Source organism: Leuciscus leuciscus, assembly GCF_965113295.1.
Source record: "Leuciscus leuciscus genome assembly, chromosome: 17".
Taxonomy (NCBI): Eukaryota; Metazoa; Chordata; class Actinopteri; order Cypriniformes; family Leuciscidae; genus Leuciscus; species Leuciscus leuciscus.
This window is the reverse complement of record NC_138741.1, coordinates 20,752,716-20,859,643: the sequence shown is the minus strand read 5'-3', so window position 1 is coordinate 20,859,643 and position 106,928 is coordinate 20,752,716. Positions and strand designations below refer to the sequence as shown.

General features: G+C 37.7%; 9 protein-coding genes, 1 long non-coding RNA gene and 1 pseudogene across 18 annotated transcripts; 4 read left to right on the top strand and 7 right to left on the bottom strand.

Annotated features, from left to right (window-relative positions):
* Positions 1–3,210: 3,210 nt before the first annotated feature.
* On the bottom strand, positions 3,211–17,281 carry p4ha1b (prolyl 4-hydroxylase, alpha polypeptide I b). 4 transcript variants are annotated; one of them, XM_082144123.1, is made up of 15 exons: positions 17,100–17,281; positions 15,038–15,114; positions 14,564–14,660; positions 13,961–14,112; positions 12,859–12,993; positions 12,146–12,400; positions 10,729–10,943; positions 10,462–10,638; positions 7,284–7,354; positions 5,803–5,902; positions 5,618–5,671; positions 4,975–5,040; positions 4,186–4,254; positions 4,005–4,101; positions 3,211–3,885 (listed from the first exon to the last, which is right to left on the bottom strand). In XM_082144123.1, the coding sequence occupies exons 2-15, from the start codon at positions 15,111–15,113 to the stop codon at positions 3,815–3,817; spliced, it is 1,635 nt and encodes a 544-aa protein (XP_082000249.1). In that variant the 5' UTR covers position 15,114; positions 17,100–17,281; the 3' UTR covers positions 3,211–3,814. The 4 variants fall into 4 exon arrangements, with proteins under 4 accessions (XP_082000249.1, XP_082000251.1, XP_082000248.1 ...); XM_082144125.1 differs by having other exon boundaries at positions 12,146–12,385; positions 12,856–12,993; positions 17,100–17,278; XM_082144122.1 differs by lacking the exon at positions 7,284–7,354 and adding an exon at positions 9,878–9,948 and having other exon boundaries at positions 17,100–17,278.
* A 3,282-nt stretch (positions 17,282–20,563) lies between these two features.
* Positions 20,564–23,739, bottom strand: LOC309478973 (annotated as a pseudogene). Its single transcript has 2 exons — positions 23,736–23,739; positions 20,564–23,277 (listed from the first exon to the last, which is right to left on the bottom strand). The product of its transcript is annotated as an uncharacterized misc_RNA (transcript).
* A 12,697-nt stretch (positions 23,740–36,436) lies between these two features.
* Positions 36,437–43,996, top strand: LOC309478925 (uncharacterized protein). Its single transcript, XM_082142735.1, has 5 exons — positions 36,437–36,642; positions 37,251–37,378; positions 37,564–37,771; positions 40,081–40,378; positions 41,837–43,996. Exons 2-5 carry the CDS (start codon positions 37,347–37,349, stop codon positions 42,232–42,234), a joined length of 936 nt encoding a protein of 311 aa, XP_081998861.1. The 5' UTR covers positions 36,437–36,642; positions 37,251–37,346; the 3' UTR covers positions 42,235–43,996.
* Positions 43,997–44,655: 659 nt separating this feature from the next.
* Positions 44,656–52,384, bottom strand: ecd (ecdysoneless homolog). 2 transcript variants are annotated; one of them, XM_082142733.1, is made up of 13 exons: positions 52,217–52,384; positions 51,858–52,088; positions 51,449–51,654; positions 50,625–50,803; positions 49,744–49,936; positions 48,893–49,021; positions 48,566–48,691; positions 48,348–48,433; positions 47,424–47,530; positions 47,045–47,255; positions 46,884–46,951; positions 45,263–45,477; positions 44,656–45,179 (listed from the first exon to the last, which is right to left on the bottom strand). In XM_082142733.1, exons 2-13 carry the CDS (start codon positions 52,066–52,068, stop codon positions 44,973–44,975), a joined length of 1,938 nt encoding a protein of 645 aa, XP_081998859.1. In that variant the 5' UTR covers positions 52,069–52,088; positions 52,217–52,384; the 3' UTR covers positions 44,656–44,972. The 2 variants fall into 2 exon arrangements, with proteins under 2 accessions (XP_081998859.1, XP_081998860.1); XM_082142734.1 differs by having other exon boundaries at positions 51,858–52,384.
* A 2,058-nt stretch (positions 52,385–54,442) lies between these two features.
* Positions 54,443–55,127, top strand: gnrh3 (gonadotropin-releasing hormone 3). The gene is made up of 3 exons (XM_082143976.1): positions 54,443–54,584; positions 54,747–54,821; positions 54,927–55,127. Exons 1-3 carry the CDS (start codon positions 54,447–54,449, stop codon positions 54,996–54,998), a joined length of 285 nt encoding a protein of 94 aa, XP_082000102.1. The 5' UTR covers positions 54,443–54,446; the 3' UTR covers positions 54,999–55,127.
* A 3,425-nt stretch (positions 55,128–58,552) lies between these two features.
* LOC309479888 (methylated-DNA--protein-cysteine methyltransferase-like) lies at positions 58,553–62,089 on the bottom strand. The gene is made up of 5 exons (XM_082144175.1): positions 62,002–62,089; positions 61,605–61,759; positions 60,702–60,838; positions 59,100–59,239; positions 58,553–59,024 (listed from the first exon to the last, which is right to left on the bottom strand). Exons 2-5 carry the CDS (start codon positions 61,733–61,735, stop codon positions 58,878–58,880), a joined length of 555 nt encoding a protein of 184 aa, XP_082000301.1. The 5' UTR covers positions 61,736–61,759; positions 62,002–62,089; the 3' UTR covers positions 58,553–58,877.
* Positions 62,090–62,600: 511 nt separating this feature from the next.
* On the bottom strand, positions 62,601–71,141 carry LOC309479868 (transcription factor COE1-like). Its single transcript, XM_082144133.1, has 16 exons — positions 71,020–71,141; positions 70,105–70,261; positions 69,422–69,485; positions 69,248–69,303; positions 68,952–69,025; positions 68,691–68,759; positions 68,312–68,393; positions 67,632–67,743; positions 66,687–66,820; positions 66,301–66,427; positions 66,005–66,093; positions 65,000–65,065; positions 64,497–64,650; positions 64,151–64,420; positions 63,798–63,874; positions 62,601–63,556 (listed from the first exon to the last, which is right to left on the bottom strand). The coding sequence occupies exons 1-16, from the start codon at positions 71,091–71,093 to the stop codon at positions 63,542–63,544; spliced, it is 1,620 nt and encodes a 539-aa protein (XP_082000259.1). The 5' UTR covers positions 71,094–71,141; the 3' UTR covers positions 62,601–63,541.
* Positions 71,142–72,187: 1,046 nt separating this feature from the next.
* bnip4 (BCL2 interacting protein 4) lies at positions 72,188–74,589 on the bottom strand. 2 transcript variants are annotated; one of them, XM_082142577.1, is made up of 5 exons: positions 74,391–74,589; positions 73,654–73,801; positions 73,475–73,580; positions 72,837–73,066; positions 72,188–72,749 (listed from the first exon to the last, which is right to left on the bottom strand). In XM_082142577.1, exons 1-5 carry the CDS (start codon positions 74,431–74,433, stop codon positions 72,704–72,706), a joined length of 573 nt encoding a protein of 190 aa, XP_081998703.1. In that variant the 5' UTR covers positions 74,434–74,589; the 3' UTR covers positions 72,188–72,703. The 2 variants fall into 2 exon arrangements, with proteins under 2 accessions (XP_081998703.1, XP_081998704.1); XM_082142578.1 differs by having other exon boundaries at positions 73,475–73,556; positions 74,391–74,586.
* A 457-nt stretch (positions 74,590–75,046) lies between these two features.
* Positions 75,047–79,737, top strand: LOC309478730. 2 transcript variants are annotated; one of them, XR_014199079.1, is made up of 11 exons: positions 75,047–75,931; positions 76,668–76,865; positions 77,015–77,064; positions 77,504–77,552; positions 77,657–77,728; positions 77,830–77,911; positions 78,001–78,034; positions 78,118–78,204; positions 78,347–78,502; positions 78,664–78,922; positions 79,015–79,737. It is a non-coding gene; the product is annotated as an uncharacterized lncRNA (long non-coding RNA). The 2 variants fall into 2 exon arrangements; XR_014199080.1 differs by lacking the exon at positions 78,664–78,922 and having other exon boundaries at positions 75,051–75,931.
* Positions 79,738–81,115: 1,378 nt separating this feature from the next.
* smndc1 (survival motor neuron domain containing 1) lies at positions 81,116–84,570 on the top strand. The gene is made up of 6 exons (XM_082144171.1): positions 81,116–81,268; positions 81,638–81,757; positions 81,956–82,098; positions 82,220–82,378; positions 83,327–83,480; positions 83,918–84,570. Exons 2-6 carry the CDS (start codon positions 81,638–81,640, stop codon positions 84,053–84,055), a joined length of 714 nt encoding a protein of 237 aa, XP_082000297.1. The 5' UTR covers positions 81,116–81,268; the 3' UTR covers positions 84,056–84,570.
* A 99-nt stretch (positions 84,571–84,669) lies between these two features.
* On the bottom strand, positions 84,670–98,411 carry add3b (adducin 3 (gamma) b). Of its 2 annotated transcripts, none has more exons than XM_082144101.1 (15): positions 98,093–98,411; positions 96,938–97,185; positions 94,700–94,835; positions 94,390–94,541; positions 92,245–92,325; positions 91,932–92,081; positions 91,005–91,148; positions 90,620–90,718; positions 89,704–89,874; positions 89,298–89,558; positions 88,469–88,585; positions 88,291–88,380; positions 86,984–87,101; positions 85,976–86,083; positions 84,670–85,813 (listed from the first exon to the last, which is right to left on the bottom strand). In XM_082144101.1, exons 2-15 carry the CDS (start codon positions 97,157–97,159, stop codon positions 85,482–85,484), a joined length of 2,181 nt encoding a protein of 726 aa, XP_082000227.1. In that variant the 5' UTR covers positions 97,160–97,185; positions 98,093–98,411; the 3' UTR covers positions 84,670–85,481. The 2 variants fall into 2 exon arrangements, with proteins under 2 accessions (XP_082000227.1, XP_082000226.1); XM_082144100.1 differs by having other exon boundaries at positions 96,938–97,182.
* Positions 98,412–106,928: the final 8,517 nt, after the last annotated feature.

Sequence of the window (106,928 nt, the reverse complement as noted above, 5' to 3'; positions counted from 1 at the left end):
TGACAGGGTTTCCTAGTTTACAGCATAAGTTGAGAGAGTTTTTTTTTTTTTTTTATCCAAATGAATCGATATGGAATCTATTTGAATCGAGATCGGAATCGAACTGTGAAATGTGTCAATATCCAGCCCTAAAAAATACAAAGTGTGTCTGAGCCCCGGACATTATCAGGAAAGCTATTCCAGAGTTTAGGAGTAAAATGTGAAAAATATATCCTCGGTATTATCAATAGTCCAGTTTTGTGAGCTTATTGGGGCCCTATTTTTGCTTATTTTGCTATTTTGGTTGAATCATTTTTTGTAGACCCCTTAGTATACTTATTAGTTGTCCTCATTATTTAGACAACAGACACAGTTTATATGGAAAGGATATGCCATGGTATAACTTAAGAGGGAGGAACATAGGCCATCATAACTGTAATTTACAGTACCGTTCTGAAGTTTGGGGTCGACAAGATTTTTTTGTCTTTGAAAGAAGTGTCTAATGCTCACCAAGACTTAATTTTGTTTGACCAAAAATACAGTAAAACAGTTAAGAATATTACAATTTCAAATCACTGTTTTCCATGTGAATATTTTGCAAAATGTAATTTATTCCTGTGATTAAAGCTGAATTTTCAGCATCATTATTCCAGTCTTCAGTGTCACATGATCCTTCAGAATTCACTATATGCTGATTTAATGCTCAAGAAACTTATTTCAAACAATATTTTTGTGTAAACCATTTGAACAGTGTAAACCATTTTATGAGGATTCATTGTTAAATAGACCCCAAACCTTTGAACGGTATGGTGTTGTAACGGCACTGGCAGGAATGAAGCGGAGAGTGAATCCAATTGCGAGCACTTTAATAAACAAACAGGTAATCCAGGGTACACAACAGAACACTCAGAACAGGAATCGGGAACTCAGGACGGGAACAAAGAGACAACAGCAACCATTACAACATGAAGAACTCACAAGGACTGAACTAAAACACAGGGCTTAAATACAAGGGAACACAAGCTAACAAGATAACAAGGGGGCGTGGTTAAACTGAAACACCTGGGAAGACTAATCAACATAATGGGGAACAGCTGAACATGGGACAAAACACATGGTAGGATCACATGACAAGCAGGGAATTACATGACAGACAAGAACAAGGAACCAGACACAAACCCATACCGTGACATTACCCCCTCCCTACGGAGCGGCTACCAGACGCTCCATAAGACCAGGGCGGGACAAGGGGAACGGACAGTTCAGAAGGCCAGGGAACTGGCGCCACCGACTCAGGCACTGGAACTGGCGCCACCGACTCAGGCACTGGAACTGGCGCCACCGGCTCAGGCTCAGGAACAGACGCCACCGGCTCAGGCTCAGGAACAGACGCCACCGGCTCAGGCTCAGGCACAGACGCCACCGGCTCAGGCTCAGGAACAGACACAGGCACGGCGGCGGCCATCTTGTCCAAAGACACAGGCTCGGCAGACGTGACGTGAACAGGCTCTGCGTCGGCCATCTTGTCTGAAGACACAGACTCGGCAGACGTGACGTGAACAGTCTCTGTGGCGGTCATCTTGTCCGAAGACACAGGCCTGGCAGACGTGACGGATTGCTGGGGTGGTGCAGGCAGTACGAACAGCTCGGGCGGGGCCAGTAGAGCATGACACCTGGGCGGCGCGGGCAGAGCAAGACGCCTGGGCGGTGCGGGCAGAGCAAGACGCCTGGGCGGCGTGGGCAGAGCAAGACGCCTGGGCGGTGCGTCAGGAACGGCAGTCTCCGTGTTAGGAGCCACCGGACTTGGGACCACCGGAACAGTTACGGAGGGAGCCTTTCTCCTCCTCCTGTGTTTCGGGACCACCGGAACTGGGACCACCGGAACTGGGACCACCGGACTCGGGACCACCGGAACTGGGACCACCGGACTCGGGACCACCGGACTCGGGACCACCGGAACAGGAACCACCGGAACTGGCATGGAGGAAGTCTTCCTTCTCCTCCGTTTCGGGGCCACCGGAACTGGGACCACCGGACTCGGGACCACCTGAACAGGCTCTGTGCTGGATGGAACCCGTGGCGAATGGGGCGCTGGGCTGGACATCACCAACCCAGGGTCAAAGAGGGGCCAGAGTGGAGAGTGGTGTCGGGACTCCTCTCGACCACCTCCTCTACTGCGACCTCCACGGGTCCCGCGAAATATGACCAACCGGGTCCCCTCAAAAGATTGTCCTCTCTCCCGCTCGGTGGCTGGGGAAGAGACACTGGTGAACATGCTGCTGGATTCAGTGATGGTGAGTTCTTCTGTAACGGCACTGGCAGGAATGAAGCGGAGAGTGAATCCAATTGCGAGCACTTTAATAAACAAACAAACAGGTAATCCAGGGTACACAACAGAACACTCAGAACAGGAATCGGGAACTCAGGACGGGAACAAAGAGACAACAGCCACCATTACAACATGAAGAACTCACAAGGACTGAACTAAAACACAGGGCTTAAATACAAGGGAACACAAGCTTACAAGTGTACGTATACGGTGATATACCTTACAAATGCTAAGATATTCTGTACACCAATTCATGTTAATTTTTTTTATCCAACTTTTCACTCAAATTGTTATACTGATAATATAAACAACAGAGGATGAATTGTTAAATTAGACATTTTTGGTATGCTTCTCAAAGGGTTAGTTCACCCAAAAATGAATATTCTGTAATTAATTACTCACACTCATGCATGTTGTTCTAAACCCGTAAGACCTTCGTTCATCTTCGGAACATAATTGAAGATTTTTTTGATGAAATCTGAGAGTAGATAGACAGCTACGCAACTGAAACTTTGACGTTTCAAAAAGTTCATAAAGAGATCTTAAAACTAATCCATATGAATTGCGCTTTAGAAGATTAACAGATTAAATTTAGGCTTTTATTCGTACATATAAACATTGATCAGAGAATATAAACAGAAGCTCAACATAACCTATTTGAACCTCATTGGTTCTCGCACGTCAAGTGAACATGTTTGAGCTTCCATTTACCACAACTGATGTTTTATCAATTTTTCAATCAACATCTGAATGACCTCAAAAGTAACCAGCCAATATAATTTTTAATTATCCATACGTATGCAAGAGTGTAAGAGTTGTGGCACTCATACATTTCTAACACATCTCACAATTTTATAAAATGAGGCAAAAAAAAAAAAGAAAAAAAAAAAGACAACTGAAAATGATGTCATAGATTTTATTTCTGTAAAAAACTATCACACTTAAAAATATTTCCATACGCACATAAAAAACAATACAAAACAAAGACAAACATTTTTTGCATTGGCCCCAGGAATAAAAAAAAATACTCTTTGGTACTTTAAATGTTTCAGGGGTTTATAAAAACAAATTTGTAACAGATTATTTTCCTTTTCCTTTTTTTTTTTTTGTCTAAAAAGTTGGTCTTGCACTGTGCCGTGTTTTCTTTAACAATTATATTAAGGTTTATGGAGTGTTCAGTGGTTTAAATGAAAGACATAAAAAAAAAAATAGAGGTCTGTTGGAGTTTTAGACATGACAGGAAGAGCAAAAGAAACAGAGTTCAAATTCAACCCTAAATAAATAACTAAAATAAAATATTTGATTGGATCTATGCATATTCATAGTTTCTACAGTCAGGGAATATCTTGCCCAGAAACCTCACAGCATTTATGGGTCTATTATTTTAGTAAAAGGGAACAATAGAAGAAATGCATAGATTGATGCAGTCATTTACTCCTTGTACAAACACACATCATATTGACTAAAACTGACACTGAACAGGAAAAAAGAAAAGAAAAGAAGTGATCATTCCATCTCGGACACTGCACAGGGTCTTCTGAATTCTTGACCTCGTTCATGTATCCATTTGTTTGATACTGGAGGAAAAGAGAGTAGAAAAAAATAAAACAAGTGAGAATACACACACACATACATATTATATATATATATATATATATATATATATATACACACACACACACACACACACACTCACCCCATTTGTTTCCCACTAATACTGGACAGGCAGCATGTCTTGTGCTGTAATCTCCTTCTCCACTGGCAAAAAGGTTATACCAGAATACTGCAGTACCCTGAAAGGTAAGAGAGAGTGAATATTAAAATGAATGAACTAGTTTGCACATGAAGAAAATTATTTATTTTTAGTGGCGTTTCACCTTTTTAGGCCACACTGCTGCGCCTACATCAGGGAAGACTGTAGCGCCCCCTGCTGACACGTCACTCATCTGCAACAGGTAATATCATGTCATGATAATACAACATATCTATAATGCAGGGGCGGAGCTACGGGTGGGCCTGGACCAGATTGACAGCTTGGCCACCCTGTCAGATCAATTGAACTATATCCTAAAATTATACAAGGCTGCCAAGCATTCAGCGCCACTCGCACAACTGACACTGTTGGTTGTTGATACAGATATTGCGATTTCTCTCAGTGATACAGTGGTTTTGATTTGATCTTTTGTCATGTGATCGCACTCCGCAATCAGAGCGGTCACTCTTCTTCATCTATCAATAGGTTTCACTCTTTGTCACCTGGACACCCCTTTAGGCTCAGCCCTGTTGGTGGATCTGGACTTGGTGATTGGTTTTCAATAAAGCATTGTTGATTTGAATTAGCTTTTAGGTCTTTTGTTGCGAAACCTGACAGTGCTAAAGTCATGGGAGATTACAGTGCGTATTGCCCGTCAATTTTTTCTCCCAAGTTGATAAACAAGGAGTGAATTATTCCAGCCCACCCACACTTTTAGAGTGTGACTTTTTGCATCCGCCACTGCTATAATGTTATATTGCTTTACATTTTATTGCAAGCATTTTAACAAGCATATTTACAAGCAAACAAGCAAATCAGATATGTGATAAATCATGTCAAATATCATAAAATGTTGATAGTTATGATTGACATTGATAGATGTGTGTCTGCACGTCAAAGTCAATTTACTCACATAAAAGAGCCAAGTTGCAATTCTGTTTCCTGTTCCCAGTTCTTTAAAGGCATCTGGTTCATCTTTCTGTTTATAAGAACACAGTGTAAAAAAAAATAAAAAATAACTCAAGACACAAGCTTACCCCACTGTTTAAAAGTCTGTGGTCTGTACGATTTGTTTAATGTTTTGAAAAAATATGCTCACCAAGGCTGCATTTATTTTTATCGAAAATACAGTAAAAACAGTAATATTGTGAATATAATTGCATTCTTCAGTGTCACATGATCCTTCAGAAATCAGTCTTATATGCTGATTTGGAGCTCAAGAAACATTTCTTATTATTATCAATGTTGAAAACAGTTGTGCTCCTTAATATTTTTGTAGAAACTGTGATACATGTTTTTTCAGGGTTCTTTGATGAATAGAAAGTTCAAAAGAACAGCATTTATTTGAAAAAACTTTTGTAACATTATAATGTCTTTAATGTCACTATTGATCAATTTAATGAAAACATGCTGAAAAAGACATGCATTCTCTTTTTTTAAATCTTACGCCAAACTTTTGAATGGTACTGTATCTAAACTATTTAATAATCCTACGTTGATTTATAGTGCTGATATGTGTGTCTTTTTATCTGTGAAAGAAAGACACAGGAACTCACCCTTCCAAAGTCAAAATGAGGTTCGTACTGACCACCAACTCCATAATTTGCTACCTGAGATGAAAAACATTGCTTATGACAACCTTTTTAACAGAGCAATATTACAACAGCTGGATTCTTGTTACACGAATGAGTCGTCTGACTAAAAGCATCTGATTGGCTGGTTGTGTAAAAGTTCCTCTTACCTGCAGCTCTTCTGCTGTGTCCATTTCCAGGCCTGTTACATCCTCGATACGCTGGTTAATCCTTTCAATTGTAGAATGCTCATATCCAGACAGCCAAGCACTACAATGAGGGGAGAAAAAGACTAGAAATTGAAGAAACGTGAAACAACTATATACAAAAGCAATTCATATTCCATTATACATGATAAACCAATCTCATGCCACACCATGCACATGAATGATTTTCAGACTTTTTCACATCCTGTTTTCAGTGAAAAGATTTCTAAAGTTGGATTTATAAATGTGAAAAAGTCTGATTGCGATAAAGACAAACCGGTAGGTGAAGCGATGAATGGTGGAAAGAGAAATTAAAAAGAAAGAGGGGACAGAAATCAGCAAAATGAGTTCACATTCCTCACAGAGAATATCAGAGTAAAGGAATTCAGCAAACACTGATCTCATTCAGGATTATGAGTGAGTGAGTGAGTGTGTGTGAGAGAGAGAGAGAGAGAGAGAGAGAGAGAGAGAGAGAGAGAGAGAGAGAGAGAGAGAGGCCCCTCAGTTACTGCAAAGCAACATTAAACATTCATCTTAACCATGATTTCTAACATGATAGTTATTTTCCATTTCAAATCATTGCCAATTGACACCTACATTGTTGATTTAAAAATATATATGTATACAGCACTGTTCAAAAGTTTGGGTGCTCAATGCCTATTTATAAAGTCTCATGCTCATTTATTTTTTTTATCAAAAAATACAGTAAAAAACAATACTATTGTGAAATGAATATCACAGATGAATGAATGTTCAAAAGAACCGCATTTGAAATAGAAATCATTTGTAATATTATAAATGTCTTTACTGTCACTTTTGATCAATTTAATGTTTCTGCAGAATAGAAGTATAAAAATTTTTTTAAACGTTACTGACCCAAACTTTTGAATGGTAGTGTAAATATATTTATCTTCTCAACATAATTTTTGAAGTCTTAAACTCACAAACTGACACATTCCTAGCTTTTGGTGTGAAAGGAGCCCTCAAGTGTTCCAGCAACTCCACCCAGTCTGCCTGTGCTGGGACGTGCGTTCTCAAACATACACACTCATAATCACTAGGATAAGTTAAACCACTCTGGCGTGGGAGGAAAAATGAGGGAGACGATAGAACTATGTATAGCCTATTAAAAAAAATATTTTAGTTCACAGACTCAAACGGCTGCTCAAGCAGAGACTGAGACTAAGGCGCAATTCTCTATGTGTGCACAATTGTTCATTTATCGATTCTCAAACATTTCAGATAGTCTTAATATTAAGAGGACTGTAGTAGAAGAAAGACTAACATTTGCTGCCTGTGAAAGTGAGTCACCAAAATTTCTATGGCCAAGTGAATATTGGATTTTTGAATTTTGCCACACATTATGAATCTCCATTTCACGGGGGGCTCTCTAGAGATGATGGTTTTGGATAGGATGTTTTGACCTTTGACTTTTGATCCCTTACCTCTTGGAGACTCTGTACAGGGCAGTGGTGAGTTTTCCCGTAATGGGATCGTGCACAGTGGCTCGCTTTAGCTATTCACCATTACACAAAGCAAAGAGGAGAAAGAAAGAGGAAAAGTTGAAAGAGGAGCAAGAACACACAAAAGCACAAGGACATGGACAGAATAAGTGCAGATAAAAGAGAGAGAAAAAAGGGGAGAGAGAGAAAGAGAAGTCACTTTAGTGTCATTTTCTGAACTGAAGCCATGTAAAGAACAGGGACAGAACTGTACACCAGCAGTGATGCAAAATTTTAAATAATTTAAAGTACATTTTTAGTACATAAATCCTTGAATTACAAAATCCCAAAGTTTCAAATTATAATTTTGAATCACTCTGTCCCTCTTCAAGCCCTCCACACAGAGCACATGACAACTACAGAAAGAAAAAGTAACAAAGTAAAGCATTGCTTACTCTGTCTTTTTACCTTTTTATCCATCACAATGAAAAAAGACGGCAAGGCGGAAAACTCCTCAGCATGAATGCAATGTCTATTTTGCGTTTACAAAGTTACAAGTCACAGCTAGTGCCTGTGAACATGCAATGAAATATTTTAAATTCTAGATTTCAGTATGCTCTAAAATAATGTTTAAAAAAATAAAAAACATATATACACTCACCAGCCACTTTATTAGGTTCAACTCGCAAGTACAGAGTAGGATCCCCTTTTGCCTTCAGAACTGCCTTAATTATTTGTGGCATAGATTCAACAAAGTGCTGAAAAAATTCCACAGATATTTTGGTCCATATTGACATGATAGCATCAAGCAGTCCCAAAGGTGTTCTATTGGATTGAGATCTTGTGACTGTGGAAGCCATTTGAGTATAGTGAACACATTGTCATGTTCAAGAAACCAGTTGAACTGTGACATCGCACGTTATCCCGCTGGAAGTAGCCATCAGAAGATGGGTTCACTGTGGTCATAAAGCGATGGACATGGTCAGCAACAATACCGGCGTGGCATTTAAACAATCCTCAATTAGTACTAAGGGGCGCAAAGTGTGCCGAGAAAATACAAGATGATACCGATGATACAAGGCAGGATGGATCCATCCTTTCATGTTGTTTATGGCAAATTCTGACCCTATCATCTGGATGAAGCAACAGAAATCGAGACTCATCAGACCAGGCCATGTCTTTCCAATCTTCTATTGTTCAATTTTGGTGAGCCCATGTGAATTGTGGCCTAAGTTTCCTGTTCTTAGCTGACAAGACTGGCACCCAGTGTGTTCTTCTGCTATAGCCCGTCTGCTTCAAGGTTCGACATGTTGTTTATTCAGAGATGCTCTTCTTCAAACCTCAGTTGTAACGAGAGGTTATTTGAGTTACTGTTGCCTTTTTCTATCAGCTCGAACCAGTCTGGCCATTTTCATCTGACCTCTGGCATTAACAAGGCATTTTCGCCCTCAGAACTGACGCTCACTGGATATTTCCTCTTTTTTCAGACCATTCTATGTAAACCCTAGAGATGGTTGTGCGTGAAAATAACAGCAGATTCTGAAATACTCAGACCAGCCTGTCTGGCACCTTTCTTTCCCACTCTTGGCGCTTTTCCACTGCATGGTACGGTACGGCTCGGTTCAGTACGGCTCACTTATGACGCATTTCAACTGCATGGTACGGTACAGTACGGCTCGCTTCGGCTCGCTTTAAATGGTACCACCTCTGTTGAGGTTCCAAGCGTACCGTACCGATACTAAAATGTGACGTGAAAACACTGCAGATCACTGATTGGTCAGACAGAATCATCACTACCAGCGTCATTGTATTTACAACATGAGACACTAAACCCGCTAGATTTAAATAGCCAGTAGACAACAGCCAACGCTGTAGCGCCTGTTTTAAAAGTATTTGCTTAAAAAAAAAAGAGTATAAACTTAAAAAAAGAAATGGCTGAATCGTGGTCAGTGGACGAGGTGCAGACGTTCCTCTTGTTGGTTGCCGAGGAGCGGATGGGGAAACCCGGAATGAAAAATTCGCATTTAATATGATGATGTCATGGCAGTAGAGACGGCAACTATAACGATCAGTCACACCCACTTTGAAGCGGTACTAACTGCAGTGGAAAAGCAACCGAGCTAAAGCGAACCAAACCGTGCCGTACCGAGCCGAGTCGTACCACGCAGTGGAAAAGCGAAGCGAGCCGAACCGTTCCGTGCCGAGTCGAACCGTACCGAGCCGAACCGAGCCGTACCATGCAGTGGAAAAGCGCCATCTGATGCTCAGTTTGAACTTCAGCTATTGTCTTTACTATGTCTACATGCCTAAATGCATTGAGTTGCTGCCATGTGATTGGCTAATTATATATTTGCGTTAGCAAGCAGTTGAACAGGTGTACCTAATTAAGGTTCTGGTGAGTTTTTATTCTCTGTTTTAGTTATTTAAAAAAAGATTTTTTTTTTTTTATAGCAATTAATTTAACAATTGTGATTTATGATTTGCAGTGTTTTGCATTGTTTCTGCTAAGGAGTTCTCAAATTCTAGGGATCGGTTAAGGCATGACGGTTCATCTTTTTGGCGGTGTTCTATCTAGACTCCCACACTTATGGCCTTACCTCTTACTGATCCTGTAGGGGGCGGTCTCGAGCACGCCCGTGATGGGATTGGATATAGTAGCCCTACGGAGCTGAGGAGCCACATATGGATTACACACAGGCTCCTGTAAAGCACTTTCAACCCCTCACTCATAAATACTACATTTATATATAAGTTACTAAGTTAATAAAGTTACTCAAACTCAAAAACTTATACAATTAATAGACTACTTCTACATTCTTGATTTCTGTTAGCATTTAAAAACTATTCATATCATTATTTCATGCTTCTAAACTTGGCTTTTGAGCTTCAAAAAGTATTTTTTATGATTCAACAGTCACATAAGCTATCTCCAAAAATTGTAATGACAGCTAATATTAGCAAAAAACTATAAAGGTGTTTTCCGCGGTTAAGGTCCACATAAACAAGTCACTGTCTGGAAGATTTATACTAAAACAAATTAAAAAAATTAAAATGTATACATTATCTTTTAAAATGTGTAATAATTTGTTTTAAATAAATACATAAAAAAAACATTAAATGAATAACCAAATCACAAGTTCAAACTGCAAAACACAGCATAACTTCAGTAAGTCCAACTCACTCTAGGTTTTGCCATCTCCTTCACTGTCTCGATCTCACTGTCAGAGATGATGTCATGGTAACGGACAATACGTGGGCGGTCCCACTCATCTTCCTGCTTCACTGGAGCCAAAAGCAACAGTGGATTATGGTTGTTATCATAGTAACGGCAAAACAGGCGGCTTTGTCTGCGTGGGGTCTATAAAGTATAAGCAAAAGAAAGAATATGAGAGAAAATTTAAAACATGTAAAAAGTAAACATGTTTCCAGAAGCAAACTTTCTGCTCACCAGTTTTATTCCCTCTCCTCTGCACAGCATTTCATATTTCTGTCTCTCTGGCAGAGGGTCTTTGGACCGTTTCCTCTCAGTGTCACGTTTGTCCAGCACTTTCTTCTCTCTTTTTTTATCTTCGACTTCCTTCTTCTCAGCCTCTGCCGTGCTCTGCTTCTCCAGCTGGAACTCAAAGTACTTTAGGTTCCCATTGGCCCTGTGGTGATCTGGGTCTGAGATTCACACAAAGGCAATTTTAAGTTTGGAGAAATATCATTATCATAGTGTCATCAGTCATAATTTCTTGTAAGTTAATTGTCTCCACCATTGTCCTTCCTTACAAAGCCATACAAGTTGTTACATTCATTCATTCATTCATTCATTCACTTTAGAGAATGGGAGGCTATTTTCTATGTAGGCTACTCAAAATAAACTAAAAAACATATATATACGTACTGAAATTCTGGCTGTTCCCAATAAGCCAATAATAATTTCATACTAAATAAATCAAAAATAAACATTAAAAAATAAAACTCAATTATTTTAAATGCTACAGTGAGTTTGTGAAAAATTTATATTAATTTTAAGATTTAATGATTACATTTAACCAGTGTTGTTATTGTTAACTATAACTAAAACAATTACAAATCATTTTCATTAAATTAAATAAATATTAAATAAAACATAAATATTAAATTCAAAAAAACTTAATCTTAAAAAACTAAAATTGCTAAACGAAAACTGAAATAAAAATTAATTAAAGCTAAACAGAAATATTAAAAAACTAATAAAATGCACATAACATAATTACTAAAACTTAAAGGGTTGGTTCACCCTAAAATTAAAAATAAGTCATTATTTACTCACTCTGGTGTTGTTCTAATGCCGTATGCAAAATTATCACAGAATGATCTCATGTGATGTGCCGTATATTACAAGTGTACTGTGGGTATACGACAGGGTTTGGAGAAAAAACAAACCGAAATTTAATGTATTATTTAATTCTTGACCTTGGCTGTTGGTCTTCTCTGCACGGCTGCATGAAGTGTGCATTCATGAGACTCTATAAGCGCCACAGTTCACTCTTTCTCACCCAGAAAAAGCACACAAGTTGTAAGAAATCAAGAAAGAAATCCAGATGATTTCATCAAACCTTATCGTATACCCACAGAACACTTGGGATATACGGCACGGGTCGGATGAGATCATTCTGTGATACTTGTGCATACGGCAATTAAGGGCATTCGGCAATAGAACAACACCAGGGTGAGTAAATTATTACTTAATTTTCATTTTAGGGTGAACTATCCCTTTAAAAATATAAAAATAAAAGCTAATTCAAAATCGTAATAAATACTATATAATATATAAACAACACTAAAATAGCACTGCATTTAACCATGTTATTAAATGATTAGTTTGAGATTTATTTTACCCAGCTTCAGCATCCTCTTGGTGAGCTCGAGGGCTCGCTCTAGTTGACCCTGCTTGTAGATGGCATAACTGAGGTAGTCCAAAACTGTGATCTTGTCTATGGTGGATTCCTCGCCTTCTTCCAGCTGTGTGAGGGCCTGAGCCATCCAGAGCTCTGTGTGATAGTAGTCTGCCTCAGAGTATGCAATCTTCCCCAGCTCATAGCAGTCTGCCACCGTCATCCGGCTCTTGTGCACAACACCTGAGGTCACACCAGTAAAGGGACGCACAAAAACAAATGGTCTCTTAATTGGATGTCATATATTCGGTAGCGTTGTTCTAACTATCATGATACTAATATGATTTCAATGTTGTTTTTTTAAGATATTTATTTTGTTGCTGTTCCAAAGGACAGCCTTGGAACAGCCTGTCAATCAACCATTCGACTACAACAAGGGTTAACTTTCTAAATTACCATCTGCGGTTAAGTAGTCACAGGAGACATTTGAAACACACATCACCTCCAGCTGTAAACAACCAGGCACAGACATTATCACTCTATCCCATGGGAACATTTGAAAGTATTTCCAAAGAAATATAAAAACAACTTATCACAGACACAGCATGATGCTTTTCAAAGAGTTCACGCAGTCCGTGGAAATGCAATGTGCTTGATAAATATTTTCAAAGGGTCTGGAATGCATAAACACATAGACATGCACAGTCGCTCACCAGGCAGGTCTCCATTAGAGATGGTGTTGGCAGACAGCCGGTATGTGTCCTGTAATCTAAGCAAAGCTTTGGCTGCTCCTGTCTGGTCCTCGTCTGTTGGGAAAAACTGTCTCTGGACAGTCAGATTAGAGATAAACCCTACAAAAGAGAACAGAGAGGAGAGGCTTGATCTTGAGGACTACAACAGCTTAAGAAGTTTATAACACATATAGAGACATTTATGCAAATAATGCTATTACTACTGTATGACAAAAATCATACATAACAGTAACAGTACAGTACTGTTCTAAAGTTTGGGGTCAGTACACTGTTTTACAGTAATTCATATTTTAATTCAGCAAGGATGCAATAAATTGAGCAAAAGTGACAGTAAAGACATTTGATGTTATAAAAGATTTCTATTTTAAATAAATGCTGCTCTTTTGAACTTTCTATTTCTATTTAAGTATACAGACAAAAAATGATCACGGTTACTACAAAAACATGAAGCAGCACAACTGTTTTCAACACTGATGTTAATGAGAAATGTTTCTTTAGCACCAAATCAGAAATTATCATTATCAGTAGGATTTCTGAAGGATCATGTGACACTGAAGACTGGAGTAACGATGCTGAAAATTCAGCTTTGCCATCACAGGAATAAATAATTTTTTAAAGCATATTAAAATAGAAAACCATTATTTTAAATTGTTATATTTACCGTTATTTTAAATAAATTTTTTATTTCACAATATACTTTTTTTTTTTTACTGTATTTTTGATCAAATAAATGCAGCCCCGGTGAACGTAAGACTTGTTTCAAAAACATTCCAAAAAAATCATACCAACCCCAAACTTTTGAATGGTAGTGTACGTCATATAATACTGTTATTTATGCAAAAAATTCAACCTGAAAATGTTTTATTTGTTTCCGAACCATGTAGAAAGAATGACTTGATTGGTAAATACAAATCAGTCATTCTTAGCAAATGAATAATAAGTCAGATATCAGTTCAAAAACAGCTTCACGTTACGCAACACTTGAGATAGTAAAATACAGTAACTATATAAATATATCTTTTGTATAGATAAATAATTACTATGTCAGACTTTGACTGTCACTAACCATTGGTGGTGTCTTTCAGCACCAGGCTCTCCAGGTCGGCCCACTCACTGTTGAGTCTTTTCATCAGTTTGAATGCATTGACCGGGTGCCCCAGGAATCCCTCTGGGTCCTCCGTGGCTGTGTTCGTCAGTGAGTCCAGTTTGTCTGCCCACCTGATGCAGGTAAAGAAACAAAATATTCACCAACTATCAATGAGCTGTCAAATGACTACCAAAAAGAAACACATTTTTATGAAATGATCTGTGAAGTAAAGGACAATCACATCTACCCATGCAGACGTGTGTGTGTGTGTGTGTGTGTGTGTGTGTGTCCAGGTAAACCCCACATTATGGGGACAAAATATCCTCACAAAGATGGCAATATCCAAAATCTTTGTCATTGAAGGGACATTTTTTGGTTCTGCATGAGGAAAACAGCTTATAAATCATACTAAGTGATGTTTTTTGAAAATGTAAAAATGCAGAAAGGTTTAGGGGTAGGGTTAGTCTAAGGTGATAGAATATACAGTTTGTACAGTGTAAAAATCATTATGTCTCAGATCGTCCCCATATAACACAACGTGTGTGTGTCTGTGTGTCTGTGTGTGTGTGTGTGTTTACTCACTCTTTGACCTGCTCTAGTCTGTTCTCCTCTTGTCTAATGTATTCTTTTAGTGATTTTACCAGGTCTTTCTCTGTGTACAGTAGGTCTGTCATCTGGCCTACAAATTAAAAAGTCAAATGTCAAATCTGAAACAGAAGACTAAATATTACACAAAGCTTCAATGACAATTTTGTTAAACATTGTCACATTGTTTACTGAAATTGCCATGTATGGATAACAGCACCAAACTAAAATGTAAATGGGTTAGAATTGCTTGGGTGTGTCAAAAGCGATTTTTGAAATGGTTTCTCCCAAAGGCCACTATGCATTAAGGGAGTCCAGCTCAGTTGTGTAAGAGTACTTTTTTTTTGTTTTTTTTTGTTTTTTTCTATGGGAGTATATCCATTTTGTTCATTGATTGGCATAAAAATTATTCTTATGAAATCCCCTCAGATTCAAATGACACTTAGATAGATAGATAGATCTTCATCTTACCTATAGAAGTGAAGAAATCATTGTGGGCGTACAGGGAACGGAAGAGGAAACTCAACAGGAACCAAGACAATGCCATCCTGAGAGAAACAGACAGTGTCAATGTGATACATCTAACAATGCATTGCACATCATCCTGACAATATCGGAAGAATTTATTATTTCTATCTTTTGAGGTGTTCACACAAACAGATAAAATGCTTAAAATGCAAACAAATACATTGGAAAACTGGGTTTTGGTTGCCATAACCCCCAGTGCACTCCCATTTGGATTCATGGAATACAGATGGCTGCATTTGGTCACTGCTGGGCTGGCTCAGAATTTTGGCACAAATGTGGCATCCAGAGAGCAAACAAAGAGCATTCCGCTGGGCCTATGGGAAGATCCCTTTTATGTGTTTAAGCCAGTGTCAGCGTGTATAAACAAGAAGTCACGTTTGTTTGTTGAAAAGAACAAATACGGCAACCAGGGTTAAGCCTTAGAGCAAAGAGAACGCCTCATTGGACAAATGCCCTGACAAACTCCACACAATGAGATCCACACAAGCGTAACACATTATCACAAGCACTATTTGCTTTATTAGTAAAAACTATTGCATCATAGCCTGTTACCTATAAGGGACACTTGGTGCACTTTTTTAATGCCTTTTCCCCTATCACATATTTTAATAATAATCATAAATAAAAACAAAGTATCATTCTAAAGCTTAAACACTAACCCCCTAAGGGGGGTTATAACTTCTAACAGTTAGAAGGTTAAATGTAAATCTGAGTTTAATATGCTGCAAATGTGTCATGGTATGCAAAAGGAATCTGACACATGAGATATGCAAAAAAAAAAAAAAAAAAAGGCCCTCAAGGCACCAAACTAACGGGACCTGGTCCACTGTGTTTGCTCATGTGCTCTGCAGGAACTTCTAAACCACCATGTGAACAACAGAAGGCTTCTTGGCTAATGTTAATCACACATCATGTATAACAGAATAAGTATTAGCATTTAATTGGAGTAATTGTCATAATCATAATCAGTTATAATAATTTCAAAATGAGTAGAAACTCTCATTTAATGTAAATATTAAGTCCTTACATTAGCAATGACTAGCTTTAGGTACCATCCTTTTTTAGACACCCTGTCATTGTTATTTTTTATATATATATTTGTCTTGTATATGCGAAAAGAAATGATTACTTAGAGTACATTACTTAGATTGTCAAAAGTTCAAAAGGTCTTGCATAATTACAGGAAAGACCATATAGTGGTGTTCGTGAGCTCGTGAGGGTCCGGCATGGAAGCCAAACGCAGTTCATTCGGTGCACACTGCACTGCCACGTCTTCGCCCCGCCCCCTCGACAGCAAGAGAAGCGACTGCAAACTCTTCAAAAGGTTCACAGATGACAGATGCCAAATAAAACGTTTTTTAAAATCTGCGCAATAGGGCGGGTGGGACTTAAAAAAAAACAAACAAAAAAACACGGAATACTCACTGCAGCAGTGTTCCAGTCAACGAGACGCACGCTGCGACGTTACGCGTGCTTGACGCAGATAAACACTGTAACAACAACGTTATTACATTATTGCAAAATATGTAACGTGCTTTTGACTTGTCCACATTGATATCCGCTTCAGAACAAAAAACATATTCGTCGTAATAGCGAAAATAAAAATGTAAATCTACGGAGACTTTGTCATATCTCAAATTAGATCCGAAGACTGACTTTAAGTCGTGCTTAATGAGCTTGAAACTTATTTCTCCTAAGTATACAATCAATGCACATTTAGATAATTTATTATTGTGACTATATTATTGCGTACATTGAAGATTGAGTGCAAGATAACCTCGTGCACGTCCGGTCGGCACTTTTTCTCAGCCAGAAGAAATTCCTGCCCGATACTTTTTTTTACGCATCAGGAGTTTTTAATATCAAAACGTTTTCCATGTAGTTAGCCCATAATGCATCATATTACATTTGCTCTGTCGATTTAAAAAGTCATTGCAACAACAAATAATTAGATTAAAAAAACGAAATAAAACAAATAAAACTTAGAAAGCAAATAACCTCGTACCTTTCAGGCTGTCACACGCGCAGAGAAACAGTGAATCGATCCAGATGTTGCTCTAGTGGTGCTGATGAGGAGCTCAGAGTGGATGGAGGACTCTTCTGTGTTTACGATGCTTCTGGTGTGCAGCTGGGCTTTATCTGAGAGGCTACACCGCTCTCCTCCTCGACATCTGGCGGAGGGGATTCCGCTGAGCTACGTGCAGAGTCTCACACACTCTCCCAAACTCATGGAACCAGGTGGAATTTCGAACCGCGCATGCGCACAATGCAATTCCTATATCTCGAGTTACTTTCTTCTTCATTGGAATGTTGGCGTATTTTACATGTTACTAGATACTGATACATATTATACAGTTTATACTGACACTAATGACAGCAAATTGTATCCATAATATAGATTTTGTTTCTTTAAATTTTTGTTGAACCCACGAGCACGGGTAATAAACTTGTGATTATTATTTCAATGCCATTACGAGTCAGTCAAGGCACACTTAAAGTATGGATTACTTTTTATAGGCTATTACCCTTTTTATTTTATGGCTGTGGTCCTTAATGAATATGCACTGAATTTATTTTTTCTGTGCAAAAAGAAGTGGAAGTTTCTATCTCCTCCCTCTCTCCCTCTTCTTGTCTTTCTCTGTTGCGTCCTCTCTTTTTGATTTATAATAACCTTATGAGACATTCTGGGTTAAGACTTTGCTTTCCAAATTAACACTTGGCTATAAACGAGGCGACAGTTTTTCACATAGTCTGATTGTTTCTGTTTGTTTGTGAAACTGTAACACAGTAGACACAACAGCAGGCATTTGTTATAAATACAGTTTATTGCACTCTGTGTATAGCTGATGTATATATTGAGCATTTCAAAGTTTTAATTAACATTTTCTGTATGATTTGAAATGCTCAATTACAAAAAAAAGTTTTATAATTTGTTTTGCTTTAGCACAATCTTTTGAGAGTTGCCTTGGTATTTCTTTTCTATTACTGTTGTTTTTAATACATTATTTGTAATGCTTTCGTGTAAAACTGATGCTTCTCAACACAAGCCAAACATAACTTGACTCATACTAAAAATTATTATGGAGTGCTCCTGCGAGACTAATTCCAAACTTATTTCTTTATCCCAGCCCTCAGTGTAAATCATTAAGGGACTGCACAACACTACAGTCTGCCGCTGTGAATGTTTTCTTTACAGTTATTATTTATTCCACTGATTTTAAGTTGACTCTATTGCCTTTTTTGGTTATACTAGATCTCTCAAGAAGCTGAAAAACAAAACATTTACAAACAAGACAGTCTTTTCTTACAAACAAAACCTAGACACAAATACATTTTGTCACCTTTAGCCACCACGTCCTAAAAGAAAAAATTGAAATCAAAGATAAAAAAAAAGTAATAAAAAATGTTGGAATTAGCATTTAGGCATATCGCTTTGTTCCTGTTTAAAGATTAAAATCACATTAAAAAAAAATCCTTTACAGTTTTTTGTTTTTTTTCTCATCTGGATGTCTATCTTGCTAAAAAATTGCATTTGGATGATGACATTTTCGTGTTTCTTTGGCATATGATATAACCTCTATACTAATATTCCCTACTACATTCTCGGGATGAATATAGGCTAGTAACACGTGCAAGCTCTATAATCCATGAACTTGATCAAGGTTGCAGATATGTTTTACTACAACCAAATACCTTTCAACTTGCGTGTGCAAAATTCAAAATTGAATGAATGTGTAGCAATTTGTACAAATAGAGACATTTTTGTGAATACAAATGTTTTATTTTGTATAACGCGCATGCAACAAAGAAGATGTGAATGTGTGGATCAGGTGACACGCATGCATTCATTGAGGTCTTTTCTGAGTCAATCTCATTTGATTAATTTGGATTTTGAGACTTTCCTTGGTTTTTAAGCATTTCACAACCCACACACAAACAGCTACAAATGAATAGGCCTGGTGCTAATTATTAATGTGTGCACAACTACCCATTTATTTGACAAAGTCACTACATTTAAACTAATACAACTTCCAAAATCCAGAAATGCATGAATGTGCAGCATTTTGTAAAAAAAAGAGACAGTTGTTGATGCAAAACCTCGATTTTGTATTAATGTAAGTCAGAATATGTACATGCAACAAGTAAGATGTGCATTGTGGATCAGGTGACACGCGTGCATTCATGACTCTTTCTGAGTCAATCTTATTTGATTAATCTGGATTTTGAGACTTTCATTTCGTCGGTTTAGCCTTGCATGATCCACACACAGCTGTCTGAGTAAAACCTGCTACCACTAGATGGCAGTAGTCTGCTAGCTAAAACAGACAACAGCACCGTAATCAAGCGTTCTTTTCTCATATATAATACGCTTAAAGCCATGCTTAAAGCAGCACCTCTGGCAGCACTCAGTAGCTTCGGGACTTCTTCGCTGTATTCTCGCTTTTTGCTCGCAGGTTTCTCTCTAGAGCTCCCCCCACAGCTTCGGAATAGATATTTGACAACACTGTCGTAAAAACTCGTTGGTGATTCTCAGACACCAGAGGCTATAGATCAACGACATCAAAGCAGATGGGACGTTCTTTAAAACGTCTTCTTCATTCGGGTTCGGACAGCGTGAGGGAGCGCAATAATGACAGCATTTTAGCAGATTTCTTTTGGCCGTAAAGCAATTGTTTACATCGCGAGACCTGATATCACGCGAGACTTCCTGACGCAGCGGCCGGCGGCCCGCCGACTCAAAGTTGCAAGTGCGTATTTTCCGCTCACGGGCACCAGGGGGGTGCGAAACGACCACCATTCAACCCGAAATAAGTCATAACCATTCCAATGACTCCGAAGCTGTTCAGTTAAGGTAAAAAAAGTTACTTATGGTGCGTTCAAGTCCTCCTGGGAATTTCGTACGTACGAGGTGGGAAGTCGTGTTGACGACGTGAGGTGCGTTCAAGTCAGTTTCGTCGGAGCAAGATGGTGGTGTACCTTCTTTTAATGAATAACACGAAAATATAGCAAGTTTTGTTAACTCTGCTTATAGAAAATGAAGAACAAAGAATGCGCATCGGGTGTGTTTTTCTTTTTATGTTTTTAATTAACTTATGAGGCCAATGTAAATTAACTGTATCATTATATAATTAGTTAATTGTTATATTACAAGTAGGCTATATCATATTTTGTGCAGAGAGCTTACTTTGTTATAAATGAAAAAGCCTTACAATGTCACTGCTAAACCTGTAAGTGATAGGCTATATTTTACTATCACTTTGCTCAACTACAGACGTTGCATTCATTGATTCCGCCATGCTTCTCACTGACACGCCCCCAACTCGTACAGATCGGGGCTTAAAGAAAATCCCGAGCTCCCCACTGGTATTTACGACATTGTGGTGGCGTTCATGTGCATTCAACTCGTAAATACGATCTATACGAGATGACTTGAACGCACCATTAGTTCACCTTTAATGTGGCTTAAGAAAGTGATATTTATAAATAAGCACTAAATTTAGTACACAATATAGGCCTATTTTACAGATTGTTTGGGTCGATTTCCATCCTTTGCAATCAATATTTAAACGATTATAAACTGTAGGGTATACAAATATTCTGAGAATAGGATTAGGTTCACAGCACCAGAGAGTAGGCCTAATCTTGACGGCACTCGCAAGAAAGTAGGCTACATAATCAAATTTGGATCAAATTCGAATCGTCGCGTGTCACCGTCGCAGCTGGTTATGACAAAAACTCTGATTAACATGGAAAAGATACCTTTTATCGCGTGTCGCGGCATCGCATGTAGTTAGGACAAGATGTAATATGACTCGGGGCTACCGAGTTGTCTCAGAAAGTGATTTGTTCATTTTGTGTTGACCGCGCATGCGCAACATCCAATAAGTTCTGTATCATCCAATAAGTTTATCTCGGTTGTTTAGTTTTCTTAACTTTATATGCTGCAGTAGGCTACTAGTGTTTCCCTCAATACGTCATTCTCCAGGATTCCCCTGCGGTCAGGACAATCAACACTTAATGGACTAGCTATCCAATTTTCATAGACAGGCTCTTTTATGTTGGCTTCTTATATACAACACAAACATAACTTTTCCCCCCACAAACAGGTAATTTGGAATAATAAAATGGTTAAAAATAAGAATAAATCAATCTTCTACGACAATTGGGTTAAAATGATTTTCTGTATCACAACTGATAAATAACGAGGATTACTTATTTACATATAGGCCTACTGAATTTTTAAAGACATTTGGGATTCCAATATCTCCACGAGAATATAGCATTGTTTTTGATGCAATACCAGTAGGATTATTGAGACTTTTGGGAGGCAGTATTATAATGAACCTCATAAGCAAACACTGTTTAAAAAACAGATATTGTTAAATGGTATTGATATTAAAGACAGTAAATGTAATAATACATTTTTCAGATGCCTGATTCATTGCCCTGCAACACCTTGAAATAAATACTTTTGGAGTGAACATTTTGAAAATTTGAATTGGAGATTGATTTGGACTTATAATAACAAATATTGTATCAATAATAACGTTTATGAAATATACTTTAAAATTATACATAACATTTATCCAACAAACCAGTTCCTAAAAAGGTATAAGAATGACCTTTCTGAATTTTGTGTATTTTGTAAAAAGGATACTGAAACTATTTTGCATCTTTTCTTTGAATGTATGTATATTCATTTTTTTGGGATTGATGTGGAATATTTATTTAATCTGTTAAGTGGAATCAAAATTCACATAGAGAAAAGGGATGTTTTTTTTTTATTATGACAAAAAAGATATAGACAAGAATCACGTTTTTATGTTAAATCTTATTATATTACTTGGTGAGTTTTATATACACAAATGTAAATGGTCTGAAAGGATTCCTAACATTTACCATTTTAAGGCTGATATGAAGATTTACTTTGAAACACTGCAAGGACTCTCAAACCGCAAAGCAACCAGAACTACGGTCATCTTTAAAAAATTAAATTCCTCTTCTTTATTTTAATTATACATATACCTCCTCTCCGATATGTCTTATTTTTTTCCTTTCTTATTTTCCTTAATGTGTGAATTGATATAAATGCATCTTTGATATAAATGTTACCTGTAATGTTCCTCATATCTTATGATGCTCTGTCTGGATTCATTTTGAACCTTATGTGAAATATGTGTAGGCTATACTGTATTATACAATGTATAATTCTGGAAATAATATAAATAAATAAAAAAGATTAAAAAAAGATTAGTAGGCTATTACATGAGATTTTACGGACCTTTTTACTGAAGGTAAAAGTCGCCGTAATCTTTATGACATTGCCCATAATGATTACTGAGATTGCACATTCGGACGGGACTAAAAGAGAAGCTCTGGTTTTATTATTACTTTATCCCACCTCTCCATGTTAAACTAGTCCCGTCCGAATAGGGCTTAGGAGTCTGCAATAAGGCCATATTTACAGAATTCCATTTGTGTTAGATTAGAGGTTTGTGTTTGATTCGTCATATAAAGCTTGAGTTTGTGATATTCTTGTTAATCAAGATCATTAACACAAAAAGTCTGTGAAAAGGATTCCTTCTTCCTGTGTAACTATATTACCCTAAGTATCTCTCAGAGACGGATGTCATCCAGTGAGGTGAGCCGTTGGCCAAACAGCAGTTCCTCATGGTCAGAGAGTTGCCGAAGAAAGCCAGCGTTTGGGGCAGCGCATGCTCGCCTTTCCTTCAGCCAACGAAAAGCATGTAGCAGAGACCAACGGCGACGTGGTCAGAGCACCGTGCTATGACTCCGACCGAGGCTGCAGCTAGTGCACCAACACCCGGCCGCCTGCCCTGGTGCCCCCCGCAAAGCCTCAGCGATGAACCGAGAAGCTTCGGGAAGGGTCTGCCGAAGATCCTGCTGCGTGCCATCACTGAGCCGTAGCAGAAGAAGATAACGTAAAAACACTCGAGAAGGCATCAGAGATTTCGGCTGTGGCATTGAGCATATGTGTGATGTGGAGGTTTTTGATGATATGGTAGTCATGTGCCTGTGAGGCAGAACCCTGGTACAGCGCCACCTCCAGGATTTCAGAAGGATAGATGGTGAGGGAGCGACGCTCTGACTCCAGTAGGACCATGCATGATGCAAGAAGGGGTAGAGAGAGTGAAAAGCAGAATAGCCACAGTATACACACGCTATTACCAACACTTATCTTGACCTCAGACAGCAGCACTCACAGTTCTTTCCCTGAATGTAATGCTAGTGTGTGTAGGCTATCTGTTACCTCTCTGCAGAGCACCAGTCCAGTATCTATAAGCATAATAAGGATCATGCAGTGAAGATAGGCCCGCTTCTGCATTCAGGAGGTTAGATGCCTGCTGTGGGGTCACATAACCTCTTTCTAAATTTGGCTTTTCTGGAAGTGCAGGAATCAGGGGAGAATTCTTGCAAGCAAGCGATGAGTAGCCTAGTATAATATTCCAGCTAATGCAATCAGCAGTTCCACACAGATTCATGAATCACCAGAAGACAAGTGATGCAGTTTACAGCCACATAATGTGAAGTTTGCATTTATTTTGAGATATTTTTCACAATTCTTTATCATTGTCTGTTGACATTTTGTTAACAAATATTAATATCAAAATTATAATACCCATGGTTTTGGATGGGAGTCATTCGGAACCGAAGCGCTCTCTCTCTCTCTCTCTCTCTCTCTCTCTCTCTCTCTCTCTCTCTCTCTCTCTCTCTCTCTCTCTCTCTCTTCTATGGGCCAAAAGGTAAGAGAGAGAATACAACCATCCTGATACACACACTCAAACCAACAGCAGGCAAAACACACACTCACTCCCTACAGCATTTCATTACAATTATGTGGTTGTTAAATCGTTCTCTGCATGTCACTGTAAAAAAAAAAGAAAAAAACTTTTTTTGTTGTTTTTCTTTCCATTCTACTCTCTCTCTCTCTATATTCTATATATTTTAATTCAGCAGCCCTTAGTCTTCAGTGCCACTTGATCTTTCAGAAATAATTCTAAAATGCTGATTTGGTGCTCAAGAAACATTATTATCAATGTTGAAAACAGTTTTTGTTGCTTAATATTTTAGTTGAAACCATCCGATACACTCCCGTTTAAAGGTCTGGGATAAGTAAGATAAAATTTTTAAAAATGCTGTTCTTCTATATGAATAAATTCTATATAAATCAAAGAATGCATCACTGGTTCCACAAAAATATTAAGCAGCGGAGATGTTGATGAAGATGGTGATGTTGTTGTAAAACCTTTATTTTAAAAGTTAAATGTTTATATAAAAATTACAACTAATAAAAACTAACAAAGAGCAAGAAATTGTTAAATAATAAAAAATAAAGTAAAAAAAATAAAAAGCAAAATAATAGTTTTTTCCCCCCATCAGTCTGTTATAATCCCCAAATCAAAAAGTAAACATTTAGAAATTGACAAGAATGCAGTCAAATTTTTTAAATAAAATAATTTATTGTCTTTTTTAAATTTTTATAAAGATAACATGGAACTGGTAATATTATTAAATAATGCTAATAAATGTATTCATCCAAGTGCAGTGTGATGTATTCGTGTTTTCTTATTCCCATCGAAATAACAATAGGCTACAACCTGTCTTTAAGAATGTCTTGATCGACTGGTATACAACAACTCTCCTGGCCTTCCTCTCCTTCTTTTCATGGCGTTTCTGGAACCCTGATTTATGTTATTTATTTTCCCCCGACATTTTTCAGTCAGTCAGTCAGTCAGTGCATGTCCTTCTGCTCTTCTACCAAAGCAAAGAGTATAGAAGCCCAAGAGGCGAAACTCAATAGAACGCTCCATAGCAACAGTTGCCCCCATGACGTGACGGCGCGGCCGCCATTATGGACTGAAAACTGAAGGAAAACGCCGAAAAATAATGGGAGTCAATGGCACTGAACCAACTTAACATAACAAAAATTTAACATAACTTAATTTTTTCTGGCCGTCATATCTAAATATGAAAACAATTTAAAATACATTAATGAGGATGACCGACGTTAAATCGTACTTTAACTGTAATATGCAATTACTTTCCACTGCACTTTACTCGGATAGCTTCTGTCCAAACTTTATTTGCACTACTTTAATTCCATTGTTATACTGCTCATCTTAAACTAACTTATTACATATATCTATCTGTAAAACTCTGTTTATAGTAATAGCCATCTATATATTATGCTCACATTCTGTTTATAGTAACAGCCATCTGTATATATATTCATAGTAGCCTAGGGGCGTAGCAGCCTTTATAAAAGTGGGGGGGACAGAAGCTGTATGGTGATGATACCCCCTATGTTGGGTGGACCTCTGTCCTTCTAGGGGGGTTCGGGGGCATGCTCCCCCGGAAGATTTTTTTTTTTTGCATTTTAAGGTTAAATGCATCAATCTGCTGCACTTTGAGAGCTCAAAATTAAGAGCTTTAACCGGATTCAACCCATGAACTATGCACATTGAACAAAGAAAAAGCATTGACTTGTACCTAAAGAGGGCTCAAATATCTTTTTAGTTATGATAGCCTATAGACTATCAGTCTACATTACATTATCACTGGTGTTTTAGAATGCCAAACAGTTATTAGGAATAATTATACAAATCATTATTATATTATTATATGACGTAAAATCATAGCCTATAAATGTCTATACTTTATAAATGAAAATGAATATTTCAAAAGTATATTTTATATTACACTATAGTATAGGGAAATTACAATACTTTTGTCCTAATTTCTTCACTTGCAAGAAATAAACCCTTGAGTGGTTTTTAACGCCAGATCACCAGCTGATCGGTGAGCAAAGTGCGCACTTTTCTTTATATCACGCAGCACAAACAGACTGGCTAATTAGTTAAAGTCTTGTTCTGTTTTAGAAAGGAACAAACAACAAAGCCATATCACGGTTTCAATTTTAGTTTGTTGGCAAAATATAACGCTAGAGACCTTTATGTTATTGTTAGGCTATATATTTGACATCTCATATGTGTTGGGAAAATGGAGAAGAGCGAGTTCGGCAAAAGGCGGATTCGAACTCGAGTCGAACGCGTCAAAAGCTGCTTTCAAGCACCTCACGATCTCATTGTCATCATCAGACAAGCCAAAAAACTGATCATGATGCTTTTTTTGTGTGCAAATAAATTATTGTTAACATAATGTGTTTGTGTGTTTGCAAAAAGGATGTAATCGTCCTCTGCTTTTTTTCTGGGGTGCATTTTACTCCAGACGGCCAAACAGCAAAGGGACTAAACGAACGAAAATTCGCAAGAGCAACAAGAGATTTGAAGCTCATGCAGACACACCCAAGAGATGATTCGCGCTGTGATTGGCTGAATGTTAGTTCACTCAAGTCTAAGTAACAAATCAGAGAACACGGGCGGAAATATTGACGCTGGGTCAAAATAAATGCGGGGGACAGAATCCCGTGTTTCTAAAAGTGCGGGGGACGTGTCCCCCCCGTCCCCCCCGGTTGCTACATATTCACCTGTATACTCTGTTTATAGTAATTGTCTGAAAGCCTATTTGTTCAGCGCTGAAGTTTCCTATGTGCATTTGAACGCTCCATCACGTGAACTGCGCCTGGACAGGAAATGCAGTGCGCTGCTCAGTTGTTCGTGCTCAGGGATGATGAGAGAAGACTCGGAGACCCTTTTCTTTACTTTCGTGTGCGTTTTATGAAAAGCAAGTAAGTTTTTACTACTGTGGCATGTTTGTACTGCGTTGTGATGAATGTTTTGAAATTTATGTATGTTCACGCGAACTAGTTTTATTTGTTGAACTGCGTGACTAATTAGTGTAGTCATGATGCCAGATCGTGCTGTAATATGCAACATGTTTCCTGTATGCAATAATTAGCCCTTTATATGTCGATTTAGACCTTATTTGTGTTAGTTATTTAGAGATATGCTTTTGTGTTCGAGTGCAGTGCATTTACTGTTTATTTGGTACTACCTGCATCGAGTGTTATAGTGATACAGTGTCATTCTGCATAGCCACTTAAAGGTGCAGCAGTACAGATATTAAAGGGCATATAGTGACATATTTTGTTGCACTGTATTAACGTAAATTATTATTTTCTGTACTGTACTGTTGTTAATGATGACAATGAGCATTGTTTAGTATTCCTTTATTTGTTTATTAATCAGTTATTATTACCATTGCATTATTTCTTTTTCTTTCTCTCTGTTTAGACCACACATACATTTGAACTTGTATATTGGCATCCTGATCTTGGAAATAAAGCTGATAAAGGATTCTCTGGCCGGAATCTTTCTGTAGTGCTCCCATCCTAAACGAACCACTAGTCCATACTTTACATTGGTCCTTCGAGCCGGATTAGGGTTACACCGACACTATGGAGTCAGCAACTGATGATCAGCAACAGGAGTCATCGGACCGACCCAAGAGAGACCCTCGTCCACCTGCACATTTGGCCCAGTACGAAGTCACTTTTCTGCCCTATCAACAGCCTGTGGTCCAAGCCTCCTCTACCCCTGTAGGACAACCAGACCAGGCTCAGTCAACCAGAGCTAGGAGTTTGACAAGTTACCGGTCAGCTGCACATTCCCGACGGTCCTCTCAGTTATCTTACGGACTCCATCTATTTCGAAGTACGTCTGATATACAAGAAGCTGCTTTAGAGGAGGAGATCAAAGGATTGGAGCTAGCTGACCTACAACAGGAAATAGAAGAAGAAAGGAAAGCTGACTTAGAAGCTGCAGCATTGGATGCACAAGCCAGAGAAGGACAGCGGCTACAAGAGGAAGCACATCTGGCTAAAGAGAGAATAGCTAGAGAGATGGGAAGACGCAGGCGCTTGAAGAAACTCGAGAAGGAGGTACACATTGCCAGTCTTGTAAAGACCTACCTGACAGGGACAAACGATGATTCCTTGTCTACGTCGTCAGCTCCTGCTACATTCTCCAATCTACCTCTGCCATCACAATTGGCTCAACAGCCACCTCTGGTGCCATTGGTCCCCATGCAGCATCCACCTGTGCAACAGCCAAATCCAGCGCCAGTTCAGGTAGCACCTCTCTCCACTGTTCCTACTCAGATATTAGCACCACCTGCTAATCCCGTCACGAGTGCCCAGATCAGTGTTCCTGTCAGCGCAGCACCGATTGCTGCATCAGTCTCTATAGTTCCATCTGCACCTGTCTCATTCGTTCCCGTCCTCTCCACGGTAACTACCCAGGCAGGTGGAGCAGCAAGGTTTTCTGTCACAACGAGTCTCCCGTCTCATTACCTAGGGGCTTCAGCTACTAGTACAAGCTTCACAATGCCACCACGAGCAGTTACAGTAGCACCGCCACCTCCCGCAGTGCAGTATGCTCACCACAGTATACCAACTGTAACACCAGTTCAGACGGCACCACCCTGGACCTACCCGGGTATGGAGACCCTGATTGCTACATCTTACGGCATTCCTAAACCGACACTTCCCTTCTTCGAGAGCGGCAAAGAAAGTGATTTCGCACTTTTGAAGATGGCGTTCGACAACTTGATGAATAGTCACCCTCATCTCAGCGAGCACTATAAATATCAAGTTCTCCTGAGTCAGCTCAAGCTTCAGAGTGCTCTGCAGCTGGCCAAATCATATATGTATGACCCCGCACCGTATACAGCTGCATTGGGAGCTCTGCAAGACAAATATGGCCAGCCAAGACAACTGGTTCAAAGTGAACTAGCGGCAATACTCAACTCCCCAGCCATTAAGTCAGGAGACGCAGAGGCATTTGACTCCTTCGCTCTCTCAGTCCAGTCGCTTGTCGGTATGCTACGCACTTTAGAGGGACCTGTTGGATACGAGCTCAGGTGTGGTTCCCATGTTGATTGTCTCTTAAGCAAAATGTCTCCTTCCCACAGAGATGGATTTGTGGAATATTGTCTCGTTCGCGGCATCCTGCAGCCAGGTTCAGAGCTCACCTACTCCTTGCCCGACCTCGCTGCGTGGCTACAGATGAAGGCTCAAGCCAAGCGTCTCGCCAGTCGAGCTACTCTTCTCTACAACTCTACAGGGCCTACCCTTCCAAAGAGAGATCAACGTAGTTCAAAGCCCAAAGATAAAACAGCGTCAGTCTTCCTCTGCTCTGGGGAGACAGCTGACAAGGAGACCTTTCAGTCGAAGTCCCAAGCTTTCAAACTCAGTCCTTATTGTCCGTTCTGCAACAATAAGGAGCACTACCTTAACTCATGCTCCGACTTCAAGAAACTGTCTAGTGCTGAGATTAAGAAGTGGATCCAGGAAGGCGACAGATGTTGGAAATGCGGCCGCGGCCACAAATCTACAGCTTGTACGCTTAAACGCCCATGTAAGATTTGCAAAGAGAAACACCTTACAGTCCTGCATGACGCTATCCAAGAGTCATCCCAGAAAGTGCTGATGGTCACTAATCCGAAGCCCATTGTCTACATTGAGCAGCCCAGAAGCCCTCAGAGAGTGTTGCTGAAGGTTGTCAAAGTGCTTCTGCATCATGGAGATCGCACTCTTGAGACATTTGCAGTGCTCGATGATGGTTCGGAGAGAACGATTATCCTCCCACAAGCTGTAGAGCAACTACAACTCTCTCAGCATCCAGAGACGCTTCATCTGAGGACAGTCCAGCAAGAGGTGAAGGAACTGAAAGGTTCCTCAGTTAGCTTTCATGTATCCCCCATCTTCACGCCAAACAAAAAGTTTTGGATTCAACATGCGTTCACTGCAAGCAGTCTGAGTTTATCTGAACACACATACCCAGTAGCAGCTCTCCAGAAGCGCTATGAGCATCTCAAAGGACTTCCTTTGACGTCTATCCATAGAGCCCAACCTCTGCTCCTCATCGGCTCTGATATGCCTCAGCTTCTCACTCCTACACAGCCAGTCAGAGCAGGCCCATCTGGCGGTCCTATAGCCATCTGCACAAGGCTAGGCTGGTCCTTGCAAGGTCCTTCTGACATTATGCCAGTCTCTTCTCACCAGTCTTCCTGTCTGCACATCGCCACCGAGTCTTCATATACTGAACTCCTCAGGAATGTGGAACGCCTTTGGCACATTGACACAGTTCCCTATGTCAGTGAGAAGACTGCAACGCGTTCCAAGCAAGATCAGCAGGCACTCATCCTCTTACAGACAGCCTCCGAACGTGTATCTGTCGACGGTACCCAGCGCTACGCTACTCCACTGTTGCGTCGTCAGCCAGTCATCCAACTCTGTGCTCAGCAAGATGCCGTGATGCCTAACCTACGCAGCACTGAGCGCCGGTTGGCCAAGGACACCGTTCGAGCAGCCTCATATTGCAAGGAGATGGATAAACTTGTTCAGTCTGGTTATGTCGCGGAAATCTTTACAGAAGAGGCAGCAAAGTTCACAGAGTCGTGGTATGTACCTCATCATATGGTGCACCACAATGGAAAGGATAGAGTAGTCTTTAACTGTTCCTTCTCCTTTAACGGCCTGTCCCTGAATGACCAACTCCTGCCGGGACCAACGCTCGGTCCGACCATGATTGGAGTCCTGATGCGGTTTCGATGTCATGCTGTGGCCATCAGCGGAGATATTAAATCAATGTTCCACCAGATCCGCTTGTTGCCCAGTGATAAACCACTCCTACGATTCCTGTGGCGTGACATGCAGAGGACATCTGAACCACGCATATTCCAATGGGAGGTGTTACCATTCGGAACAACGTGCAGCCCCTGTTGTGCGGTCTTTGCCCTGCAGCAGCACGTCAGAGACCATGAACCACCAGACTCTCCTCTCATGCACGTGATCGAGCACTCGTTCTATGTCGACAATTGCCTCCACAGTGTGAGTAAAGCTGAGTATGCCAAGGGTCTAGTCGATGACCTGCGAGCACTTCTGAACAAGGGAGGTTTCGAGATCCGGCAATGGGCTAGTAACATGCCTGAAGTTGTAGCACATCTACCTCCTGAAGCGCAGTCGGCTAGTAGTGAGCTATGGCTATCCAAGGCCAGTGACAACCTCCAAGAGCCCACGCTTGGACTCTGCTGGGACTGTTTGAACGACACCCTGAGTTACAAACATCGCCATACTGAATCTTCAGATGCTACTCTTCGTAACGTCTACAGTGTCCTTGCCAAGCTTTACGACCCATTGGGCTACATAGTGCCATTCACAACAAGATGTAAAGTGCTTGTTCAGGACATGTGGAAGGCCAACATTGGCTGGGACGACAAGATCCAACCTGCTGACCTTCTGGAGAAATGGTTGAGTTGGGTGAAGGAAATTCCCACTTTGCAACATCTCAAGCTGCCTCGTCCCTATGCACCAGCCACCGCCGATACTGCTAACGCGACCCGTCACATCCACATTTTCTGTGATGCCTCGGAGCGCGCCTACGGATCAGTAGCCTACATGCAGACGACAGACGACAGTCAACAAGTCTATGTCTCCTTCGTGTTTGCCAGATCGAGAGTCGCGCCCCGTAAGCAGCTGTCTATTCCGCGTCTCGAGCTCAGTGCCGCGCTTACAGGTGCACAGCTGGCTAGAGTGATCGAGACAGAGCTTGCAGTACCACCTGAGCACATCACTCTTTGGTCAGACTCCACCACTGTGCTGCACTGGATCAAATCAGAATCATGCCGTTATAAAGTGTTCGTTGGAACACGCGTTGCAGAAATCCAGAACCTGACCAACCCTGTTCAATGGCGGTATGTTGATTCTCTAAGCAATCCAGCTGATGATATAACCCGCGGACTCACTCTGCAAGAGATGGTACAGGATCATCGCTGGAACAAAGGTCCACATTTCCTCCATTTGTCTGAGAGGGAGTGGCCCAACATGCCTTCATCTGAGGTAGAACCAGACACCACAGAGTTAAGGAAGTCTGCCTTTGTGGGAACTGTGTCCAGCATCTTGCCAACTCAACTTCCGGACCCCAGTAAGTTCTCCAACTGGAAAGAGCTTCTGAAGGAAACTGCTAGTTCCCTTCACGGGGCGGCTGATGCTAATACTACAGTACACTTTCCCGCTGCCGATTTTCTGCAAGCAGAGAAGCTGATGTTACAAAAGGCTCAAGACGACTGCTTTGCTGAAGAATTGAGAGCTCTCAAAGCTGGACGTACTCTTCCTTCAGACAGTCGTCTCGCATCTCTGTCACCAGAATATGAAGGAGCCACGGAGCTACTCAGAGTCGGTGGCAGGTTAAGGCATGCTGAAGGACTAGACCTGGATACTATCCACCCAGTTATCCTGGACCCAAGCCATCCCGTGACGAAGCTTATCATCAAGGATTTTGATGAGTCACTACTGCACCCTGGGCCAGAACGAGTTCTTGCCGAGATCAGACGCAGGTTTTGGATCATTCGTGGTAGAGAGGCCATTCGAAAGCATCAGCATTTATGTCTGGAGTGCCGACGATGGAGAGCAAAACCTGACGTACCGAAGATGGCAGATTACCCACCAGCTCGACTACGACTCCATAAGCCACCGTTCTATTCAACCGGAGTTGATTGCTTTGGACCTTTCCAAGTGAGGATCGGTCGTCGCACTGAAAAAAGGTGGGGCATTGTCTACAAATGCATGACAACTCGCTCGGTGCATCTGGATTTATTAGAAAGCCTTGATACAGATGCTTTCCTGCTGTCACTGAGAAGATTCATCTCTCGACGTGGCAGACCGTTCGAACTCCTCATGGACAATGGTACCAACTTTGTTGGTGGAGAGAGAGAGTTGCGTGAAGCCGTTGCTGCCATGGCACCTCAGTGGAGAGAGCAACTCGCTGAACAGCAGATATCCTTCCAATTCAATCCTCCAAGTGCGCCGCACTTTGGTGGCACATGGGAGAGGGAAGTGAAATCTATCAAGACTGCACTTCGCGTTGTCCTTAAAGATCAGACTGTTCCTGAACCTGTCCTGATGACAATCCTAGTGGAGGTCGAGGGCATAATGAATGCGAAACCCTTAGGCTACTTGTCATCAGATGCCTCTGATCCAGACCCGGTCACGCCTAACCTCCTCCTCATGGGCCGTCACGACTCGTCGCTGCCCCAAGCAGTTTACGACCCCAGTGACCTCGGGAGAAGACGTTGGAGGCACAGCCAAGCTATCGCAGATCGTTTCTGGTCATCCTTCATCAGTCACTACTTACCAGGGCTACAAGAGCGCAGTAAGTGGAGGAAAGACGGTAAGGCACTCTCCATAGGCGACGTTGTTTTAATCATGGATCCCCAACTTCCCAGAGCGTCATGGCCCGTAGGACGGATTACCCAGACTCATCCAGGAGCAGATGGACGCGTACGGACTATCAGTGTTCAAGTGAAGGACCGCACCTACATTCGTCCAGTCGCCCGGCTCATCCTGCTCCCAGCTCTGGAGGACAAGGACGAAGAAGAGACCACCAAATAGACTTTCTCCTACTCTTTCAACTGCCATGCGGACAGTTGGGGCGGCCTTGTCTGAAAGCCTATTTGTTCAGCGCTGAAGTTTCCTATGTGCATTTGAACGCTCCATCACGTGAACTGCGCCTGGACAGGAAATGCAGTGCGCTGCTCAGTTGTTCGTGCTCAGGGATGATGAGAGAAGACTCGGAGACCCTTTTCTTTACTTTCGTGTGCGTTTTATGAAAAGCAAGTAAGTTTTTACTACTGTGGCATGTTTGTACTGCGTTGTGATGAATGTTTTGAAATTTATGTATGTTCACGCGAACTAGTTTTATTTGTTGAACTGCGTGACTAATTAGTGTAGTCATGATGCCAGATCGTGCTGTAATATGCAACATGTTTCCTGTATGCAATAATTAGCCCTTTATATGTCGATTTAGACCTTATTTGTGTTAGTTATTTAGAGATATGCTTTTGTGTTCGAGTGCAGTGCATTTACTGTTTATTTGGTACTACCTGCATCGAGTGTTATAGTGATACAGTGTCATTCTGCATAGCCACTTAAAGGTGCAGCAGTACAGATATTAAAGGGCATATAGTGACATATTTTGTTGCACTGTATTAACGTAAATTATTATTTTCTGTACTGTACTGTTGTTAATGATGACAATGAGCATTGTTTAGTATTCCTTTATTTGTTTATTAATCAGTTATTATTACCATTGCATTATTTCTTTTTCTTTCTCTCTGTTTAGACCACACATACATTTGAACTTGTATATTGGCATCCTGATCTTGGAAATAAAGCTGATAAAGGATTCTCTGGCCGGAATCTTTCTGTAGTGCTCCCATCCTAAACGAACCACTAGTCCATACTTTACAGTAATAATCATCTGTATATTATGTTCACTGTACAGATCTATCTGTAAAAATTCTGTTTATAGTAATAGCCATCTGTATATTATATTCAGTTCATATCTAGCTGTAAATTCTGTTCACAGTAATAGTTATCTGTATATTATATTATCTGTATATTATATTCATAGGACAAATCTATCTGTAAAATTCAGTTTATAGTATTTAACTCTATATTTATTCAGTACATGTCCTGCACTATGGAACCACTGTATATCCTGCACTTGCTGCTATTGCACTTCTGGTTAGACCTAAACTGCATTTCGTTGCCTTGTACCTGTACTTGTGTAATGACAATAAATTGGAAACTAATCTAATCTAATCTATTACAGGCGGAAAGGTAGGCTACAAAAAAATGTGCAATCTAGCAAGTGCACACATGAACTATAAACAGTACTAAAATGGAAGTGGTGCCATAAGATCTCAGTAATTAATCAGACACCACCATCTATTGTGTGTGCATTTGTGTATGAGACGTTTTTTTGTATTTTTTTCTTTTTGTGAGAGAAGAGGCATTGATTTTGCCATTGACTGGCGCTAACGATTTCAGCAGCTTTCAGTCCATAATGGCGGACGCGCCTCCGCAGCGCCATCTACAGACTGTTACCCATAACACAACAGAGTTTCGCCTCTTGGGCTTCTCTTTGACCAAAGTTCGTTGTTAACTTCAGGCACTGCCGCCTCAACTCTGATTGGTTCTGTTCACGAGCTGGGGTGGGACTTACCATTTTATTGGTCCATCTGATGTAAATATAGATCGGACTAACCGAATTGCATGTTTTTGTGGTTTTCATTTAAATCTCAGGTATACAACTAATATAAATATTATAATTATTCATACAACATGGGCCTATATAGTAAAACTGCTGGATCTATAATTGTCACCACATTTCACCTGACCTAGCGACGGCCCTGCTTAAGCGAATGTCCTTTTGTTCATTGACCCATCAGTGATCACTGGCATTCATCAGTACTATGATCTCACCATATTGGTGTTCTTACTGATATTTGACCTGATTAATAAGTACTGGGTTGTCATGGTGATATTGCATTGACTCTCTGTTCTCACCCACCTATCATGGATATAATGTGCTTGTTTACCCTCAGTACATTTCTCCTTTTATTCTGTGGATCCAGCTGCTAGCCACAGAAAATACCTGATTGTGAGCACACATATTCAGAAATGTTTGTTTTGTTATTAGTGATTTATCATGGACTTAATGGATGTTTTGTTTACTCTGTCCGTGTTATATGTCTACATTTTATTGTAGGAAGCCATATTAACTCTCAAGCATAACATGAAATGATCTGTACTTTTTATTCCCATAGACTGTGGTGAGTCACTCATGTTCAGTCACTCTTAGCCTTGCTCAAATATAAAGATAGGAAGGCATATTCAAATATCAGGTCCTGTCTGCTGAGATCCCTTTTTCGACCTTTATGAAATCAGAAAACATCCTTAGGAAGGGCCTTCGTATGCAAACGCTGTTTGTGAAGTCATGTCTTTGAAACTGTCAGTGTGCTCAGTTACTTTACCTACTACCTTTACCTTTTCCTAATTTCTTGACTATTTGGCTACATTAATATTATTAACTAGTTACTTTCATGGCTAATATTCAAAATTACATATTTTGTACATTATGCAACTATGCTTTTACATTGTTTGCAGCCAGTAGCTAAAGTTTATGTTGGGGGAAGGGTTGTCAATGCATTCGATAGAAAAGTTTGGCAAACAAATGTTCCCTTATTCTGTCTTGTATAACCATACGTTATCTGTCCAATAAAGAGAGGCAATCGTCTTAAGTACATAGCAGCATGATCAAACTATGAGGTTCCAGAGAATTTCATATTTATATTCTCACTGCACAATGTATTTGACAAAGCAATAATGCATAACGCGTCTAAATTGTTAGTCACCTGCTTGATTAATTATTTGTGCAAAGTATAGTAGCCTACACAACAACAACACTGCGTCGGAGTCAGGATACCAGTGTTTACCGAGTTTACCGATGCGAGGTGACGTTTCAATCATTAACACCGCCTGTCCTCTGGTTTGAGCCTATCGCAGGCTCGCATAGAGTCAGTTTATGTTCTCAATGCACTCAAACGAGAGGGGGCCAATCAAAGGGAAAAAAACCAGGATAAAACACTGATCTTAACGGCGGAAAGACAATCTATCATCGAGTGAAGTTAGTTAAACTTATTTGTATTTTTAACTCTCAGAGTGACAACAGCTCATACGTGATGGAAATATGTAATGGATTGACAAGGTCTCCTGAAGCAATGTGAGTTGGTCTATCTTAACGTCAGTAATCTTTTCTGTATAATATATTTTATAATATATTTTATTTATTCATTTTAAAATATATATTTAATTTACTTAGATAATTTATTTTCATTATATTTGATATTTTAATTCTATTTGATTTGACTTTACATTTTCATTTTATTTTGATTAATTTGAATTAAAGGGCTTTCATTTTAAATTAATTTGAATAAAAAAATTAAGCGTTTTAAAAATGACATATTTACTGGACAAATCATGACTTATGGTTATGTTTTTTGTTTAAATTGCTTAAATGATTATTGGCTAAAATAATGGTCTGTGTCTTTATTATTTTTACCTTTATTTATTTATTTGTTCACTGTAAAAAAAAATTACATCCCCAAGTCAAAAATTTCTAGTGACTGGTCACATCTTAATTTTTCAATTAGTCTGACGTATTATTTCTCATTGAGCCAATGTTAACAGACTATTCCAACAAGAATTACACTTGGGCCAATGTAAAAATTTAGATGTGACCAGTCACTAGAAAATTTTGACTTGGAGAGGTTAGAATTTTTTTTACAGTGTTTTATTCATTATTTTTGATTACTTGTCTTTTGTGTACAGGTAGTTTTACGTCCATCCTCCAACCCCTGATGCTTTAAAGGGGTCAAACTCTAAACCCGTATTCCACTCCACTGGTCCCGGGGTGGGTGGACCACTATGGACCCATGGCAAAATCTGTTGTCCAGATGGTGAGATCAAATTTTTTATTGTGAATACTTGCTTGCAAATAATGGCCATCAAATCATCTTTATCATCAGTGCTTGTGAAGTTATGCTATTACTTAATCAGTATCTCGAATGTGATATTCTTAGGTGCAAAAATGACAATAACATTAAGCCATATTTATTTTACTGTCTGTCCATTTGTGTTTTAGTTCGGCATGGTGGCAGATGCATACGCCGCATGCTCTCAGAGCTTGTGTGTATGAAGTGTGTAAACCCCTGGTGCCACTCCTGCTGTGCATCGCGGCCCTGGTGGCTGTGATTGTGTACGCTCTGGCGGATAATCTACACAGTTTTGTAAGCAGGATCTTCATTCCCCAGTATCACTATCCTTATGCGGTGCCACTTGCATTCATACAGGTATTGTGCTCACACAACTACATCTTTATCAGTTCTACATCTGTTTTATGATCTGCATGCATATTTTAAAGTTGCCTTATGTAAGTAATGATCAGATGATTTTGCAGGCTTTCTAGTCATGCATTTGGGGTCAGTGCAGAAAGTTCTGGCCAGTTTTGAAGAACCTGAGTGAATAGAATGGAGTAAATTTTAAAGCTTAAAAGGAGACCAAAAAAAAAGTATTTACTTACAAAGGTATTTTGCAGTATATGTCTAAGCTGCTGTTTTTTACACAATTAATATTAACGGGGACAAGGATTAAACAAGGATTATGTTAAATGGACCATCACTATTTAAAGTCATGAGAAATGGGTATATATACTGTATCATCAATGTTAGGAATATATCTGAATTAGATTAGATTAGATTAGATTCAACTTTATTGTCATTACACAAGTAGGTACAAGGCAACGAAATGCAGTTTAGGTCTAACCAGAAGTGCAATAGCAGCAAGTGCAGGATATACAGTGGTTCCATAAGTGCAGATCATGGATATGTACTGAATAAATATAGAGTTGAATACTATTATAAACAAAAATTTACAGATAGATTTGTCCTATGAATATAATATACAGATACTGTGAACAGAATTTACAGCTAGATATGTACTGAATATAATATACAGATGGCTATTACTATAAACAGAATTTTTACAGATAGATATGTACTGAATATAATATACAGATGGCTGTTACTATAAACAGATTTTTACAGATAGATATGTACTATGAATATATATACAGATGGCTGTTACTATAAACAGAATGTGAGCATAATATACAGATGGCTATTACTATAAACAGAATTTTACAAATAGATATATGTATAAGTTAGGCTAAAATGAGCAGTATAACAATGGATTTAAAGTAGTGCAAGTAAAGTTTGGACAGAAGCTATCCGAGTGAAAGTGCAGTGGAAAGTAATTGCATATTACAGTTAAAGTACGGTATTGCAAATGTGTATGTAAACAGTCGGTACTGTAAATAAACAGTCGGCAGTGCAAATTGAGCATATTCCAGTCAAGGTAGTAGTGCAAGATGCATATGTAAACAGTTGTTACTATAATAACAGTCAGCAGTGCAAATGAACATTATAGTATTGCAAATAACAAATGTGCGTATTGATCATCTGTAGGGTGTAAAGCACAAGACTGGGCAGCTCTCGGATGAATCATTAGAGCCCCTTTCACACAGCGCTTTGAACCCGGCAAATTGCCGGCAAATTGCCAGAGCGCCTTCTGTGTGAACGCAAACTCGACCCGGGATTTAAGCCGGGATCGATGCCGGGTCGGGACCTAGTAACATTGCCGTGTTCAGTCCCGGAACGCGCGCTGTGTGAACAAAAGCCGTAACAATGCCGTGTCGTAGTGATGACGCTGAAGCCGGGCTCGTTCTCCAGCTGTGAAACGGTACGTAATGCGCAAGTTTATGATCGAATCAGAGAAACAAATGCACAGGCGTGGTTTCTCGAGAGAGAGATCGCAGCTCATAAGCAAACTTAAGACGCTGCTGAGATTACAAGTCACATCGATGTCACGTGTCTTTACGGCATTTTTACGGGTTGTGTGTGAACGCACTCTCTGATTCCGGAAAATCACTGGCAGTGTGAATGACCAAAATCAAACGAACCCGGGTCAAATCCCGGGTCACTTTATCCGTGTATTTTCCGGAATCTCTGTGTGAAAGGGGCTTAGGTGTGCTACATGTGATCACTGGACTCATGCTATAAACTCTTTTAGACATGCTTTAGTCCTTTTAAAGTTTGTGTATTTGCATTTATTGCATTTGCATTCTAAATAGTTTGTATTAAATTCACGTTTCTTTGTTTCATGGTTTTTTTTAAACCTTGTTTATTTCTGGGATTTGCTATGTAATCTCTGACTTTTGGACCCCACTGTACGGTAGGAAAGTGTAGATTTGTGTGCTGTGGCTGGTTAAAGTTTTTCTGGAAGTTTTCACCAAAGTGTAGACTTGTGGTGTAAAATGACCTAAAGATTTTTAAACTAAACCAATACAATATTCAGTGTATTAAATGTGACCATAAAACGGCATGTATAATGATTTATAAAATGTTCTTTGAAATAGTTTGAAACAGCAGCTGTTACTGCTTTTCATGTAACATTATCATCCGTTATGTTTATCATTTCCTCTAAAATTGGCTTTAGTGTTTTTAGGTACATAATGAAAAGTTTGCAGTATGACTCTCCTGGCATTTATGTGTCGTTTTTAGGTGCATTGAACTTCCTCTTTCTCCTGCTTTGTTCCCTCCAGGTACTTCTGAATCTCATGGCACTGCTAGCTTTGCATGGTGTGGGTCTGATCCACTTGAAACCTTTTTCACTGAGGCTAGCCGAGCGTTTGTTTGTGCCGGCAGTTTGCGGGAGCGTCCAGTGTGTTCTGGCCGTATGGGCTGAAGGCTGTTCCCACTCTGGCCTGTACCCTTTAATCGCTCGCTTCCTCCCAATGGTCAGTGTGAGCTTGGGTCACCTGTTTGCACTGAATATGCCAGGCTCCATCCATGTCTTCTGCTTTCTGACAGTTCTCACCTTCGCCTCCGTCAGCGTGACAGGTATGATGGCTTCAATTATGGGACGTTTCAATGGGACACATTTCTCAATACATTTTTTTCCCCAAAACTCACAGCTCTCCTAACCAACTTTCAGCTTGGCACCGCAAATGAATTTCACGTCCAAAATGCAATATATGTTACATGGTCCATGTTTACATTACAGTAAAAAATTACTCCTAAGTTGTCTTTTACAGTATATAATGGAAAGACTAAAGACTCGTTCAGCACAAGAATGATAACTATAAAGATACTGTAACTTATGGAAACTATATTAGCATCCACACCAACGCAACATAACATTCTGTTTATTATAAGCACGTGCTGCAAATATGTCATCTCTGCCGCTTTAAATGCTCGAGCTTTAAAAGTCTGTTGGATTCTGATTGGCTGTCAATGTTTTTTTCATTCATCAGAAAAAAAAATTGTTGTGACAGTGATTCCAACAATATCATTCCTCTGTGCCGTTATCGTTATAGTTATGGTGTGGACTCTGCTATTCTTTTACATTTGAAACGATTTTTAAAACAATATCTTTATCGTTATAGCTATCGTCGTTGGTGTGAACGGGCCTTATCTTAACATCAAATTGTTTTGATGGTTTCATTTTTTTAGATTTGAAAAATATTTGAATATGGTGTTACTGCAGAAATGTCAAAATTTGATATCTTATTCAGTTTTGCAAATTGTTCTGTAGGTACATAGAGAAAATAATTAATTCATGTCATTTGAAAGATGTAGTCATTGAATATATTTTGTGTCAAATCATGATACAGTCATGGCCAAAACTTTTGGCAGTGACATAAATTTTGTGTTTTGCAAAGTTTGCTGCTTTAGTTGTTGTGGTGCGGATTCACATAGTTCCTAGATTATTGTGCAGAGTGATCAGATGCATGCAAGAGTGATAATGAAGTGGCATGGAGATCATTACATTGAAATTTTGGATTTGTGGCCAGGCAACTCCATGGATTTTAATCCTATAGACTAGAGAACCTGTAGTCAATCCTTAAAAGGCGAGTTAAGTCCACAAATTGTGATTAACTCTGAGCACTAATAAGGCAAGAATGGATCGCTATCAGTCAGGATTTTGCCCAGAAGCTGATATCCAGGATGCTGGAGTGAATTGCAGAGGTTATGAAGAAGAAGGGGCAACACTGTAGATATTGACTCATCATTGAATGTTTTTGCCAATAAAAGCCTTTAAGCATTTCATAAGTTTTATTGTTTTCCGGTATACCATAGAAACATAAGACAAAAAAATTATCTACAAATACTGAAGCAGCAAACTTTGCGAAACACAAAATTTATGTCACTGCCATTTTGGCCATCACTGTAAATTATCCGCAGTTTAGCCCACATAGATTGCTGTTGTGCTCACTGTGTGAAGAGTTTGTATGCCACGATTGAGAAATGGGTCCTTGTGATTGTTAAAAACAGTAATTTCATTTTTTCTCTTTCCAGCCTGTGAAGGACTGCATGTGATGGAGCCGCTGGAGTACGTCTACTCTCCTCTCAGCCTGGTCCTCCACAGCCTGTCTCTTGCCTGGCTGGCTAAAGTCTCCCAAGTCTCCCAAACGGAGCGAAGCCATGCCTCAACCTTTGACCTTTACTACACTCTGACAGTGTCACGTACCCTCGTATTAGGGTTCCTGTGTGTTTTGCACCCTGACGGCCCAAAGGCACTGATTCATGGCAACTGGCACAGTCTGCTGTTTCTGGGATACATGCTCGGGATGTTGTTGCTGGGTCTGGTGCAGCTTTTTTTTGTGGATGTAACAGCGCTGTATTTATCTGCTCTCCCAGCAGCCGTGCTGCATGCGACCAGAGGGCTCGTACTGCCCTTGTTCAGTTTGCTATAGGACATATGGACCAATCAGAGTTTAGATCATTCTGAGGAGCAAAAGTCTATAGAATAACCAATTAAATACCTGATCAATCAAATACATGATTGATGACAACAGTATTAAAACTTAATTTATAGCATGACGACCTTGTGTAAAGATAACTCTAATTAATTATTTCATATGGTTACACTACCAGCAAGCGTGCGACTTCTTTCTTTGCTTGCACTGAAACTACGACTTCGGTGTTTTCATGAAGGAGCTAATAAGTTCTGGAATTCAATTGTAAATACAAAATACAGGTTTCTTAGACATCTCAAACCAGCTTTATTGGTACAGACTATATTATTCTGAGTTAGAATTACCCATTATTTTCTATTTGTCAGCTGGAAGCTCTGAGAATGAAAATAACAAATTATATTTTGCATAAAGAAAATCAAGCCCTTTTAGGACCTTTAGGGGTAATTGCGTTGTAATGTAATTTGCATGATAGTTTCATCACAATTCCTCCATTTCATAGTAAAACAAAATCATTCCTATTACCTCAATGCAAAAAATAAGTTATTGTTGTATTGGTTTAAATTTATGCCTTTATGTTTTGCTTTTATTTTTTAAAAGTTAGACAGGAAGATGTTCTTTACTGTATTAGTAATGAAAATGACAAACTAGCATCTGAATGCATTACGGTAATGAGCATGGAGAATGGGCTTAATGGTCTTAAAAATAAGCCTTATTTTTTTCATGCAAAATATATATTTTTTATATATATTTTGAAGGTGAAAAATGATCTAAGTATGTTCTTGACATGCTTTGTGAGATTCACCCAAGTATATTATACTACAGTAAGAGCTTAATCTTACAGTAACCTTACACTCACAGAGTCTTTCACATTGGTAAAATGCATGGTTTGTAGAAATCACAGCCATAAGCAATACAACAATTTAAGACTAATATAGTAATATATATTATTTAAATAGAAAACCTGTGACTCATGTATTTATTTAGCTCCTAATTTACAGTACAGACTACAGTATTATTGTTAAAGTATGGAGCAAATAAAACATATTGAGGTTTTCTCACGCAAACTAAATTCCCAAGTGTTTCAGGTTCTTTCTTGTCATTTCTTGTATAAATCTTATGTATTACATTTCCTGCATATTTTCTTAATGACGGAAGCAGTACGTAATGCACAAATGTAGACCACCAGAAATCCTATAACTAAAGGCCAAAGTCTTTCCAAGCGAGAATCAAGAGGTTAAAAAGTTCACCATCGGTGCTGTGTGGCTTTGCTTCTAATCAGGAATGATTGATTTATCTGTATAGACTTTAGGTTAATGTTAAACGAGCATGCAATTTGTTTAGTTAATCAGCGTAGATAAGCACATGGAAACATTCCCCTTCCTTTTCTCTGACAGATAGCTGATGGGTGGGCAGTATGACCAAAATTCTGTTTCACAACATGACCAATTTTATTTCACGGTAACGATATATTTCACGATGTAGTTATTTATATATGTAGTTATTCTCGAAAAATCGACAAAGAGTTTATTATTGTAAAATAACTAAACCCAAATACTTTAGAAATGAAAAGTACTTCACCTTGTTTGGTTTTTCTTTTTCTTTTATTTGGTAAATTATTTCTTTGGTAAACTATTTTGATAGCTAAATATAGTAAACAAAACACACTCATCAACTTTTAGATGAACTGCCCCCAACTGATTGATATTAAATACAACTCATAGATGCAATTAAACTTTAAATAAAGTGTTGCTGAATAATTTTTCAATCTCATGTTATTGCTTTACTTCATCAATCAGTTTATAATATCTGAATATTTTATATTGAACTATTCTATTCATAATAAATTAGTTGCTTACTTTTAATTTGGTAGGATATTAGTAATACTAGTTATGTTTAAATGTGTTCCCCAGTACATTTTTGCCATGTCTGCTTATTATACTGTGTTTTTAAAGGACAAGTTCAGTATTTTACACTTAAAGCCCTGTTTTCAGATTGTTTCTGATGAAATAGAACGGTTAAGATTGAAATTTGGACACATGCTGCTGGCCCGAGAATTTTTGGTTTCTGTGGTAGCAGTTGACTGCTGCGCCTTTTCCCCCGAAAATATTACGTTAACAACCACCCTTTAGAAAACATAGTTCCTTTGTGGATCCTCTTGATCCGTTTTCTCCATGTTTCTTTGACAAATCTGTGTCTCAGTCTCACGGACGCTGCACGTGAGTTAACCATGGCCACTTATTTACATGTTGCGGCACGGAATAAAAAAAAAGTGTTACTGTTGACATTTTCTACCGCGGTAACGATATATACCGTCATACCGCCCCAGCCCTAGCTGTAGCTGATCTTTTCTGTTGTAGAGCATAACAATAGTTTTTATTAATCTCCAACAAAATGACACTAATTGTAATTGGAAACCTCTCAGAAAATATTATCTTTATTCAAAAAGTGGGAGTAAAATACATTTTAATTATGAACAACATGATAAACAACTCGGATTTTGTGAAGGAAGAAATTCCCAGTCAATTTTAATGGAAGTGCTCTGTTTTGAAGAAAATATCAATGTTTGGAGGTAATTATTCACAATTCAGTACTAGGTGTGAAAAACACCTCCATAAATTCAAATATAGTCAGCTGATAGAGCAACAGCTGAAGTTTACTAGGTGAAGGAACGCTGAGTGCACGATAAGTGTGTGATAAGTCTCTGTGAGTTGATTTTTCTATTTCAGTTTGGCTTATCAGGGCTGATCTGCATCAGGTGGGATGTGGATGCCTAGACTCTGCAATAGATTAGAGGCAGGCCCAGCAAGGCCCGCCTGAGAAGTGAGAGATTCAAGTAAATTTGTAACCAGGTTGAGATCCACATCAAGCGGCTGGATTTCTTCCTCAAGCTCTGAGCCCGAGGTGGCTGATGAGCTTTTAAATGCATCTGCTTTATTACTGGCCTACAAGGAAGCAGAAAATAAAATTAATCAAAAGCTTTTACAAAGTTATGGGCACAAGATAAACAACATCCGTGGATACTTACTCTGTTATTCTGTGTAAAGCTTTGGCCAATATTTGTGCTTTGCAGTTCCTGGTCCATTTCATCCATGTACTTCTTCAGATTCTCCAGCTCCTCTGAACCTGCCTGCTCCTGAAAGCCACCATTCTGCACTTCTTCATTCTCATCCACATCATTGTCGTCCTCGTCGTCGTCATCATCATCAAAGTCGTCAGAGTCTAACTCATCATCCTTAGTTCCTGTAAAACAGGGAGTGCTAATTATTAGTGATTTTCTGTAGTATAGATAATTCAGGCATAAAAGTTTAAATAAATGACAGATTTAAGTCAAGAAAAAATTAACAGGCTTTATGGAAACCAATTTAAAATATAATAAAAGATATAAAGATTAGTGGTTGATTGATATTGACCGATATTTTTGATGGCCGATATAATACACATATACATATACACACACACACACACACACACACACACACACACACACACACATATACATATACACACACACACACATATACATATATATATATATATATATATATATATATATGATATCAGACTATTTAGTTTAAAGATAGTAAAAACACATGCTGTAATTAAATTAAAACAAATTGTATAATATTTTATAAATTAGAAATACACTAGTGCAGTGCCCATGCAACATTTTTGTGTGTGTTTTTAGTAATTGTTGTGTTTGAGTGCTCATTGTTACAATTACACAGCAAAAGTTCAGTGACATTTTTATTTGTGCATGGTAGAGAGCAAATACTGATAATGACATAATGACATACAATAAATATGGAAAATGTAACTACATGGTTGTCAAAAGATTAGATTAACATTAGTTTCAACTTTGTTGTCATTGTGCAGATTATAATTATAGAGACAATGAAAGGCAGTTAGCGTATAACCAGAAGTGCAAAAATGCAGAAAAGTGCAATGTTAACAGTATAGACAGGTGGTGCAGTATAAACAGTATATGACATATAGTGCGGTGTAGACAGTAGTATACAGTTAATGAAGTGGAATGGTGTACAGTAAGGATATGGGGATTTGCCATCACGATCGGTAAGAGGAGAGTTAACCTCATTTAAGCCTGCATAGCCGACATGAGCTATCCTGTTGAATAGGCAGGGCAACTATTTAACCTAGCATATTCAACATCACATAGTTACAGGCTAACTTCAGCGCGCATGACACAGTAATAACTTTGCATTAGCATTGAGTCCAGGCTATGCTTGAGCAAACAGTTTGTGAATAGGCTACTATAAATGATAGCCGTGAAAGAGACTGTGAACCCATTGAATAGGATAGGTTTAGTTGGTGAGTAGCATAGGCTACTATTACACAGTAGCGATAACGTTAAGCGCACCAGAATAAAATATAATATTCAGAAGTAAACAACGTAGATGACTTACAGATTCAGTTAATATCCACAAATGTGACAAAAGTGGCCAAATAGAAATACGTGCTGTCACGATAAAAGTCCTGGTCCAGACATACTGGACAAACAGAAAAACGTATCGATAATTGAAAAAATGACATGATTATATCCAAAATATATATATAGGCGATATATCGGTCGACCACTAAAAGATTTTAGAGCACTAGGATTCATTAATATCACAGAAAGTCAAACTCACCTAGCAATCTATCAAGAGCACTGGTTACTGCATCTGGATCAAAACTAAAGGGCTCAACCAAGCAAGACCTGAAACACAATTTCAGGAAAAGAAAGTCAAATTATCATGGCGCTATAATAATAACTGAAGTATTGACAATTATTCAGATGGAGTATCTTTACCTGGGTATTTCAGCACCTTCATGAGAAGACATGGCATTAATGAAGTTCTTCATGCCTTGCGTTACAGCTATCAGACTGTAGCCAGCTTCTTCCTCCTGCACCTCCTCATGAGGCTGTGCTGTCTTACGAGTGCCATCACTCACCCTTCGACTTCCTTTCTCCTCAAGCAGCCTCTCCAGCTCCTGAGGTGAGATGTCCAACCACGCATCACCTACAGGGGGAGATTGAGAGGACAATACTTGATTAAGAAAAGACTCGATTAAGAAAGGCTCAATTCACAGGCTAGATTCACTTTCAGCATAAGCAGAGAAAAGACTCGATATGCGCAGGCCAAAGAGAAAACAATCCTCTTTTAAATAGGAGAAAAACTGGTACATACTGTCCTCTGGTGGTAGATGTGCCTCTTGGTTTTTGAGGTCTTCCAAACTGAAGGAGGAGCCCTCCAAAACTTTCAACACCTCATCGCCAGGATTATGAATATCAGGGCTTGAGAAAGATTAAAATGATATATACCAATATTATTTAAAAGTTTGGACTCAGTAAGATTTTCTAATGTTCACCAAGGATACATTTATTTAATCAAAATACAGTGAAAAATAAATAAATAATAATTTATTGCGACTCATATTATATTATTATAACTTATATTAAATGGCAAAAATGTTGAAGATTATTTGATGAATAGAAAGTTCAAAAGAATTTTATAACAATGCAGAAGTCTTTATTGCCAATTTTGATCAATTTAATGTATTATTTCTGTTAAAGGATAAAACAAAATGTACTAGTATTTTCATCCAAAAAAAAAAAAAAAAAGGTGTAAAGTCAGTTATTTATATATTTTTCTGTAGTGTATCAGTAGGAAATATCAGTTAACATTTCCAAACATTTCTTTTGCCATTAAGTGTAGAAAACCAGTGAGATTTTTGTATGCACAAGGAGTCTGACTCAGCTGGTATGGTCTGATCTCACCATCATCGAGTCTGTCTGTGATTACATGAAGAAACAGAAAAAACTGAGACAGACTAAATCCAGAAGAACTGTGGCAACGTCTCCAAGACCTGCAAAGCTACGTGAAAAACTATGTGCAAGTGTACCTAAGGGTGGTCACACCAAACATTGATTTGATATATTTAATAAAAGTTCATTGATAAATAAAATTATTTAAAAATAACAACAAAAATCTCACTGGATTATTACAATTAATGGCAAAAGGAATGCTTGGAAATGTAAACTACTTTGCCACACATAGAAAGTAAAATTAACTCTGTGACAGTAAACTATAAATAAAAAAAGCCACTCTCACCGATGAGTGCTGGTTACCGACTGCCTGAAGAAACTTTCTGCTGATGTCAATAAGTCTTTGTATCGAGCAGATCCTTCTAGTTCACTCTGGGTTCACAAAAATAGTCAAACACATAAGCAAAATCTATATCCACACACATAGATAAAATGTATCTCTCAGGGAACGGAATCTTTGCATCATCTGCTTCAAGTATTTTCAACACAGAAACTCTTTCCTACCTTAAAGTATCCATTCTTTTTAAGGCTATCTAAAAAGCCTCTCCATAATGGGTTACTGCTGACTGAAGTCTCTTGCTCTGATGAAGACTGTCCACTTTTGGAGCACATGATTTCAAAGCCATGGGCCTTAGGCATGAACAGAAGGTAGAATACATTAGCACCATGTACTCTAGTTACAAAATGTATTACATGACAAATTGTATTTCTGAGCATATGAAAAATTAATTCCAATGGCACAATTTTTTGAGAAAAACACAATCTCTATGAAATGAGATCTGCATTTTAATAGTCAGCTTTCTCTGTACACGACTCATGCCATGCACTCACCAGTTTCATTCCCAGCTCGTGAGCTCTGTACTGGGGATGAGAGCGGGCGGGAAGCGTGAAACCACTCCGCCGATCTGGAACAAAACTCTGTTGTTGCAGCTGTGCGTACAAGCATCGAGTAAACTTCACCTACAGGAAAGGGGGAAAGGAACAGGTTTGTAGTAACTGGCGGAGTTCTCAATAAATATAACCGTTTACAATTTTGGAGTTAAGAAGTAATTTATTCCTGTGATGCAAAGCTGAATTTTCAGCATCATTACTCCAGTCTTCAGTGTCACATGATCCTTCAGAAATCATTCTAGTATGCTGATTTGGTGCTAAAGAAACATTTCTTCTCATTGTCAATGTTGAAAACAGTTGTGCTGCTTAACTTTTGTGGAAGCTGTGACATTTTATTTCAAGATTTTTTGATGAATACACAGTTCAAAAGAACATAATAAATATAGGGGTGGTGGCGCAATGGATAAGACACATGCCTTTGGCGTGAGAGACCCAGGTTCGAATCCACTGTGAGACACCAATGTGTCCCTGAGCAAGACACTTAACCCCTAGTTGCTCCAGAGGCGTGCGACCTCTGACATATATAGCAATTGTAAGTCGCTTTGGATAAAAGCGTCAGCTAAATGAATAAATGTAAATGTAATAATTAAATGCTCATAAATAAATATATAAATTGTATTCATTTATTAAAAAAATTTTTTTACATATCCTTGCTGAATGTATGTATTAATTCATTTTTTATCTATTTTTTAATTCGGACCCCACCGGTAGAGTGTATGTGACAGAATTCAGCAAGTACTTTCCCACATAAAGATAAATTCAGAACAAGAACAATTTTGACTGCTTCTTACTGATGTCATAACTCTGGTGTCAGGAGGAAAGGTGCGGAAAGTTCGGCAGGCCTGGAGGTCAACAGGGTCACGCAAATAGAAAGCAGACACAGCCGGGGCTATAAGGTCAGGCCTCCTAGACAACACCACAGCGATGCCCCCAGGCACGTAACAGTGGGCGTGGTGGAAATTCTGCTGGATTTTATCTGGATACCTGCACACATACACAAACAATTGAGTTTGTAAAAATGAGAAACAGAAACAACTGAATTGCTTATTTGAAAGTGCCCCTATCATGCTATTTTAAAGGTCTCCAATAATAGGTTTACATGCATCCAACACAAAAAATGTCATAACGTACATTGCAGCACCACCTCTTTTCTCACAGTATCTGAAACGGTGTGTATCAGAAATGTAACGTTCATTACCATATTAGAATTTTAGCTCCGGAGGCCTCCACCACACTTGTATACACAGTGATACGAACAGTAACAATGGAGTCGGTTTTACCGTATCAATCCGACACGAGTCCTCATCCTTTGGAAGTGCATGCATGATGCAAAGTGGATTTGCTTTCCCAAGCAGAAAACAGTGTTTGAGGGCGGATTAAAGTCGACATTGCTCAGGGGCAACCAATGAAGACCATATACTGGCATTATGCAAATGTTACAAACCTACACAAGTTTGTGCAGGAAGTGAGGCTGAAATTACTGACGGCTTGTTTCAGGCAGTTCTGAATCGGTTCTGTCTTTTGGGAGACAATTACTCCATTTATCGTGCACTTTGATCTCTGAAACTTTGCAGTCCTTTAACATTCACAAACAGCTATATTACACAATACATGAAAGGTAATATCTGAAAGAGCATAATAGGGGCATTTTAAACAATGACATCACTCTCACCCATCCAGCCTCCTGGCCAGAGCGGAGCGTATGGGCTGTTTGGCTAAACATCTCTCAGTGTGTGAGTACAGCACCTCTAGAGCCTGACCCACAGCAGGCACTGAGTCTCTAGGCCAGCCAACCTCTCCAGAACGTGTACGGTTGGGTAATATGTGCAGCTCTCCCTGGTACAGGAACACCTGAGAAACACACTTACAAACATTACAAGTCATAAGCCAAGGGGAACAGACTATATATGCACTATATACGCAACGATAACAAGAACAGCCTTACTTCTAAAAGAGAGCGAGAGATTTGTATTTTAAAAAATTCCTGCAAATGATGATAACCATCCATCACTGATTAATACAAACTGTGGTGACAGTGCTGGGATCAAATGTTACTACAATGGTCCTAAATGTGTAAGAGCCACAAGTTACTTATTTCTTTAAATAGATGTGGAATTAATAATTGTGAATAAAGTGTATCATAATAATTCTGAAAACCTGAAAATTAAGCTCCATTAATATTGCTTAATGATGGTGACGTCATTTACTGCAATTACCGTTTAACGAAATGTAGGATTAGGTCGTTTTTTTGACAGTGTCATATTTTTGTCTGCCGTTAATAAACAAGTTACTGCAATATTGGATGTTATTCGAGTTCAACTCATCCTCATATATAACAGCGGTCCACAGGAATGCAACAAATCGTACAGATTGCTGCATCAAAATGATTCTCATATTGATGCACATCAGTGGCATTTGCATGTACTTCAAAGAATACCATGGTTCAAAAATCATGATAATATCATGGTACTAGTATTTACAATTTACAATACAAACCCTGTTTTCACTGCTGTCAGGGTCCAGCCACTTCGGCAGGTGTTCAGCGGCTTCAATTAGAATAAACTGTCCATCATTATCATAGACAACAACAGCTACATCACTAAAGGTGCGCGTGATCTCTTTTAGCAGGTAAACGATGAACCATTCATCCTCCACATTATCACCAAACTCAGTAACACCACCCAGGTGTGCGGGCACATCACCTATGGAGTGAAAATGAAAAAAATAGATGTGAACTGTTTATAAAGGCCTTTTTGCAAACGCATGATAAAATAAGCAATTCTGTGGAGCGTATACATTCGTGACTACCACAAAAAGAATGGCAGATATTATACTCTTTCACACACACACACACACACACACACACACACACACACACACACACATGTGTGTGTATTACTCTTACCTTTCTCAGGGTGATATCTTATATTGAAGGGCTGATGTTGCCAGATGTACGGCACCAGAAGAGGGGCAATCTCAGCGAGGATGTTCTGCTGGATCTGTTTAAGGGATTTCTCATTGGCTTCTGCGTTTGATGGGTCAGGGTGAGCCAGAAACAGCTGATACTGGACCGCGTCTTCGGGAATGGCAGGTCTTCTCAAAACATCCATGTCCATATTTCATTATACCCTAAAAGCTGAGAGGAGCAGCACAGATCACGTCACTGATTTGGTTCAAGGTTAATGTAACGTGCAGACGCCATATATTATTAAGGTTTCAGCCGCATACGATTTTTGTTCATGTAGATACAAGTCTGGAAGTTACCTGTGAGAGTTTATTAGTTATTCTTCTTCTTGTTGTTTTACGGCAGATCAATTATACTATAGCTTGATAAATAAACTGCCGAGAATGAAGCATGTGGACATCTTGACTTGTTTTGAGTCTGAGCTCGCGGGATTTTCCTTTAACGCCCCGGAAGTGTCGTAGTTTAGGATACAGGTCCTCAGTTCAAAATAAAGGTTCTTTGAAACCGTTTGAGGTTAACCAGGGGTTAACACAAAATATGAATGTGTAATAAATAAATGTGGTTATATTTTACATTTAGTTTATTTATTTATTCCTCTTATTTTAGTAATTAAAAAAAAGAAAAACTAAAATAACTAAAATACAATTTAGCAAAATCCCTCTCTAGGGTTAAAACTTTATAGTTTTAACAGATAAATGCTATATTAAATTATTAAGTAGTTATAATAGTTCTATTCAGCAAGGATGCATTATATTGAACAAAAGTCACAGTGAAACATTTATAATGTTACTAAATATTTTTATTACAAATAAATGATGCACTTTTGAACTTTCTGTTCATCAAAGAATCCTGAAAAGATTTTTTTTCTTGAGCAGAAAATCATCATATTACAATGATTTCTGACGAATCATGTGACACTGAAGACTGAAATTTTCACAATTTCACAATATTACTGTTTTTAGTGTATTTTTATCATATAAGTGCAGCCTTAAAAAAACATAATAAAAAAACTCTAACTCAAACTGAACCCAAATCTTTTAATGATAGTGTATACAAATAAAATTGAATTAATTGGTTGGTTGGTTGGTTATATCAAACACAAGGGAAGGTTTGTGAGCAAACAGTTACCAAATGTAACAGCTAGTTAGTTAGTTAGTTAGTTAGTTAGTTAGTAATTTATAGGTGTAGCCTATTTAAAAACAATCCCAAGCAAATGCTTGATGATTCAGTCCTTGTCTCTGACAGAGCCATACCTCTTTTGGCCTTTATGTCTCATCTTGTCCCCTGTGTGTTGATCTGGCCATCAGAGTGTCTCTTTGGACCATTTAAACACATTATTTAATAAATCTTACACTTTAAGCAGGTCCATTAGCTAGGTCCCCTTGACAGCTCTTTATCAATTTTGGAAATCTAGCCCCAAGTGTACATTAGAGTGTGCATTAGAGAGAAACCTGCACCTGCCCTGTGGTCGCAAGACTCCCAATGACGAAAGAGCATTGCAACTCATTTTAAGAGGACTGTATAAAGGAGACCAAGAACAACACACTTCATCCTAAACAAAGACAGCAGGTAAGACTTTAAAATTCTGTATCACTGTAAAAAAAATTGTTTCATGATTTATCACAACATTTATCTTTTGTCAAATTAATGTGGTTCAGATAACATAATATTTTGAATTTTTATTTATTAATCTCCTTCATTGTATTAACTTACATTTTTTATTTCAATGAACTCAAAATTGTATGGCAACCAGGTAACTTTTTTAAGTTAAACCAACAACATTTTTTTTACTGTGTAGTGTTTTCTGAATATCTTTAGATTTAAACTTAAGATTTAAGTAACTCATAAAGAAATGACAGATTGGAACCTGTTTATATTTGAAGTTACAGCAACTTGTATTTAATTGCTGTATCTTTGTACCCACTGCTTTCACCTCTTAAATAGACTTGAATTTCATTTATGGATATTTATATTGTTTAGAGAAAACAGGCCATAGTATTTCTGTGCCTGTTTTGAATGGTTATGTTGAGCTGTTGCGTAAATTGTTAGAAACTGGGGTTGAATGTCATTACGTTGTATTTTGACAGTACATTTTTCGCCTCAGACTCAAAAAGTTTGGGCTGTACTCATATCAATACAGATATTGATATATCAATATTTTTATGTTAAAACAGCTCCTACAGCTGAATTTAAATTAAACAGCACTTTTAATCTTCTGTAATTCTTCCATGTTACTTGTTTTTATTTTTACTTTTACTTTCTTGTACAACACTTTGGCCAACCCAGGTTGATTTTAAAATGTGCTTTATAAATAAAATTTGATTTGAGTTGATAAATATTAGTATACTATAATAATAAAAAAAATTCCAATAGATTTATAATAATTGGATAATATTGCTTTTTTTTTTATTGTAAGATTTTTTTTATTTATTTTTTTTGGCTTTCAACAACTAAACAATTTTCATATATTTTATAAGTTTACATGAGAGTATGATTTTGCCTATTAAATGTCTTTGTTTCAGTTTTAGCATGGAGTGGAAAGGAAGGGTGCTGGTCCAGTTGTTAATGCTAGTGTGTGTGTTGGAGGTTAGTCTTTGCCAGCACTGGTCATACGGTTGGCTTCCTGGCGGAAAGAGAAGTGTTGGTGAAGTGGAGGCAACATTCAGGGTGAGATTATCCTCTTGTCCTCTTCTGTCTGCTGTCATTTTGAAAACTTGGTCTTTTTTTATTAAGTATGGGAGACCGGGAGTAACACGGGGTGGGCATCAAAAACTAAGAATATTAAAAGTATTGAGATGTGTGACTAGAGTAAAAATCTGTCTCTGTCAGATGATGGATGCTGGTGACACATTGCTGTCTATTCCTGCGGACACTCCAATGGAGCAGCTTTCACCTATACACATTGTAAGAGCATGACTGTTCCTCTTTCTTATTGGAAAACATCAGCAGCTTCATTTCCCAGTGTGAAACTGTATTTGATCAGTGATGTACTGTCTATTGTGATTACAGATGAATGAGGTGGACGCTGAAGGTTTGCCTCTGAAAGAACAGAGATTTCCCAACAGACGAGGAAGAATGTAAAAGCATAAAAGATGAAGATGAACCCTTGGAGCCAATGATAATAAAATGTTGTGTTATTCCATGAGAACTACATGTTTTATTAAGTCCTGATGAAATATCCTCCTCATGGTTTTAATAAAAAGCATACTGCACTAGAGGTGCATATTTGTTCAAAATCTGCTCATTTATTATTAGACATTAGGCTAAATGTGTTGAGAGCTGAAGCAAGATCAGCTCTAATTATTCAAACAACCAAATGCCTTTTTTCCCTCAAAATACAGACAAACATTTAGGCATCTAGGCTTTACATCCCAACTGTGCTTCCATGTCGTGGCGCTCTTGTATCCATGTTTACACAGTGATTTGATGAAAGATTTGTGACATTTATAATTTGTGTACTCTGGAGATTAGTCATTTATGATGGTATTTACTATAGCCAATTAAATTGTGTTGTGGCCAATAGCCTACATATATCATAAATGTCTAGGGGAGACCTGGGAGTGTTGTACAGCTTTGCATTCATGCTAACTTCAAAACTACATGCTAAAACTTTAGCTAAATGATGCCTGTTACGACAAAATCACGTGAGCTTTTGTGTTGCGCAATGACCGTATAGGCCTAAATATGTTTCCAGTATAGTTTATGCGCATGTCTTTTTATCAGATAAAAACATTATCCACCAAATGAGCGCATTCGAGTTTTTGTGCACATTTTTAGAAACAATGCGCATCTCGGCAAATGTAGATTGTGTGGATCTTATTTCAGCAAACCTCTCTTTTGTTACATCAATCCCCCGATAGTGTTACAACTCACGTCAGTGGTAGGGTAACAACAACGGGAACTCTGTGTTTGACATTAACGCACAAAATCTGCGATTGTCCAAGTGGGTTATATTTGTAGCAGACAAATGTATCTACCATATATCAAATTTTGAGAGATATAGCATCCCCGCGGTCTCCCCACATAGATGATCAGTTATCTTGTTGAATTTGTTAACGGCTGTGGACACCTGATCGATAATATGATTACAACTGCATTTATATCAAATTGGTGGTTTGAATCATCCGTTTAAAACTACGAAAACTGAATCAAGTATAATGTGAGAATTCTGAGAAACAAACACAACATGCAGTCAGTCTGTTTAACTGACTTCAGCATCAAGTTTAACTTTCAGTAAAGCAATTACCATGCTCAATAAAAGTGTCAACAATCTTTGACTCAGCTATAGGCGGTAAATAAACATATAGCCTACCTTTTAGCGATTGAACATGTAGTTCTTCTCCAAAAGGTCTTCTAAATTTGGATTCTGATTGAGTCAGCTTGACACCTTTGATAGCCTATAGATGACTTTGATCCACATAGTTCATAAAATGAAGGAAATTCATATGTGAGTCAGAGGTGAATGTGTGAGGTGAGATATGGCATTGCCTCTAAACTGCACAATAGTGTGAGTCTGACATATTAATCAAATTTAAGTGCAATACATTATCACCTGAGAGCGTAAAGAGCAATGAAGTACCTACACAGCATGATACGTTCACATTTGACAGAAACAAACAGAAAATCTGAGAATCTCTGAGAATCAGATGTCAAAGATGAGGGTTAGTTGAGGTGGGGCAAAAAGCTGCTCATAAAGATTTTAAAAAAATAAAATAAAGTCTGAAGCATTTCTTTAAGTAACCCATGGAATGATGTGTCCTGACACATTAAATGCTTTGAAGATTAAAACACCAGCATGGGACTAATGCAGCACAGGGATCATATTGTAAATCACCATCATTCTGTCAATCAAAAGAGAATCTTTAGACTTTAATCAGAGTTTATTCTCATTCTGAACCATTAATCCAGTTTGATCACGTCTTACCCTGACAAATGACTTACAGTAGACTAATTACACGGATACTCCCCTAGATGGTTTCCCTTGTTCAAGTGTATCGTGGTAATATAATGTTAAATCTAAATGTAAAATCTTATACCTTACATGGATTTAACAGTTTTAACTAATTTGTTAGTATGTGCGCTTATCCTCAGCAGATTAGCTTTACATCTGTGCTGTCATGGCTTTTAAAAAAAGTATCACCCAACATCCTTCTTTTTTACACAAGTTTCATGCAGTTTATGGGATCCGTATCCCATAAGTTTGGTCTAAAAAAAGGGTAAACATTTTTCTGCAATTAACAGTTTAAAAACAAAGAAAGACAGACTTTATGTTTTGTTTTTCATTTAAACTACAGCTATTAATCCTCAAATTTAGTGTCCTGTTACAATATTTTATAGCATTAAAGGAACAAATTCAATATAAATATAAATGACATATAAACACGTTACCCAACCTTTTAAAAAATATTATTTCATGCATTTTCATGTTTATTGTACAAAATTACACATTACTCAGGGTTTTAACAACAAAAACAAAACAGTTCTGGTAACAAAAAAAATACACATAGTATAAAAAAAAAGTATACTATGAATAGAAAATAAAACAGCGCATTTTTTTCTGATCATGTACTGAAAAGAGTTTCAGACTCCTCATGGAAAATGTCACGGGAAATGAATACTGATATAGATTAAGACACACCTCTCACACAGAGTTTACAGAGTTACGATAACAGCTCCCACACTTCACTGAATGATTTGAAATTACAGGGAGGGTTTGTGTTCACTGAGCACGATCCAACTGTTTTTCTGTCAGGAGGTGGCATGATGCCGTATGTGAAGACTTAGTGAGAGATCAGCACAGCCTGAGGCAGAGGATGCAGCTCATGTCACATATGATCAAACACAATATAATGTAGTAGCACACTACTGACTGTGGATATCTCACCAGGGACGCCCTCCTTTCATCCTCCCATTAAAGAGATCACAACTGTGTGTTTGACATCCAGAGGAACTAAGACCTCTTTTGAAATACGTGACTATTTGACCCTCGGCCATATGCAGTATGCATTTGAAAAGTTGTGGAATGAAATTAAATGCTTTATGTAAAAAAATAAAAACACTCAGATGTTGGTAGGGGAAATCTTTGATATTTGTGCTTGAGAAAATTAATTATTTTTCATTATGACACTTTATGGAGGAACACAAAATAAAACTCGCCACTGATAATAAAAAAAATACACATTTGCTGGTATATTTATCAGTTTGACAAAATAGATTTTGCCATCACAGGAATAAATTACATTTTAAAATATATTCAAATAAACTGTTATTTTGAGCTCTAACAATATTTCATAATATTACTGTAGTTTTTTATCAAATAAATGCAGTTTTGGTGACCATAAGATACTTTTTTCAAAAACATAAAAAAATATTAATTTAATATTTCACGCTTTTGACCGAAAAAAACATTAAAAAATATTAATTTAATATTTCACGCTTTTGACCGGTAGTGTGTAGATAATTTATCCACCATTAATAAACATCTAATTTGCTTTATAGAGCTGTTTATTTGCTTAAAAATTTTTTTTTTTATATATATAAGACTCTAATTAGCATACCTTATATAAGCATAATTTGCTGCAAAAAATATCACTTTTGAATTTCAGGAATAAAAGTTTACAAAATATGCAACAATAAAAAAAGAAATGACAATTTATTTAAAATAATTTTCTGTAATCCTTTGGATTAAACATCTTGTTTATAAAATGATTTTTCAAATCACATTTAACAATGTCAATGAAACACTGACAACCATAACACCACCTGCTCTCAAAAACACAATTCCAAATAGATTCCTCTAAAACTATAGACAATAAATGCATTATAACAAAGAGTTTGTTCTCTCAATTGGAATATAATTTCTCCAAACAATCAAAAATCTGTCATAATGTTTTTCAAACTCAGATTTCATAAAAAAAAAGAAAAGAAGCAGCATGAAGATTTTGGGGTCCATCCGATGGATTATTCACTCTTTGAAGCATTGAGCTCCAATGCTTTTTTCTCATGAGTGAGCAACCAAACTTTAATATCATCTCCCTTTCCTCCCATGTATGATCCACTGTCCCCTGAACTGCGCAGCACCCGGTGGCACGGCACTATCAGTGGAATCTGAGAGAACAACAGAGTTTGTGCATCAGATGAGATAAATCAATCTGTTATGATGATCATTCCAACAAAACTCACAGGGTTTTTCTTCATGGCTGAGCCCACGGCTCGCACAGCATTTGGATTCCCAATCATTTCAGCAAGCTGCTTGTACGAGACTGTTTTCCCAAGCCCCACTTCCTTCAACAGAGTCCACAGCACATGCGCTTTAAAAGAATCTTATAAAGAGAGACAAGGAGAAAAGCAGTGAAAAACAGTGGCAGTGTTTCTCAAAAGCATCGTGAGCCAAGTTGATAATAGAGATGATGGTTCTACGATCTACTTAGGCTTAAGATGTTTTTGAGAAACGCAGCACTGGTTATTACTTTAAGGTCTGGTTTCACAGACAGGGCTTAGATTAAGCCAGGATTAGACCTTCAATTAGGACATTTAAATAGCTTTTATAAACGTGCCAAAAAAAACAAAAAAACATTACTGGTGCATCTTGAGAAAAAACAATGGCACTGACATATTTTAAAGGGGTCATTTAATGGTACATGCACTTTTACAAGTTGATTGTACTGAAATGTGTGTTGGCAGTGCCTGTACACAACCATCATAAAATGATAAAAATCCATCCATTGTTTTTTTTTATCTTCTTATATGTTTTCCCCATCTCAAATCAAGCTGTTCGATTTTGTGACGTCACAAAATCGACGCCCCTCCCACGATTGTTGATTGACAGCAGCGTTTCAACACAGACCCGCCCTCGCTCGTGAGCGAGCTGTCAATCATAGTCCGCGCGTCATTGTTGATACGCTTGAGCACTGTCTATGAGCCGAATGGCGTCTAAGCGATTGTGGTGTTCTGTTCTTGGGTGTAATAAGGAACACAGCAGTCATTTTGATGTTCCTAAATCCGAACCGCTGAAGACGCAGTGGCTGAGTTTTGTTTTCGAAGGGAATATTCCCCACGATCAACAGCAATTCTTTCATGTTTGTGCGAATCATTTCACACACCAGACTGCTTTACAAATGAGGGTCAGTATAAAGCTGGTTTTGCTAAGAAGCTGCTCCTGAAAAAAGAATCGGTACCAACTATTCGTGTTCCTGCTGCACCTCCAGAAGAAGAAGTGAGTGTAACATTTTATTAACCTTTATATTAATATTTATATTAATCTTTGCAAATCGCTTGCTGCACGCTTCACGATGAATGCGGCTAAGGTTTACACTCAGGGTACATTACGGCATGTTTTCTATGTACGACGTTCTCAATATAATTCATAATCCCACGTTTATAATGAAAAACGCGTTATGGTTATTGTGTTATGGTTATAACAAACGGTGTAGGCACAGAACAGAGGGGCGGGGTGAGCAAAGCTCATTATCATTTAAAGACACATGCACTTAAACGGCGTGCTGAAAACAGAGCTGTTTTTGACCAGGTAAAATTAGTGTTTTCTTACAATACTAATGAGAATTTTTTAATAAGTATATTACAAACTTTTAATTTAGACCCTAAATAATCATATTAGCTTGTACAAAAATGGCATTATTACTTTAAGATATGTCAGTGCAAGTTGCTTTCAGTTAAAACAGCTCAAACATGCATTTTAGTCTGGGACTAGGCTTAAGCCTTGTCTGTGAAACCAGGTATAAATGAGTCAGAGGTGAAGTGTGGTAATGTGCGTATGTGACTAACCGCTCTGCATTTGTGGATGGTGTATGGCAGGCAGAGGAAGAGTGCTGATGGACTCGGGTTTCATGAAGTAGCACTGAAGCCAGTCAACACAGCACTGTAACTCAGGGCTCATTTCTGACTGGCCAACGGGGCGTACACTACAACAGGATACACTTAAAGTCAGCATGAAACTGAAGTTGCTTCCCGATTGTGACGTATATATGAGTGAAACGGCATCTCGAACAAGGAAAAATGTAGGAGGGGACTTGATTTTGACCATCGAGAATTAATTGGGTCATTGGATCGTTGTGGTTTGCTATTGCTTTGATCTCATGCAAGTGACAGGTTGTCCCATCCTCACGCCAGTAAACGTCATTAGAGAAGAGATGTTATTGGCAAAAAGTGGGGGGTGAAAGTTATTTTGCGAGGGCACATGAATTTAAAAATAATAATAATGATGTGCACGAATAAATCATTTATATTAAATACTGCAAAATTCCATAAAAAATAAGAATTGTCAATTTTGACTTCACTTAAGCTTTCAGTGTTTATGTGAACATCTTTAACAATCAAAACCAAGGAATTTAATTCACAAACGACATCCCCTAGGTTATTATTATTATACCAGTTGTATAATACCATCAATTAACAGAACCTGTGGCATGCAATTAATCACCACAGAATGTTGACTCATACATTTATTTTTCAGTTTGTAAAAAAACTGCACTAATGGAATTTAAGAAGTCTATATGGCAAGGCATTCAGGAGGGTTTAAAACAGAAATGTACATCATCTTATAAATTGCTTAACTTGATTCAGAGTTTCGAATAGCTTCGTTGTTCCCATAACTGCACTTTAAGTGTGGTTTACATGTTGTTATTGGGTGCTGCTGACTCAATTTGTGTGCATGTTTGTGAGAGTTACCTCTCCTCCTTATCTGTTCCCAGTTTGATATTAATGGTGTGGACTCCCTTCTCACAGCCGCTCAGCAGGATCTCCCCCACTGGCGAGCAGAGAATCACATCACGCAGCACACAATGACCGCTGTCAGTCATCGCAAACTGCACCCAGCAAGCAATCTGTGGTCAAAACGCCGTCAAACACATGCAATATACTAAAGTCAAGTGTAACGCACACAGCCATGACAACCAGCTGTCACACACACAGTCTATGGTCACACATCATAATCCCGCACGTGCACACAAAATATCAACAGTTAGTTTCTTGCGCACATGTAAAATGTCACAGTTAAATATCACCGACAGTTAATGCAAGATGACATTATTTTATTGCAGTTGTGAGCAGTAAAATAATATATTACCTACTACACGATTACAACGACGACAGTTTTTTTTTTATGTCTTTGGAACATACATGACAGAAAAAATTCACTTCCTCCTTAGAAAATGTACTAAACAAAACAGGAGAACTGACCAATCACAGCACAGCATGGTTGTGCTCAGTTCTGTGATTGGACAATATTACTCTCAGCCAGCCTCACTGATGCAGTCCGCCGAAAGGGGGCCAGGCCAGTAGCGGTATGATACTATATTAAATATCCATAATTGACATATTGGTCTAGCAAGTCTTAATAACAGAAAAAAGCCAATAATCTTGAATCATATATCAACTCTTATTAGTTAAAATGAAGGGGATTTCAATAGACATTTTATACTTCTCATTTTGCACACAATTTCATTAAGGACAAGACAAATGTGTCTTGTGTGTGTACACTGTGTTGTAAAGGGTTTTGAACATCGACAACAGTGGATAATTGAGGTCATGACACAGTTATCACACAATTGTGTTCTTTGGTGTTTTATGAGTGTGCAGCCTCCTAATGCACAGGGAGGACACACTCAGATTTATGAGAGACAAACTCCATATTCAGCATTTGATTTTATTTCTGATGCCTCCTCCTCACAGTGAAACTTGATGGTTGATGGAGGGCTTATCTGAGAATTCAGTGAAGTATCTTACAGAAAACAAGCGGAACTGCCTCCCATGACACAAGCAATTCTCAACAAATATGAGAATTTAATGAGACATGAAGAATAGACTTGTCGAGATAGGGGCCATGTGGAACCTGGGCTTCAATGAATCTTCATTAGAAAATAACTATCGTCATTGTTAACAGTTAGTCAAATATGAATCTATGTCCAGTGTTTTTACCATTTTCTTTCCCTTAAATAGTAATACGTTTTTTGAAGACAAATGTTCTTGTAAGAGTGTAAGAAAATGTCTTATATATGGTATATACAGAGTGATGGGAAAATATTTCCTCATACACTGTTCAAAGGTTTGTGGTCACACTTTTTTTCAACAAGGACAAAAGATTTACAAAATGTGACAGGAAAACACCACTTGTTCCACAAAAATATTAAGCACAGCAGCACAATAATTTTCAACACAGATAAAAATAAATGTTTTGAGCACCAAATCAGCATATTAGAATGATTACTGAAGGATCATGTGACACTGAAGACTGTAATAATGATGCTGAAAATCACAAGAATAAAACAGCCTTGCCATCACAGGAATAAATTACGAAAACAGTTATTTTCAATTGAAATAATATTTCACATTATTATATCAAATAAATATATATCAAGTAAATATTGAATGTCTTGGCCACACATAATACAAACACACTAATAATAGAGAGGTGCATATTGTTTAGACACAGAACAAAAACATTTTTGCTTTATCACCAATAAACACGATTTAACATATAGTTTCTTGTTTTTGTATTGCTTGCACTGAGAAAACATTCAAAATGCAAAATAGATGTTGTTGTTCCCCCACCACAAAGAGATTCCTTCACTTCTGAGTTTGTCCATGTGAGAGAGCGACTGGTGTCACTAGTCCATGCAAGGCTGTAAAAGACAAACAGAGAATAGACATGAGTCTTGTCAAATGTTCACACTTGACAAATTTATATGTGTGTATGCTCTTCACACTTCGTACTCCCTAAGGCTGTGTGTGTGTGTGTGTGTGTGTGTGTGTGTGTGTGTGTGTGTGTGTGTGTGTGTGTACACTTGACTTTATGCAGTAAATAAAGTGACAATGTAGAGGTGGATGAGAGAGGAGTTGTGTGAATGTGTGTTGTGCTCTCACCGTGCAAATGGTGAGACTTGAACTTGCTGTTGAAGACTGCATCTTCAGAACTGGAGCAAATGCACTTTTTTGTTTCACTATAGAACCACAAGAAAGAGAAAGAAGACAAGGAAGGATTAAATAAACATGTGAAACCACCAAAATATATATTTGTCTTCAGGAGTGTAAATAATTGCTTATGATCATTAAATATGCAGTTTGACCATGATTCAGTTTAATAATGTCATGAAAAGCAGAAGTAGAAAAGTTAGCAAAATTAGAAAAGCATTCATACATTTTGAATGTTGGCTTTTTTTGAGAAAAAAAGTCTTGAGGTTCGACAGTTGATATAGAAGAGAAAGACGAGTTCTTACCGATGTAGTGTTGTGTGTCCTCTGTGGGACTATCTAAGAATGCTTGTGTGGCAGCCATGGAGAAGTTTGGCACAGAGGAAGTTTGGCGTCCGTGTGTTTGTGTGTGCCTGGCCATGGATGGGTGTGCGTTTGAGTGTGTGTGCCTTGGCATGTTGGAGTGAAGGTGCGAATGTGCGTGTCCATTCACGCATGTGTTGATATTGGTGAAATCAGACTGTTGGGATGTGCTGCCTAAAACAAAGCCAGTGTTTGAACTCCGACTGAATCCCACTGAAAGAGACATTCATTTATTAAAACACTGTTGTGGGGCATATGTACCATACGCACATGCACACATACTGCATACCTCGTTCTACATCCTGTGATACCTCTGTGTTCGCAGTAAACTGTCCATTAAAAGAGTTTACACCCATTATCCTGTGTGAATTTGTGTGGGATGGGTTTCGTGGGCTCCCATGGAGTGCCTCTGCTATGTTGGACGCACGCTTCAGAATCATCTCCTATTGTCAGCACAGAAATTACATCACTTCCCAATCTGGATTTCAGCAGCAATCAATATTGTTTACAATTATAAGTGGATCCTTCTTAATGTCACAAGAGTCACAAGTCCACATCCAGGCACTTGCATAGATTTTAAGTATTAAAAAGCCTTTATTTGCAGGGCTACAAAAGCAGATATTAAAAAATTATGTTTTTTAATATGCACCCATAGTATTTTTGACACACTCTCTGACAATATTTTTTCTTATTACTAATCGATATTGTTTATTTGGGTAGCAAGCCTTTGTTAATTTGGGTGGCAAGCCTGAGTAAAAAAATGTAAATGTTGATATCAAAAATGCTGTTCACCTGGTTGTTGTGAGGCATTCCGTAAAACGTCTCTATGAGATCAGCTGCTCTTTTCAGTAAGACCTCCTGTCAATCAAAAATAAAATAAAATAAATTCTCTATTTGGAAATTCCAGTTGGTGATTAGACATGCTTTTAAATGGATACTTAAAGGGATAGTTCAACCAAAAATTTAAATTCTGTCATCATTTACTCACCTTCAAGTTGTTTCAAACCTGTATGAATTTCTTTGTTCTGCTGAACACAAAGGAAGATATTTAAATAAATCTTTGAAACAGATCTCAGACCTCATTGACAACCATAGTATTTTTTTAAACCTACTAGTCAATGGGGCCCATCAACTGTTTGGTAACCAACACTCTTCAAAATATCTTCCTTTGTGTTCAGCAGAAGAAAAAAAATGTTTTAACAGGTTTGGAACAACTTGAGGGTGAGTTAATGATGATAGAACATTCATTTTAGGGAAACTATCCCATTCAATTTTAATTAAACACTTAAAGCAGAACCTAGAACAGTTAAAGTCACACTATGCAAGATTTGTACCTTAATATAACAGCTTCGAAATCATTTCGATGATAAACAAACTCGTAGTAGGGCGAATCATCCTGATTGCAAAGCAGGGAGGGGGGCGCCGCTGGCAAAACCAGCAATGCAAATTTGAGAGGTGGCGCCCCGACAAATCTTGCGAGAATCACGACTTGCTTTACGGCACAACGTCACACATCAACAACATATGAAGCAGCCTCTATGGAAGACACTAGCACGCATTTCAGAAGTGAATCACGGCAGAGTCAACGAAGAAAGCGTGGTCGAAAGAGTGCAGAGACGGCTCTGTGTGAGTGGTATTTACGACAGTAACGTTAAATACAAGTACTCCACAGCGACTCTAGGGGTCGCTGTTTGAGAAAAACGGAAACGGCATAGTGTGCCTTTAAAACAGAAAACACAGAATTTGTGAAGAAATAAAATTGAGAAATGGGAAGTCCACTTAGTATTTCTGGCTCACTTTTGGAAGTCTTTCTACATCACCAGGATGATGCGAAATGACCTTCTGCAGCCGCTGGAACCCGCAGTCAATGGTTGGCTCATTTAAAGCTTAAACAAACAAATTTCTCAGTTAAACTCTAATGCATCTGCCAGCAACAAAACAAATGAGAATCTCTAAAAGTCCAAAAAGCCATTATGTAACATAATACGTTGTCACATATTCGTAAAAAATATTGTATAACTACGGTTACAGTAAATTGCAACGTTTTTTTTCTTTTCGTTTTTTTTAAATTCTCGCAAACTCATTATACTCACCAGTGTAAACAAAACGTCCTGGAGGTCCTCTGCAGAACCGTTTGGATCTGTAGGACAGTGTAACTTCCACAACACCAGGGATGTGACGAGGTGGAGTCTGCACACGAATCGCATGTGGTGTGATGACCTGTCACAAAACAGAAAAAGTCATCAGGAAGTATAGAAATTCTGATTAACTTCACCATCAAATTCATCAGGAAAAATTTATTTCACACCTTGCAAAATTCGCAAAGTTTGTGGGAGATCTGTGGTGGCGGATGGATGGATTAGATTTGACCAAGGGAAAAAAATAATGAACAACTGGAATGATGAGGCTAAAGATGAAACACAAAAATGTATTTATAGTAATTCTTTGATTGGCAACAGAGCTTGAGACTGTTACACACCTCACTCCAGACCAGCACTGTTCCGAAAACCACCTGTAGACCATCGAAGAACTGATCTCCAATAATAATCACTGAGGCTCCACCTGAAGTCCAACCTTCACTCGGACTGATGGCCTTGATGCAGGGGATCTCTGCTACATTCACACACACATATATTAGCTCAATACACTGAATAACATTATTACACATTACAGATGCAGAGTGTAAATAATTGCAATAAATATATATTTTTTAAATGTAAAGGTGTATAAAAACAGACTTTTTAATGTTTTTTCAGAGACAGCATAAATGCAATCCAATAATTGGCCTTAACTATTTGAAACAATAGGCCTATATTAAACAACAAATACTAAACAAACCAAATATTTGGTAGCATTTCTTCTAACTATTTATTTTGCCATATAAACAAACAGTCAGTAACTACACTGATTTGGATTGCATAGTTAGGTGTGCGTTTGATTCCGAACTGATTCATTAGAGTCATCTGTCTATAATTCGGACTACATTCGTTGCTCTATATGTTTTTGATTCACTAAAAGGAACTGACTCATCAGAGTCATTCATTATAGAAGAAAAATACACTGGTCGCTGTTTATGTTTCTGAACTGCTTCATAAGAGTCATTCTTTCGGGAATCAGACTACACTTGTCACATATGTGTCGCGCTGTCGATTCAATAACGGTGTAGAGGTGCCGCTGAATAAATGTTGCTATAATAAGAGTATTTTGGTACAATATAGTATGCAAGGCAAGTGCAGGAACTGTTAACAAAATAAAAATAAAACAGTTATCGGTTCTTAACTGTACTGATTAACTCTATTTCCACTTTCACTCTCTCACTCTCTCTCTCTCTCTCTCTCTCTCAATGATCCAGCACCAACGCTGTTCTTTTGGTATAATTTTGCTAAATTCTACAAAAAGTTGTAGATGTTTGTAATTACTGTACCTTCACTTAACTCAAATCGTCTTCTGCCATGCTTAGAATTGTTATGGACAAATATGTTATCAGAAATGGCTAGAATTTGGCCCTTAACAGAGACTGTGGTAGAGACCAGCACCTGCAATGCACAGTACATTTTAGTGTAGTGCAGGAAATGTAGCAGACACAAAATAATATTTTGATGTTGGAAAAGGATGGTTAAATACATTTCAGAATTAATTAAATTAATGCAAGCTACATTTATCATTTTTACCATTGTGGTTTTAATCTAAAGTGTGATCCAGGACTATAAGGGACAGTCTTTTTTTAATCTTTTTTTTTTTATAAAAAACAACAACAACATGTTAATTCAATTTATTGGTTACACTTTACAATAAGGTTTCATTTGTTAACAGCATGTGAACATACAATGAACAATACTTTTAATACTTTTAAGATGAAAACAATACTTTTCATCTTAGTTAATGTTAATCTCAACAATTACTAAAACATTTTTAAGTATGTTAACATTAGTTAATGCACTGAACTAACATCTTTATTAGCTAACAGTAACAAAGGTTAATAAATGCAGTAAAAATATATTGCACATTGTTAGTTCATGTTAGTATTATTGTAAAGTGTTACCAATAAATGATCAGACACATAAAGGACATCAGTAATATGATTATTGAACTTTCTGTGTGTACCTGGAAACGACGTGTGTCCCGTGGGTTCCCTGCGTTCTTCAGGCAATTTTGATTACATTTGAGAAAAAATTTCAGGAAGAACCTAAGTATAAAATAAAAAGAAAAGGGCATAATTTGGATGGCAAGGCTAACACCTTTCCTCTGCAAACATGTGAAAGTACCATATGTGTGGATCAGGGAATGGTGAAAAAGAGTCACTGAGAGAATGATGTAAGAAGATGAAAAGTTTAGAAACTGAGAATTGGAGAGGTGAAAGAGCTCATGATTAGCTCATTAAACAATAAACTTTTTCTCTCCCTCATTTTTCTCTTACACACATAACAGTATATGCATTTCATTACTCAATTAAAATGTTATACAATGTTACTGATTGTCCTACCTGTCAATAATGACGGGGTCTGAAGGCGTTTCATTCCTGTTTCCACAACTTTTCTTATCACAACATCGGCTGTAATATTCACATATAAAGACACACACAATTACCACTGCATCAACTTTTTTTAAAAGTAACCTGCATATTGCAATTTAAAGCAAACAAACACAAAATTTTAAAGAATATTTTATGAGTATACGTGTTTGTTTACAGCATGCATGGGATTTTGTCTATTAGTGTGTAATAGTGCAGTTTGACAAAAGTTACCTGCACATTGTTTCATGAGTGAGAAGAACACGACGCATTTCAGGGTTTTTATCTTGACCTTCAAACATAATTGCCTGAAATAGTAGAGGTAATGTAGGCAAATGGCAGGTTAATGTTATGAATAATAAAATATATAAAACGTATATGACAACACCTATGAGTATTTCAAATATCATCTTAGCACTGTGGACAAAGCAGGTTTTTTTAAACATGTAATCTTGACTGAAGAAAACTTTCAATGTTAAGATGCATACCACATTCTTGCAAATAATATGAAAGTGCCGAAATTGTTTTACCTGTTTGGTCACAGAGTCTATCAAACGGATGTACAGATCTTGCTCTGTTCTGACACCTAAGTGACAGGAAAATGAATAGCACAACATCAGTACAAAACGACATACAAATGACAGTTCAAAGTAAGTGTATTTCTATAGTAATAGTAGACTATTTGTAATGCAGGCATTACTCACCATTGTTGTACAGTAACTGGAGTTTGTAATGGATTCCATTGTTTGTTTTTTCACTTACTGGCTCCTAAATCAAACAAAAATCAAATATATGCTTTGTCTTACATGGCATCATAACTTCTAATCTAATCAAACCCAATAAACCCAATGTTTCATATATATCCTATTTAACGTTTTTTGGCTTCTAGGATGAATATGTTAGTCTTACTGTTATCTATAAGCTAGTGTGCTCCAAAACAATGACAAAATTTGCATTTAGAAGACCAAACCCAGCGTTGAAAATGAAAATCAGGTTGATGTCAGAATCCAACGTCAGATTGACATTAATCTCCAACGTTGGACAGACGTTGTATTGTGTATCTGATGTCAATCCGACTTTCATTTCCAACCAAAATCCAACGTCTCTCCGTCGGGTTCTTAGACGTCAACCCTATTTGCAACCAATATGCAACCCCAGCAAACAAAATCTTCCCCTGATTGACGTTACTACTTTCTACTCAAGGACCGATATTTGTATAAAAAAGTATGATATTTGTCTTTCAAATGTAGTGAAGTACAGTGAAGTGTAGTGTAGAAAAAATTTCCAGAAAAAATAATACTCAAGTAAAGTACAGATACTCAAAAAGTGTACTTAGGTACAGTACTCAAGTAAATGTACTTCGTTACTGTCCACCTCTGCTCCTCACCTTCTCCTTTTCAACAAAGTCCACAAATGCAGTGTGCTCAGTCTCCACAGACTGACCTTGACTGTCATATAAAGCCAACACGAAGTGAAAGAAGTTTGACTTGCGCAGGTTGGCAGGCGGCTGTTTCTCGAAGTGTGCCCGGGCAAGACCAACACCTCTGTTGGAAAAAGAGCAACCAGTTATTTGCAGTTTAAAATAAAGTACTTGAGTGCTGCTGCCATTAAAGCAAATTAGGTATAGCAAATTAGGTATCCATTAGGTGTCTTTAACTACTATGTACTTACATAAAAAAAAAATGTTAGGTACATTGTGCTTATTGTGCTGTTCATGTTGTGTTGAAAAACACTTTTGCTGCTAATGAGGTTACGGGTAAGGTTAGGGACAGGTTTAGTTTATGGGTAGGTTTAAGGGTGGGTTAAGTGGTAAAGCAAGGGTCAACAGTGTAATTATAGCTGTCATTAATAAATTACTTCTATAAATAACTTGCAGATATTTTTAAATATAAAATAATAATTTCATACAATTAACTTTTGAATATATTTTTAGTAATTCCTGCATATAATTGCATTTGTAATTAATTGCAGTAATTACATGCATACTAAGTAATCTACTCATCCCAAACCTGTCCCTAACCTTAAGTGTAGCTATCCCACCTCATTAGCAGCAAAATAACATGAACACAGTAAGTATTATACCTAACATTTTATTTTATTTATTACTTAAGTGCATAGTAGTTAAATACACCTAATATAAAGAGGGACCTAATTTTTATAGAATGAAATAAATAAGAAACTTAATTCAAATCTTTCCATAATCATGCTTACGAATGTTGTACCCATCTTACACATAAACAAATGACATTAAAGTTGACTGGAATAAGAAACGGACAGAAGATAATGGGATGCACCTGCTTACCTCTGAGCAGAAAGGTTACCCTCTGCCAGCCCGAGGAGAGCTGAGCCCAGAGCAGACCTGACCTCCTGCTTCATCACTCCAAGTCCACAGGGATGCAAGACAACAGCTGACAACAAAGTTCCTTCTCCCTCAGGACTGCCGTCTGTAGACTACCCAACCGCTAGGTCAGGTGTAATTATGTGTTGTATGGGCGTGGCTGTGACGCACAGAGACGTAAAACAGTCACGCTGTAAAGCACTTTGGAAGCTATAGCCTATACTATACATCACTATACAACTGTAATTTTTTGTTTGCATTAAACACTAAATATGGGCTAATTAAACCATCCATAACTCAGCCTATATTCAAAATGTAATTTTCAAGTATTAATACAAATATATCTTCAGAATGAATAAATAATCCAAATACACTTTCGAACATCATGAGTTTAATAATAGTTTGATGCTGAAGAGTGGCTCATTTTGTATGTGCGAAATAGCATAATTAATTTATTTATTTTTTTACAATATATATATATATATTTTTAAATGTTCACACATAAGAAAGGCATTAATGAAACCTCATGCTATTCATAATGTCAAATCATCAAGTCCTCAATTTCTTTTACTCTTTTTTTTCTCCCTCCAAAACAAAAAGGCCATCTTTGGTTAAAAAGAAATAGGCCTAAGTGAAAAGTAAAGCATAAAAAGAAAACAGCAAGAGATGAGTGGAAATAGAAGTTTTTTGAAGTACTTCAGTTACAAAGATACTTCAGTAACCAAATACGGTTTGCTTAAAATTGAAATCTATGTTGCCAATAATCATGTAATTGTCAGTCACTGATTGGTTGTTTGAATTAATTACGTTAGTTTGGTACATTTTAGAGAAAGCTAGTTCCAAACTAGAATCAAACTGACGTAAAGTCCCAGAAAAAAAACAGGATCATACCGCCACCTGCTGTCCCAGAAATGCCAATACAAAATATAAGAGGATTCTAGTTAGGCAGCAAGTGAAACACGGTTAATGTTCTGTAAAAAATATATATTTCCCTGCTGTACCTGAAAATGTTTGCTTATACCACCAATGAGTAAAACATAAAAGCTTCAAACAAAAAAGTATTTTTATTAACCTGGTAGGATGGATGCAAAATATTTGAAAGTGTTTTTTTAACAAATAAATTTGAAGATGATTATAATTTTTGAAGTACAGTTTATTAATTTTCCATAGCAAGTCACATTCGAATATATGTCAGAATATGCATTTATATGGCTCTTAATTTTCTCTCAAACATACATTTGCATTTAAAAAAAATATTGATTCGGAATGCTTTAAAAAAGCAGGTCAGGTGAAGGACTACAATGTGACCTGGTCAGTAAAACAATATTCATGCTGATGCATTTAACAAATATTTTAAATTTCAAGCAAAAAGCTGAAATCTATTAGGCATATTTCCTGATATCCATACACAACTGGATTCATCTTTATTAATTCTGTGCCAAAATCCCCGCAGGAGAACCAAAGAAAAAACAATGCTGAGAGTTTCAGTCTCATCTTATTTTCATAGTGTCCTCTTACATAGTCCTGCATTTCTCCTGGAGGAAAACAAAAGTGTTCCAGCAAAAGGCTGTCGGGATCTTTCTAGAGACTATCCCAGAGTGACACTGACACACAACATTCTGACACACACGCATTCATCTGCTATGACTCAGATAACAGAGCATTGAGTGGAGAGGCGCCGTCCAATACAGATCCTGCAGAGAGAGATTAAAAATAGTCAAACAATGAACAAAAGAGCAGCAAGCAAAAAGTCAGACTTTGTAAATTCATGAGTGTCTTACCCCAACCCAAGCATGAGGATGTGTGTCAAAACTAGAGAGGGTAACAGTAACTTCAGCAAGTTTGTGTTCATTTCTTTGTCGTTTTTGTCTGAGTTTCTGCTGCACAATCTGTTCCGCTTTGGCCGTTTAATAATCAGTGCTGGTGGTGGTACATTCTCTGGCCGGCTGGACCAGTCACAGATCCTTGCGACAGTCTCAACTTCCTGTTTGCTCTCTGGTACAACTTCCCCCTGGAAGTGAAAGAGCAGGAGAAAGATCTTTGACAATTTCACTACCACTGATGTCTAGTCTAGTCATGTAAGCTCTGCAAGTCTGTAATGCAGTCAAAACATTGCATGTTTATAGTGGTGCTATAAGAAATACATATGTTGGTTAAATTAGATCTCCATATGCCCATATTGCAGCGAGGACTGGTTGTGAGAAAAACCTGCATGTATATATCATATTGGAATCATATTGAAAAATAGAGGTTGCTCCAAGAACAAATTCATGATTTTACATGTATGGCCGGGCATAAGTAATTAATGTAAAATTTGTACCACTTAAACCCATTGTTCCTGACTATAAGTTTTGTGATTTTTTTTAAATTCTTATTAAATGCAAGCTTATGCAATAAAGTAAAACAAAATAATAATTACCTGTGCATTGGCGTGTGTCAAAGGAGGCTGTGTGTTGAAGGAGGCTGCACTGATGAGTGGAGGTGTCTGGACATGTCGAGGACTAGGAGCAAATACATAACAGCCACTGTGGTTAGAATAATCATACAAGTCCTTGTCTTGCCTGTACACACAGATCTCTTGAAGTGGTTTGTACACACCTGCTGCAGTGAGAGCTTGTCCGTGAACTACTGCTGGATTCCCGCTGTGCTTCCAGAAGCATTTTCTCCAGGTCTGTGATATCAGACAGGGATGGTGTGTCCTCACTATGTTCACTACATGAATCAAAGTGGAGCTCCACCCATGAGTCTGATGGAGAAAAGGGCATCAACGTATTTAGAAATGATTACTGAAAGCAGTTTCTTCTTTTTAGAAGTGCTGAATGTTTGCTTTGGTCTTTCTCATACATTTTACAAAAAAACACTCATGCTTTGATGAACTTGATCTAAACTTGATCTAACTAAACTTGATGAACTAAACTTGATCTAACAGTTACTGAACCAAAAAGGGTTCAAACTCCAAATATGTAACCATGAACATTTTTGGATGTTAGTAAATGAATACCAACATAATCATTACAAAATTGGGTCATTGTAAATGCCTCTTGTCCGTTATCAAATATGTGTACTACAAAAATAGAACAAATGTTTGTTTTAGCAAACAAGTAGTTGCTGACTTGGCAGTATGACCGGATTTGAACACAAATCCTTGTTGGAAATTTCTGCATTGTACAGATTTATAAAAGAAAACCATGATGAACATTGGTATTAAACCCAGGAATGTGAATAAATAATTTACTGTTACACAATTTACTGTTACTATTAATAATCTTATTGTTTTCATTAGCTGTCGATGTAAGTACGTTGTTTAATCGAGCAAGCCAAATTGTACATCTTACCGTGCAGACTTTCCTCCTGAGTTATAAGTTTTTGCGTTGACATTGCTGTTCCTTGTAATTTTGCTTCTATATGTCTATGTCCTAAATTTTGTTTGTTTGTCTGTGGACCAAAATATAAAGGTTGCTCGCCCTTAGAAACATACGGGAAAACACTGACGAAAGCGCTCTTGGAAAACACTGACGAAATCTTTTGTTTACAGACAGACACCGCGCTCTGATTGGTCAGACGTTAGACCAATCATCTCAACCTACGTGAGTCGAGCGATTGAACTTTGGCGCGAACACGCTACACCAAAGTGTTGAGTGTTATTAAAATACAAGAAAATATGCTGATTTCTGTTTATTGTTATAATAAAGGTTTTCTTTTTGGTAACTGATGTACTGATGCACACAAGACTAGTCAAATTCACAGTAAAAAAGAAAAGAAAAGCAGTAATCAGTGAAAATGTATATTCCCAGATAGCAAAAAATATCGGCACGGCTTCTTTTTGCCGCCGGCCCCAAGCTGTCGGCTATAGGTGCGTCCCGCTGGCGGCGATGAAGCGTTTGCCGCCGAATACGTCACTCCCATTTCTTGCGAGATGCCGCCGGCGAACAGCCGCCGGGCCGCCGACTTCATTCTCTCTGGCGGTTGCCGCCGTCTAATGAACCGCGGCCGGCTGGCGGCAAGCCGCTTTGAAATCGACCAGCCATGAGTGAAACTGACAGCATCTTAACTACTTTTCACATTTAAAGCGATTATAATTATTATGTGAATTATATACATTTTTGTTGTTGCTCCAAAGCCATTAGGGGTTATAACAGATTTGACTCTGATTCCATGATAAGGTTTAGGAAATTACATTTAAATTACTTTGAAACTCTGAAGCGATAATATGTAAAATATATAGAATTATTTTATTCACTTAAGGTGACAATTCTTTACATTTCTTTGATTTATGCACAATTTGAGATGCACCAATAGACCAAAAAGAATTCCTTTTGTAAAACTTACTTGGCAATAAATATCTTTCTGATTCTGATTAGTTTTTAAAATAAATATTTCATTCATGGTATGAACAATTTAGCAGAATAAATAGATGAAGTTAGATTTTTCACCAATGCTTGAAATCAGTGAACAGTGAAAGACATCTGCAACTTGGCCAAAATCTTGGGTTTGCTTTATATTTTTTTTATTAATTTGCAACCATGGTAATGTCTATGAGAAACATGAAAATCCCTGTTTTGACCTGAAGGATAAAGTGAAATATTTATAAATATTTTGTCTCTCTGTCACTCCAGGAAATTGTGGTTATGTCTTTCATTGTTTTACAAGCTCAATTTTTAATTTATTTTACCTTTTACATGTATAAGGAATTACTTTGCAGTTTGCAATTGCGAGTTTTGCGACCTGTACAAATGTTTAAGAAAGTGTTAAAGCACAAACAGAGAAGTACCTCCACCGGTCGAGAGGGGCAGCATCTAAAAAACTGAAGCAGATTTACTCGTCTCGTCGTCACACGGTTTCAGTATTTGGAGAGAGGAAATATACGATCTTTTAAGTAAGTACATTTTTCCTTTTTGTTTAACGCAATATATATATGTTCATTTTTGACATTGTTTTTAGTTCTTCTTCTTAAAATCTGTTCTTGCCTAACTAGTCAAGCTAAAGTAAGTTAGCCTTGTTTGCAAAGTTTCCGCCATGCTTCTGCCATAGCTAGGCTAACGTTACTTAGTTTCTTCCTGGCGTTGAGTTTTTTTCTTCTTCTAAGTATGTTTAACTGTTATGTATGTTTATACAAGTGTGAGTACATGTGGTTTAAGATAGTATTGGTCAGTCGAATTAACTAACGTTACAGTTCCTGAACTACGGTGGGAATGGTAACGTTAGCAAAATCTTCACGACAAGAAAGACTGATCAGTATAACTTGTGTTGTTTTCTAACTAAACATGATTATGCTGCTAGTCTAGATTACAGTGTTCGCTACCACATGCTGTTTCACCTTTTTTACACACTGAGTTCAAGCATGTTCTAACGTATGTTAAATGTATCTAGCTACAGTAGGTAGCCAAACTTTACATCTAGAAAGACTAGTTTAACTTTTGGTGTTTTCTTACAAAAATAACGATGTATATAGGTTTTTTATATGATTTTGTTTGTCTGAACATGGTTTTCTGTTGATCCACTTGTGAAAATTACTGCTTTTTCGAAGGTGTGAGCATTTTAATGTTGTTGATTTTGCCTGAATTTTTTTTTATCAAAAAGTATACTTTATGCTAATGTGTCTTCTATTTTAGATGCTTCACATTGTTCAGTTTATCAACAAGGAGGATCTGCCATTTGCAGTTGTTCCGCAAGAGTGGCTCAGCGAAGGGCATGTGCCATTTGCCCCGTTTAACCTCTGCAAAAAAGACAAAGGAACAATTTAGCCATCCGCTGCACACCTCCACAGAGCACCTGGGAGAAACATCATTTTAAGTTCATGAAGGGAGCAGGTAAATGGGTCTGACTTGTACATTTGATTTTCCTTTATTTCATCTGTGTAATTTATTTGTCTGTTTATTGTGGATAGTGGAATCTTTCATTCATTATTATTATTATTATTATTATTATTATCATCAAATTTCTGTTTCCTCTTTCTTAGAACCAGGTTTCTCCCCAGTAATCGAGAATCCGCCAAGAGTTTGAGTACAAGTAAGTGATGTTATTTGTGAAGTTTTTTTGTCTTGGAAACTATTGCTTCTATTTAAAGTTGGCATGAACTGGAAGTTACAAACGACTTTTCTCCAGTGTTGTGACGTATTTCCAAGTGAAAGGGAATATTGAATAGAGGAGCAGGGTTTTACTCTAGCGCTCCTCCTCTCCATCTCTGCTCATAGCAGACTAATGGTTTGAGGGGAGTTGCTACGCCCTCACGCCATTGCACATGACCGGAAGAGAAGTCGTTTCGAGGGGGTAGGGAAGGGTAACATATTTGATTAAATATAAGGGTACATGAATAAAAAATGAAGTGCACAGATTAATCATTTACATAAACACTACAATATTACATATAAAAATACAAATTGTAAAATTTGATTTCATGCTGACTTTAAGATGATGAATCCTTTAATCATAATCTGTTTTTCACTAGGACACTTGATGGGATTCGCTGCAGCAGTTTCTGGATGAAAGGTGTTGAGGTGTGTTGTACATTCCATTAGCTTTGCACAGTTCAATTATTGTTTCATTACTGAATATGCAATACTCTGCATTGAAATTAAAGCTGTTATGTTTGCTCCCCCAGCTCATCAAGTACTAAGCTTTACACCCCCGGCAGCAAATTTACCCTGGCAGCATATGGGTGAAAACTCTGGAGGTATCTACGTTGCGCTTAACTAAGTGTTACATTTAAGTCCAATTCATTAAATGTATGCAATAACTTCAAACATATTTTTACATGTCAATGATTATCAATAGGAGGGAGAAAGTCATTGCTCTATTGTTGGCCCTTGTACTCCAATGGCATCTCGTGTCAAGCATGAAGTTTTCAGCTGTGAAGGTATATTCTAGCCCTATGTCTTAATGTCCAGTGTTTTAACAGTATTGCAAATAGTGCCTTTAGTTGTTTGTTTTATTTTTAAAATGTAGAACCAAGCCCTGAGGGAAAGCAATGCACGAGCAGGTGAGAACTTGCACTGTTTCTTAAATTGTACTTTTTTGTGTGTGATGTAAGTCCAAAATGACCATATGCCTTTCATTTTGTAGCTTCGGATGACAGCGGCTTACTTCAAGAGCAGGTGAAGCAAGTTCAACAAACAATGTTGAAGACGTTTGCTTGCACTGGGCAATCAGGTACAACTTGCAAACAGCACCTGTGGTTGTTGGTTTAATTCCCACTGGGGCTACCTGTACATGTAGTAGACCTAGATATAAATGTTATAGTTTAGTAGTTGAGGGACCAGGACTGACTATTTTATTCTGGGAAACCCTGTAGGTGCAGATCAGACCCTTATGCTGTGACGTCTTGCAGAGTTTGGCGATGTTGGAGTTATCCCTGTCAGGGGATCTGTTACTCCCCCTACACACCCAGGAAGATTTGCCGTGTCTTGACAACAGTTTGAAGCAGGATAAAAAGCTCCAGGAACAATTTGTAAGTTTGCTGATTATAACGCCATAGAGTAATCTAAAAAGTAAAATTTAAGATTGTAAACTGCATATATTACAGTCTGAATCCTTAGCCTTTCACATTTTTTATTTATTTATGAGAAGCTTCAGAGAAATGTAATTTGTAACACTTTTTTGGATTTTCAGCTTGGTGTAGGGGATAAAGCATGTTTTAGAGACATGTTCCTTTAGACCAGTGGTTCTCAATTCCAGTCCTCGTGACCCACTGCTCTGCACTTTTTGTATGTCTCTCTTATCTGACACACTCAGTTCAGTTCATGGAGTCTCTCCTAATGAGCTGATGATCTGGTTCAGGTCTGTTAAATAAGGGAGACATACAAAATGTGCAGAGCAGTGGGTCACGAGGACTGGAATTGAGAACCACTGCTTTAGACCATTGTTCAAAGTAAGTTGGATATTTTTTTAATTATATTTAAGTAGATGTGTATGGCCTCATGCAATTCAAATGAAATGACAGATCTGTATTTTCTAAATTAGCCATCCTGAAGAACCTGGCAACCCAGGATGCCACTGATGAAGCGGTCTAGGTTAATGTTTCGCGTTACCTGAAAGGAGCATCTGACCGTGAAGGCAGAAAAAGGCACCGCACAGCTGAGAGGGACCCACAGCCGACCACTTAGGCTGACTACTGACACCCCAGAATCACTGACAACTGGAATCCTTTCTTTATCTTGCAGTCAGTAACATCAAGACTCCTAAAGAAGTCAGAAGTGTCACACTATACTCACTAACTGTGGAAATTACTTTTTTTTTTTTTTTTTCAAATAATGCTTGTAAGTCCTTGTGCCACAGGTCAGCATTGCAGCTATAATGGTCTATTCTACTCCAGAGCTTTACTATAAATTACTACCACTTAACCTATTGTTAGAAATGGCTTGTAAATGTGATGTCATACTTTGATTTATTTGGTATCCTGCACATTATTTTGTATCAAGTATTCTCTTTACTTGTCATAATGTTTACAGGTAATTTTTTTCACCCTAGAGCTGTCCTCTTTATATGAACAATTATTGTAAGAGTTGTAATTTGCTTGTAAGGCTGTTTTTTGTTTTTGTTTTTTGTTTTACCAAAATTTAATAAGAAACCTGCATGTTAGTATATTGATTTATTTATTTTTCTGTTATGTTTCAGTGATCTGACACATCTTGTTTAAATGACAGTTAATGTACTTTGAAATGTGGAATAAAAATGCCAAATGGATATTTGTCTGGTTTGAGCAATCATTATTCTTGATAAACTGCATGCTATAAATATTAAATATTATATATAGCCAGAATAAGCGGCGGCAGATCGCTCGAAAATAGCGCTTGCCTCCGGCGGGCCGCGGAAGGGCCGCCTTCAATATAAAGGCGGCGGGACGGCGGTTGGCCCGCGGGCCGGCCGCGGAACGAAGGCGGTAGGAAGGCGGCTGCCGCTTTTAAAAAGCGGCTGCCGCCGGCGGTGCGCCGTCCAACGTGTTTGCGATGTCGCCGTTCTGCCGCTTCTACTGCCGCCGGAGCGCCGACGGTGGGCCGCCGACTCATTGCTATCTGGGTTGCAACTTTGATTAGTTCAGTTTTTAGACTGTTGTAAGGTTGTAATAATAAGTTGACCAATTTGAGTCAGCACTCAGTAATTCTGGAGTTGGAGTTAACTTTTACCTCTACTGAGTAGTCGTTAAACCAAACCAATTACACATCGATGTAATTAGTAGTTGTACATTTGCACATTTTGTAGTGCATATGTTTGTTTTTGTAAAGTCAGTGCGATGGTGGGTGCCTTGAAGATGTGCGCTGGGTCTCGAGCCTTTATCTGCAAACATACATTCACAATCTCTGGCAGCAACTTTGACTTGCCTTTGTTGGACATTAAATAAAATGTGGTAGGCTACTTTGGTCAAATTACGAGCTGACAGTTTTATTATGCATAAAGTTGCAAAACTACAAATAATGTTAGTTATATTTCAGGACGAACATACGTAAGCACTAGGTTTTCTTGATTATCCATACATAAAAGAAGAAGAAGAAGAAGAAGAAATCATTTAAAATGTAAGCATCGAATAGGATACATCAGGCTTTCGCTCATTCATCTCTGTATTGCATTCCATTAAGACCTATACTTTTCCACTACAATGAAAAGTTTTTATAAAATTATTAAGAATTTAAACATATCCTTATAATAAGACATATTATTAGGAAATATAGAGTGATATATACCTAAATTGTATGTAAGAAGTCTGCTTTGCTGTTATAAAGATCTAATTAATTTACATTACAAACAATCAGAATTTCATAATAGGTTTTAAAAAATGTCCTAGACTCACTCTACTTATTAGTGAAAATAAGTAGTTCCGCACTCAAGTAGATTGTGGAACTACTTATTTTCACTAGCCTATATGAGCTATAAAAGCCTTAAGTATAAAATAAGATTCAAAATCAAACTTTATTTCAAAAACGAAAAAAGTCTGTTTCATTAGTGTTAATTTTATTTAATTTGACCACATTCTCTGATTTTACTTAGCAGCTACCTTTCCTCTCTGCCACAGGATGGCGCGACAACATCGCGACAACAGTTTTATCACGCGAGACTGTGGCGTCACATCCGGGAAAAGGTCGAAAAAAACGATACCACGAAGAGATACAAACGTAGAAGGATCGGCCGCTTTTTTCACGAAAATACCATCGTACATGGGACACTTAACACATTAATTAAACACTTTTTCATATAATTGTTATATTGGGAATATTTAAAGGTAAGACGCATGGTAAAAGATGATTCGAGTATACTGTGTTTATAGATGTAAACATGTCTTCTGCCGAGCGTGCGGCCTTGTGCTCTATTTATGACTCCACATCGCTTTTGTATTGTTTAACTGAATCAAAACAAGGCTTCGTGAGACACGGTTTGAATTAATGCTACTACGGCTAAGCATTTATAATTAAAACGATCAAATTGGGGAGTCACGATAGTAAAAAAAAAAAAAAATGTTTTAGGTCGGATTCAGATAACTAATATTTGGGATTCCTGTTCTAGAGAACATCAATTTGATGTTTATATATGCAAGGCAAGGGTGGGTGTGTTTTCACTCTTTTATTGAAAGGTATGCTATTTCATTTTTCAGATGTCTGAAGAGTTGGTAAAGCAGTTGAGCAATTATAAAGCTCAGCTGCAGCAGGTGGAGGCGGCGCTCTCTACAGATCCAGATAATGAAGATCTGCGTAAACTGCAGAAGGATCTCCAGGTTTGGGGCACAATTATCTTCTGCTTTTTTTTTGTGTGTGTGTTTACATTGATGAGACCAGAGTCTTTCAGCGGTCTGTCATGTTTTCAGGGGTCCAGTTTTTGTCACTTACGTTGACGCTTGATAGCCTCTGACAAAAAAAAGTGTCTTTCTATGCAAGTATGTTCATCAAAACATTGCTGTTATGTGTCACTATAGGAGGTGATTGAGTTGACAAAAGACCTGTTGACATCACAGCCTGTGGAGGGTACGACCAGTACCAAAAGTTCAGAGACAGTCGCTCCCACTCACAGCTGGAGGGTCGGAGACCATTGCATGGCCACCTGGAGCCAGGACGGACAGTGAGTATCACACACCAACACAGTACTGGGAGGTATATAGGGATTGTGTTCGGCTACATTTGGAAGAGGGATTCGTGTAAATATCCGTACTCACCTGCTTACAGTGGTGTGTGATTGGCAGGTTGTATGAGGCGGAAATTGAAGAGATTGACAGCGAGAATGGCACGGCAGCCATCACCTTCGCTGGCTACGGCAACGCAGAGGTATTGCCACTTCATGTGCTCAAAGAAGTGGAGGAGGGCAGGAGCAGGGAAGAGAAGGACGGAAAGCCCAAATCCAAGTATGTAGACATGAATATAACTTTTAAATCTGTTTTAATATAGGGCCTGTTTACACCTGGTCACTTCAGTTGTTTTTACCCCTCCGATTTGGTAATTTGTCTAATCTAATGTGTTAACACGTTTTTCATTTACACTTGGCCTCGTAAATGTCTCCGCAAAACGAATATAAATTCGATCTTCAATTCCCGCTCTATATGCAAATTTAACGGAGATCACGTCAACAAATGCAACATGTATGAGCTGCATTTTATTTATCATCAGCTAATTTCAAGATCAGGCCACAATAGGAGAGAGAGCGGCATCAGCACTGGTAAGATCATTTAGTCTCACTTTTAATGAAGATGATTGTGTGTTGAGCATCTGCGACATACTTTTATATATGGCTATAACATGTCATATAGCCTATAACGCTCTCTCACGTTTTTTTGTTTTTAAATCATTTTTGAGGAGTAAACTTTACATATGTGGTTTCAATAACCAGGTGCATTTACACTTGTCCAGTTTAGTTTGGAATGCGTCTCAAACCACCTCCTGAAGTGTTTTGAGTGATCGGATTTAAATCCGTCTCAAAAGCGTTTCAGAGGGCGTTTACACCTGGTCTTTTCAGAGAAAATGCATGAAGTGACCAGGTGTAAACAGGGCCATAGTGTCGAAACAGAACAACATATCTAGGTATAATATGATTTAAAAGTTGTAAATGAGCACAGTTGTTAATACTACAATTTAAAATTTGTATATTTAAAATATGTATTCCTATTAATTGAATTGTAAATCTAAATTTTTACACACGTGTGTGTATATATATGTATGTGTGTGTGTGTGTGTGTATTAAAAAGTGTATATGTATACTTTTTATATACAACTTTTCCATCAGTGGCACAGACGTTATATACTACAACAGTTTATTTATTTATTACAAATCTTTCCTTTTGTGTGTTTTCTCTTAGGAAAGAGCTGCTGGCAGAACAGAGGGAATATAAGAAGAAAAAGGCCCAGAAGAAGGTGCTGCGCATGAAGGAGCTGGAGCAAGAGAGAGAAGTTCAGAAGTCCAAATGGCAGCAGTTTAACAATAAAGCCTATTCAAAAAATAAGAAAGGACAGGTGTGTATATAAGAATAAAGTCTGATTAACTTTGCAATGTTCTCTTAAAGGCATACTCCACCGAAAAATTAAAATTCTGTCATCATATACTCACCCTCATGTCGTTTCAAACCTGTATGAATTTCTTTCTTTTGCTGAACAGAAAGGAAGATATCTAGAAGAATGTGAGTAACCAGACAGTTTTAGATACCATTGACTTCCATAGTATATTTTTTTCCTACTATGGAAGTTAATGGTATCTAAAACTGTCTGGTTACTCACATTCTTCTAGATATCTTCCTTTCTGTTCAGCAAAAGAAAGAAATTCATACAGGTTTGAAACGACATGAGGGTGATGATGACAGAATGTTCATTTTTTTGGTGGAGTATGCCTTTAAATGCTGTTATTTTTTAAAAACCCTGTTATATTGTTCATGTTGTATGATCTTCCTTTGCAGGTGAAGAGGAGTATATTTGCATCTCCAGAGAGTGTGAATGGAAAGGTTGGCGTCGGCACGTGTGGTATCGCAGATAAACCCATGACCCAGTACAATGATACTTCAAAGTATAATGTCAGGCACCTAATGCCCCAGTGATCTCCCTTGTGTCTGTGACCATCTGTAATCATCCACCATAAAAAATGAAACGAACTGAAACCCACTTAGAAGTCATAAACAAATCGGATTGGATATGATATGAATATAGTAACACATTTCCCCCTTGTTTTATTTGCAGTAATAGTGGGTATTTAGTATGTGGATGTTGGAGCTGTTCTGTACTGAACAAGCCTCTGGATGTTCATCAGTCCTCAGTGAAGGACAGCTCCTGTTTAGTTTTACTGGTTCTCCTCATGCTCTCAGGTCGAGTCTCTGCACGAGCTGCTGAGGATGGAAACTGCTCTATAGTTTTTATGATGTGTTGAATAAATGTATATGGAAAGCTCTGGCCGCCCTCATACACATTTGACTGGTGTTGTTGAACAGATTAACAGATTGTTTTGCTGTCTTCACCTCTGTCTAATAAGCATTCTGCTGCAGTCCATTTGTTGTTACATTTGCTTTTCAGTTTTGTATATTTACATATTTGAGAGGAATAAACATTGATTTCTTGACATTCTTAAAAGAATTTGTGGTTTATTTTAATTTGACTTTTTTATTCAAGTTGTTTTCCAAATGACAGGTTAGATTTTTATTTTAAAAATTATTCATAGTAAATTGCAGCACACTTTTATTTCACAGCGGTTACATTACATTTACACATGTGACCATGAGACACTGCAAATTACAAAAGCAGTATTTGACCATGGAAGACAAATACCTCGGTGAGCACAATAATACATCACTATTAACATAAATACAGCATAAGATTGATTAAAAACAGTGTATTTGATAGTATAGTGATAATATCTTAATATAATCAACATAGAGTGAATACAACACAATCTGTATATAATCAGTCAATAAAACTAGAAGCAGAATAACAATGTTATCAACCACATCTCTTCATTTATAAAACCAGCAAATCAAAAAAGCTTCATATCACACTGAATGGCCAGCTTCCCATTTCTTTAATGTTCCTAATATGCAGGAATCCAGATGCACAGTCTTTCATACAATTCACTGTCACCTGATTATATCAGCACAAAACATCAATTCATTTACAAACAAAATGCAGAGCCATCAAAATGTTTCTGATGCTTCTCAAATTCAGAGTTTAAAGTTGCAGATCAGAACTAGAATTTCTATTTTGTGTATAAGTGTGCTTTTATGTACAGTTTATAAAAGTGTAGGTGGATATTCTTAGGCTATTTAGACTTTTTGCTCTAGTTATTATTATTATGGCTTATGGCTGTTAGAAAAGTATTCTGAAATATTCCGTTTAATAACAATACATACAAGTCATTGCTTTAACGCTAATATCCATATCCATATCCCTGCTAGTCATCACATTTATCATTGGACCCTCCTGAAACTACATTACCCACTAGCCCCTGCACAGCATGTGTCTAACAGACTCATTCACTCAGTCCTTTTTGCATTCCTTTTCTTCCTCTATCTCCTTTTCTTGCTCCTTCTCTTTCTCCTTCTCTTTGTCTTTTCCTTTCTCCTTTTCTCTTCTTTCTTTCTTTTTCGTCATTCGCAGGAAGGAAGGAGTACGAAATTTCTTTTTCTTCTTTTTTGGTGACTTTGGCTGACTATCAGAAGAGCTGGTGACTGAAATGTTGTTGGCGACAGTGGTAGTTATGGAGACCTGCATCTCTTTAGTGATGCTGAGCTCCGTGACCTGTAGAGTGAGGTCATCATCCTGCGTCAGGTCATCGCCGTCACTGCTCTGCAGTAGAGCTGAGAGACAGTCTGAAGATGAAAGGAAGAGACTTTTCAGCATGAGGTCATCCAGCTGGAAACCATAAAACAGCAACTAATTTGGTTATCAAATACCAGTGTGATAATATGCTCATACAATCCCAGCCAACAGTTTATACGAAACTACATGAGATTATATGAGAGAATCTTGACCTCCTCTTTCAGGGCTCATGAGAGGTGAGATCGACAGGGACACTGTGGAGCCGTCATATGTGGTCATTTCTCCGTCCGTGAACTCCTCATCGGCCTCTGACTGAAGAGCTTATGTCAAGAAAACACATTTTAACAAACAAGGTTAAGTGAAGCCTTACAATCTTGCTAATAGAGATGGTTAATGCTGAAAACAGTCGTGCTGTTTAATATTTTAGCGGAGAAATTTTTTTCAGGATTCTTTAATAGTTCAAAAGAACAGCATTTAAAAATAAATAAGATTATAAATGCCTTCACTGTCACTTCTAATCAATTTAATGCGTCCATACTGAATAAAAGTATTAATTTCTTTCAAAACTCTAACTGACCCCAAGCCTTTGAATGGTAGTGTCATTCTGTGTCTTTGGGTGCTTCTCAATATCCCTCCTCGTCTCCTCGCTCCTCCCTCCTCCATCCTATGACCCGGAAACTGATTGAGCTCAGCTATCTTTAAGGACATCTCAATTCTCTAATTGCACCGCGAGGAGTCGAGGATCGAGGAGCGAGGAGGCTTCCTGAGGAGTCATGAGCGAGGATACACAGGTGGATCCTTTGCGGAAGAGTTTTACCGACTTAACGCGACGCACGTATCAATTCCCCTCCCCCTTCACATCGGTCACAATCATTTGAATTTATGCTTTACCTTTGCAGTTTAAATAAACCACACATCTCACATATTTCAACAGGGTATCTTGCTTTATTATTATTTATTATGAATTTATTAAATAACCAAACTTTAACAACATAAGGGCAGATCCTTTGAGCGCTGCTGATGACGCTGTGAAGTGACGCTCGAGTGATCAAGTGTTCCAATGTATAAAAAAGCTTTCATTCGATTACTCCGTCCTCCTTTTCTTTCCTTGCAGCCTTCCCTCGCATCCTACAGGGGTGGAGCTGAGACGCGAGGAAAGGAAACGAGGATGCACAAATAAGAATTGAGAAGCACCCTCTGTATGCAGAGTGTGCTTGTACCTGATTGGCTGCTCTTATTCTCCACAGTTTGTGTGTATTCCTGTAGCTCTGCCTCTGATTGGTTGAAAGGGTTGGGTGGTAGAACAGCTGCCTGTTCTTCATCCTCATAAATGAATTCCTGAAAATAATAATGGCAAAGGGATTGACTGACACTTGTGTGTCTGTTACATAATTTTTGTTTATGTTTTGCAAGGACACTGGTTTTGGACTTTATCTGACATCTATCTATGAAATCATGTTTCCACCTCAGAGAGAAAAAATTAAAAGAAAGAAAGAAATTGTTGGTATGTAAGGAAGGACGGACGGGAGGGAGGGAAGGAAGGAAGGTATTATGGAAGGAGGAATTTGTTGGTATGCTGGAAGGACTAAAGAAAAAGGAAGGAGAAAGGAAAAATAAATGAGTACTGGAAGGAAGGAAAGAAAAAAATTTGGAATAGAAGGAAGGGATTAAAAACATTAAGAAAGAAAAAAAGAAAGGTTGTTGTACTGGAAAGAAAAAAGGAAGAAAGAAAAATATTCAGAAAGTAAGGGAAAAAATGAAGAGTTCAGATGCAAAAGCCTCTAAGTGCCATCTGAAATTTTCTTCTAGAATGATCATTTTTATAAAGCTTGTATATTTTAAGTAATTTCACTTAACTGACAATTAATAGGTAGCATTGCCATTTAAGTGAAATTATTGAACTTAAATATACGAGCTTGATAAAAATGATCACTCTAGAATAAAATTTCAGATGGCACTTAGAGGCTTTTGCATCTGAACTCTTAATTTTTTTCCATTACTTTCTGAATATTTTTCTTTCTTCCTTTTTTATTTGAGTTTATTTGAACTGCTGGAAGGAAGAAAAAAGAAGGAAGGAAGGAAGGAATGAAAGAAAAAAAAGATTGTTAGTATGGAAGGAAGGAAGGAAGGAAGGAAGGAAGGAAGGAAGGAAGGAAGGAAGGAAGGAAGGAAGGAAGGAAGGAAGGAAGGAAGGAAGGAAGGAAGGAAGGAAGGAAGGAAGGAAGGAAATAAAGCATTCTGAACAGAAGAAGAAGAAGAACAAAGAATGATTGTTGGTATAATGGAAGGAAGTAAAGTCACATTGTGAGATAAAGGTGCAATTAAATGTTATACTCTGAGGAAACAAAATACACAAACAACATGAAATCACATGACAAGGCAGCTTTTTCTAGCCTGATGCTGTCATCTCATGAGTGTCATTTTAAACATACCTGTCAAAAGTACTAAAAGTAATTTAGAACAAACAGTTATTTAGTGGCCTTTCAAAGGTTGTTTATTTAGTATTTGTGTTAGTGTAGTTACGCACTGGTCCAGAAGGCTTGTCTATAACGATGTCTGCCAGCAGCTGAGACTTCGGTCCAGATGTCATCAGATCTACTCTGTTCTGCTCTCGAATCTAAGCCACCACAAACAAAGCAGTGCTTTAGTGTAGTGAACACAATCTGTGGACACAGTCTGTTCAGTCTGTACACTCACTCACTCACCTTATTTCTTTTTTCCAGAACTTCACTGGGGTTAGTATTAAGAGGGACAAACTGGTTTGGGTCCTCAATCCTAATTGGAGTGTCCTTGCAGCTGCCTAAATCTTCTGACTTCATCCACTAAAAAGATTAAGAAAATAATGAATTTAATAAAACAGTGAATATTAAGCACATACATAAATATACATATTAATTTTTCTTTCAAAGTTTCTGATGTATGGAAGCTCATTTTCCCGTAGCGTAATAAAAGAAGAAAGATTTGTAATAGTGCAAATTTGTCACTGTTTCTTGAAATTATGTATATTATGTTATTATTTCTTACTTTAAAATTGATCTCAGAATAGACCTTAGTCAGACCAGACACCATATTGAATTTGTGTGGATGAAAACTTTAGAAGTCTTTACAATGGTATTTACTATATAAATGTATTAGATCACATGATTTTCAAAACCCACAACTTTCAAAGCTGTTGGCGTTTTTGTCTACTGAAAGATTATTTGGGAAGATGTTTTGTCAGCTAAACAATTGGAAAAGTTGTTAAACTACAGTACAAATCTATTGAACACACTTCACTTCAATCACTCACGGCCTCATTTTCATTCAGGTCCAAAATTAAATATGGCACCACCCTGACTAAGATCTGTTTATTTTTTTTATTCTTTGGTGGAAACATGCTTCCATACTTATCCATGATTAACCACAATGAAATATGATTCATTATGTTGCTGAAGTGAATTTATGAATAGTACTAATGCATAACTGTATGAAACCCTCAATATTAGCATGTTGTATTTGGGCATGTTTGTAAATTAGCACACTATTCAAAGATACCGTAGTTTTGGACCGGGGGCTGCATGTCCCGTTGATGGACTCCTCAGGTACATTGACCTTTAAGTAGCTGTTCGGAGAGTTAAGCCATCGTATCCTCTCTCTGTCCCGCTTCTGTGCCAGGACGTGCAATGGACTCTGTGGAAAGACATCCTTTTCCTCTAGTGCCACCCCTGTGACGGTTGCTGGGATCTCCACATCGTTATGATGTCGAGGTTTCTCTTTAACTATGGGATGGCGGTAAGTGTAACCGGTTCTGTAACCCTGAAAATGCAGAAGGTGGCATGTTAGTAGGCACTATTGTTTTTTTTACTGTTAAATGTTTAATAATACATGCTCCATGCCATCAAAAGACAACATTTAAACATTGCAAACACATCTGGTATAGATTAGCTCACAGGCCACTCACTAAGTTATCTAACATCCTCATAAGCGACTCAAATTCTGCCTCTCCAACCCTCCATCTGATCTGTCCGTCTGGTATTTGTCCACTGGGATTTTTCGTAGGAGCTGTTTTCAGACTTGCTCTGTCTAACACGCAAAGGTTATCAACCCCACCCGCACATAGCAGAGCGCTAACCTGAGGAGAAACAAAGGCAGAAAGACAGAGATGATGTTGAATGAAAGTCTAACCACACCATTGGGCTGCATCCGAAATCTTCCCTACTACATAGTAGGTGAAAAACAAAAGTAGTATGTCCGAATTCACAGTACTCATAAAAGAGTAGGCACAAAGTACCCAGATGAGGCCACTGTTGAGGATCTGGTAATGATAATGATAGCATGGCAAAATTAAGTATGTCAGGATTACATTCATGCTACACACACATATACTATCTATCTATCTATCTATCTATCTATCTATCTATCTATCTATCTATACAGTATATATATATATATATATATATATATATATATATATATATATATACATACATACATACATGTATATATAACATGCTTATTTAGCGATCGTGAAGCAATAACTTATTCAAAATAAGTACCTACTCAAGAGAGTATGTGATTTCGGATGCAGCCTGTCTGTTGACATTTAGGTACTGATAGTTAGAATTGAGCAGAAATTATCTGGGCCTTCGATTCCACAAAAAAAAAAAAAAAAAAAAGAAGAAGAAAAAAAGATTGCCAGTTTGATTTGTCAATCCATTCCATTTTCTGTGTACTTTGATCCAGTACATATATTCCTTTGCCATTTAGTATTCACTTCTTCAAAGTTTATTTTCATATTTGTTTATTCATCCACATATATGCACATTTCCTTTTGATTGTGTGTGTGTGTATGTGTATGTGTGAGTGTGTGTGTGTACCTGTATCTCACAGGCTTGGTGGGTGTGATACAGATAGTGAAAAGCTTCCTCTGTCGTCTCTCCAAATGCCAGAAAACCTTGATTCCTCAGGACCAAAACCTAAAAACAAGCAGAATTGCATCAGTTTTGCGAATCCACCGTAATGCATCCCAGTTATGCACAAAATAATATTATAAATATGATACTTTAAATATTATTTAACAGCTATAAATTTAACATTAGCATTGACTAAACAAAAATGAACAAATATCAACAAAAAAAACGATCTTTTAATGTGCCAATGATTATAACCTTCTTTTTCCCAGCTTAAGCTTTTCCATGCTGTACTATAGTGAATTACTAAGGGTTGTCATGCCAACGAGAGGCAGAATTCACAGACAGTCACCTTGGCAGTGGGACCCAGAGCTTTCTGAAGTTCCATCCTCTCCTGCTCGTCAGCTAAATCACCATGGTAGCTAAAATAAGACACCTCTCCCAGCAGCAAAGCTTCATGGGAAATGGGTAAGATGCCACATTTCATAGAAGAGACCTACAGGACACACAGAAAGGACATATTACAGGCAGAGTGAATACTGTATCTGTGCTAGTGGTTTTTAACCAATGTGCCAGGGCCCACAAGGGGAGAAGGGTCTGTCTGCGTCCTGCAGTACTACAAACCACGCCTCTACAACAAGTTACGCCTCCCGCGAAGAAACGAGCATGGATGTCATTAACTGCAACAATCTTTTGAAGTAATTTTTTTTGTTTTATGTATGAAATCTTATATTGCTTTCGAATCTTATGAAGTATGAAATAACAGCTAGTAAAACATAAATTATACTATCAAATGAATCCAGACTCATGGTAATAATAGCTAAAACCAAACCTATACCTTACCCTAAAGCTGCCATTTCCATAAAAAAAAAAATTACTGTAGATTTTCAAAAAGCTTAAAAAGCGAGGAATGTGAAGTAGAAGAAGAGCAGTAGTGACGACATCAGTGATTTCAGAGGGAGGGGTCTGATGACATCACGAATAGCTGTTTCATTGTAGGGGGCATTACTTGAGGTAGGGGGCGTAGTTAGTGGTCATGGTTTGTAGTACTGCGGGATGCAGTCGGACACACTTGCACTAGTGCCCCCTATCATATAACAGTGAAAACATGGAAAGACGGAAAATTCTATCAATGGCAGGGAAAGAGTTAACACACTTTTCGTTCCATTGACTTGCATTCAAACAAATGCGAATGTGGGAGACCTGAAAGGCAAATGTGTGTGTGTGTGTGTGTGTGTGTGTGTGTGTGTGTGTGTGTGTGTGTTGCGAGTATACTCACTGCAGCTGTAGTTGGCGTGTATGTATGTATAACACATTTGGCATCTGGTCGGGCAGAATACACTGCAGAATGTGGTTTGAATCCCAAAACATCCACAGGTAGTGCAGTCGCTCCTTGATCAACCACCTCACCAATCAGATTCACCTTCACCTGTGAACAACACACGATACAAGAAACAGATCAACGTTTCTTGTACAGTATTTTTCCATATTTTATATACAATATGGAATTTATATTTAACTGCTAATGTGTATGGTTCCCAACCTTATAAATCTTATAAATAAATGTTCAAAATGTGTGGGGGTGTATGTACCAGACTAGCTGCTGTGGCCTCGGAGAATGACAGTCCTCTAGGAAGAATAAGAATATGATCTTGCTCTTTGTTGATGCGCAACTGAAGAAGAAAATGACAGAGAAATTGTAATAGAGAGAGAGAGAGAGAGAGAGAGAGAGAGAGAGAGAGAGAGAGAGAGAGAGAACATTATAGTATATTCTGGTATCAAATAGAAAAAGACAAGAACTTCAGATGCATTGGAAATAAATAACCAATTCCAATTTGATTGGCTGCTTTTGTGCAATTGGATTGAGGGATTAGTAGCAAGTAAGCTAGTTATCTTAAGGAGCAAGCTCCACAGTTAAACAGCATGTAAAAAACAGCACAGGTGGCCTCTTCCTTTTTAAGTGGGCGGCATTTGGCCAGAATAAGCTAAAGTGAGGATCGGACTATGTTCAGACATCTGACTATCTAAAAAGCAGTGTTGGGGAGTAGCTAACTACAAGTAGCGATACTACTAACTTAAGTATATTTTTCTTTAGCTTGACAGTAGCTCAGTTGCTTCTAAAACAGTGTAGCCTTTCCAGTAGCTAACTACTTTTTCAAGCATGTAGCGCAACCAAAAACTACATTCTGTTTTGCGTTTTTGATGAACAATACATTCAAGCAGCGCAGCATCTAAAATTCTTATTAGATCCCAAACTAAAATTGTGCATTATCACTATCTATTGTTTCATCAAGCATCTTGTGGCTTTACAGTTCACTGAGAAGAGATCGTCTGATGATTATGTAAAAGTAGTAGTGTGTTGATATTTCACATGAATCAACTAATAAAGGTTACACTATAGTATGCAAATTATGCAAACCAAAAATTAATACGTTGTCTACGTACGACCTCAAGCACATACAGTTGAACAATAGGCTTTTTAAGTTGATTAATTGTAGAGCTTTACTGCACTCTATATCAAAAGTCTATTTTTGATTTTATGATGACTTAATCTTAATAGGTGGCTTAATAGCTTAATCTGTCCCACCACGGTTTTGTAATGAATGTGCCATTGCTTTGGCAAAGCATCTGTCAATCAAATGGAAAACCGTGATCTAATTAAGTTGTGGCAGGTTTCAGAGCGAAGCCCACTGTGTTCAATGCAAGCAGCTCATGATTTGCATCTCAGAGCTCCATCACTACATGTGCTGTGAGTTTAACCTGCATTTTCGACTACACCTGTGTATCCAATTTATGTTGCATACATTTTGTTCTTGCATTGATGTTACATTTGTAGCAATTTTGCACTTTGACAGCCAGTTTGAGATGTATATTTGTGTATTGTGCGTGTCTTTGGATACTGTACAAAATAAAACAATACCCTTTGAAATAATAATTGTATTATATAACATTGTTTAAAACATTCTTCATTAACAATTATTCAGTTATTTGTAATATAAAATTCAAAGTAGTTTTAATGTAGCTAACTACTTTTTGATAGTAACTTGTAGTGTAGCTAACTACTTTTTGATAGTAACTTGTAGTGTAGCTAACTACTTTTTGATAGTAACTTGTAGTGTAGCTAACTACTTTTTCAGAAGGGTAGCCTGACTGTATCTTAACTAATTTAACTTATGAGTAGCTTGTAGCTAGTTAAGCCACAGTTTCAGAGTAGCTTCCCAACACTGATAAACACCCCAAAAAAATGCTTTGTGAATCAGAATGAATTCTGAATGGCAAATAAGATTTACATTTTATATTGTTAAGGGTGCAGATGAGTTTGACATCCTACACAAAGTGCACTGGTGACTAGAGCTGTCTGTTGCACTCACATGTGGCGTTCACTATGAAATGAATGGTGATTGAGACGTCACATATGCATGATTGTGTAAAGCACAGTAATCCATCAGAGGCTTTGGTTGTTCGATGACTAAAGCATCACGGTGACATGTCAGGATAGAATAGAGGCAGAATGAACAGTTTTTCGTCTATTTTTTCCACAATGGCAGCTATTCACTTCTCTCTCTGCATTGTTCTGACACTTAAGCCATCACTATGACAACCAATGTTGTCTGAACAAAAGCATCCAATTTTATTGCATGCAAAATGACAGGGAGCACAGTCAGTCCTAGATCAGATTTGAAAAACAATTTGTGTGCTGAGGTGGAAAAAAGTGTGTAATGAATGTGAGTACTCACAGTTATATATGTATTTGGGAAGTGGGTGTGTCCGTATAGGTCCAGAAGACGATACAAGCAGGCGAGTTTACAGCGGCCCTGCCTCTCAGCTTTAGAACAATTAAACCACTCCATACCACACAGATCATTCACCGGACTGATAGACCCTGCACCTGGAAACACACAAACACAGCAGCACAACAAAAATAAATATCTGGCGATATCTGTGCTTTCAGAATTATATGCCTGCCATCTGTTGACCATGACAACAAAATATCTTCAATGGGAAAGTATAAAGTGTTAATAAAAGTGTTTATGTGTGTGCACTCACTGCTGGGACTGTACACTCCAGTGTTGCTAAGTGTGTTGCTGATGATGAGGTGTGCGATGTGTCCAAATAAACCACCGGAGTTACTGCCTTTAGAGCACTGCTCCTTTACCATACACTCCAACTCCTCCTTAAAGTCCTGCAACACACACACACACACACACACACACACACACACACACACACACACACACACACACACACACACACACACACACACACACACACACACACACACACGTTAACTAAAATATAATTAAAATAAATATTTGGACATTTAAGCCACACTTCAGAATGTCATTGCATTGGATAACAAAATATCAAACCAAGTGGCAATTATGTTAAAGTAACACTTGTTTTTCAAGCAAAACATTTTCTAAAATTATAGATATGCTGTCCGTTTAATACATAATGATTTTATACAGTGACTAAAATTACCAGTTGGTTAAATGTAATTGCGAGAAATTCAAGAAAGTTAGTTCTGTCATGACAGCTTTCTGAGTGTTTAGCATGGTAATGGATATGACAATGTTGATATGTTTGGTCTTGGCGGAATAGATCTGCTATGCTGCTGCTGCTATTGTTATTGCTCCTGCTAGTATGGGACTTGCTACGACTAACACATACACAACACGCTTGATGTGAGCAAGTAAGACATGCTGCTGCTGTGCAATATAGCATACATGAATTACCCATAGCAGATCTATACAGGCGGAGGGGTTTCTGAAAGCACACTGCAACTGCAACAGAAACTACTGTGACCAGTATTTGAAGGGGTTGAGCAGCAAGCTCATTGGCTACTGATACACCAGGAACCAATCAGCAGTGCCCTATTGAGAATGATGTGATTACAAGCAGATTATAGGACCTATCAGCCTGCACCATCTAGAGTTTCATGACAGAACTTTGTATTTCTAAGATGTAGATGTAAGAAAAGGTTTAGCATGCATTGCTTGCATATCTACAGAACATTTTATCCTAAACTACCAATCAAAAGTTTGGACACAAAAAGATTTTTTAGCGATCAAAATCATCCTTGATATTAATAAGAAATGTTTCTTGAGCACCAAATCAGCATATTATTAGAATGATTTCTGAGGGATCATGTGACACTGCAGACTAGATTAATGGACTAAAATCACAGGAATAAATTACATTTTAAGATATATAGAGCTATTTTAAATTGCTATAATATTTCACAATATTACTGTTTTTTTACGTTATTTTTGATCAAATAAATGCAGCCTTGAGCATGAGAGACTTCTTAAAATAAATCTAACCAAGCCTAAACTTTTGTATGGTATGTGTATCCAATAAAATTGATTTAAAGTGTGGCTTAAGTGTGGAAATACTTTCCTTAAATATAGGACATTTCTGATTTGTTCATAGCTTATTATTTCATGGTAATGAATAATCACTGACAACAAAACAGGCTTTCAGAGAAAGTTCAGTAAACAGAAGGTCCAGTCATAAGTGCCTTTACTGTGAAATAGTTCTGGGAAGTTGACAATGACATTGTGACATTGAGACATGCTATACTTCATTTAATATTTTAAACAGCATTTTATGCGTTTTATAATTAGGCTATTAAGCATGCAGCTTTTATGGCCTCATATAAATCGAGAGACTGCATGGAATATCTGTACTTTTTAATTTGATAACAAATTATTTTGTAACACCACAGGACCATTTGTACTACTAAAAATTCACTAGTAAGGCAAAAAGGTGATTAGAATTATTTTCAAAAATACATGCTTACTTGTTTCAGGATAAAACAAATATAGGCCTACACTTATAGGCTACATTTAAACTAAAAACAAGATGTTGGTTTTAAAACAATCATGGACATATTTTGACATCAATAATTTGCTGTGTATTTAGGGCATTATCATCATGCAGTCACTCCAAATTACTTGGAAATTAAAACTAGATAAAGCTATAATCACATAAGAGATGAGCTTCATCTAAGACATCAGAAAGCGCACCTAGACTAACTGCCCTGAAAATATACTGCAAAAACATGATACACAGAAATCACTTCAGGTTTTTTATTTAATTCACTCATTCCCAGCATTTCTGGTGATATGTGCATGGTTACTAATGGCAACGGGTCTCCACTTGTTGGTTGTTATGCAATCAAACACAAGCGTGGGCTCCATAAAATGCACAGGGAGGGAGAGAGAGAGAGAGAGCATGCGAATTCTCACTTTGGTGCGAGTGTGTGTGGGAGTGACGTCTTACTGGACTATGCAGAATCTGTGTGACTCTCTTTCTCTGCTCCATCATGTTGAAGTCCTGCCTCAGGTCAGGTGACATAGCGTTGCTCCTCAGAACCTCTGGGGACTGGAGTTCTTCTGCGCTCTCGCTGTAGACCTTCTTCACATTTAGACTGGATGGGGGGCGGATGCGTAATCCGCTCTCTTCATCGCCCGCAATCATCTCAACACACTCACCCTCGCTCATACATAAACACAACACACAACCTTCTGCTTCAGAGAGAGAGAGAGAGGGAGAGAAAAAAATAGAGGGGTAGGCAATTTTTTTCTGATCCACTAGAAGCAGTGTTCACAATTGCTGCTTGAATACAAAAAGGCCAGGGCACTTTGGATTACAAATTAATTGTCTGTACACACACATACAAATAAACATGCATTCACACAACGCCTGTGGGTCTGCTCTCCAGCTGACATCCTATACAAGTCATGCATATCTGCACGCACCCCACAGAGAACAATTCACACCTTTAGTGCCTCCCCTCCTCCCTCCTCCTCCACCACCCTGATAGCCTGAAATCACCCCGCACCCCTACACAAGTTTTTGGATCTGAATTTATTTTGTTTACATTTAATTTATATATTTTAATTTATATATAACTTGTATTTTACGCAAAGAAAAGCAGCTCCTGAATCTCCCTCATCATTGACGCGCGTCTCGCGACCGCAGCCTGAACGCGTAAAAGCAATTAGCTGTCTTAAAACTTAGTGAGCTGCCTACCTAGACAGCATTTTTCGGCGTCATAGGTGCACACATATTTTTTGGGGGGCATCAGGGGCGCACGAATGGTTTATTTGCGCGTTACGAATCAGTTTTCCACAGAACTGCGCACGAATTTAATGCTCCGACATGCTGTCTAGGTCGGCAGTTCACCAAGTTTTGATGCACTAACATTGTGTAGTTGCTGCGTTATAGTAGCCTATAACTAAACATGAAATTTACTGACACTAATTTAACATACATAAAGATAAGAATTCTTTAAGATCGAACACTCATGTTGTAAGCTATTTTAAGATAACCAAGTTGCTGCAGACGCACTTTATCAAACATTTTGCGTCTGTCCAAATCCAAACAAGTCCATTAGTAGTAGATATAGGATAAAGGAGTTATGGCTATACTCACTTTTCTCGGTCTCAGCTTAAGTTTATTCCCAGAGCTGCAGCAGGAAACATAACTTAACTCTACAAATCAGTTCAGCCAGGAAACCTAACAACAGCACATCAGATGAATCCAAGTCTTTTTCCCCTCAAGTCTCAGTTTCTTCTCTCAAGAACCGTAGGACTGTGTTGCGAACAGGGCCGTGAGCGCGCAGCGAAAGCGCGAGCACGCGTGGATGTGTGAGGAGTGTTTTGCGTGGGAACTCGGTGAAAGGATCACGTGACTAGTCCTGTCCGCCCACTAATGCTCGCGCCTTGGCAGGGCCACCACGACCTCCTCGAGCCTTATCTTTCAAACACACAGAGGAGAGTTTATACAAACGTGAAGATACGAGCCAGATGTTAGACATCAAACACACATTAATACAACCTTGCTGACGCTGGGATGTTTGGCAGCTTGATAGCATCTGTTCTCTTAAACATCTATAAATAACGAACATGTATATGTAATATGTTTCATATTCCCTATAAAAAGGCTATTATTTTTATGTTGCACATATAAACTGACCTTAGGCCTGTTTGCAACTGTTCGAGAGTGAGTAAAAAATTATTCTAAAGCTTTTATTAAATGTTGACATCATCCAACTATTGAATGATCTACAGGTTTTAAAATAGGCATACACCACATAATAAAGCATAGGATTTTATCCCCAAACACACATTGTTCTGAAACTAGTTGGTTTTGCTCCAAACTCTCAGCAAGAACTCTGAGCACAAGAACTCCCAAAGATAAGGATAGAATAAGAAAACAAAGTGAAGTTTTAGTTGTCTCTTTTTCATGATATTTCTTACACTTTCAGCCTCACACATGTGCACACTTTATATCACAAAACACACCATAACTGTGTCATAACTGCCTTTTAGCCTCCCGGATCTGACATCTCTCATGGCTGGTTCTGTTCTTTTTCACCCATCATGCATTCAGTAAATCATTTAACCCTGCACACGCCAGCACTCTGTGGCCATCCTGCACCCTTTTTGTGTTTGAATGTGGATAATTACACTAATTACTTCAATACCTGAGCAAACAAATGACAAACAATGATTCATTATTCTTCACATTATCACACACATGAACACCTGCTGCTTTAGTTTGGCCGCTATGAGAATTTCCTCCATTGCTAGATTTTGAATTTGTATACATTTACAAAATTGTCTATGTCAAGGGTCCCTGAAAATACTCCAAGGGGTGAATGGAGAAAATATATAAAACATATACATTAATTTTTAATGCCATTTCTTTTTTATTCGGGGGTCTCTGGAATTGATAAGTGTCTGGGTGATGGTCCTTGGGTCTCTAAAGGTTGAAAACCCCTGGTATGTGATTCCCAATTATTTATTCTATACATAAACGGCACAAATAAGATTTGCCATTAAATTAATAGGAGGAATCTGCTTATACATGTCCCATACAAATGTATGGATAAAGGAATCATTCTTGGTGTGTGTGTGTATATATATGTGTGTATGCATTGTGTTGTTTTAGGGTCAGTGTAGAAGATACTTATGTTATGATACTTAAGTTACTTATGGGAGTTACATATAGTAGTTTTCAGTTTTAGAAAACTTGCTTGAATTTGAGTTAATAGTGTTTGTATTTTGTTTGTAACAACCCCTTTAGGATGATGGAGTTGGAAAGAAAGACTTGGCTGACATTATTCAGTCCCATGTACATATTGTTCCACCTCTGACCTTACGAAAATGGCAAATACAATTTATTTTAGGCATAACTATGTTGTGCTCCATTACACTCATGACCCCTGTCCCGAACTCTTGTCATAAAAACAGGATGGGATGCAGGTCCATAAACTAAGTGTTTAACATTTGTAAGATCTGAGGGTGACTGCTTCTATATTTTTGAGTTTCCAGATGTCACAGAACTGAAGTATATATTTAAAGGACAGAAAAGAGAGTAAAAAGTCTCATGTCTCAAGTTAGGCACATCTGGACAGTTTCCCCTTGAGGATCTTGCATAATCGCTGCTGTTTATTCTTGAGACACAGTCTCATACACACAAACTGTTGACTCTAGTGTTCCCATTCAGCTCAGTTAAATTCCGATGATCTGTTCTGGAGATGCTTTTAATGTCATCATGGCATCTCATGACTGTAATTAAGCTCCGTTCGAACTGAAAATAAAACTTTCTAATGTTTTTTGCAGCAGTCAAATAATTCAAGTCTACAAATCTCTGCATTTTAGTCTGTGGTGTTTTGGAAGGCAAAGTGATTTCTGGCATTTTAGAGGTTATTTGTATTGGTGATGTCATAATCAAAGTAGTTGTTTTGTGCTGTTGCAGCTGTCATGGTTGACTGTGGTGATACTGTGCACATGAACAGTCTGTAACGCACTTAAGAAAATACCCTGTGAAATCAAAATGAGAGTTTTGTGGCTTTTGGTCCACACATAAAATGGTAGCATAGTAACCAATCTGTATTGCTCTACTGAATATGATGTGTCCATGCTGCATACAATACAGTGAGCTTCTGCAGCGTCTTTCCCTTTACAATACGCTCTCACCTCCGCCTACACTCACTTCATACAGCCTGACTCACAGTTCTTGCATGTATCTGAGAGACCAAAAAAATTGAGAGAAAAATTAGAGAGAGAAATGTTTTTTTTGCAAGCGAGTAAGAAAAATTAATTAATGAATTATGCTTTGTCCTCGTTAAGTAATTCTCTTTTTCATTTAAAATTCACATGTAGAATAAAAAGGCTGACCTGAGATCAGCTCCCACTGCTTGCTGAATTGTTTTTATTGGAACATAAAACAGGGCCTTCTCTCAGCATGGACTCAAGCTGTTCTCTGGTGGATGTTTGTTAAACTACAGAGAAATAAGAGATTGTTGATATCTTGAAAAGTTTGGATAAACGTAGAGGGGTACCAAAAAATCTTTTCATCATTTACATGTGTTTCCAAACCTGTATATCTCAGTCAGTCAGTCAGTCAGTCAGTCAGTCAGTCAGTCAGTCAGTCGTTTGGACACTGAATATACTTTTGACAAAGTCTTTCCAGATCCACATTTTCTGGATAAACTCTAATCCAGGATTTACTAGGTGTCTGTGGACCCCTAGGGGTCTGCAAAGGTACTGTAAGGGGTACAAATTCGATATCACAATACATTTTAGGCATCATGACATGAGCTATTTAACAATACTCATAGGGTACAACATTTTTATTTTATTAATATATACATTTACCTTAATTCTAAGTTCCTATACAAATTTCAAATGTCTAACTTACAGTAGCTTATATACATTATGAAAATGAATCATCAATGAACAATAGTAGCATTTAAAAATGTAATTAACCAAGATATAATAAATGTTGTAAAAAAATTGTCAGTGTTCATTTATGATTTCCCATGCCCTAATTATTACAGAAAATTGCTAATGATCTGATAAGAATTATATACTTTAATAATGTTGATATTTTACTTAAGTTATTTAAGTTATTATATGAAATCCTTCAGATGGCTGAGAGTTTGAGTAGTGGTTTCTGGGTCTGAAAGGCTTAAATATCATGTCAAAGATAATCAATGGTAGAAGTTTTGGTAGGTTCACTGACAAAAAAGTACTATCGTACAAGACCAAAAACGTTTTGCATGCAACTCATATTTGAAACATTAGATTTAGGGAGACAGCAGGGATTTAATCAATGATGCATACTTTAATGAGGCCGTTATTATCATTTGAGTGTTACAACATCTTCATTAATGAACATCAGCCATTGTCAATGTCACATCAGCCATTCACACAACACACCTTCACCAGAGTACTAAACACTCACACCTGCACCTCATCTGCACCATCATCAAGCTACAAAAGCACACACCTCGTCTCACATCATTGTCCGGTCTTGTTTCTATGAAGTGGACTGCTTACCTGTTCTCCAGCATTGGTACGCCAGCGTATTCCTCTCCTGTGTTCTCCTGTCATCATCCTGCATACTCACCAAACACGAAGAGGTGTGTGCGTCCATCCAGCCGTGCGTCCATCCAGCCATCCGTCCAGCTATCCATGATCTCCTGCACCTGTAAAACTCTATATGGGGAGGCTGCAGACCTGGAGCCGGTAGATCTACGCCCCTAGCAGTTTTACGCCCCTGGCAGTTTTACGCCCCTGCTGTTCCTGATGCGTCCAGTAGGGGGATATGCTGCGAAATAACACCATTAAATCGATGCTCAAAACTTACACAATAATAACCGTCCAGTTCATATATTTTGCCCGAATTTGTGGTTTTTGTTAATTTAAATATTAAACGTTTTAGTATAAATCTGCACTGCACTATGGATTAAAAAATCTCTAGATATTAGGTTGGGCTTCACTCAGCCTATACAGAAGACTATTTGTTTTCATGAATTAAAAAATAACACACATAGTTGGATCAGATGACAAGTAATGATATATGACCTACTATAGAATAGTTAATTGAATATTGAATACATTGATATTGAATAAATAGTAATAATAATAATACTAATTAATAATAATAGAATATTCACTGTATGTTTTTATACAGGAGACTGAGTGAAATATGTTGTTGTGAATTTATATAAAGTTACAATTAGATATTAAACATATTTAGCCCATTAGACATACAGCACCGTGTAATCATGTGGATTCTCGATTAAATATCTGCTGTACTATTCACTTAGTCATCATACAGCTACAAAACAGTGTCCTACATAGCATTTTATGAAGACAAACACAATTTATCCCTTTTCTAAAATTCCAAGGGCCATTTATAAGAAAGAGACAATATTTTTGTTCACAAAAACATTATTTATCAACACCATTTATGAATTATGATGACTCCCCTATGGCTTGCCACTCTGCTTTAACTGTTTTTCTATCCTCCTGTCAAAGTGCTTCTGCTCACTGATAAAAAAATAAAATTTAATTAAACAAACAAATGTAAAAAGGACCTCCATGGTGAATTTGATTTTGTCAAATTCAAAAGCAGCAGGACTCACTGTTAAATTTTGTATAAAATTCCTGAATCCTTAATTTTTTATCACAGTTGCTTTTGTACATTTCATCATTATTCATTATATCAATTCATTTTTTCCTTCATTAGTGAAATTCTAAATACACCTCCGCAATTCATCAGTTCAGGACACATTTACAAAATAAAGTGTAATAGAAATGTATTGAAAACATGATTAACAGTTTATGACAACTAGTCAGCCATTTTGCATTTAATGACTTATGCAAGGAACTAATGCCTAGATGTTTTGAGTATGACAATTCAACAGAGAAATAGCATAATAGGCCTATATTTTGATCAACATGACATAAAGAGTTGATAATGTAGGAAACAGCAGACAGTTGTACATTATGAATTGCATGAATGTACCAAAGCATTTGCAATTTGTATAAAATGAGAAATTGCTTTTATGATGTGCACAAGTGAAAGATGATGTGATTTCAGGTGTGATCTGAGAAATGCACCAAAGCAACTGAGATAAACTATAATACTTATTGGAGACCCTGCAGAATCACTGACCCCATGAGTCACAGACCACATAAAAGAAAGTGTTACGAGAACACAAACTGCCTTTTTAATTTGCATTTCATGTGTGTATTTCATTAAAAAAAAAGCTAAACTTAAAAAAAATATAAAAAGGACATCCATGGTGAATTTGATCTAGTCACAGTGTGTGTGTGTGTGTGTGTGTGTGTGTGTGAGTGTGTGTGTGTGTGTGTGTGTGTGTGTGTGTGTGTGTGTGTGTGTGTGTGTGTGTGTGTGTGTGTGTGTGTGTGTGTGTGTGTGTGTGTGTGTGTGTGTGTGTGTGTGTGTGTGTGTGTGTGTGTGTGTGTGTGTGTGTGTGTGTGTGTGTGTGTGTGTGTGTGTGTGTGTGTGTGTGTGTGTGTGTGTGTGTGTGTGTGTGTGTGTGTGTGTGTGTGTGTGTGTGTGTGTGTGTGTGTGTGTGTGTGTGTGTGTGTGTGTGTGTGTGTGTGTGTGTGTGTGTGTTGGCCAGAATTTATGTCAGATGAGTGTGGATTGCATCAATTTGCTCCTGATCTTCAAAGTACAACGGCACAGGTACTTGTTGGTGGAACACTTTTGGAAAAAGTGTCAAGACACTTTGATTTCTTTTGGCCACTGATGATGGACTGTGCAGAGAAAATGTAAAAAATGACATTAAAAACATGTCCTTGTATGTCTCTGTAAGTCATTTATTTACTAGAGAAGCTATTGGTTTGGAATGCAGTTAAAAAAGAGATGGGTGTTTATAGTTTATAAAAGTTTCGAGAGAGAGAGAGAGAGAGAGAGAGAGAGAGAGAGATTTCCATAGCTAAAGCAAACACACACCTTTATGGGATGCATCATGCAAGTTACTTGGCAAAGACAGAGTGTGATAAATCCCACTTTAAGTGCACACAGCCTACATTTTAATCCAGATCAGTACGCTATTTTAAGAAAAATTTATATTTAGATATAAATGAGATAGTTAGATCATCTCATTTTATAAGAAACAACTCAAACCAGAAAGTAAAGGAGTCTTACCAGAAGAGGCAAGATAAAGACGGGCAACAAAAGAAAATTAATTTTGAAAATGAGTAGAGAAGACTAGGGGCAGCTAAACTTACACGTGGTCAGCTATAACTTATCAATTTAAGCCAGACAGAACATCAACCTGACCGTCCAGAACTTTTTGTCTCTCGAAATAAATGATAGACCTATCCATTGATATAAAGAAATGAATTGATAACTACCTAGCTCTATCAAGCTATTCGTTTATAAATAATAAATGTTGCATCATTGCTAAACAACAATAACTTTAGCGGATTATTTATTATACCTCAATCAATTCGTGTCAATGTACAGCCTCCCCCTACTGGACGCATCAGGAACAGCAGGGGCGTAAAACTGCCAGGGGCGTAAAACTGCTAGGGGCGTAGATCTACCGGCTCCAGGTCTGCAGCCTCCCCTTACTCGTAAAACTAGGAAGGTCTTCATTACTAAGCTTTACTCATTCTTCAAAGTCTATTTGAACTGCATACTCATCCGTATTCTCCATTCTGCTCAGTGCTGTTAATAAAGCTCACATTTCAATGGATTTCTTTGTGTCTGGATCTGCATTCTGTAACACTTTACAATAAGGCTTTATTAGTTCATTCACTATAGTTAACATAAACTGACAATGGACAATACTTCTAAAGCAGTTATTAATCTTGGTTAATGTTAATTTCAACATTTAATAACACATTAAATTCAAATGATTAATGAGCTAACATGAACTAACAATCACTTGTATTTTTTTAAACTAATGTTAACAAAGAATAACTATGGTAACAAATGTAGCTTTTGCGCATTGTTAATGTTGGTTAATTAACTGACTTTACCTTATTGTAAAGTGTTACCTATTGTTCTTTATAATTCTTTATAACACTTGAATCAGTTTAAAACATTTGTTTACTTTATGCAGTTTTTTGTGTGTATTGCTTTATTGGATTTAAATATAATTTAGAGTTTTTTTTTGTTTTAAGAAAAAAAAACCTGTTATTGTTTGAAAATGCTTATTTCAATATTGTGATAATACCATATATATTAGGTCAAATTCCTAAAAATAAATAATAATAATAATAATAATAAATATAGCTGCAAGCAGCAATTATCGGGGCCAAGCGCAAGCAGATGACAGCATATGCCAACATGGCTGAAGGTGTCAGACCAACTGCAACAATGAGCAATTAAATACATTTAAAGAGGATTTTAGGCAAAATGCCTGAAAAATCATATAAAAAGTCATTCAAAATACGATTTAATGGATTATCACTTTCGACCAATAGGTGGCGTAGTTACAAAACTGATGTGATGTGGTCAGAGTGAAGTGACAATGACACATACAAAGTTTGGTGTCAATATGTCAAGGCATTGCAGAGATAAAGCCTGAATAATGCTTTTAGCATCATGCCTCAAATTTGCTGCTGCGCTATACGAAAACGGTTTCGTCAATCGACACGAAATCCATAAGTTTTAGAAGGCACAGTCTGGAGATAATATGATTCGATTTTGGTGAAAATCGGACAAACGGTGTAGGAGGAATTCGAAAAAGTAGGTTTTTAGTATTGTATTCTTGACAATGGACTTCTTTGTACTAATTGTTCTTTGCTATGTTGCTCTCTTCTGTTGCAATCTTTCTCTTTCCTTTCTCTCATGTTTACTTTGTTTTAGATAATTCACGTTTATTTTGTATTTTAATAGTGATTTCTCTGGTTGTGCGTGAATTTGTTTTGTTTTTGTAATTACTATTATTAACTTCTTAATTTTTATTTTTATTTAAATTTTTTCTTATGTGATGTGTGTGATGCTCTGTCTCTGTTTTTAGGGTGACCTTTTAACATTCTGTCAAGGGTCTACAGATGAAAAATAGCATTTTGGGCTAATTCTGGCACGTTTACATTTATGTTTATTAATGTGCATTGCCCCTGTAAATAAATAATAAAAAAAAATAAATAATAAAAAAAAACACGGCTTCCTTGAAACTTTTCAAACATGTGAGAGCATCAAAATGATCCATGGGTGAAATTGATTGGATTAAATAAAAAATTTTGTCAGTTCCTATCATAATTTTAACATTTTGGCGTTATTGTTTAGCTATTTACCTATGTTTTCAAATTTCCTTAGTTTTTTTGTTGTTGTCTAGATCGGACTAACGGCTTTGAAGATAACCACAATTTTTTAAAGCTCTAAATGACACTTACAAAAACCATAAGGCGAAACCTGGCATGTTTGGTATTGTTGGACTCGGCAAGGATTCTTAGGAGGTCACTCCTGTGAAAAAAACACGGGC

Excerpts from the sequence above, each read along its gene's own strand:
- LOC309478925 (XM_082142735.1), top strand. The coding sequence starts at position 37,347 with ATGGACCCATGGCAAAATCTGTTGTCCAGATG. Across the intron at positions 37,379-37,563 it reads CAAAATCTGTTGTCCAGATG|TTCGGCATGGTGGCAGATGC; the intron begins GTGAGATCAAAT and ends TTTGTGTTTTAG. Across the intron at positions 40,379-41,836 it reads CGCCTCCGTCAGCGTGACAG|CCTGTGAAGGACTGCATGTG; the intron begins GTATGATGGCTT and ends TTCTCTTTCCAG.
- bnip4 (XM_082142577.1), bottom strand. The coding sequence starts at position 74,433 with ATGTCAACGCAAAAACTTATAACTCAGGAGGAAAGTCTGCACG. Across the intron at positions 73,802-74,390 it reads TCAGGAGGAAAGTCTGCACG|ACTCATGGGTGGAGCTCCAC; the intron begins GTAAGATGTACA and ends TTTCTCCATCAG. Across the intron at positions 73,067-73,474 it reads TGACACACGCCAATGCACAG|GGGGAAGTTGTACCAGAGAG; the intron begins GTAATTATTATT and ends TTTCACTTCCAG.
- p4ha1b (XM_082144123.1), bottom strand. The coding sequence starts at position 15,113 with ATGGCATTGTCTTGGTTCCTGTTGAGTTTCCTCTTCCGTTCCCTGTAC. Across the intron at positions 14,661-15,037 it reads TGATTTCTTCACTTCTATAG|GCCAGATGACAGACCTACTG; the intron begins GTAAGATGAAGA and ends TTTAATTTGTAG. Across the intron at positions 12,994-13,960 it reads GCTGAAAGACACCACCAATG|GGTTTATCTCTAATCTGACT; the intron begins GTTAGTGACAGT and ends TCTCTTTTGTAG.
- ecd (XM_082142734.1), bottom strand. The coding sequence starts at position 52,068 with ATGGACATGGATGTTTTGAGAAGACCTGCCATTCCCGAAGACGCGGTC. Across the intron at positions 49,937-50,624 it reads CTGGCCAGGAGGCTGGATGG|GTATCCAGATAAAATCCAGC; the intron begins GTGAGAGTGATG and ends GTATGTGTGCAG. Across the intron at positions 49,022-49,743 it reads ACACCAGAGTTATGACATCA|GTGAAGTTTACTCGATGCTT; the intron begins GTAAGAAGCAGT and ends CCTTTCCTGTAG.
- smndc1 (XM_082144171.1), top strand. The coding sequence starts at position 81,638 with ATGTCTGAAGAGTTGGTAAAGCAGTTGAGCAATTATAAAGCTCAGCTG. Across the intron at positions 82,379-83,326 it reads GACGGAAAGCCCAAATCCAA|GAAAGAGCTGCTGGCAGAAC; the intron begins GTATGTAGACAT and ends GTTTTCTCTTAG. Across the intron at positions 83,481-83,917 it reads CAAAAAATAAGAAAGGACAG|GTGAAGAGGAGTATATTTGC; the intron begins GTGTGTATATAA and ends CTTCCTTTGCAG.
- LOC309479888 (XM_082144175.1), bottom strand. The coding sequence starts at position 61,735 with ATGACTGACAGCGGTCATTGTGTGCTGCGTGATGTGATTCTCTGCTCG. Across the intron at positions 60,839-61,604 it reads GGAACAGATAAGGAGGAGAG|TGTACGCCCCGTTGGCCAGT; the intron begins GTAACTCTCACA and ends ATCCTGTTGTAG. Across the intron at positions 59,240-60,701 it reads CCATCCACAAATGCAGAGCG|ATTCTTTTAAAGCGCATGTG; the intron begins GTTAGTCACATA and ends TCTCTTTATAAG.
- add3b (XM_082144101.1), bottom strand. The coding sequence starts at position 97,159 with ATGAGCGAGGGTGAGTGTGTTGAGATGATTGCGGGCGATGAAGAGAGC. Across the intron at positions 92,326-94,389 it reads TCCCAAATACATATATAACT|TTGCGCATCAACAAAGAGCA; the intron begins GTGAGTACTCAC and ends TTTCTTCTTCAG. Across the intron at positions 89,559-89,703 it reads TGAGGATGTTAGATAACTTA|GGTTACAGAACCGGTTACAC; the intron begins GTGAGTGGCCTG and ends CTGCATTTTCAG.
- gnrh3 (XM_082143976.1), top strand. The coding sequence starts at position 54,447 with ATGGAGTGGAAAGGAAGGGTGCTGGTCCAGTTGTTAATGCTAGTGTGT. Across the intron at positions 54,585-54,746 it reads AAGTGGAGGCAACATTCAGG|ATGATGGATGCTGGTGACAC; the intron begins GTGAGATTATCC and ends TGTCTCTGTCAG. Across the intron at positions 54,822-54,926 it reads AGCTTTCACCTATACACATT|ATGAATGAGGTGGACGCTGA; the intron begins GTAAGAGCATGA and ends TTGTGATTACAG.
- LOC309479868 (XM_082144133.1), bottom strand. The coding sequence starts at position 71,093 with ATGAAGCAGGAGGTCAGGTCTGCTCTGGGCTCAGCTCTCCTCGGGCTG. Across the intron at positions 69,304-69,421 it reads CCAGTTACTGTACAACAATG|GTGTCAGAACAGAGCAAGAT; the intron begins GTGAGTAATGCC and ends CCTGTCACTTAG. Across the intron at positions 64,651-64,999 it reads GAATGCCTCACAACAACCAG|GAGATGATTCTGAAGCGTGC; the intron begins GTGAACAGCATT and ends TGCTGACAATAG.